At 54.2% G+C, this 143,263-nt stretch overlaps 1 protein-coding gene across 1 annotated transcript; it reads left to right on the forward strand.

The window, feature by feature from the left end:
- Positions 1-5,053: 5,053 nt before the first annotated feature.
- Positions 5,054-121,000, forward strand: CNTN6 (contactin 6). The gene is given in 26 exon segments (XM_066351665.1): positions 5,054-5,315; positions 5,497-5,693; positions 12,271-12,476; positions 12,576-12,751; positions 12,945-13,068; positions 20,257-20,432; positions 45,073-45,168; positions 51,522-51,725; positions 54,024-54,126; positions 69,712-69,896; positions 72,901-73,037; positions 74,926-75,055; positions 76,659-76,809; positions 85,838-85,965; positions 103,086-103,261; positions 104,044-104,161; positions 105,445-105,603; positions 105,724-105,873; positions 108,731-108,801; positions 111,194-111,428; positions 111,541-111,656; positions 112,896-113,082; positions 118,468-118,580; positions 119,769-119,937; positions 120,801-120,868; positions 120,870-121,000. Coding segments are annotated over 26 exon segments (3,876 nt in total). The 3' UTR covers positions 120,909-121,000.
- Positions 121,001-143,263: the final 22,263 nt, after the last annotated feature.

The following is a 143,263-nucleotide window of genomic DNA, read 5'->3' on the forward strand; positions in this document are numbered from 1 at the left end:
CAGTGGCTCAGGGGATAGAGCGTCGGCCTGGCGTATGGACGTTTTGGGTTGATTCCTGGTCAGACACACAGGAGAAGTGACCATCTGCTTCTCCACCCTTTACCCCCCCCTTTCTCTCCCTCTTCCCCTCCTGCAGCAGTGGCTTGATTGATCTGAGCATCGGCCCCAGGCATTGAGGATAGATCGGTTGGGCCAAGCATCAGCCTCAGGTGCTAAAAATAGCTCTGTATTGGAGCATCAGCCCCAGATGGGGTTGTCAAGTGGATCCTGGTCAGGCTGTATGCCTCTTACCAAAAGAAAAAAGATACCAAGCCCTGGCTACAGGTAAAGTACTGAGCAAAGGTGACCTTGGTGCATTCCTGAGAGATCCTGTAGTCTAGTGGCTGTGTACTCTTGCACACACACAGAGACCCAGGATTAGTGCATTAAATGACGCATGTCTTTCAAAGCCTAAATACTAGGGAAGTCTCAGTTGGCTGGGGAGAATTCAAAGAAGAATTCCCTGCAGAATGGAGTTTCTAACATCTGAGAAATAACTGACCATTACTTAGAAACAGTGTGGAAAAGGCATTTACCACATGGGCAAAAATAAACAGCAACAGGGAGCACTGAGTGGGGGCGCCCGGGCCACTCGAGGCCCACGGGGGCGGTGGAGGTGCTCACAGGGAGGAGACCCACAGGGCCACGGAGGGGTGTACCCAGCCCCAGAGGACGTCACAAGCCCTTTCAGACACTGTCACGTCTCTGCTTTGAGGACAAGGTCCCCAGGAGGGGAGGCAGGCGGGGGGAGATGAATGAGGAAATCCTAAACAAATCTGCGCGCTGACCAGGCTGCCCTGGCCGGTCAGTGGTGGACGTTATGGGAAGAGTGAGGGGGAAGGGGCTATCTCAGCAAGCAAGGCATAAAAAGAATTAATAATTTGGTTCAGGGACCCGGCTGCAGCCATTCATGTATTTGAGCGGGTTGGGGACGTAGTGAAGGTGCAGAGGGAGTCACCCCGCCCACCGGGGCTGTGGATGAGGGTGGCGAGGCGGACGGGGGGACAGAGCCTTTATTCAGGCCATGGGGGGGGAGGTGGGCAGAGAATGCTGAGCATGCAGGGGCGCGGAAGGAGCAGTGGGCACGGAGCTCTGGCACACGGCAGAGTGACCTCAGGGGACAGCTGTCACTTTCTGAGAGAGTCAGCGAGCTGGGAAGATCAGCAGACTTGAAATTGGAAAAATAGGCTTCCGTGCCAGCTCCCCCTTTTAACAGATATTTATGGAGGCCCCCCAACATCCCTATGGATGGTGTTGGAGGCCTGGCAGCCGACGGTAGCCCTGTTGCCTCCTCGGTCTGTGAACCTGCCCACATGGATACATGTTATCCTTGGTCTCCATCCTGCCCACATGGATACATTTTATCCTTGGTCTCCATCCCCCGGAAGTGCGATAGAACTTGTTACCTTTACTCCTGAACCTGATAGAACTTGTTACCTTGACTCCTGAGCCTGAGCCGTAAATTCTGTGCCATATGCTATAAACATTTTGTCAATCAGAAGCAATTCCCTCAAGGTCTGTCATCATAATCCCGTTCTGGTTGGATACTGTTGTCCACTGGTTAGAATTTTTCCTTGACTCTGTCCTCTACGTTTCTGAAATGGCCGCGGCCTTGGTTTATCTGCTGTGTTACCAGGACTGCTCACCACGTGACAGCCGTTTACGGCTCCGTGTGAATCACAGGGGTGAATTTCAGCACCGCCCCAGCCTGTGACCTCTTCCCTCTGGGTGCCTGCATCCAGAGGCTCCTTAGACATTCTAATCCCCTCCCCTGTAATGTCTCTCTGAAGCAGCCCCGTTTTCTTTGATGGATAAGATCATCGAGGGTGACCTGGTTTGCTCCCCAGAGGCGCACACACCACAGAGGGGCGGGGCACTGGAGTTGCGCCCTCTCTCTCTCTCTTTCTCTCTCGCTCTCTCACTCTCTCTCTCTCTAGATGGAGGTCAGCTCAGGAAGGGCTGACTTCTCGGATCATGTGTTTAGACATTCACCCTCAAACCAAGCAAGCTGCTTTGCTTATTTATTCCAAATCTTTGCTTTTTTGTTTTGTTTTGTTTTGTTTGAGATTTCCTCTTGTTTTACAAAGAAAAAATGAATCACAAAAGTTTTAAGGCCCTGGCCAGTTGGCTCAGCAGTAGATAGAGCGTTGGCTGGTGTGTGGAAGTCCCAGGTTTGATTCCCGGTCAGGGCACACAGGAGAAGTGACCATCGGCCACTCTCCCCCTCCTCCTTCTCTCTCTCTCTTTCTATCTCTCTCTTCCCCTCCTGCAGTCATGGCTCATAGGAGCGTGTTGGCCCCTAGTGCTGAGGACGGCTCCATGGCCTCACCTCAGGCACTAAAATAACTCAGTTGCCAAGCAACAAAGCAACAGCCCCAGATGGGCAGAGCATCATCCTCTAGTGGGCTTGCTGGGTGGGTCCCAGTCAGGGCGCATGCAGGAGTCTGTCGCTCTGCCTCCTCACCTCTCACTTAATAATAATAATAATAATAATAATAATAATAATAAAAGATTTTAAAACAAGCAAAAAAAAAATTCCAAAGAGTTTTTTTGTGTTTATGTAGTTTTTTTAAAGTCTCTGATAATACAGACATCTATATTTTGGGGCTCCCCCTTATTGGGACACAAAGTTATATAGACATCTAACATCTGTGTCTGTCGGGTCTCAGGCACTCTGTGTAAGCAGTTTACAGTTGACAAGGTGACGTCTTTCTAGACAGGTGTGTTCTCCAGGGGACTTGCACACAGGGTCCTCTGTCCTTGTGACCGTTTGTGTCATGTTCATGGCTCGTGGCTTAAACATCAAGGCTATTCATGGGTGTGGAAAATTGATATTTGAGAGCATTTTATTCTGCTTAGTTGGAGTTGCTCTTAATCAAGAATCCAAACAGCAATCACATTTGGAACAGACCACGCGATAGACTCTTCAGTGTTTATCTACTGCACACAGCTCTGCCCTTTCCAACGCTGCACCCGGAGCGAGCCCCCTCCCTGCGCGACACCAGCCGTCACCCCACCAACCCCACCAACCTACTCTCATCACCATAGCAACCACCCCAGAAGATGTTTTTTTTCTCCCCCTTCTGTTTCAAAGATGTCTCATTTCAAGACGCTGAACATAATACTGAATGATTTCAAGAATATTTTTATATTCATCCATTCGACTAATTTCTCCTTAATGATTTCCAGCTACCTTTCCAAGACCTCCTTTCAGGAAGGGTGGAAGAATCTAACCCCCGCCACGTCCCAGGTCGACAAACGAGGCTAGCCCGGTCCTCGTTCCCGCCCGGGACCGTTTAGAAACTGCCTTCCCCGCGATCAGGCGTGAGTCGGACCGTGAGCACCTTCCCGCTCCCGATTGCCGGGAGGTCCTCCAGGTGAAGGACTTTGCACCCAGTCTGTTCCCAGACACCTCGAGAAGCAAGTCCGGGTGGGGGGGGCGGGAAACACTGTTTTCTGTAGTCACCGGGGAGCAAGACTCGGCAGAGTCCATTCTGAGCAAAGCCTGGTCGTTCCCACTGATGCAAAGCAGCATCCGCATCCCGGGCAAGGATGACCCGACGCAGTTTCCGTGAGGATGCTCTTCCTCCGGGACCCAGCAGGCGCTCACACACTCCACACGCAGTTGCCGCTCTGCCCGGCTTTCTCTCCTCTTAACCTCAAAAATGTCATGTGTCTACGGATGGCGCCTGTATGTATATCCTGTAGCGCGCATTTCACATGGATAGCAGGACAGGAAACGGATGGCATCGTCCCCAACGCTGGTGGCAGAAAATGATCCTTCAGCTCCCGCTCTGAAAGCCACAGCCGAGCGGAATGCGCGTCCTGTGCCCACGGAAGCCTCTTCCTGCGGATGCTTCACGGAGAATTTAACTCCTTTCTTTAAAAGTAACCCTGGAGAAACTCACTCCCTCGCTTTCCGAAGGATACAACTAAAACCAGTGAGCTGTACAGGAATCCGAGTTTATAGCATAAAATGTGTTGTCTCAAATAATCATTTTAAATTAATTGTTTGCAGATTTAACTTACAGAGAAAAAAAATTAGCGTAATTTTCACAGGCATAGTCTTCCTTTCTTTCTTTCCTTTTTTTTTTTTTTTCACGTATGAGCTAAAGTTGTGATTTTTGAAAATGGCCACATGGGAATATTTTATATGCCTAGGCATAGACGTTAGATAGCCACAAACAATGCTGCTATATTTATATTGAAGTGTAGACTCTTCAGAGAAACAAGATCGTTCACACATCAAGATTCTCATAAAAACAATAAGGTCATGCCCTGGCCGGTTGGCTCAGTGGTAGCATCAGCCTGGCATATGGAAGTCCTGGGTTCGATTCCCTGCCAGGGCACACAGGAGAAGCACCCATCTGCTTCTCCACCCCTCCCCCTCTCCTTCCTCTCTGTCTCTCTCTTCCCCTCCCCCAGCCAAGGCTCCACTGGAGCAAAGTTGGCCTGGGCGCTGAGGATGGCTCTGTGGCCTCCACCTCAGACGCTAGAATGGCTCTGGCCACAGCAGAGCGACGCCCCAGATGGGCAGAGCATCGCCCCCTGGTGGGCGTGCCAGGTGGATCCCGGTTGGGCGCATGTGGGAGTCTGTCTCTCTGCCTCCCCGCTTCTCACTTCAGAAAAATACAAAAAATAAATAAATAAATAAGAAGAAAGGAAGGACTTGTCTATCAGCAAGGCGAGGGCTCTGTGGTTCCTGCTGACCATGTTACTCTCCAACACGCGGCGGCCTGAGCTTTGTCCTCTCCTGAAGGCTCTCCCTTCCTGGCCTCCTGCGGGATGGGTGTGATCGGTGGAATAATGCCCATGCCCTAACCCCTGGGATGCGTGAACAGGCTAGATCACACGGCAAATGGGAATGAAGGATACGGTGGGATTAGGGTCACAGGTTAGAAAACAGCCCTGGGTCATCTGGGTGAGCCCCCCGTACGTGGTCACGAGGGTTCTCAAAAGCGGAAGAGAGAGACGGAAATGGAGACTGTGACCGGGAGGAAGTCAGAGTAACCGGATGGGAGAACGCACCGCAGCACCGCGGGCTGTAACGGCGGATGGAGGGACCGCTACGGGCCGGAAAGGCGAGGACAGGAAGTCTCCACTCCGGGGCCTCCGGAAGCGGACGAGGCTCCGCCAGCGCCTTGATGTTGGCCGCGTGGGACGCAGTTTGGATTTTAGTCCCCAGGGCTCCCAGGTCATGGACGTGCCCAGTGTCACACCGCCGCGTCGGGGGTCATTTGTGGTGGTGGCCGTGGAGAGCGACAGCGACGCTCTGGGTAAAACAGTCTCAGCATCTCTTACAAACCGTCCTCAGAGGTTTCTGTCTGTTCTTCTCTCTTTTGCCAATTCCACCGAGGCTGAGGGTCCCTGGTCTTCACCTCCAGGTCCCCTTTCATTCAACACCCGGTTGCTACCACCTGAGACTAAGCCGTGCCATCCAACTGCCTGTCCCCACAGTCCCTGCTCATGGTGGCGTCAACTGCCTGTCCCCAGCAGTCCCCTGCTCATGGTGGCGTCAACTGCCTGTCCCCAGCAGTCCCCTGCTCATGGTGGCGTCAACTGCCTGTCCCCAGCAGTCCCTGCTCATGGTGGCGTCAACTGCCTGTCCCCAGCGGTCCCCTGCTCATGGTGGCGTCCACATCAGAGTCCCTTGGGCAAGGCCAGGCAAATTTAACCTGTATATATATATATAATATATATATATTATATAATATATATGAAAATATAAACGAGCCCTCCGGAGGCCGCTGTTCCCTGGGACACTGCAGCCAGCCCATGGGTTGCCTCGTGGTTCCGTTTCTGGAGGGCGGGTCACACTGACCAGGAGCCTGGGTGCCAGCCTGTCCGACGTCCGAGACACGGCACACACGTTCTCTAAACCTCGGGCGGCTCGCCCTGGAATTGGGACTATTCAAATCCACCTGACGGCGTTCTCGTCGGGATGGGAGCAGGAAACTCACGTTCAAATCCGGCTTCCTCTCTGGAACGCCCCGGGGCCCAGATCACTCTTGTTGGGTCGCGTGCTCTTCCAGCGCAATTCGTTCGCTTCGTTTCGCACGGCCAGCGCCTGCCGACGTGTGGACGCTTCATCTGGGGAAAGGAAAGTTGGTTGACTGGACGGATGTTGGGCTGGACCAGCGCCACGTGCTGCCGATACTCAGATGGCCATGACGGAGAGTTACTTTTCTGTTCGGCTTCACACTGGAGAGAGAAGCGGAACGGGAACCCCGCTTGGTAATGAGCACCTCTTATGACCTGCGGCCACTTCACAGCACACAGACCCCCCCAGGCAGGCCTCACGCTCAACCTGCAAGTCTCCAGGTCGCCCTCGACGTCTAGCTAAGATATGGGAGGTCTCCAAGGTCCCACCGCCGGTGCGATGTTCATTCATTCTGCTAGAAGAACTTGTAGTACCTGCATTATCTTATATATTATATAGTATGTGATATATTGCTATATTTATTGATATATACATATATAGTTACATTTAAAATGTTTTTATAATATATATATTATATGTAAATATCAACTATGTTATATACAAAATATATATTTTGCTACAAACTCACCTCCTCTTATTTCTTCTATTTTGAAAAACAATAATTCTCTAAGCAATCCTAATGTTTTCTTTCCCTCATCATCCTCCTAAACCAGGGGTCGGGAACCTTTTTGGCTGAGAGAGCCATGAACGCCACATATTTTAAAATGCAATTCTGTGTGAGCCATACACCGACCCGTGTACATTACGCATTATCCAATAAAAATGTGGTGTTGTCCCGGAGGACAGCTGTGATTGGCTCCAGGCACCCGCAACCATGAACATGAGCGGTAGGAAATGAAGGGATTGTAATACACGAGAATGTTTTATATTTTTAACATTATTATTTTTTTTCATTAAAAATCACAAGAGCCACATCTGGCTCACGAGCCATAGGTTCCCGACCCCTGTCCTAAATTCAGTTAGCTGACAAATCATCTTTTTTTTTTTTTTTGTAAGAGGCAGGGAGGTAGACAGACTCCTGCATGTGCCCCAACCGGGATCCACCTGGCAAGCCCACTAGGGAGCGATGCTCTGCCCATCTGGGGCTACTGCTTTGTTGCTTGGCAACCAAGCTATTTTAGCACCAGAGGAGAGGTCATGGAGCCGTCCTCAGTGCCTGGGGCAACTTGCTCGAACCACTAGAGCCATGGCTGTGGGAAAGGAACAGCGAGAGAGAGAGAGAGAGAGAGAGAGAGAGAGAGAGAGAGAGAAAGAGAAGTGGGAGGGGGGAGGATGGAAAAGCAGATGGGCGCTTCTCCTGTGTGCCCTGGCCGGGGACAGACCCCAGGACTTCCACATGCTGGGCCAATGCTCTACCACTGAGCCAACCGGGCAGGGTCTGGACAAACCACCTTTTTACTGCTTCCAATCGTTACTCTCACCACCTTGGTGTGGGATACATCTCTCCTCTTAGACTCGCTTGCAGTCTCCCATGCCTCTGGCTTTTAAAACTCATTTAAAACTCCGGCTTTATTCTATTTACTCTCTAACTAAAGCCTAACAGTCCCCTGCTCCCTCCCCCCCAATAAATAAAGCTAAATGGTCTTCCCTGCTTAACCTGTCACAACTACACATCAACAGGCGGTGGGGAGTCCGGGTCAGTGCACTGCGGTCAGAGGGGTCAGAGGTGAGGTGCTGGCCAGCCTCTAGTTCTCTAGTAACACTGGACCTCCCTGGAATGACCCTGCCTTCCCTGCAAATTAGGTGGAAATCTCCGAGTTTTTGTTTGCTTGTTTTGTTTTTTAATTTTGTAACGTGCTTGGAAGACAAAGGTAAATTAGAGAGAGACAATGTGAGAGAGAGAGAGAGAGAGAGAGAGAGAGAGAGAGAGAGAGAGAGGTTCTCTCTATAGAACCTGATTCACAGCGCAGACGAGAACAAGCTAAACAACGCGGTTTGGAAACGAAGGCAGAGGCTTAGCGCTGAGAGACAGCCAGCCTGTGAGGCAGAGCTCAGACGTGCTGCCGCCTGGACCCAAACCCGCCGAGCACCCGCCCCGGAACAGAACCGCAGCGTGACCTCGGGCAAGCCCTGACCTTCTCACAGTGTGGGTCACGGTCAGCTGCACAACCCGAAGCTGTACTTGTACAGAAAACCCTTGTTCTCTGTGCTTCCTGACAGTGCGGACAAAGCAACAGAATTCTGCTATTGTTTAATAATTTCATTACGGTATGAAAAAAAAAATTAACAGTTTACCGAAAGAGACCAAACCATGAATCGACAAGCTAGACTTTTTCTAACTGGGGCGAATCAAGCCTTAAGATTTTGGTAGCAACAAATATTGATGAAAAACTAAGATACCGACCTACGACATCTCACCCAAATCGAGCTAATACTGTGTCTTTCAAAATGAGCCAGTTTGTTAGAAAAACGTCTGATTCCATTCGTCTCAGAGACGTCAGTTAAATGGGACTGGAAATGTATGTCTCAGAAAAGGTACCCGGGGATTTCATCTCTGAACTGATGCTCACAAGGTCCTTTGAAAACTGCGACTTGCGCTGCCAAATATAAGATGCTGTGAAGTCTAGTGACACTCCGGAGTTAGACGAGGGGACGTCTGAACAGCACGGTGCAGTGAGTGAGGGGGACAGAGGTGAATACGGGGCAGTTGCTGTATTCCTACTCCATGCCAGGCCCTGCGCTCTGCGCTAAGTATGCGTATTTCACCCCGGTTTTCCTTGTTGGGCGGGGGGGGGGGGCGCGTAACTGGAAACTTGAAAGTTGCTGGCGTCTACGCCATCAAAAAACTGGATTTCCATCTCAACGTATTTGCTTCCAGTCCTGTTCCTGAATGGAAAAACCAAAATCAAGTATTTTCAACATAGTGCATGTTAACGTTAAACATTCAAACTAGGAAAAGCTGTGTGAAGAAAAAATTTAAAGAGTCACAGCAAAATTGAGTGATTTTTAATAGACATTCTTAAAATTTAGTAAAACTGGAGGCATCTTTCTATGCACGTAGATAGGGAGGTGGGTGACCATGTGGATAAATAAATGCACAGAAGAGAAAACACTGCCACAAACACAGGATACCGTACGTGCTACTTTTAATATTGCAATCAAGTTCTGTTTTAGTTTAAAATAAGTAAAAATGAGAATTTTGAACTTCTAATAAATGACTTGAGACTATATATATATACATATATATATATATATGTATTATAATGAAGGCAGTTGAATATATATATCTTTTTCTGAGAGAGTCTCTTGAAGGTAAAGGATTCACTGAATACCGCTAGGAGACCAGCCTGCTCGTACTTTAGTAATTGTGTGGAGATCTAAAATGATAGATACATAGATAGATAGATAATGACCTATTGACTTTTTGCTGTTGAAAAAAGGTAACATGAAATCTATGTTCCCTCATGCCCCTTAATTTCTTATTTATATTGTTATTTCCCTATTTTCCAAGTTTATAGCATTTGTGTCCTACCTCACAACTAAAACTAACATGGTTCTTTTATTTATTTATTTATTTTTGTATTTTTCTGAAGCTGGAAACGGGGAGAAACAGTCAGACAAACTCCCGCATGCGCCCGACTGGGATCCACCCGGCACGCCCACCAGGGCGACGCTCTGCCCACCAGGGGGTGATGCTCTGCCCCTCCGGGGCCTCCCTCTGCCGCAACCAGAGCCATTCTAGTGCCTGGGGCAGAGGCCAAGGAGCCATCCCCAGCACCTGGGCCATCTTTGCTCCAATGGAGCTTTGGCTGCGGGAGGGGAAGAGAGAGACAGAGAGGAAGGGGGGAGGGGGTGGAGAAGCAAATGGGCGCTTCTCCTGTGTGCCCTGGCCGGGAATCGAACCCGGGTCCCCCGCACGCCAGGCCGACGCTCTACCGCTGAGCCAACCAGCCAGGGCCCTAACATGGTTCTTAAGTGTAAGTTTTGTATTTACATGTAGTCAACGTGTTTCTTTTTCTCTTTAATTCTGGACCCTGAGGTCTCCATGGACGGATTTTGTTGTTAAATCATTTCTTCTGGAGCAGTGATTTGCTACATCTCATGAGAATTATCCGATGTTACAGGATGCTGAGTGTCATTACAGTTAAACGATCCCTTGGTGGGCGGGAACAGTTCTTGTACCCTTATCGGAATACGGTGGACTCTCCTTCGCTGACTTCTGCTATAGGAGGCCACTGTTGTTAAATCTGAGATTAACCTGATTTTGTTTCGTTTTGTTCTGTTGAATCTTTCAGATGATTTGCTCTCTCACTCTGGTCTTCCTGCACGGTCTCCTTTCAGCCTCGAGGGTCAGTCATCCGCTAGCCCGGGTGCTGGGGCCGCACGCTCTCTCTCAGGGTCCCCAGAACGGGTGCCTTCCATCTCTTCACGGGGAATCTTTTTGATGACATCTTCTGATACGTAGGCTTGATTCTTATCTCGGTGACATCGAGGATCTTAGTGTCGGATCATCTTACACCCCTTTTTTTTAATTCATTTTCTTTTCTTCTGTTGTTTTATGATCTGTGCTTTCTTTCAACTGCCTTCATTATAATTATCTCAAATTATCCATTTATGTCAGTAATGTGCCTTTCAGTAGCTGTCTGATTTGTTTCTTGCCTGTTCTAATTGCTGTATTAGCTCTTGAATGAGGCAGTTTGGGTTGCAATTTGTATCCTTACGTTTGTAACTTTCTAATGTATCTGATTCTATTCTTTTCCATCTTGATAGTATGTTATTTTTTTATTTTTTCTTTTGTTATTATTATTTTTTATATTCATGTTCTTATTCTGCAGCATAAAACAATTTAGAGAAATGTCCTGGGGCTGCTTGAGTCATTTTTCTTCTAGAATGGGTGTCTGTCTACCGCTGGCATGGCCCGTTTTTCACTGTCACCGTCGTAGGACTTTTACACGGTGCCTGTCCCTTTCTGTGGGGCTCATGCTTGAGGAACCGTGAGCAGACAACTTGTTCACGCCTGATTCTCCTCCCACCGTGTCGGGAACTGGTTCTTCTCTCCCTCTGAGCTCCAGGTTGGAGACTGGATGGATTCTGAGGACTTGTGATTTGTAGCCGGAGGGAATGGCGGGGTTGAGGGAAGTTCAGCCTTTATGACCACGGAATCTGGTGTTTGTCCCAATCTCAGGGTTTTATTTTTAGCGGGAAGGGAGTGAACGCGTGAGAGGCAGGTCCTGAAGGGTGTGAGAACGTCATCCAGTTTGGAAACAAGCAATAAAACGTGGGACATGTCAGAGTTCACGCGATGGAGGGAGGAGACCCTACGGGTCAGACCCGAGGGAGGGACGGCCCCGCGCTGGTGTCAGGGCGGGTGCGGCAGTCAAACCGGGAGCAAGTGTGAGAACCGGTGCAGGTGAACGGTCTTCCCGGGGGGTGGGGGGGGCCGGTGGCATCACTGGTTGCCTCTGGCGGGATGAATAAGGGTGTGACCCACAGAGGATAACGGGAACAAGTGCCCAGAGGCTGCACAGGGACTTTCCAACGTGGATGCAGGAAAAGTAGAATAATACACCCGCTGGAGCTCATGATAGGTGGACAGAGATGTGGAATACGAATTCATAAATGTAAACATGGACACGTACACACACGCGCACATGCATGCACACATGGGCCTCCGAGAGCAATCAGCTCAGGAACACTGAGCACACATCCCTCCCAGATCGTGGCATCTCAGTTCCGTCCCCTGAGAAAAGGGACAGGTTCTCTTAGGAAGAGAAGGGACCACTTTCCCGGCTGACGGAGGAGAAACACAGAACGATGACTCCAGGACACCAGCTTCCATCGTAAAGTGAGGGAGGGAACAAGGCATGACAGGCACAGGCCATAGAGACAGAGGCCAGCTCCCCTGGGCCCCTGCCGGCCACGTTGGGGACCACGGAGACAACAGAACCACCAGCAATGGCTCACCACGTGCCTCATCAAGTCGGAGGCCGTGGACGGGCACGGACAGGCCGCCCCTGCTGATGGACACACACGAATACGCACCTAACTGTTCCATGACGGGGCGCTGTCCCAGCGGCCCCAGCCACACAACCCGACTGATTAGAAAGCACAGCAGGAGCCCCTCTGCCGTGGGGGGCGGGGGGAGGGGTCGGCCGGGTGGGCGGCTCCTTAATCACGGGCCAGGGTGAGCCTCGCAGTGATGGGACAGACGGGAGTCCTGTGCCTCCTGAGAGGGGCGACAGGAGGCACCCACACCCGAGTCCCGTCAGAAGACATGCGCTGCCCCCCAGGGAGGGCAAGGGGGACCAGGCAGCCCCGGGGGATCCCTGCACGTGGCCCGGGGCAGCCCCCTGCACGTGGCCCGGGGCAGCCCCGGGGGATCCCTGCACGTGGCCCGGGGCAGCCCCGGGAGGTCCCTGCACGTCCCCTGGGGAAGCCCCGGGCGGTCCCTGCACGTGGCCCGGGGCAGCCCCGGGCGGTCCCTGCACGTGGCCTGGCAGGAGAAGGCTGTCCTAGGCGCTGACGTTCTCTAATAAACGTGAGTGGTCTAACGACTCTACACGGTCCTCTCCATGGACCATGCCCCCCCCCGCAGTGCGCAACTCTCACCAGCTGCGTGGGCTCTGCCGGGCTGCGCTAGGGAGACGGGCCCCAGGGGACTGGAAGAGGAGCTGCCGTCCCGACTTGGCGTCCGGTCCTCGGTTTGCGTGGTGTCACCGTGGCCGCGCACTGGTGGCTCTTGTGGGAAATCTAAGCTAATTGACTCGGCTGGTGGGCGTCAGTTTTCAGAATCGCTCTCGATGGTCCGAGCATTTCTTTGAACCCTCTGCCCACACTTGATCTTCGTCTGAGGTCCTTTCCAAGGAAGAGGTGTTTTATCGAACGCGCGTTGACTCGGCATCCGCCGCGGCCTTGCACCCAGAGCCGGTGCCGCTGCTCACGTGGGCTTGTGGTTCCTCCCCAGGTGGTTCCTTCAGCCGCCCCGTCTTCACCCAGGAGCCGCAGGACGTCACCTTCCCTCTGCACCTACCGCGGTCGGAAGTCACCCTGCGCTGTGCGGCGGACGGACACCCCCCGCCTCGTTACAGGTGAGGTCCTGCCTCCTGACACCCGCTGGTTTGTGTGTGTGTTTTCCCCTTTGTCTTCGAGGTAAGACGTCCCCACAGAGAACGTGCTGGAAGTGCCCTCGTGTGCAGGGTGCAGCTCCGTGCACTTGGGCACAGGTGACAGCTGTGTGCCCACCGCACAGATGATGACGCATGCCTCGTTCCCAAAGGGCTCCCCACTTCCCAGGCGGCAGCTCTGCACCCCACTCCACCCCGTGCAGTCACTATCAGGACTCCAATGGATTACTGATTATATTTGCTTAAGACAGTTATTCTTGGCATTGGTACCATGCATGGTGAGGTTAGAATTGAAAGAAAAAAGAAAGGACAGAGAAGGGGGGGGGAGGGAGGGAGGGAGGGAGGGGAGAGAAAAGGAGGAGGAAGGAGGGAGAGAGGGAGGGAAGAAGGAAAGAAGGAAGGAAGGAAGGAGGGAGGGAGGGAGGGAGGGAGGGAGGAAGGAGGGAGAAAGGAAGGAGGGAGAGAGGGAGGGAGGGAGGGAGGGAGGAAGGAAGGGAGGGAAGAACAAAGGAAGAAAGGGAAGGAAGGAGGGAGGGGAGGAGGGAGGGAGGGAGGGAGGGAGGGGAGGAGGGAGGGAGGGAGGTAGGAAGGGAAGGAGAAAGGGAGGAGGAAGGAGGGAGGGAGGAAGGAAAGAAGGAAGGAAGGAAGGAAGGGAGGAGGGAAAAAAGAACCACAAAGACAGTAAGAGAGCGATTACAGGAAAATACAGGAAGGAAAGGATTTGTTTCCCAAATTTGAGGGACTCCAGCACCTGCTCACTGCGCCCCCACCCCCACCCCCCAGCCTTTGTTGCCCAACATTCAAAGAGGGTCAGAGACCCTGACAACGTCCCCCCGAGAGCAGTTAATCAGAATGGAAACTCCACTCCACTGAAGGTCCCTCACCCAGAAAGCACTGATTTAAAAAAATATATCTCAGAAGACAGCTATGTACCTTCTAAAGGTATAATGATTGATTCTGGAAGAAAGGAGAAATAGTGGTATTTGTTTCTCCGAGGTCACCTGCGGCGTAATAATGGGCGGGGAGGGTCGGGAATGTGTTTGATCTTCCCAGGCTGCAGGAACGGCAGACTCTGATGTGTCCTGTGACTGGAATTCACAAACTGAAATCCATACGCAGGCATATACTATGCGTGTGTAAATAATGCTGGTATCTTGTTGGTAAGGATTGCATATGCAAAGTGAACACAGGAAATGACAGAATCAGTATTAATATAAGTATTGTTAACTTTTGGTTTTAAAAGCATTTTTTTTAATAATCTTAATTTTTAGCAGGGAGGTGGAAACAACATACCCAAAAAGTAACAGTTGCAGCCCATTTGGGCAAAAGAAGCTGGTTTTGCCTACTTTTTACGTTGCATTAAAAACACCCTATGTATCTGCATTACCTTTGATCTTAAAAGTGTCCACATGAATTAGCTAAATGACTGAAGTGCACAGAGCTAGAGACGACGCTCCCTGGACTCTCATCGAGCTACTTTAGCCTCTTCTTTTTTTATTTTATTTTTTAAACAACGGAAGAGCTGAGAGACGGAGTCTTGTCACGGCCTCTCGTAGAGTGACTGAGTAAGGCTCTCCTGTCCTGACATCCCAAGGCCCACGGAGCCCGGCGGTTAGGTGAACATCGTTCACTTTACAAACGGCTGGTTAGTGTTTTCTTAAACAATGAGCTGTCTCGCTCCATCCCACATGTGGTTCGATATATAAAATCCAACCGAGATGTCTTTCTTATCGCCTCGTTTATCTTGGGGGGTTCATCTGACTTCTCAGAAGGGCTGGTCAAGTTTGTTAAGAAAAGAACACAAGGCCCTGGCCGGTTAGCTCAGTGGTAGAGTGTCGGCTGGGCGTGCGGGGGACCCGGGTTCGATTTCCGGCCAGGGCACACAGGAGAAGTGCCCATTTGCTTCTCCACCCCTCTCCCTCTCCTTCCTCTGTCTCTCTCTTCCCCTCCCGCAGCCAAGGCTCCATTGGAGCAAAGATGGCCCGGGCACTGGGGATGGCTCCTTGGCCTCTGCCCCAGGCACTAGAGTGGCTCTGGTCGCGGCAGAGCGACGCCCCGGAGGGGCAGAGCATCGCCCCCTGGTGGGCAGAGCGTCACCCCTGGTGGGCGTGCCAGGTGGATCCCGGTCGGGCGCATGCGGGAGTCTGTCTAACTGTCTCTCCCTGTTTCCAGCTTCAGAAAAATACAAAAAAAAAAGAAAGAAAGAAAGAAAGAAAAGAACACAAGAATCCCCTCGTCAGAGAAGCGACATTTGCTAAGTACAAAGGCGATCAGTCGATCAATCCATCAGGTCCTGATGTAAAAACATCTATTGGTTTATAACAGGCAGGAAAAGGTACAACAGAGGTCCTCGGGCTAGGTAATTAGTTTTATCTATATAAAATAAAAATACATCGGATGAAGCGCCTACGAGTTCCAGTCCTGTTAAATGGCTTTTGTTTCTAAGACGCTCGTAACGTAGGAGGCAAGAGACAGGTAATTTAGTTCCAATCACAGCGTCCGGCTCAGCCCATCTCTGGTATCACAGCCTAAAATCCTCACCGGCTTCGGGAACCGCGAGGAGGGAACTGAGGTTTCATTTCTCAAATGTCAGACTCAGACCCGATTTCCTTGACGGTAAAGCAAAGGGCAGAGGTATCTCAGATAAGGCGCATTAGCAACAACACGTGAAATTCCGTTTTAATCCGACCCTTTCTCGCCTGAATTTTATAACAACAACAAGAAAACCTCACCTCTAACCCTAGTCACCCTAGGTGGTGCGCGCGCGTGCGTGTGTGTGTGTGCGCGTGCGTGTGTGTGTGTGTGTGTGTGTGTGCGTGTGTGTGCGCGTGCGTGCGTGTGTGTGTGCGCGTGCGTGTGTGTGTGTGTGTGTGTGTGCGCGCGTGCGTGTCTGTGTGTGTGTGCGCGTGCGTGTGTGTGTGTGTGTGTGTGTGCGTGTGTGTGTGCGCGTGCGTGCGTGTGTGTGTGCGCGTGCGTGTGTGTGTGTGTGTGTGTGTGCGCGCACACGTGCGTGTGTAACAGAGGAGGGACTCTGTGATTCAGATCCGAACCTTCCGGGAGGCTGTCCGGAGACAGCGTGGAGCCGTGGAAAAGAGGTCCTGACTGGGAACGGAGAGTTGACGATTCTAGTCACCGCTCTGACCTCCCCTGTATGACCCTGAGCCGCCCACTCCTCTCCCCTGCCAACGGCGCCCTTCTCCACACAAGGCGTGTTTCTCTTTTTTCAGTCAACGCCCTTTAGCAAATTAAATCTCACGGGGAAAATAAGCCCCGTTGAAAGAAGACCTCTGGAAACAGCTGAAGAGCCACTTGTCTCACGTCACCTCCAGTGGAGTCAAGCGCCGTTCCGAGCAGGATTCCGGGGAACGCAGGGCGCGAGAGGTGTCGGGCAGGTTTGGGCACACGCTTCCCCTGGGAAAAGATCGCTGTGTTTTCAAAGGCACGTGAGACGCGGCCGTGAAAGTCCAGCCGGGAAGCTTTGTGAATGGAGGGAGAGTGGGTCCCCCTCGACAGCACCTGGGGAGGACTGCTCACCCCCAGACAGTCCAGGACAGTCAGAGAGCAGCAAGATGAGGGCCAGCTCAGTGTATTTTATTTGGAAAACTAGAGCGACACGTACGTGATTTCTGCATAGGCAGGCTTGCTTTCAGAAGAAGGTCTTTGCTCTGGCCGGTTGGCTCAGTGGTAGAGCATCAGCCTGGTGTGTGGAAGCCCTGGGTTTGATTCCCGGCCAGGGCACACAGGAGAAGCGCCCATCTGCTTCTCCACCCCTCCCCCTCTCCTTCCTCTCTGTCTCTCTCTTTTCCTCCCGCAGCCAAGGATCCATTGGTTTTGAGTGTGTTGGCTCCAGGCGCTGAGCATGGCTCCATGGCCTCTGCCTCAGGTGCTAAAAATAGCCCTGTTCACAGCATGGCCCCAGATGGGGGGGTGAGGGCTGCCAAATGGATCTCAGTTGGGGCACATGTGGGAGTTTGTCTGTCTATCTCCCCTCCTCTCACTTGGAAAAAGAAGAAAAATAAAAAGAAAAAAAGTTTTTTCACTGTCCTGGAATGGCAGTGCCCTCTTTGCTCTTGACGTGGTCACCAGGGGTCTCCTTTCTCCAGGGCCGTCTGCTCGGCCGCCGCCCCGGTCCCAGAGACACCCCCCGGTCTGCAGAGGCTCCCGGCTTGAAGCGAACCTCGCAGCTGTGGTCACTCCGCCTTCTCTCCTCCTCATCCACCCCTCCCTGGCTCTTAAAAACCCCAGGAGATGACAGAACAGGATGGGAGTTACTGTGCCCACTTCAGAAGTGACGGATGCGGCTCTCACAGAAACCGGAGGATGAGGCGTCCAGGGAGACCCTAGACCCAAGATGCTGCCCGGGGCAGTGGCATCCGACGCAAGGCACGTCACCACCACCCAGCGAGACGGTTCACGGTTAAGAGTTTAAAGTGCTCTTCAGAGCTGTAACCATAGGCCCAGAGACAGGCACTTTGAACAAGCACTCGGGCCATTCTAAGGCGAGGCCCAGGTTTGAAATGCACACCACACACACACACTCACACCACACAGACACACTCACACACATACACCCCGCACTCACGCACTCGCATTATTGAAGGACAACACACGGACGTTACCCTCAGCCGTGAGAGTCTCAACTCAGGGCTTAACTTCTCCATTTAGTGAAGGATGTTCTCAGAAAAAAGGTCAAGATTTTAATTCAAACCCATTATGTTTCCTGGAATTAGTATGATCTTCATCAGAGGCTTAAAATAATCATTCAAAGCGTATTTCCTCGTCAGCATCACAGGAAAATTCTCCTGGGTGTGCAAGCCTATATCAGTCACGTGTGCGTGACAACCACGTGGATTCATTAACACCACTTCTCCACCAGGTTTAAACGTATTAATTAGGACAGAGCCCACACCGGGCGCCGAACCCCTGATCTATGCGCGCAGTTTAATAATCATTGTACCGCAGTGATTAGAATGATTACGGGGACGACCGTGGAAAATTCATTTGCTGTAGCAAAAGCCAAGCGCTTTGAATTTGTGTTGAAAAACAATTACCGAGCTTAATTAGGAGCATGTAACGATGACAACAGTTATTCCAGTGATTGATCTGAAAATTAAAGGGACTGGCAGGCTGCGTGTGGCGTCTCCTGCACTTTGAAATGAGAGGGCGCGCGGGGTTCGGAGAGCGTGCCCGGCGAGCGGGCGCGTAGGCCGTGGGACCACGCTGTCGTGGGGAGCAGGTGGGGCGCGAGACGCCTCTGAAGAGGGGGCTTCTCTCCGCTGGCTTCTCCTAACATCGGGAACGAGAAACTGCTCACGGTTCTCTAGAAAAAAACAAAAAATTGGGCAGAAAGTTCAGGACAGTGAAACATAGTATTTTTTAGTGTTGTCTTTCAAATTCCTTTTGTTAAGAAGTTGAGGTGCACACGGATTGGGGTAAATAATTTAGAAGTGACCAATCAGCCCGATCCCTCTGACGGATTGGAGAGTCGTGATTGGTCAATCACTTCTGATCTTTCGTAGAGTTGAAGGTCAGGTACCTAAGTCGGCGTTTCCTTTCCACAATGTTAGACCTGCCAGGCTGTCTCTGTGGGATGTCTCAAGATGCTCTTAAAAAAATCAATGATGTTTAGCCTGACCAGGCGGTGGCACAGTGGACAGAGCATTGGCCTGGGATGCAGCGAAACCAGGTTCGAAACCCTGAGGTTGCTGGCTTGAGCGTGGGGTCACTGGCTTGAGTGTGGAATCATAAACATGATCCCATGGTCGCTGGCCTGAAGCCCCACGGTACTGGCTTGAGCCCAAGGTCATTGGCTTGAGCAAGGGGTCACTCGCTCTGCTGGAGCCCCCCGGTCAAGGCACATATGAGAAAGCAATCTATGAACAACCAAGGAACCACAGCAAAAGCAAAGAGTTGATGCTTCTCATCTCTCTCCCTTCCTGCCTGTCTGTCCCTGTCTGTCCTTCTCTCTCTCTCTCTCTCTGTCCCTGTATCTCTCACTTAAAAAAAATGTCAATGACATTTGGAAGAATTCTGTAAAATGTTTCTTTGTTACAATTTGCCACCCCGTCCAAAAACATTTTTTTAATCTGATCTTAGTGTGACTGGCGGAATCCTAGCCAAGTGAGCACAGACCCTGAAAAGCGCGTGGTTTGGAAATTGGCTGACCTTCCAGGGGAAGACGCCACCCTCTTCTCTTTCTAAACGACTGTCTCAATTCAGTGTTTTTTAATATCTATTTTCCTGAACGGTTTCTGTGAATACACACAGCCCGTGCCCTAGGAATGTGCCTCATTAGACCTGCGGTATCCGTACTTGGAAATGTCTGGGTATTCTGATGAAAGTTAGGGGTGCAAGGTGAGGGAAGTGGGTCCAGTGAGCGGTGACCTCCGGGACGCCGTTCATCTGCCCATGACCGATCGGCGTTTCTCAAACACCTTATGCTTCTTTACAACCACAGGGAGGCCTTTCTCCTGCTGAATTCCCGCACGAGAGGGCTGTTCACTGATAACCAAGCCCAGAGACCCGGTGCCTTATTCAAATAAAAAGCAAAACAAAACAAACCCTCCCCAATCACCTTTGTTTTCTTAAGTAGCCCGTGAGTTTGGCACTTCTGAGCACCAGGGGCATATTTTCAGCGTGATTAATCTTCCGAGGAAGGGACTCCCAGAGCCAGCCGTGTTCTGCGGTTGTCAGACTCACCCGTCTGCTATCAGCCCCGGACGGGCGTGCCGTGAGATCTCGGCCATCTCTCCTGGGCCGTCGGGACCACGCTCGTCCCCGGGGTGCCCTCCCTGAATCACCATGACACCCCACTCTGCCTGGCCAGCTCCCAGCGCTCCGCAGGGCGCATGTTGTTTGAGATGCTGCTCAAAGAGAGAGGACGGAACGCCCGCGTCTCCTTTCTCACGCCAGGCGCCCGTGGCCTCTCCGTGCACGTTCGGGAGATGCTCGTCGTGCGTGGAGAGAACACCTTTCCAACGCCCTGGTCGCTGGTGTTGCTGAGCTGGTGGAGGCGGCCAGGACGTCCCCACACGTCCCCACAGCTCTTTGTTTCCTTGGTCCCCGCAGGTGTCGATGCTCAGTGCCCACGGCCAGCGGTGGCCGACTCCTGATACCAGAAGCATAATGTGCTTTTCTCTCTTTCCCTCGAAGGTGGAGGCGGAACGGTACAGACCTTGACTTTTCTGAGAGTTCTCAGCACAGGCTGGATGGAGGCGACTTGACCATCAGCGGCCCTCACCCGGATCGGGACGTCGGCACGTACCAGTGCCTGGCCACCAACCCGCTGGGGACGATTCTGAGCCAGAAGGCAAAGCTCCAGTTTGCATGTGAGTTTGTGTGTGTGAGGGGGGAAATCTATAATTCCTGTGATTCTGAAAATATAATATATATTTTTTTTTTCTTTTTTTTCATTTTTCTGAAGCTGGAAACAGGGAGAGACAGTCAGACAGACTCCCGCATGCGCCCGACCGGGATCCACCCGGCACGCCCACCATGGGGCGATGCTCTGCCCACCAGGGGGCGATGCTCTGCCCATCCTGGGCGTCGCCATGTTGCGACCAGAGCCACTCTAGCGCCTGAGGCAGAGGCCACAGAGCCATCCCCAGCGCCCGGGCCATCTTTGCTCCAATGGAGCCTTGGCTGCGGGAGGGGAAGAGAGAGACAGAGAGGAAAGCGCGGCAGAGGGGTGGAGAAGCAAATGGGCGCTTCTCCTGTGTGCCCTGGCCGGGAATCGAACCCGGGTCCTCCGCACGCTAGGCCGACGCTCTACCGCTGAGCCAACCGGCCAGGGCTAAAATATAATATTTTTATCATATTCATTTTAGAAAAAAAAAATCCAGGTTTGCCCCTCATCTGCCCTGGGAGAACCTAGGTGAACTTCTAGGGGCAAAGAGTTCTCACGGTGAGTGGGCTCCTTGTGGACCCAGAATTCCTGAGGTTCAACGGAGTCAGTTCCAAAAAGCAGACGGCAGCCGTGTTACCGTCTCCTGTGAACTGTATCTCGGGAGCCTCTAGGAGTTCCAGATGGAAGGAGGGGGAGAGACATAGGGTGGATTGCTAGTCTTCCTTTTCCTTTTTCCTCGGATGCTGGAGCGCAGAGCGCAGGCAGGAGACCCGAGGACAGAGGGGACTTTGGGGGGGGGTGGCTGTTTGCCCGGGGAAGCCATCGTGGGCGCCCAGGTGACAGAAGGGTTCCCAAAGCCAGGCTGTATAGTGACCGGAACGTCGTCCATCTGCATCACAGAAATGTCATCCGAGTAATGACCCTTGGGGACCTTGGGGGACATGAGCAGATGAGCAGTAGACAGAGTGTCACCCTAGAGCTTCCACGTGCAGTGTTGTTGGGACCGCAGTGCGCCACGGGGCGTCCAGGCGGAGCCTCCTCTGCGCGGCGTTCTCTCTGCGGGAGCAGGGGAGGCAAAAGGTGGCCGCCATTTCCTCTTCGCGCCCCCGCCCCACCCCACCTCCCCCAGGGGGCCCATCGGGGACCCCAGGGGAAGCACCCGGGGAAGGGGGCGTGCTGCCTGTTACTTCAAAAAAGTCATGGTTCTGAAACTGTGTTAATAAAACCTATGTCCAGAGCCCACCTTCCGGAATGACGTCCACTATCCCAGACACGGGAGTTCACCACGGGTCTCACATTTCAAGTCCCCCTTATGACAGAGCATGTTGGGGCCGGCCTTGTTTCTGAACTGATATGTGTGTCTAGCGCATGCAGACACGCAGGACGTACACACGCACAGTTATTTCTGACTATGAATAAATGCGCATGCACACGCACCTGTGTGTCTGTATGTGGTCACACACACGTTACAAACTAACGCACAGACACACGCATGTCATGGCGTGCCCGTGTGCACATACACACGCAGGCACCGTGAATCGTGTCTGGCGGCGATGGAAGGAACCTGGCTCAACGTGGACGAAGCCGCACGTCATGGGTGCAGCGGCAGACGGTCGTGCCGAGACCCAGGGTGGAGAGAATCATGATACTTCACATCTGCATCTCAGCCAGGACCACCCCGTGCCAAAACAACACGAGCAGGACACTGCCGGGGAACGCACTTCACAGAAACACGGACTCTCCAGACAGCGTGGGTCCACCTCTCCCGCTGGGACAGGAAGCAGCCCCGGGGAGACCGTGTCGGGGAGGATCCGACCTCCTGCTGAAGGAAATCCGCACAGAACCCGGTTTCTCTGGGGCTGTGGTTCCGTCCCTTCCTGAGAACCAGGGGACCCTCCGGTGGACCCGGGTTTCTCTGGGGCTGTGGTTCTGTCCCTTCCTGAGAACCAGGGGACCCTCCGGTGGACCTGGGTTTCTCTGGGGCTGTGGTTCCGTCCCTTCCTGAGAACCAGGGGACCCTCCGGTGGACCCGGGTTTCTCTGGGGCTGTGGTTCCGTCCCTTCCTGAGAACCAGGGGACCCTCCGGTGGAAACCGGGCTCCCGGGCCTCGGACGGCTGTGTCTGTCCTCCTGTGGTCTGCTCCCACTTTCACACAGAACGTACTTTCAATGCATTATTCACTGCATTATTACTTCTCTCTCTCTCTCTCTTTTTTTTTTTTGCTTTAAAAATACACGTGTGGAAAAGCAGATGGGCACCTCTCCTGTGTGCCCTGGCCGGGAATCGAACCCGGGACTCCTGCACGCTAGGCTGACGCTCTACCACTGAGCCAACTGGCCAGGGATAGTTTACATTTTAAAAATTTCTCCCCCACCAGTTCCTGGGCCTCTTGTTTTCAAGACCTTTAGGTGCGTTGACAGAGATGACCTTTCCGGAGCTGGGGACCGACCGCCGGAGGCAGACGCCCTTGTCCCGCTGAGCGGATTAGAAGCCCGTGTGGCCCTGTGGCGGGGCTGTTCCGGGCGCGTGGACGGGCAGAGGACCAGTCAGAACTTGAGTGTGAAAGTCCAGACCCTCCAGCTCTGTCCGTCCTGTGGCGGCTCCCAGTCCTTCCAGACACGGTCCCCGCTCATCCCGCGGGCCTGCTGTCTTCGTCTGATTTGCTCTCGGCACAATTGTTGTCAAAACAAATTCCTCTACTGGGTATGTGCCCTAAAACTCAAAAACATGGGTACACAGCCCCATGTTCATTGCAGCATTGCTCACAGTGGCCAGGACATGGAAACAACCAAAAAGCCCTTCAATAGAAGACTGGATAAAGAAGATGTGGCACATATACACTATGGAATACTACTCAGCCATAAGAAATGATGACATCAGATCATTTACAACAACATGGATGGACCTTGATAACATTATACTGAGTGAAATAAGTGAATCAGATAAAACTAATAACTGTATGATTCCATACATAGGTGGGACATAAAAATGAGACTCACGGACATAGATAAGAGTGTGGTGGTTACCAGGGGGAGGGGCACAAAGAAAACCAGCTAGAAGGTGACAGAGGACAGTTTGACTTTGGGTGAGGGGTATGCAACATAATCAAATGTCAAAATGACCTGGAGATGTTTTCTCTGAATCTAGTACTCTAATTGATCAGTGTCACCCCATTAAAATTAATTGTCTAAATAAACAAACAAACAAAACACACTGAGCTATACCAGCAGGGCGGTCAGCTTCAGAATGGCCTGAGGGGGGCGGCTGTCGGCGCCCCGTCCACATCCCCTAAAACCGGCAGTGTGCCGTCCCCAGCTGTCCCCGGCTGTCCCCAGCTGTCCCCAGCTGTTCCCGGCTGTCCGCGGCTGTCCCCGGCTGTCCCCAGCTGTCCCCGGCTGTCCCCGGTCTGCACCCGGCTGTCCCCAGCTGTCCCTGGCTGTCCCCGGCTGTCCGCGGCTGTCCCCAGCTGTCCCCGGCTGTCCGCAGCTGTCCCCAGCTGTCCCCGGCTGTCCGCAGCTGTCCCGGTCTGCAGCCCGTGCCCAGGGCCCCCCCCCCAGGGATCAGGTTGCCGTGGGCAACAGCTGGGAAGCCTTCTTCCTGAGTTCCCCCCATCTTCTCCCTGGGAGCCCCCACCCCCTGCGAATGCAACCTCAGAAGTCATGATGCGCTTGAACCTGCATCTCAGGCCCTGCCTCTGCGGGCCCCACGTGAGACGGACAGCCAGCACCTCACATCAGACACCTCGTCTACGTATCGACAGAGAGTTAGGTCTGGAAGCCCTATCAGCCGCACTTCCACAGGAAAGAGCAAAGCCGCACGTCAAAATAAAGTCGTGTCAACACTGCCCCCCCCACAGCCGTGGGCAGTCAGCGGCACAGTGTGACTTTGACCTTCAGAACCAATGACTGTAAGCTGCCCTCTGGAGCCTCACCTGTCCGCGGGGGACGCTCTGTGACTCACCTCGAGGTAACGGATGGCTTCTGTTTGCACATCTATCCTGATGTCCGGCCATTGAGACGCAGCCTCGGTGTTCATTATAGACCCAGCCTGTCACCTTCTGCCTCATCCTGAGTCATCCCACCACGAAACCATCCTGACGTGTGGCCCGTGCATTTAAAGAAAGAAAAAAGCAAAAAACAAACCCAACACTGACTAGGAAATATACTCCTGAGTCAAACCTGCCTTAACCAGAGGTTATCCAGACAAATCACTCCTGTCTCTGGACTTGCTGAACGTTACGTTTCGAATGATCAGAACACCACGGATCTCTCCTGCCTGTCCCTGTGGGGCGCTGTCATTCCAAACAGGTGGATTTTCATGTCACATCTCCCTCCCTGCCCCGCCCAAAGCAAGCTCTGCGGGTGCAAGTCACCGAAAGCTCCTGTCCTCACCCTGGCCATCTGGGAGGACAGGAGCACTTGGACTTTTGATAAGTTCCCCTCGTAGCGGCGTCACATGTCCTGTCGCTCTCAAGGACTTCCTGGGTCAGGGCTGGATGTCGACGGCGTCCTTTCACACGAATGTTCGTGAATTGCTCTGTGCTGTGGGACAGGGAACACTGCACCTGTCAGGGCTGTTTAATCGTCACCCTGGAGAAGAAAAGAAAGATCGGTGGTTTGAAAGAAACCTATGGTTTCACTGAGCCATATTTTTTTGTTTTTGTTTTTGGAGAGTCTTATGATAGACGGCTTGAGCAGTGAATAGATAAACATTCGGGATGAACGTTCCTCATGAATAGGACTTTTGGGTCCTACAGTCTATCCTACTTAATCACAGGTCCTGTTTCCAGTGGGTTTGTTCTGTTGTAGCAGAGAGAAGGCGGGGAGGTGGGGGCCTCCTCGTGGCCCACTCAGCCTGTCGTCCATTCACCCTCCAGCCAGCTGGCCAGGGAGCCCCGTCTACGCAGCAAGCCTTTCCGTGGAAACGTTTTGAACGATACGAAGGAATTGGCAATGGCTGGCACGCCGTAGTTGGGTAATGCCACATGCATTTCCCTTAAAGGAATCTGTCTGATCGATTAGTGACATCACACGAATATTATTAGAGCCACAGTACAGACATGCAGGGGGAGCTCCCAACCAGTTCTCACGCCCGCCCGATGAGGTTGAAGGATCCTCGCTCCACAGCACAAGGCTGGTTTCGGACCACGCACGGTCAGAAGGCAGCGACGGCTCATTCTGAAAGGCTATGAGCCACAGCCATCGGGGTTCTCGCCAGAGGAAGGTAAGGGGTTTAGTCTTTGCTCCATACTCACCTGCTGTTTAGAAACCGGGTCTCACAGACGGAGAGACTCAAGGGGGTGGGGCGACGTCCCCTTGTCCAGAGTCATCCCGCCCACAGCAGACGCAGAGGTTCACATGTCTCCACCTGAGCACGATTTTACTATACGAAGTATATTTAACTGTCGAGAGAGGAACTAAACCAGAATCCACCTGCACCAGAAACTGAAGTCACAGACAACCGAGAAGCTCTCCTGGTAAATGTCATGATATAAAGCCCTTGACTCATTAGACAGGATTTCCAACACATCAGCACACTTGAAGGTGATGTGTCTTTTTATATCAATCTTTTTCTTTCTTTTTTTTTGGGGGGGGGGCAGAGACAGACAGAGAGAGAGAAGGACAGAGAGGGACAGTCAGATAGGAAGGGAGAGAGATGAGAAGCATCAATTCCTTGTTGTGGCTCCTTAGTTGTTCATTGATTGCTTTCTCATATGTGCCTTGACCGGGGGGCTATAGCAAAGCCAGTGACCCCTTGCTCAAGCCAGCGACCTTGGGCTCAAGCCAGCAACCATGGGGTCACGTCTATATGATCCCACACTCAAGCCAGAGACCCCCGCGCTACAGCTGGTGAGCTCGTGCTCAAGCCAGCGACCTTGGGCTCAAGCCAGCAACCATGGGGTCACGTCTATATGATCCCACACTCAAGCCAGAGACCCTGCAATCAAGCTGGTGAGCTCACACTCAAACCAGTGACCTTGAGGTTTCGAACCTGGGTTCTCCGAGTCCCAGTCCAACGCTCTTTCCACTGCGCTGCCGCCTGGTCAGGCTATGTCAGTCTTTTGTCCAAGGTCTTTCACTAGAAGAAAAGATAAAATAAAATACACCCTCACAATTAGGAATAAAATTTAAAAGCCTCAGGGGCCCCTATCACTTCAGGAGGTCTTAACGTTTTATTTTTTAATATATAAGAAATGCAACAACAGTTACACATGGTCCTGATGACAGGGTGATAAAGAACATTTTTATCTGAAAGAGAAACCAAGACCCTGGAGAAGTTTTTTAAAAATCACACCTAAGAAAGCGTCTGGAAATTGGAACGCGTCTGGTCACCGTGAGGCGCGTGTGGCGTGGGTAACGCCTGTCTGACCATACATGAAAATGCTGGATGGCTTTTGCCATTCTTCGCATCAGAAAGGAAAAGGAAAGTGAAGGAAGCAGAGGAGTACTTTTTTTTCTTGAAGTTCTTACACAGAAGAAAGTTGAAAGTCAGTGCTGGTGGCACCTGCTCATTTTGGAAACAGCACTATGAGCCACGCTGTCACGCATTTCATACCTGGATCCGTCTTAAGGTCAGAATAAGGTCACCGTCGACGGGCATCCCCTCAGGGAGAGAGCTCTGCCTTTGCTTTTAAGGATAATTCCCGTCTTAAGCAAATGGACTTGGAGCGGGCGCCTGGCTGGGTTGCGATTACTTCTGAGATGACCGGGGAAGTGCGTCGCCCGATGCCAGCTCCTGGCTTTGCCCCTCCTCATCCCCACGGGACATCTCATCCGCGCGTCGAGAAATGACACCCTGGAGACCCAGGCCCCTCTCACACCTCCCGCCTCGACGGCCATTCAGGGGGACCTCGTCCTCTCGCTCCATTTGGATGAAATGGCACATTCACGCCGCGCAGGCTGCGTTCGGGCGGGAGAGGACGTCGCTGGAAGGGAATGAGTGCCGGTCCCATCGAGACGGACAGTTCCTGGTTTGTGGAGCTGAGAGAGAAACCGGACTCGGTGCTGCTGGACGAACGGCCTTGAGGGACAGTGTGCACAGCCCCGGGGAGATCTCGCTGCGTGAGGTTGACAACGTGGGTTTGGGATCGGCAGCAAAACCCTTGTTTGCACTAAAGAATCAGATGAAATCTTTCCTGAGATGTATTATCAACGGAGACTTAACGGTACCTAAATAGCAAATTAAAACGGAGGGCTTTTAAGCATCTATGAGTAATAAAGAGGCTTTGGGTCTCAAGCTCTGGAATCGTTCCCCGTGGTTTAAGGTGTTGATGTGCACAGACTGTCGTTCCCAAGCAGTATAACCCACAGTGATCACACCGCACGCCCAGGGACAGACAGTGACGATCACTAAGCCAGGTCCAGGGACAGAATGTCGCCACCACCCCAGGAAGTCCTTCCCGAGAGCTCCCTCCAGGTTATCAGTCTCACCAGCCCTCGGGGACACGCTCCGGATGAGCACGTGGATAACTGACTTTCGCCTTTTAGAATTTCAGTGAACAATACGAGATACGTTCCTTTGAGTCGGGCTTTGTAGCCGACAGCCGACAGGATCAGTGAGCCCCGTCCGTGTTGTGGGCAGTTGCAGCACATTCATCCTCATCGTATGGAGTATTTTACTGTATGAACGTAACTGTAATTGATGAATGCCTTCTGCTGCTATTAATGGCGCCGTGGGTAGTTTGTAGAGGCAAAGGGTGAATAGCCTTTGGAACGTCCGTGCCTACCTCTGTCTGTTGTGTGTAGCGTTGAATAGAAGCACATGCTCTTTGGAAAAGCATTATCAACCACTTTAGAAGAAAATACTGACTTGCCAGTGGTGATTTTTATTAATTATTCTTTTTTTTTTCATTGATGAGAGAGAGAGAGAAACACCGATTTGTGATCCACTCACTCATGCACTCACTGGCTGACTCTGGTGTGTGCCCAGTCCTCAACCCTCCCCTAGAAGAGGCTACAGTAACCCCACATTTCACAGGTGAGCAGAACTAGGTTTGGAGAAGTGAGGTGCACAGGACACGGGAAACCGTGAACCAGGATTTGATGCCGGAGATTCTGGTGTTCAAACACACTTCCCTCACCGTTCCGCTCAGGCTGGTCAGGTTTCTTTTCTTTTTTTTTTTTTTTGTATTTTTCTGAAGTGAGAAGTGGCGGTGGGGGTGGGGGAGACAGACAGACTCCCGCATGTGCCCGACTGGGATCCACCCAGCATGCTCACCAGGGAGCGATGCTCTGCCCATCTGGGGTGTTGCTCCATTGCCTCCAGAGCCATTCTAGCCCCTGAGGCAGAGGCCATAGAGCCATCCTCAGCACCTGGGACAACTTTGCTCCAATGGAGCCTTGACTGCGGGAGGGGAAGAGAGACAGAGAGGAAGGAGAGGGGGAGGGGTGGAGAAGCAGATGGGCACCTCTCCTGTGTGGTCTGACTGGGAATTGAAAATGGGACTTTCACACGCTAGGCTGACCCAACCGGCCAGCGCCTGGTCAGGCTTTAACATGCATTCAAGTGACTTGCAGATCTTGTCACATGCAGGTCCTGACTCAGGAGGCCTAAAGTAGATCCAGGAGTCACCATTCCTAGCAGGTTTCCAGGCAATATGGGGGTGGCCAGCCAGACGGAGACGAAAGCACTGTCTCAAAGGAAGACTTAGGCTGTCCCCCCAAAAACAAGAGCAACTGCAGCCTCGCTTCAGGAGTCACCCCAAGGTGCATCCGGGGTCAGTGGGCGGCTCTGGGACGGTCTCCGTGTCCCAGAGGAAACGCAGGTGCTAATGGATATTCCCGCAGTCTTAACTTGAGCACTCTCATCTCCATTCACACAGTCACATAAGGCGTACTCACTGAGCACCTACTGTGTGCAGACATGTGGAAGGAGGCAGCAAAGCACAGCTGGCTCTCTGTGTGGACGCATCCGCTCAGATACGAGGACGGGCCCTTTTATAAAACCCACCAGCACACTAAGGCCGCTGGAACAGAGAGCAAGGAGAAATGTGCGGGAGCACCAACCAAACCCCACAGGTTTTCCAACTGTGACCCTGGCCGGAGATACGGTCCCCCGAGGCAACGATCGTGCTGCCCACGACGTCGAGACACGGAATGAGGAGAAGTCCGGTCTGCAGCCGGGATTTAACAAGTGTGTTTGAACACCAGAATCTCAGCTGCAGGGTGTTCCTCCCCCGTGGAGAGTTCTGCACTGGAGGGGCCTACCCTCCCTGCACGCGAATGAGCTGCTCTGCACAAGTCACTTCTGTTTTTATGAATGGAGAGTGCAGGACCTTCACTGAACGCCTCCAGCCATCACACCCGTTACAGCTCCTAGGGCTTGTCCCTGGGTTTTCTCCCTGGAGCACGGAGGGTTTATTTTAATGATTTCATCCGTTTTCAGCAAAGGTGATCAAATGTGAACATCTGGGGCCTGGGAGCCTCTCGGCTTTCCGGAAGGCTCTGTCACCGTCTCTGGACTGTTCCAGGCCCTTGTTTAGAGAGACATCCAGTGAGTTGACTGACAAAGGTGTGAGAACTGGCCGGGTCCACACCGGGATTCGTGACATTCCTGCTGGGCGGGGCTGGCTGGCCGAGGTCTCTGGGGGGCTGTGCATTAGCGATGAGGATCAGTAGGAGTGAATACGGATCCAGTAAGCCCAGCGCCGAGCAGGGCGTGGGAGGGGACTCTGCCAGTCCCAGGAGTCAGGCCATGAGCGCGTCGGACTTCCCGAGTGTCGGGGTCAGGGTCCGACCCACGTGTCTCACCCTCCTGTGGGCCCTTGCGTCTCCCCATCCCCCACCTCCGCTCTGCAGGGTCCGACCCGCGTGTCTCACCCTCCTGTGGGCCCTTGCGTCTCCCCATCCCCCACCTCCGCTCTGCAGGGTCCGACCCGCGTGTCTCACCCTCCTGTGGGCCCTTGCGTCTCCCCATCCCCCACCTCTGCTCTGCAGGGTCCGACCCGCGTGTCTCACCCTCCTGTGGGCCCTTGCGTCTCCCCATCCCCCACCTCCGCTCTGCAGGGTCCGACCCGCGTGTCTCACCCTCCTGTGGGCCCTTGCGTCTCCCCATCCCCCACCTCCGCTCTGCAGGGTCCGACCCGCGTGTCTCACCCTCCTGTGGGCCCTTGCGTCGCCCCATCCCCCACCTCCACTCTGCAGACGCAGGAGGACCTGTCAGAGTCCTTGCTGCTCTGAACGAAACTGCCCCTACAGCTCCATTTTTTTTTTTTTTTAGTTTTTATTTATTTATTTAGTGACAGAGATAGAGAGAGAAAAAGAGAGAAGGACAGATAGGAACAGACCAGACAGGAGGAAGAGAGATGAGAAGCATTAATTCTTCGTTGCGGCACCTTAGTTGTTCATTGATTGCTTTCTCTTATGTGCCTTGACCAGGGGGCTACAGCTGAGCTAGTGACCCCTTGCTTGAGCCAGTGACCTTGGGTTTTAAGCCAGCAACCATGGGGTCATGTGTATGGTCCTACATTAGAGCCAGCGACTCCGCGCTCATGCTGGTGACCTCACGGTTTCAAATCTGGGTCCTGCATGTCCTAACCCAACACTATTCTCTGTGCCTTTGCCTGGTCAGGCTTCATTTTTTTTTAATTTTTTTGTATTTTTTCCCTGTCACCCTTGTGATGCAGGTAGGACGTGGTCTGTTGGAGTCACCGAGCTGGTGCACGCGGTGGCCAAGGCCGGGTGGTGTGTGGTGCAATGGCATAGCCGTGGGAGGGGGGCTCATAAAGACCTTTAATAGAAGATGTCGGTCGAGTCAGCTCGGTTTTTCAAAGGAAAGACGTTTCATCTGTATTCGGGGACGAGAGCTGCTGAAACTCAACTGCCTCTCAGCTTTGTCTCCCACACGGCCCCCGACCCCTGAATACCGCGGACTCCTGAGGATGTTGTCCTGACGCTGGGCGCCTCTGCCCCTGGGGACAGGCACCGTCAGCCCCCGCCCTCAGACGCCCTTCTCAGCTGTGTCACACACCCGAGCGAGGCGTGAGCCTGAGTGGGGTTGGTGACAGGGGAGGGGGCAGGGAGGGGCTGAGAAGAATGTCCCCGTACAGGAGCCACATGGTAAGCCCCTTGACTTGCAGGCCAAGGTCTCTGCTGGGATCAGGTAAAAGCAATAAAACTTGATTCGCTACAGGCAGGACGCTTGACCTAGCGGACGGGTCACGGCGGCTTGCGGAGCCCCCAGGTGGACGGAGCATATTGTTTTAGCCGTCTTCTGCCGAAGGGGACAGTCCCCATTTACTGAGCACGGACTTAAAGTCTGTCACTTAGCCGAACTGGAAGGTCGGCATCCTCGTAAACCCATTTCACAGAAGCAGAAGGAGACCAGGTGGTCTGCCAGCCCGCGGAAGAAGGGTGTCTGAAATGAGGCTCACGGGGGGCCGGACTTCTAACCAGCGGGCCGCATGCGTCCCTGACCACCCAAGAGGGCAGAGAACGCCACGGAAACCCTGGTGGTGAGACGTGTCCACGGGCGAAGGAGTTTCCTTTTACTACTAATGAATGAAGTGCCTCTTAATAAGTTCCAGCTTATTGTTCACAGGATGCTGAGCTGTTGTTATTATGTAACTGCAACTGTTTAATTTTTTTTTTTTTTTTATTTGGGAAAAAACTGACCATGAATTTACTGTTAAGGGGAAAATGCAGAAGGCTCAAGACGAGATGTGTGAAATCAGCAGGACATGAAGAAAACAGAAAGGCCGGACGGAGGAGTGACCAGAGCGGAGTCGTGAGGCCGGCTCTGTCAGGGATGGGCTGTTCAGATTTGGGGCAGGTTGTGGTCTGAGCCCTAACTGTGAGTTTAGACTCATAGAGACACTCACTCCACGGCTGTACTGAGAATTATTACGAGGGTCTAGAGTTCCTGAACAGAGTTGGGCTCATGCAGGGATCTCGATATAGAATAATCACATAGATAGCATGTTATCTAATTATATCTAATCAAATATACACACACACATATGAAAACACGTGCTAGAAAGCCACCGTTTCTTTCAGATGGGTAGAGAGAGCCTGTGTCTCCCTGACATAAACCGAGAACGCTTTGGGCGTGAAGCGACATTTTAGAAGCACTTTTCACGGATTCTGAGGCTCGGAGTTGGTCGTTAAGGGTCACGCTGGCCACTCTCTGCTCCGTCTTCAGGAAGAGATGTCCTTATGCCAGCTCAGGTCAGCCACCGGCCGTTTCTCCTCAAGGAGCAACTTAGTGGAAGGGCCCGTAAACCAGTCGCTGATGGAGGGTGAGGCTCTCAAACACAGACGGACTCCCTGACTGTCAGGGACGTCACGAGGACCAGGGAGAGACACTGCGAGGGGGCGTTTCACGAGCTCAGACCGCCCTGGCCGAGGGCTTGTTTGTGGGGAAGTGTCGCCCCAACAAGCAAAGGGTGGAGGTTCGATCCCTGGGGAGGGCACAGGTAGGAGCGGATTGATATTCCTCCTCTCTCTCTCTTCCTTTGTCTAAAATCAATAAATAAATTCAGATAAAATTTCATAAAAAGCAGTGATTAAAACAACAAGGCCCTGGCCGGTTGGCTCAGTGGTAGAGTGTTGGCCTGGCGTGTGGGGGACCCGGGTTCGATTCCCGGCCAGGGCACATAGGAGAAGCGTCCATCTGCTTCTCCACCCCTCCCCCTCTCCTTCCTCTCTGTCTCTCTCTTCCCCTCCTGCAGCCGAGGCTCCATTGGAGCAAAGTTGGCCCGGGCGCTGGGGATGGCTCCTTGGCCTCTGCCCCAGGCACTGGAGCTCTGGTGGCAGCAGAGCGACGCCCCGGAGGGGCAGAGCATAGCCCCCTGGTGGGCAGAGCATCGCCCTGGTGGGCGTGCCGGGTGGATCCCGGTCGGGAGCATGCGGGAGTCTGCCTGACTGTCTCTCCACGTTTCCAGCTTCAGAAAAAATAAAAATAAAAAATAAAATAAAACAACAACAAAAAGACAAGAACGAAGCAGATGATTGGAAACGTCTTGTTTGCTGGCCGGGTGCCCAGCCTGCCTGTGGCTTCCGGACAGGGGTTGGGACTCCACCCTCTGGAGGCTGCAAGGTGAGTCCTGGGCACTGGGCCGCCCTCCGAGCCCTGGGGGAGGCTGAGCACTTCTCACCCCTCCCTGGTGGCCGGGGCGCCCCTGCGGTGAGCTTCTCCGCTCTCTGGCGGGACCAGGACCACCAGCTCCCCTGTGGTCGGTGCTCTGGGTAACGAGTCACTCGGAGCAACAGAGATATTGATTTGTTTCTGTAACGCACCGTATTCTCTGCTTGACAAAGAAATAATTAAGGAGACGGTTCAGGTTTTACGTGAGGCTTTCAACAACTCTGCGTGTGCCCTGAGCAGCGGATACAGAGAAGCGTGGATTTCCCACGGGAGACGCATCGGTGTGTCTGTTTGGGCCGCTGCTGCCGTGTTCCTGGCGCCCACAGCAGAGCTCAGCGAGGAGCCGGGCCCAGCAGGCTGGCAGTGGGGCTTCCCTGAAACGCCCACGGCTGCTGCGTTCTGTGTGCCAGCGCTCCTGACAGGAGGTGGGTACGCCGAGTGCGGCATTTGGGCCGTGATCGCAGGGTTGTCCCGGGGGAGAGCTGTCCGTAGGCCTCACTCCCTCCGGCTGAGGCCGTGCTGGGGGGACAATACAGAGCCCAGCTCAGGACTGCCCCACCGCAGGGCGCGGAAGCTGGCGTTTAAGTACCAGCTCCCTTACCTCCCGGCCCAGGGTGACCGATGACGACATGAACTTCCCAGCAGGCAGGGTGGGCCCACAGGATAAAGAAGTCCTCAGAGTCTGAGGCTGGGAGAGCCAGGTGCTGAGGTCACCACCCTCAATTGTAACAGGTCCCCAAGGCGACATGTGACTGACTTCCTGGACAAGTCCAAGGGAGGGGTGGGGAAGCGTAGTGGCCACCAGGACCACACCTTAAAAGAACCAGGCATTTCTGACTTTCTCGGTGACCGCTGCAATGTGGGGAAATGAAATGCATTGCTACTGACGTTTGCCACAGATTTAACTGCGGGTCTCAGGGGCGTCTTATCTCACACGGCGAGGGGACACGGTCACGTGCAAAGACCGCGGTCGGCGATCCCGCATCACGCACGGGCGTAGCCCTCGCGTTTCCAGGAGGACATAAGTTATTTCTCAGTTGTTTCTGGTTGGTTACTGAATAAGTGACTGGTTTAAGCGTATTATATATTTGAAACAAATGAGCTACCTAATTGAGACGTGTGGACAGCGACCTCCTGGATGGAACATTACTTTGAAGATGACAGTGGCGGTCTCTACCTCCCTGCTGTGGTCACAGATGTCCAGCAGTGACCATCTCAGAAATCTCAGGCAAGCGGCACAGGAATGCCCCTGTGGACTCTGGACGGAGCAGGGCAGTTTAACAGAGCAGCTGAGACGAGGCAACCACCATGCCCCGGCTGAGACTTTCCGGGGCGCGAACCCTGAAAACAGATGGAGACGGATCTGCGGAGAAGAGCCGGGGAAGGCGCTCAGGAGAAGAGCAGAGGTGACAGAGACCGGGACGCCCTCGTCAAGGGAGAGAGACGGAGGGGACAGCAGCCAGGGGCCTGGCTCTCGGCGGTTTCTGTACGTGGCTGGCCTGAGACCTCTCCTGACTTTTAACTGTCCCTCCTCTGGGGTCTGTCCCTGCCGCACAGGGACCCGATCAAACAGCGAGCACAGGGTCCTTAGTGCTGCAGGAATCGGGGGGCACTGGGAAGTGGACGGGCTGTCCAGTTAGGTCTTCCGGTAAAGTCCGGAGGTAACGCCTCCTCCGTGGGATTTGTAAGCTGAGCTCCATCAATTAGTGACCAGTTTGGGGATATTTTGGCAAGTTTTTCCTAAGCTTTCTGGTTTCTAGCAATCCATCTGTAAAATATGCATAATAATAGCGCATCCTTTTTAGATATCCAAAGGACATGCCTATAGAGCGCCCACACACAGTATGAATGTGTGTATGTGTGTGTGTGTGTGTGTGTGTGTGTGTCTCTCTCTCTCTCTGTCTTTGTCTTACTCCGTGTCTCTGGCTCTTTCCCTGTTTCTCTGTCTGTCTCTCCTCGTGTCCATCTCTCTTGGTCTCTCTCTCTCTCTCTCTGTGTCTTCGTCTCGCCCTCTGTCTCTCCTCGTGTCCATCTCTCTTGGTCTCTCTCTCTCTCTCTCTCTCTCTCTCTCTCTCTCTGTGTCTTCGTCTCTCCCTCTGTCTCTCCTCGTGTCCATCTCTCTTGGTCTCTCTCTCTCTCTCTCTCTCTCTGTGTCTTCGTCTCTCCCTCTGTCTCTGTGTCTCTCGGTCTCTGAATGACAGTGTATGCACAAGCCCTCGTCTCTAAGCCGCAAGTCCCCTGGGGGCCGAGCGGAGGGAAATGCAGAGTGCAGCCGTGACTCCAAGGACCTTGCTCAGAGCGAGACAGTTTGATGGAAGACAAGGGTGTGGAGCAGCAGCCCTGCAGTCCTTGTCCTTGCCCCCGGGGACAGGCTCTCGCTGACCGAGGTCAGCAGGTGACCTCTCCCAGGGCTTGTCTGAGGGCTGGCATCTCGGAAGAGGCTGCCACACCCGTCCTGCGGGGGGAGGGAGGGGAGGGATATGTGTCCCTCTGCCACAAAACTGGCCACTGTTCACGTGGTGGAGACTCACCTAGACACACCGGCCACCAAGTCCACGCCCCACAGACCCCCAGACATGCCTGAGGCCCTCTTTGCACTTGAGCCACAGGCTTGGACCATTCGTTAATCTCGGGAAGCCTGGGAAACCTCTTCTGAGACGGCCGTCTCTGAAGGTGCCACACTGACTTCCCTGCAGAACGGAAGACGGGACGACAGACCCAGAGGACCAGCCCCAGACCACGCGGAGGACACTGGGCTGGTCGCTTCCTCCTCCAGCTGGGCCGTGGGATGTTCTGGGCAGAGAGACGCGGACCCTACCATCTGACAACTTGCTCAAGTTGGCGAGATATTCTCGGCAATGAAACGCCACCTGACAGTGCTTGGAAGAACGCTCACATATTTTGACTTTCGGCCTTTTTTTTTTCCCTTTTCCTTTTTCTTTTTTCGCGTTTATTCACTGAGCATCTGAGCTGACCCTCGTGGGGCAGAGAAGGAAATTCCAGACACAGTCCTTCAAGAAAACATGTTTGGTTCATATCATCAGCCACGAGAGAGAGAAAAACTGAAACTCAAACCTGTTGAAAAATTCTAAACATCCTTCTCTGGGCGATATGCAGGTATATCACCAATAACACGTAACCCCAAGTCCCCATTGTCATGAGTTTTGTTCTGAACACCCCCGGGTGCTTCAAAGCTAGTCAGAGTCATTCCTCTGAGTCACGGGCCTCTGCTGGTGGAGGAGACAAAGGCTGGAATGGACCTGCCCTCGGTCAGCAGCTGACCCACCGGGGGCTCACCCTGCAGCCCTGTCTGACCTCCACCGTGGCTCCTGACTGTCTCTGTCCCAGCTCGGAGTTTACCGAGGGCCGTTCAGCCCGCGCACGCTCACTGAGATGGCCTCTCTTCCTTTTGGAAACACGGCGAGCTCCAGCCATGGGGTTAGGGCATCTCAGTCTGTCCTGAGCCGTTGAAGTCATGGTCCCAAAGTTTCCTCCTGCTTCTCCGTCACTCACCAGGTTCACCACGAGGACTATGATACTCAGTAAGGAGCACCCAGGGGACGGGCCACATCACAGGTGTCCCCGCTCTGACCCTCGTTAGACAAACGAGTCCATCAAAATATCAAGTGCAGTCTTCCGGGTGTATTTTCATTTCCAAGTTAGGACTTCACATTTGTTGACTCGTGCTCTGTGTTCAGTGCTCGTCTTGTCTGAAAACCCAGACGCGGCTCCTAGAAGAGATTGTGCCACCTCCTCCTCTCGGTTTACTTCTTATTTCCTTCTGCGTCTTAAAGCCACAAGACGGTGGTTGTCAGTGAATGCAGGACGTCCAGGTCACCAAGAAACTCACTTATTTATGGATTTTTTGTTGTTGTTGTATTTTTCCAAAGTGAGAAGCGGGGAGGCAGTCAGACCGACTCCCGCATGCGCCTGACCAGGATCCACCCGGCATGCCCACCAGGAGGCGATGCTCTGCCCATCTGGAGCGTTGCTCCACTGCTCAACAACTAAGCTCTTCTTAGTGCCTGAGGCAGAGGCCATGGAGCCATCCTCAGTGCCCGGGCCAACTTTGCTCCAATGGAGCCTTGGCTGCGGGAGGGGAAGAGATAGACAGAGAGGAAGGAGAGGGGGAGGGGTGGAGAAGCAGATGGGCGCTTCTCCTGTGTGCCCTGGCCGGGAATCAAACCCAGGACTTTCACATGCTGGGCTGACACTCTACCGCTGAGCCAACTGTCCAGGGCTATTTATGGATTTTTATACAAATCCTTTTGCATCAATAACAGGTGGGGGCGTCCACCTGGACTCTAAATGGATTTGATGCCTGAGATTCTTAAACACCCTCTTGCTTCCCGCTCGGAAATGAGTGTTGCAAGTTCCTGTCCAGCGCCCACGCCGCGGCCTCCTGGACAGGGCTGACAAGAGCGCTGTGCTCTGTGAGGCCACGTCCTGTGTCCCTGAGCTGTGCTAGGAAGGATGACGGTGCCACAGGCACTGTCGCTAAATGCTCAGCATCCTGAGAGTGACTGGAAAAGGGCCCCGGCCCAGGGAGAGGTGTACGGTTTCCCTTCCGCTGGGCAGAGGACCGGCATTCCCTCGTCCAGTACAACGTGTTGCCAGTGGCCAAACATAGCCACACCTCTGACGGGATGTGGGTCAGGAAGGTGACCGGGACTCCTTAGTCCTGTTGACCTGAGCTTCGTTTGGACACTGAGCCTTCTTCAGAAAGATCTGCGATGGAGGGATGGAATTTCATGGGTGGAAAGCCAGAGGAAGGTAAAGCAATCTCAGAGCCTCCCCATGGGATTTCACGTCCTTAAAGCAACAAAGAACTGAAATTGCTCCGCAGGTGCGGGCAGAGAGGGCGCGAGCACAGAGCACAGAAGCCAGATTGGGGGGCGGCTCCAGGGTGTGCCTCTTGGGCGGAGCTCTAGCTAAGAGCCTGAAGTCAGGTCTGGAGGTGCCACCGAAGCCCCCGAGAGCCGCAGTGTCCACAATTACGTTTTGTTTCTCTCACTCAGAAGCCACGGGAACCGGGGCATATCTGTCCGTTTCTGAGAGAGGCAGGAGGAGCAGCCGGAAGCGGGTGGTTTGTGTGCAGAGATGGAAGTGGGAACATTCTGGTTCCCTCATTCCTGAAAGAGAGGATGGCTTTGGGAGGACATAGGGGAGAGAGAGAGAGAGAGAGAGAGAGAGAGAGCGAGCACAGACATGTCTGCCGGGGGAGGCGCCAGAGGTCATCAGAGACCTGCGTATCTAAAATTGGATTTTCAGGTGTTCAGGTAGCATCTTACTTAATGGAGTAGATAACGGAGGTGCTTTCATTAGCAGGTGTGTGTGTGTGTGTGTGTGTGTGAGCTTTCATTAGCAGGTGTGTGTGTGTGTGTGTGTGTGTGAGCTTTCATTAGCAGGTGTGTGTGTGTGTGTGTGGGGGTGTCTCTGTATGTAGGTCAAGGTAAGAGATGGAGTTCCTGTCTGCAGAGACACGAGGCTGGAGATAACTCAGGCAATACACCTGGAAGAGAGAAAGCAGGGATTCAGAAGAATGAGGACATTAGAAACAGAACTCTTCCGAAACCCTAAAGATGCAGCATTTCCCACCCCAGCCGGGGATTTGCAGAGCTCAGGAAAGACATTGCATTTTTGCATTTTTACTTGTTTGTTTGAACACAGCCTGATACTTCATGCCGGTTTTATGAGTTGTATGTGGCCGGGAGACCCCAGTTAACATCTGGGAAGCAGAACGCCACGGTGACAGAAAATGAGAGCTCTAGAATCCGCCTACGCACTTTTTCCATCGTGTCCTGACACCTGTGGTCATCCATGGGCTGCTGGTCCCCTATGAACCTCCGTCTCCTCCTCTGTGGGCTGCTGGTCCCCTATGAACCTCCGTCTCCTCCTCTGTGGGCTGCTGGTCCCCTATGAACCTCCGTCTCCTCCTCTGTTAAATGCACGTGACAGTCAGCCATGTCCCAGGGTCGCCCCGAGGAGTCAGACACACTCCTCACTGAGTGCCTGACACATGGCCGTGACTCTTGAAATGCTCGGGAAGGAAAGAGAGGATTGGAACCCTGAACAGACGCCCCACATGGCAACGCAGGAAAGCTGCCATCAAGATGACCATTCAGGTTCTGAACAAATCACACGCCCCGTGCCCTCTCGGAAGCTGGCCCACTCTCCAGGGAGTCTTGTCTCCTGTCCCCGGCTTCTCACGCTGCCCTCTGGGCGCAGGTCCCCGAGCCTTCCTCTGGGCGTAGGGGGGTTGGCACACTGGAGCCTCCTTCTGCGTCCGGCTGGCGCTGCCGACCACATCTTCAGGTTGTGAGCCTCGGGCTCCGGTGCTGCCGACCACATCTTCAGGTTGTGAGCCTCGGGCTCCGGTGCTGCCGACCACATCTTCAGGTTGTGAGCCTCGGGCTCTGGCAGCAGATTCCAGCTTCGGTGGTGCTGAGATTCATCCCTACACGTGGCAGCTGCAGAAATGTGTTCTCCTCACCGGTGGACACTGCCATCTGCAGTGCTGCTGGGACTTCACCTGACGTACATTTTAGGGGTGCCCCCGCCCGCACCTTGGTCACTGCGGGGACAGGGCATAGTGATTCTGTACAGCTCAGTGATTCTGTACAGCTCCTTTGACCGGCCATTGTCAGGGGCTTCCTGCGGGTCTTTGGAGCAGAGCCCGGTCTGAGGACGCTGTGTTGCTTCTGCTCCTGCCAAATGCATCCTCCAAAACCAGCCATCAAACCGTGGGATCCGGTAAAGGCCCCCCCGGTCTCACCGGAACGGCTGCGTGAGAGCAGCCTGGGCCGTCGGGCTCCCTCACAGCCACCAGGACGGCGGGAACTTGTCCCTCCTGCCCCAGGGCAGCCCGGGCAGGTCACCTCTGAGGCTTACGTACGGGAATCTTCCCAACTAGCACGGGATTTGGGACCACCTCGAAGAACAGTCTCATACCACGCTATATATATTCTTTTAAGCAGAATTGGCCAGGACAAGAAAGAGAAGATGGTGGTTCTCTCTGGCCTCTCCCTACGGAAGAATAAATCCAGAGCCCCCAAGGCTCTCACAGAGCAGAGGAAATTCCACCGGATGTGCGTACGGCGACCTCAGCCAGGGGTCCTTGTCTCAGCATGACCCGAATCATGTCACGTCTCCAGCCAGCAGGAGGGGCGGGAGCCTGAGAATCAGGCTGCATCCTGCAAACAGACCTTCTCCAAAGCGTCCTCACGGGAGACGGGACCTCACGGTGCACAAGGCAGACGGTGTCTGGTCCGCATTCGACACGATCTGAAACAGTCTTCAGATCGGAATGACTCACTTCGGCCTGTGCCCGACTCCTGGCCAGGGCACACACGAGCACTGTCTCGAATGGCTCCGCTTGGACGGCCCGCAGGACTTGTGTGACTCTTGAGGGAAGACGATCGCCTCTGCTGTCAGCTAAGAGGACCCCCACGGTCATTCTAACAGGCACGGAGAAAGGACGGACGCGTGGGCACTCCCCGAGTGGAGGGCACGCAATGCACTTGGAGACTCGGTGGTGACGTCCGCGGTCCCAGTGGCTTCCGATGGACAAGGACGGGATCGGTGCGACCGGGACTGCGGAACACTCTGACACGGTGACGTGGGGACGCGTCCACCCAGAGCTCGTCCGTGTCGCAGACTCACGCAGTCCCTGCCTCAGCACGGCTTCGAGACGGGTTTTGGCTTTTGTGAAAATTAAAAGGTAACGACGATTTCATGGGACCCATCAATAATAGTAAGAAAAAACAAACAAACACAAAACCCTGAAATTTCTCACCTGTTGTGACAACTAGACACAGAAACAGTGAGTTCAATATATCGGGTTTTCATTTTAAACACAGTTTTATAGCCTGATTCTTATTGACTGACATTTAAAGGGACATAAACCCAAGTCACTGAGGGCTCCCCCGTCCGGACAGCAGCTCACGCGAGCCGTGTCGTTCACGTGGGTCCGTTCAGTCTCTCTTACGGCCAAAGAGAAAAGCGGGCACGCTGGGTCAGAAGTTCTTCTAGAAGGAACACACGAGGCGTGCCGCGTCTGACGGGAATGTCACCGATGAGGGCAGGTCAGAGCAGAAGGCGGGGGGAAAGGGGTCTAGCTGAGGGTACATGGAGTCCATCTGCACCTGGTATTTTTTTTTTTTTTTTGTATTTTTCTGAAGCTGGAAACGGGGAGAGACAGTCAGACAGACTCCCGCATGCGCCCGACCAGGATCCACCCGGCACGCCCACCAGGGGGCGATACTCTGCGACCAGAGCCACTCTAGCACCTGGGGCAGAGGCCACAGAGTCATCCCCAGCGCCCGGGCCAACTTTGCTCCAATGGAGCCTTGGCTGCGGGAGGGGAAGAGAGAGACAGAGAGGAAGGAGAGGAGGGAGGGGGAAGAAGCAGATGGGTGCTTCTCCTGTGTGCCCTGGCCGGGAATCAAACCCGGGACCCCTTGCACGCCAGGCCGATGCTCTACCACTGAGCCAACCGGCCAGGGCCTGCACCTGGTATTTTTATGGACTGAACATAGAGTGTGTGCAGGAGTTATTAAGTGTACGTCTCAGAACCGGAGCCTCCGTCTCCCTGAACGCTGAGTTTTCTCGTGGCTGGAAAGCAGAGTGTAGGGAAGGAATGCTTAGTGGGAACATCATATGTTAAGAGAGACAAACTGTGGATGCTTCAAATGGACTCATTCACCTACGAAACATGTTATTGTGACTGAAGTGTGCTACTTAACTTGTGTCTGTAGCTTTGTGTGTCGGAACTTCGTATCAATAAGAGAAACATACAGTGGTGTGTCCTGATCACGCGATCACACGCTATGTCGTAATCACAGTTACTCATTCCCTTCCTGCCTTTCTCCCCTCCCGGCCTCCGTAGTCCTCGGCTATCTGTTTCTAAATATTGAGCATCTCAGTGATTCTAGGTGACTGTCCACAGAATTGCTCATGCCAAACATCTGAGAGTCATCCCATGGGGATTACACCCATTTCCATAACTTTAAATACTATCTATATGCTAATCAACTCTCTTCTCATCCAGCTGGACCTGGTCTCTCCTCTGAGTTCCGGGCTCACGTGTGTCAGGGATTATGTGACCCTGTCGTCACTCAGCTAGCTCGTGGATAAGGCACATTGAAGATCTTCAAAGTAGGAGTCTCCAATGCCTCTAAATCACACCAACGGTAACCTTCAATTACATCACGGTAAATTATTAAAGATAAGCAAACTTAAGAAACACACAAAATTCATAATCTTTATAGTATTTTAAGATAGAGGTGTGAGTCAAGACTCAATAGGCCCTGGGTGACTGGCTCTGTGGTAAGAGTGTAGGCTCAGTGTGTGGATGTCCCGGGTTCGATTCCCGGTAAGGGCACACAGGAGAAGCGCCCATCTGCTTCTCCACCCCTCCCCCTCTCGCTTCTCTCTTTTCCCCTCCTGCAGCCCTGGTTCAATTGGAGCAAGTCGGCCCAGGGTACTGAGGATGGCTCCGTGGCCTCTTCCTCAGGTGCTAAGAAGAGCTCAGTTGCTGAGCAACAGAGCAACATCCCAGATGGGCAGAGCATCGCCCCTAGTGGGCTTATTGGGTGGATCCCAGTCAGGGACGCATCCAGGAGTCTGTTTCTCTGCCTCCCCTCCTCTCACTGAATAAAAGGAAAAACAAAGAATATAAAGAATTAATGATCTTCTCTTTCAGGTCTCCCATCCACTCCCCTGAGATAACCAAGGTGGAAATCCACTCGACAATCTTCTCTACATCAGTTTATAAAAATGCTCATATTTAGACTTTTACTTCATTTCTTCCATAACAGGACAACATCATAGCAATAGGTACTATTTTTTCCCCTATTACAGTATGACTCTTCTTCCCAAGAATTTCCACGGCAATCCTTTCAGCAGAATACACACTCTGTAATTACGGACGGCATCGCACCCCTCGGGGGGTCCCAGGAATCACTCAGCCTGGGCTTTGCTGCCTTTCCGGGTTGTTTCTGGGCATCAACCTTGAGCCTCAACCGTCACCCGGAGTACCGTGGGGTGTCCTGACCCTCGCCGACCGGCCCAGAGTGCCGATGACAGGGGCTGACCTGCCTGGTCCGCAGCTGGGCTCCAGGCCAGCTGCCCCTCCACCCGGGAAGCCCCCCCTGCCCCACGTCACCAGCGGGCTGCCATCCTCACGCGGGTGTGTGGTCTCCTTCCCCCTCGCGGGCGTCTCAGTGGGGTGAGAAGTCACACCGCCGTGACAGAGAGATCCCAAGATGAACACCTCAGCGGAGACGGACGTCCACGTTCCTCTGACACGGGACACGGAGCCGACGTGCAGATCAGCGGTGGCTGCGATCTGAGAGTCACTCGAGGACCCGGGCTGACGGGGACCTTTATCTTCAACACGGTCTCTCACGGGGGGGGGGGGGGGGGGGGGGGGCGTGAGTGGCGAACATGAAGGTCAGTGGCGGTTTCCTCCCAGACGCAGCGGGCACTGTCTCGCCTCACTAGTGCTGTCCAGTGTGCTGTCCCGTCTGCCACAGGGACGTCTGCGCAACGCGTCCTCCGGTTAGAAGTGCGCGCTGGGGCTACAGCCTGCGACCAAGGGAGGAGGAGACGAGACGTGGTGGACGGCTGGCACTCTGCACAGGACACGCAGCACAGTGCGTCCATGATGCCTGCGAGCGTGTGTGTGTGTGTGTGTCTGTCTGTCTGTCTGTCAGCTGCTCGTCCGCAGCTCTGACACACAGCAGGCACAGCGAGGGCACCGTGCCCGCCTGCTGTATTTCTAACACCTTGTCAGCCCTGACACCTCCGTCGTTCAGTCCAACGCAGACGCGTTAAATGACGAAATGAAAGGGAAAAAAAATTCCCTTCACTGAACTTATCGGTGAAGAAATGAAGGTTCAGAGAGAAGTGACCCAGTGAAACCATTCCCGGAGGCGGGGTGACCACGACCCAGACGGATGGACGGACACGAGAGCTAGGAGGTTCCCCTCCGGACACCAAATCTCCACCATCCCGGGATGTCGTTGGAAAGGAACACAGAGCTGCTTTGAGGAGCAGGAGGTCAAGAGAGATGTGGAGATTCACTTTCCGTCCCTTCGTTCAGACACGACTCCCTTCCTCACCCCGTCCCCAGCTCACGTGTCAGGGAACCCACCGCCCGGGGGCGTGGTGGCTGTCCACCTGGGATGCCTGGCCAGCCAGCATGTCCCAGGCCTTCACTAGATCACACCTCTGTGGACAGGGGAAGAGAAGCTCGCTGGGGTGGGCACGGCGTCCTGGGGGCCCTCGGCTGTCTGGGGGGCCTCAAAGTAAAAGATGGTGACCGATGCTGACAAGTGCTTTCCTCACACAGTCTGACCAGAGTAATCAGCTGGTCATCCACGACATCTTCTGGTCAGTCGGTCAGATAGGAGTGGGCACTACCGTCGATAACAAAATAATTTAAGATCCTTCCTGAAGATGTGTGTGTGTGTGTGTGTGTGTGTGTGTGTTTCCTGCAAAATCACTAATTCTGAACCTGCTCTTCTTTGTTTCCTAAGACATCGAAGACTTTGAAACCAGAGCTCGAAGCACAGTGTCCGTCCGGGAAGGTCAGGGCGTGGTGCTGCTCTGCGGCCCGCCGCCCCACTTTGGAGGTACGGTGGGCGAGCTGGGTCGTGGCGGGAGTGGGGTCCCAGGTGGCCGTGGAGCCTGGGGTGGCCCTTCAGGAAAACAAAGGGACCTCGACGGTCTTTCAAGTTCATCCTACTGCATCTAAACTTTTCTAACCCAAATCTTTTCCTTAAAAGAAATGATTTAAGCAGCCACTGGACACAGGTGTCCTTGGGAAGGTGCGAGGTGACCCCCAGGGTGGGCACGGGGCTTCCCTGCTGCGGTCTGGAGCCTGGCACCCAGCACACAGGGACGGCTCATTTAACCTCCTCAGGCCCAGGGTTCGCATCTGTGGAGCAGACACGTTAACGGACATGGATATTGAGCGGCTGTTGTCAGTGTGAACTGAGCGGACGCGTGACAACTGTGAGTGTGATGAGCAGGGCTTTGTTCCAAAAGGGAAGCTAAGACTGACTTCACTTTTCTGGTCGGGCTCGGTGGAGACAGACTCCAGGGGTCCGGGCAACATCGCATGACTTGTCGGAAGACGGGAGTTAGCCCGCAGTTGGATGCACATGTCGGATAAACTGTGGTCTAGCAGTGGGAAAACCGGCCAGGAAACGTCACTCTCTACTTGGGAATCGTTCCCAAGGACCTGAGCCACCCACCAGTTCTCTCCTTTGGGGTTGCGTTACCTCAGACTCCACAAGGCTGGGTGAGTTTGGTCGAGTCTCAGGCGACGGCGGACCTGGAGGAGGCGGTGTCGAGATACCCACGGAGTCATCACAGCCGGCACACTCCCATGTCACACCGACCCTGTGACGGTCACGTGATGATAACAGCAAGTCCCCACACAGCCCAGATCTAAATACTCGACACGTGTTTGCTTCTCAAGTCCTCACGACCTCGCGAGGGAGAGACGGTCGGGGTCCCTGCTCACCGACGAGGGCGCGGAGGCAGAGGGAGGGTCAGTGGCTGTTTCAAGGCCACCCAGCCGGTGGGCAGAAGTGCTGGGTCAGCTGGCCGGCTCCCACCTGGAGCAGAGCCAACCACGCGGCCCCTGCCGCAGCTGCTCTTCCCGCCGCCGCCGTGGGAGAAGCTGAAAACAGTCGGACAGATACTTACAGTAAAAGGAAAGCGACTCCGTCCCCCACAGGAAGCCAGACCTTCTTCACGACTCTCTGAAAACCTTGAACAGATGTTGCCATCACTTTCCTTTCCAGTGAGGCCGAATGACAGACACCAAGAGGAAAGGAAGTTGATTCGAGCTTCACAATTCTGCAGTTCAGTCTGACAACACCAGCGCCCTCGGGAGGCATCTGCTCACCTAGTGACGCGGGGCACGCACCCTGTTCTCAGAGCCACCCGGAGTGAAGTATTCTTATCCCAGAGCACCCGACCATCCCACGGTGACTCATTCTTCACCTGTAGGAGCACTGCTGTCCGGCGTCCTAACGGAAGGGGACAGGACATGGAACTCACGTCCGTGTGGGCTGTCTCTCCATGTCACGTGACGCTCTGACACGGGTCAGGGTCTGGACGGAATCGGAGGTGATTTTCAACCTGGTTTACTCCAAAGAGAGTGCGGGGTGCTACCTGGAAACGGATGTGTCTTTTAACAAGGCAGCCGGGGAGACGAAGCCGTCCCTTCGCACCCCGTCCCTGCCCGACAGTGAAGAAGATGTGATCTTTTAAAAGCAGCAAAGCCCGCATTACGACGGTGCCTCTCTGCTGGCCGCTGTGAGATCAAGTCACTGATGTGCACACGCAGCCTCAAATTAGACTTTAACTGGGTGGCTAATCCCTGTGGCGGGGAAGCTGTGACAAGCTGGCCCAATACCGCGTTCCACTGAGCGTGCTATGTAAAGTGTCAACAGGGTCCCCAGTGGACCTGTCAGTAGTGACTTCATCCAGGTGCTGTGAGAAGTTTCACGCGGGGAGCTCGGGAAACGCCGTGGGCGTCCTCGTCTCCATGGAGGCGGGGATTCTGGGATGTGTTTTCCTGTTCTTTACAACCCTCCCAGATCAAAACTGAGGGGGGTATCGACAGACACCTTGTGACCCAATTAAACAAACAGTCATCGATCAGTGAAAGCAGGGGTAGTCAACCTTTTTATACCTACCGCCACTTTGTATCTCTGTTAGTAGTAACATTTTCTAACCGCCCACCGGTTCCACAGGAATGCTGATTTATAAAGTAGGGAAGTCACTTTACTTAATAATATTTATAAAGCAGAGTGACAGCAAGTTAAAGCATATAATGATAATTACTTACCAAGTACTTTATGTCGGATTTTTTCTAAATTTGGCAGAATAAATCTTTATAAAACAACTTACTATAGTTAAATCTATCTTTTTACTTATACTTTGGTTGCTCTGCTACCACCCACCATGAAAGCTGGTATGGACCAGGCTGACCACCACTAGTGGGCGGTAGGGACCAGGCGGACCACCACTAGTGGGCGGTAGGGACCAGGCTGACCACCACTAGTGGGCGGTAGGGACCAGGCTGACCACCACTAGTGGGCGGTAGGGACCAGGCGGACCACCACTAGTGGGCGGTAGGGACCAGGCGGACCACCACTAGGGGGCGGTAGGGACCATGTTGACGACCACTAGTGGGCGGTAGGGACCAGGTTGACCACCACTGAGTTAGAGGGAGGACGTGTTAATAATAACAGTAGCTACCAACTGTTATCCTGGGCAAGCGCTGTACGTTAGGAGATAAAGGCAAGACGCCCGCCCAGGGCTTTCCGACGCCGAGAAACGCCCGTGCAGGGAAGACTCAGGATCCCACACGAGAAACTCGGGGCGCCCCCAGTTCAGCGGGTTTGCCGAGAGCCTCGGGAGGGTCTCGGTCCTTCCTTTCCCGGTCTCAGCTTCTTGTCCAGGTGAATTGTGCAGAGAAAGTCCTCCAGAAAGAAGAGAAACATAGTGACTGGATAACCTTCACACTGGACTGATGGATAAGTGGTTTAGAAGGGGCCAACTCCAGAGACATAGAGAGACATTTTCTGTCTCTGTCATTTGTCTTTGGTTTAGCAAGTAGGTAGGTTTAGGATGAATGGATGGATGGATAGATGGATGGATAGACAGATAGAGATGATAGATAGATAGACAGGCAGACAGAGTTCTCCATCACAATGTAATCAACTAACAGAAACTTCAAGCAACACCTACTTATTAGACCATGATCTGTACGTCAGAAGCCAAAGGGTCGTGGGTCTGGGCTCTGGGCTGAAGTTCTCACAAGAATGAAATCAAGGTCACGACACGACGCCCTTCTTTCCTGAGAAGTCTGAGGAAGAGTCTGCACCTAAGCTCACTCTGACTACCGTCTGAGTCCAGCCCCTGGCAGCTGCAGGAGGAAGCCCCCACTGCCCCCGGCTTTGCTGGCTAGATGTCAGGGGCCAGTGTCACCTCCCAGGTGCTGCTGCATCCACCCACTCCTTCCACATCCCCTTCCGTCCGCGAGGCCAGCAACGGAGGCTCCCTTTGACGCCCTCCCCCCACGACTTAGATCTCTCTCTCGCCAGGAGGGGCCCCGTCCAGTGTTGGGTCAGCTTCACCCAAGATCAGGGCCCATTGTTTAAGGCAGGGGTCTCAAACTCGCGGCCCGCGGGCCGCATGCAGCCCGCCGAACAATTTTGTGCGGCCCGCAGACTAATCCACGGGCTTACTTAATTTTATCCAAAATATTTTGAACTTCGCTGCAGAGGGTGCTGTCCTCTCCCCGCTGCTGACCCACCTGGGAGACCTGGCTGAAGACCCCGCGGCCACTTCCACCTCAGACGGTCCACGACCCGTGACCTGAGAACGGGTTCTTCTCCGGGCTACCGCACCTCCCCAAGGCAGAGGTCCAAGGGGGTGGCCACCATGCTAGGGAATCCCGGCCACGCCCTCCTGGGGACGCTCCTCCCGGGGACACTGAGTCTGCCCTGGGGTCAGCGATGTTCAAAGTGGAGCTCCCGGGGACGCTCCTCCCGGGGACGCTCCTGCCCGGGACACTGAGTCTGCCACGGGGTCAGCGATGTTCAAAGTGGAGCTCCCGGGGACACTCCTGCCGGGGACACTCCTCCCGGGGACGCTCCTGCCGGGGACACTCCTCCCGGGGACGCTCCTCCCGGGGACGCTCCTGCCGGGGACGCTCCTGCCGGGGACACTCCTCCCGGGGACGCTCCTGCCGGGGACGCTCCTCCCGGGGACACTCCTCCCGGGGACACTCCTGCCGGGGACACTCCTGCCCGGGACACTGAGTCTGCCACGGGGTCAGCGATGTTCAAAGTGGAGCTCCCGGGGACGCTCCTCCCGGGGACACTCCTGCCGGGGACACTCCTGCCGGGGACGCTCCTGCCGGGGACGCTCCTCCCGGGGACACTCCTGCCGGGGACACTCCTGCCGGGGACGCTCCTCCCGGGGACGCTCCTGCCGGGGACGCTCCTCCCGGGGACGCTCCTGCCGGGGACACTCCTGCTGGGGACGCTCCTGCCGGGGACGCTCCTCCCGGGGACACTCCTGCCGGGGACACTCCTCCCGGGGACGCTCCTGCCGGGGACACTGAGTCTGCCACGGGGTCAGCGATGTTCAAAGTGGAGCTCCCGGGAACCTGCCCGCAGTGGGTTCTCTGGCTCCTCCCACCTAAAGGGGACACCTCGAGGGGGGAGCACAATCGTGGGTTTTACCAGGTCCTCCTGGACATCTGACACGCACTCAGGTTCTCAGGTCTCTGCTCCGGAGGGGCCGTGTGGGAGGGATGACACGTTCGAGGGCTCAGATGCCTTCGTTCCCTGCGGTCCACACGGTGGAGTCGCCGTGACCCCTACCGGATTCTGAGACGCGGGGCTCGGGAGGTGGTGTTCTGCGGGGAAAGGGTGGGGTTGAGGAACGACGCTCCCGCGTGTGAGGAGGACCAGGCAGGCAGGGAACTCGGGGTGTGAGGGACGACTGGGGGTGCAGAAGGGTGGCCGTGATGAGCGCTGACTGAGAAAGAGGGACGGCTGTGGAAGCACCTGGAAGACAGGAGGAGGCGCTGGCGGAACAGCCGTGGGCGTGGCGTCTGAAGGACGCAGGTTCTAGGATAGACCTTCCTCTCCCTCGTGTCCACAGTGGGACTCGGGAAAATGGCCTTCACCCTCCCAGCTCCCCACTTTCTCATCGGAGCAGCTGCTTAGCAACCGCCACCCAACACACACCGTTGGGATGGTTCAAGAGGGACGAGATGGAAGAGCTCTTCTTAAATATACCCCTCTATTCTTTACGCACGATTTCCTATTTGTGGACCACCTTCTGTAAGCAGTTCTCCATGTTCCACCCCTGAAGGACAGGCTTCAGACAGAAACAGGTCAGGGCGTTTCATCAGCTAAGGAAAAAAAATGAATTCCCCAAGAGAGAGCTGGAAATGACCGTCACTGGTCCCAAGGAGACAGGGTCAAAGGAATAAAGATTTGGGGAGCATAAGAGGCAACCTTTCATCTCTGTTGAGAGAAAGGGGGTAACCTCAGCTTTCAGGGGGCTGGTGCTGATGTCTCTCGCCAAATATTTATGGACTAAAGACCCCGACGCTGAGGCACACCTCGAAATTTGCTCAAGATCACCGTGGTGTCACACGAGGTTCCACAGATGAGGAGTCACAGCTGGGGAATCCGACCTACACCCTCCCTCCTCTTCCTGTCGGAGGAAGACGCACGATGTCCATGGCTCTCTCGTCTCAAACAAAACCCCTTCGAAGCTCTTCTCGGTGGAGACACAGCGAGAGTGGGCAGTGAGGCCCCTAAGGACAATGACCAGTAAGGAGACTCAGAAGCAAGAGACCACGTGTCCTGACGGAAAACCCTGGAGGGACTGGCAGAAGGCAACAAGGGTTCAGTCACGGGGCAGGACCAGAAAGGCACAAGTGTTTTCAGAAATAAGCGAATGTCACTTGTGCTCTCTTGATACAAAGCAGGGATGCGTAGGCCGAGTAGGCTACTCACAGGAAAACACAGACACCGCCGCCTGCCCACTGCCGACAGAAAGCGTGTAACATCTCCAGCAAGGCTAGTCCACCCTCTACTTGGTCACCACTAATAACGGGGAGCTCATCACCCCATACACGAGCTACCGCTGTAGCTCTGAAGTTCATACCATCTTCATAACATTGAGTCCAGCCGCGTCCTGTCGCCCCCACTGACCACAGTTTTGACCTTTGCCTCTGGACATCTGATGACAATCACGTATCATTGTCATCCAGACTGGGATATATCTGAATGCAGGAGACTGAGACAGTTACACCAGGAGAGCAGGCTCACCCTGGACAGACAGGGGCACGACCTTATCCTGTTGACGTGTGAGCGGGGCGCAGGACCTCCAGGTGGGGGTGGGTCCAGTGAGGACGACACCCCTCTTCCCTGTTTTCCAGAGCTGTCGTATGCCTGGACCTTCAACGGCGACCCTCTGCACGTCCAGGAGGACAAGAGACGGTTTGTCTCCCAGGAGACGGGCAACCTGTACATCGCCAAGGTGGAGCCCTCGGACGCGGGTGACTACAGCTGCCTCGTGACCAACCAGGAGGCGCGGAGGAGCGTGCGAGGACCGCCCACTCCCCTGGTGCAGCGCCCCGATGGTAAGAGGCCGCGCTGTCTCGGGAACGCCCTGGTCCGGGGCCACAGGCCAGGGGAGGTCGGTCAGTGCTCCGCCTCCCTCCCTCCGGGTCAGGGCGGCCACACCACCCGCGAGTGCAGGGCCGATTCACAAACATCCGCCTCCCTCCCTCCGGGTCAGGGCGGCCACACCACCCGCGAGTGCAGGGCCGATTCACAAACACGCTGACGCTCAGGGAGTATCAACAGCAGGATAGAGAAAGTCCCCTCACCCCCCACCCACCCACGTGGCACCGTGTCCACGAGTCTCTCCTCTCTGGCCCGGGAGCAGACCATCTGTCCTTTGCTCAGGGAGAATTCTGCAAACAGCGATGTCCACTGGGGGAGTGGGCGTGTGCGTGTGTGTGCGTGTTCACATGTAGGTGCTGCCGATGTTATCAACTGTGTTCATATATTTTTCATGAACCTATGATACAGTTTTTCTTTAACTCACCTCCGTTCCATTTTTAGTCTTTTATTTTTTTGTTCACCCTTTGTTTACCCGAGTGGCAAAATGGGGGGAAAAAACCTCCCCAACAAACTCACCTCCAGGGGAAGCAGAGAGAGCCGCCAGCAATTGTGAGCACTGCGCAGAGGAAGCGAATGCTAGGCTCACGCTCGCTCTGCCCCTGCGAGAGACTCACTTCAGCTGGGCCTCTGAGGGGCTGTGTAGCTCGTAATGAAGCCATCGCTGGTGTAAGATTCAGAGAACAGAAAATGCAGGGAAGTCATCCGAGTGGAAACCCCCCCCCAGCTGATCCTTTAATTAAATATTCACAGTGGGAACTGTACCAACGGGAAGGCGGCTGGCGCATTTCACGATCGGATTCTGGACTTGAAATGTCCATACCTCACTGAGCTTATCTGCTCTCTGAGGAGTTCAGGAAAAGCAAAAAAATAAAAATAAAAAATAAAAAATAGAATGCTAATTATGGCTGCCCGAATTATGAAACGAGCTGCGTGCGGGGAGCTCTTACGACCCGGCTTTCAGAGCCACCGGCCGCCTCAGAGAGGTCCGCGGTCTTGAATTCAGAATCTAGTGACCACCTGACTCATTCACAAGTCCAGTGTCTCCCAGCAGGGGGCGCTCTGTCCGTGGCGGGAGCAGCTCACTGGTCAGGGACGTGCAGTCTGCCATGTGTGTCCGTGTTTTCCTTGTTTATTCCTTCATTCTCCCCTTCCCCACCCCCGCCCCTCAACACTCTGATGGGAGCGAGAGACCAGAGCACCAGAGCGTTATACATGGGAAAACTGGTCACTCAGCAAATTCCAGATGTCGAGGAATCAGAAAACATAAAACCTCCCCACTGACGACTGCGTTGAAGAACGTAGCCCCCTCTCTGCCCTTCAACCGTGGCCTTTCTGAACGTTCAGAATGATCAAGGTCTTAAAAAATACAGTGTATTTTATATTTGTACATTTTGCCTTCCGTGTGATTTTACTGGCCACCAATACCCAGGTGTTTTAGAAACATATTACTCTGGTGTTTGGTATATAAGTAAAAAAAAAAAAAATATCATAATTGGAAAGAATCTTGGCTTGCTGTTGGTTAGGTTAATTGAGCTAACGAGGCCAGCATAGAGAAGTCCCCTCTGTCACAGCTCACCCGGCGGGTGGGGTGTTGACAGTCATCAGGCTGTGGTCTCGCTCTGGTCTTAGTCCATGCCCACAGTTCCCTCCTGGACATTTAAAAACTATAAAAAACAAACAAAACCCAAACGTGTTTTTAGTAAGTGTCCAGCAAAGGTGTTTATCAGTAAAACCTTCATGAAGTGTCAGAAGAATATTTATGCCTCTGTTTGTCCCAACTAGCGTGATTACCTTACAGGTGTTGTTGCAGAAATACTGACTGGAACTCGGACATTGTTAACTGAAAATGTCTTTACTCCTGAGCCCACCTGGTCCCCAAGAGTCCCATGAAGGGTGACAGACCTGGTTATCTCTCTAAAGAGAGACTTCCTTGTTCACTCCGGAAGATGGTAGATGCTGGGTGCATTCCGTTCTCAACGGGTGACGCTAATTCTTCCTAAGATGTTGAGGTGGGGGACACAGAGGCTCCCTGACACTGAGGTCTCCCAGACACGGGTTTCCCGGGAGAGGGAGATGCCCAGTCCTTAAACAGCATCGTGACGTTTGCTGGCTCTCTGTCCCTCGTGAATGTATGGAAAATGTGGCTAAATGGAAGGACAAATATAATCAGATTTGGGTTAATTTCGAAGCATCGACTTCGTGGAAACCTTGTGTTCTCCAGAAATGCTGCTAGCTCTTTTGATATTTAACAGGTGTGATGGGAGAGTATGAACCAAAGATTGAAGTGCGTTTCCCTGAAACTAAACAAGCCGCAAAGGATTCATCTGTAAAACTGGAATGCTTTGCCCTTGGAAAGTAAGGTTGTTTTGTTCTGTTTTGTTTCCTGGTGTTTTAATTAAAAAAAAAAAAAAAAAAAAGGAAAAGAAACCTTTTTTGGTATTCAGACAATGCTCGAAGGTAAATTACCCAATAGATTTCAAATGCTGGGGGTGAGGTAACGCTCCTGATTGGAATGTCAGTCAACAAACGGCCTAATCCTCTTAACTGTCCGGGGCTGCCATTCTGCCCGGAACTGCTATAACTGTTCTCTCGTCCGACCCATGTAGGCAGAGCCAGGGCCCTCGGGTGGGGTGCGGGCAAGTCCCCGAGCCCCCCGAAGCCCCCCGCCCCCTGCACACAGTTCCCTGAGCAGAGTCCGACACCCACGGGCTCATCGCCCCGCGGTCTCCTTGCCTAATGAATCAGCAAATATTGATATGATACTTATACCCTGCTCTGAAGTTTCCACACTAAGACTCATGAAGGGCCACGGCTCACGGTGGACAACCAGCGTTGAGTCAGAGACCTGCCCTGACAGCGGAGGTGTTTTTGTGAGACCCCCCACCCCCAGACGTGTTCCACAGCCAATGGGTTTGGGGTGCTGTCCGAGCAGCCAAGACCTGCAGTTTGGCACATAAATAAAGATTCAGACATCTTGTGACCTCTGGGCACGGGCAGACTTCCTTCTCACCCCTGCGGACAGAAGTGCCCACAGAGCAGAGAGGTAGACCGGGTTTGTCACTTGCCGGTGTGGGTGTGCGTGAGGACCTAGGGACGTGGTTAACCGAAGGCGCTGAGGGTCTCGGGCGAGGCTGACCCCTCTGACCCTACAAGTTCCCTGCCCGGCAAGAGGGGTTCTTCTCGTCCACGGAACACACTGTGGGTGGTCAGCGTGGAGGGCTCCCCTCTCCACGCACAGTCCGTTCCTCAGGTGGTCATCACATTCGAACAGTGATGGACAGTCCAAACTACGGAAAACACCCTGCAGAGCCGCCATCTTGTTTTTTAAGGAAATGGAGAGTAAACAACCCAAATGGAGCTGGTTAATATTATACATCTTCTAGATCCTTTTCGGGAAATTTGATAGATCTTTACATTGTTTTCAGGTTCTTTATTTTTCACGTACCGAAGAGACCAGATTTTCTGTTTTCATTCAGCACTGGCCCCATAGGCTCTGCCCGATAATTAGATATTGATTGATTAAGTGAAGAAAGTGAAAAACAGCGACTCAGTGTCATAGTTGGTGTTTGTTTGCCTGCCTTTTAAGATATTATAGAATTTGACCGTTTTCGAGCTTTCTCAGAATTTAAAGTTACAAAAAATAACATAAAACGATTGTTGGAAAAAAAAATACTTTGAGAATTAGATGACTTAGTGAGAAAATAATAAAAGAGCACCAGTGATACATAGCATTCTGAAAGCAGTATCAATAGCTTATTCTATCAGATGTAACATCAGAAAATGTGGATTCCTGAAAGCTAGGAAATACTCATGTGTAACAAATAATGAAAGATTACTGAGGCCGGTTCTCCAGAATCCCACATGATTACCCGTCACGAGTCGAACACGTCCACCTAAGAATGTGTATGATGTGTAAGGACCCTCCTGCCTGTGTGGGGTCCGCCGTGACGTGTTTGCACACGAACCCCCGAGGCTCAGACAAGCGAGAGGCCTGTGGAATAACAGCTTCTGTGAGGATGTCAAGGCGAGGGACCCTGGTCCCCTCTGAATGTCGGTTCTGAACTTCGGAACCTCGAGCAAACTGTTCGGATAACTGTTCTCAAAGCCAGCAGAGAGAGATCCCATCGCCCACTCTCTCAAGAGTCTGTCTGACCGTTAGCAAGCATCCTCGCCCCTCTGGGAGTCCCCCGGGGTCTCATCCCAAAGGGGTCGCCGTGACCCCTGCCCCACGTCTGTCTGGAAGACGAGCGTGGAGAACACAGGTGAGGGACATGGCGGTGTGCCCGGCATTTAGACAGTCAGGGTTCACTGGGTTATCGGTTACCCGTTCCGGGTACCGAGGGTTTGAGTGAGTGGGGGTGGTCCGGCTGGACATCGTTATCTCAGAGAGAGGAGGAGAGAATTCTCACCACTCGCTGGCCGTGTCCTCCCCTCTGCCCCCTCCCTGGGCTCCATGGCCGAGCACAGGGCAGCCGGGTCAGGGCTCAGGGACAGGGGCCAGCAGAGGACGGCGCTCAGTCCACCACCGATACAGCCTGCAGGGACAGGGGCCAGCAGAGGACGGTGCTCAGTCCACCACTGATACAGCCTGCAGGGACGGGGCCAGCAGAGGACAGGGCCCAGTCCACCGATACAGCCTGAACTGCTCCCCTACCCCAGTTCTCCACCACACTGACTCCTCAAACAGCCACTCCTACAGAAATGTTGACAGAGGAACCCCTGGAGGATCCTGTCACTCACAGGAACCTTCACCTGAATGGCCCGAGTGTAGGTCTTCACCACCCTCACCCCCCCCAGACACACACACACACACACACACGCACACACACGCACATGCCAATGCTGTGCGTTAACACGGGTGGGTGATGATAACTTATTCTGCCACTCCAGACCCACACCCCTTCTTAGTCCCGTGTGCCGTGAAAGTGGGGGGCAGGGAGGAAAGAAAACGGCAGTCAGGAAACGCTGACTGTCCACGTAGAGTTACCATTAGACTTCACTCCTCTGAGCCGGTCACAGGCAGGGGCCGTAGGAACCCCCCCATGGGAAGGACACGGCAGAAGGGGACAAACCCCCCAAACAGGACAAGCGTGGTCGTAGCACACGCGAGACAGATCATTAAGAATTCTCACAGGGACTTCGGGAATCCATAAAACCATCTCTCCTCATCGATTAATCACCTCATGGTGACAGAAACAAGCAACACATTAAAAACTGATAACCAGTAAAACTGTATACAGTGACATCTATTATCTTTAGAACCTGCGGGCACGCCTCAACATCTTGATCAAATGAGGATTAGCAATATTTGATCCAGGAAAATTTAAGTTCGAATAGTTTTTAAAAATCCTTTCAAAAATGGTAAATCTCATATATATATACAATAAGAAAAAAAAAGATTAATACATTTTGTCTACTGTTCAGTCTACACATAATAAAGATGTAAAAGAACGGGGAAATTATGAGGATTACTTGACTGCTCTTGATGAAAAACTGTCAAGAACGTCATTGATTAAATGGCACTGATACCATAATATTTTATCTGAAAATGGTGATCAATGTGGGGGTTATATTTGTAACATTAGGTCATGGGTATGGAGTTGGATTTCCTTGGGGTTAAAGGGCAAACTGAGAGACGCCACTGGGTTGAAATGACTGTGCTCACACGCCCTGAGTGGATTCGTGTCCCAGAGGGTGTAGATACAGGAGGTCTCATTTCTTCACATAAACAAACTGTGCGTGTGGACGCTTACTCTACTTTGGAAGATGTGATACAAATAGGAGATACGACCAAAAAGAATTGTCATACATGCTTGCGAGTAGTCCTCAGGAAATAGACTGCACTGTCACTGAGACACGGCAGAGACACTGAAGATGCTTGTTAGTCCATTAGAAGATGTGACATTTACCAAAGACTCTACTGGCGTTTTTAAGTTTGAAAAACTAAGAAACATAGATAAATATCACACTCCCTAGAAAATGACGTGATAATGTACATAATGAACAGTCCGGAGAGAAAATAGAATGTCTGGCTTTTTAAATGATCACCTGTAGGTTCTCTGTGAAACGTTGTTGCACACCACTGCACGGCAGTGACAAATCACGGTCCCTGACGCGTCCTCAGAACAGTATTGCTGTGCAGCCTTTGGGCTTAGTTACTTTTTTCTCCCCAAAACGGGGGCTGCTGCTTTGTACAGATCCATTCTAATCTCATGTTCAGCGTCCAAGACGCGAGGTGCCATCTCCTTCGTAAGTCGGCCGGTGAACTGAAATCTGAGGAGAGCTCACTGGTTCGGGGAAAATGACTTCGATGTTCTTATTCCTTGAGCTGCCAAATGCTTCTGCCAGCCAGCTCCTGTTTATGTGACAAGCCACGCACTCCTGGAGCTAAGGTTTACATATGTTGATAAATTAGCCAGTCCGTGACGTCTTATTCTAATATTAAGTTTTTCCTCGTAGGTCCTAACACAGTTCCTGCGATGCTGACTGGTTTTCACTGAACATCTGTGGAATGTAGCACGTGCAGTACACTCGTAACTGGGAACTGGTCCCGTGACCCCCGGGGATGCTCCTTCTCTTGAAAGGGGGCATTGGTTTGGCATTTATCTTGCTTGCTGTTCGCTGAGCTTCCAAGTTCCCTCCCTCCCTCCCTCCCTCCCTCTTTTCCTCCTCCTTCCCTTCCTTCCTTCCTTTCTTTCCTTCCTTCCCTCCCTTCCTCCCTTCCCCCTTTCCTACCTCCATCCGTCCCTCCCTCTTTTCCTCCTCCCTCCCTCCCTCCCTCCCTCCCTCCCTCCCTCCCTCCCTCCCTTCCTTCCTTCCTTCCTCCCTCCCTCCCTCTTTTCTTCCTCCTTCCTTCCTTCCTCCCTCCCTCCCTCCTTCCCTCCCTCTTTTCTTCCTCCCTCCCTTCCTTCCTTCCTTTCTTTCCTTCCTTCCCTTCCTTCCTCCGTTCCCGTTCCCCCTTTCCTCCCTCCCTCCTTCCCTCCCTCCCTCCTTTCCTCCCTCCCTCCCTCCTTCCTTCCTTCCTTCCTCCTTCTGTTGACTTCATTCTTTCTGTGTTCACACTGTGGCCTGGGATTTTTCTCCGGATCGCTCTGTGGGCTCAGTGTCCCCCAGCTGCGGGTGGCGCGCGGCGTCGCCCTCGGAAGGCACGCTCGTCCGTATCACAGCCTTTTCCACCTCTAGCACTTCCTTCTGGTCTGTTCTTGGAACGCGTTCTTTCTGCCCCGTCATCAGTCTTCTGTCCCTGTGGGTCGCCTGCCTTTTCCAGTGGGACCCTTCGCATAGTCAGCAGGGTGATTTTCAGTTCACCCTCTGATCATTCGAAAGCATCTGCCGTACTCGAGTCTGCAGGCTGCTTTCTGACCGGCCTTGTGCCCTGTGCTGCTGGTGTTGACCTCGAGATGGCCCCTGCCGTCCTCGGGTCTCCGCTGTCTCCCTGTCTGTCTGTCGAGGTTTCTCCAGAGGGCTCTGTGTCCCGTAAAGTCCGGTCTTTGGTTCTCTCTGTGGTGACCCCTGCTCCCTCAGGGGCCCCTCTGAGGACGTGGAAGTCCTTCCTTCCATCTCACCCCACCCCCTCTGCCGCACAGGGGTCTGATTCTATTGACTGCTTTTTCTCCTGATCCTGTTTGTCATTTGTATGCTTTTTAGGTTTTCTGGTCATTTCACATTGAATTCTAGAGAGAAAGGTGACGTTGTTGGCTGCTGGCCTGTGGGGCATTTCTTTGAGGTATTAGACTTGACTGGGAGGAGTTCAGGGGCTGGGGATCCAGGTGACTGTCCTGTGGCCTGGCCATCATCGTCTGTGGCGCAGATGGGAGGGTCCACAGCCTCAGGCTGGGTCACGACTCAGGCACGTCTTCTGCCGAACACCCCGAGTATTCCCGAGTCTCTCCTGCGGAGGGTGGGGTGTGACGCCTTCCATCTCTGAGCCCGGAAACTTCTCCGCTCCGCCCGCCTCTCGGGACCCCCTTCGGCGGCTGACTGGAGCACGTCTGTCTGCAGTCCCCTCCTGCCCGATGTCCCGCAGTCCCACCACTTCCGTCCTTGGGGTCTGTGCACCTCCGTGACGCGATCCTGTCCCTCAGACATCGTCCTCCTTCTTCCCTGACCCGGAAAGTGCCGGGGAGGCCACAGGCTCACTTCAGGGACCACGGTTCTGTGCTGCCCCTTTCGCTACATTTCTGGAGTCAGGTTTGCTTCCGTCTATGTGTCCAGTTTCCCAACTGCTCCCAGCAGGAGGTGAGTGCAGCCCCCGTGACCCCAATGTGACCAGAAGCCGGGGGTGGTTATAATGTGGGGTGTTTTTTTGTTTTTGTATTTTTCTGAAGCTGGAAACGGAGAGAGACAGTCAGACAGACTCCCGCATACGCCCGACCGGGATCCACCCGGCACGCCCACCAGGGGGCGACGCTCTGCCCACCAGGGGGTGATGCTCTGCCCCTCCGGGGCGTCGCTCTGTTGCGACCAGAGCCACTCCAGGGCCTGGGGCAGAGGCCAAGGAGCCATCCCCAGCGCCCGGGCCATCTTTGCTCCAATGGAGCCTCGGGTGCGGGAGGGGAAGAGAGTGACAGAGAGGAAGGAGAGGGGGAGGGGTGGAGAAGCAGATGGGCGCTTCTCCTGTGTGCCCTGGCCGGGAATCGAACCCGGGACTCCTGCACGCCAGGCTGACGCTCTACCACTGAGCCAACCGGCCAGGGCCTATAATGTGGGTTTTGAGGATACACACACTGAAGGTTGGAGAAATCAAGTCACTGATCAACAGAATGTGCAGACCCGGGGTTCCCATCTCAACCTCACTGACGTCAACCACTCTGATGTCAAAACTCACGCTCCTAGGCAGTGTTGTACCCCAACTTCGTTCTTCAGTATGATGATGGCCATTTTTTTCTTTTTTGTGTCAGAGACAGACAGACAGATAGGGATGAACAAACAGGAAGGGAGAGAGGTGAGAAGCATCAGTTCTTTGTTGCGGCACCTTAGTTGTTCATTGATTACTTTCTCATATGTGCCTTGGCCAGTGGCTTCAGCAGACCAAGTGACCCCTTGCTCAAGCCAGCGACCTTGGGCTCAAGCTGGTGAGCTTTGCTCAAACCAGATGAGCCTGCGCTCAAGCTGGCGACCTCCGGGTTTTGAACCTGGGTCCTCCGCGTCCCAGTCCGATGCTCTATCCACTGCACCACCGCCTGGTCAGGAGGCCATTTACTTTTTTTTATTTTTTGCCGTTCTATATAAATGTTAGACACAGTTTGTCCATAATCCACAACACGGCTCGTTGTGGTTTTAACTGGAACTGCACTAAAGCTATGCAACAATTTGGGAAGAGCTGCCTTGTGCTGGAACATTGCGTTTCTCAGGTGTGAGCAGGGACTGTTTCTCCGTTTACTTAGATTGTGTCTTACTGTTTTCCTGAGAGTCCTATATGTATTATGTTAGATTTAAACCCAAATATTTCATTTTTTTGATGTTGATATAAACAGTATTGCATTTTAAATTGTATTTTCATTTTCTAACTCAAATCCCAGTCTTCCACGGCTGGTCTAAAGTCACATTATTTTGGTATATTAACCTTCGCGCTTATGCACTGGCTATAATGGTTTATTCGTTCCGAATTTATGTTTTTTGGTCACTTCTTGGAGATTGTTTTACATCGTCATCTGCGAAAAGAGGCAGCTTTGTATTTGTTTCTGTTTTCTTGTATTATAGTCTCTGCTAATATATCTAATGTAATGCCAAGTGTAAGTGGTGAGAGGGGATGCCTTTGTCTTTTTCTTTTTTTAAGATTTTATTAATTGATTTTTAGAGAGAGGTGGGAAGGGGGGGAGGAGCAGGAAGCAAGAGCTCAGAGCTGCTTTCCATATGTGCCTTGACTGGGCAGGGACAGGGATTTGAACCAGCGACCCCAGCATTCCAGGTTGACACTTTATCCACTGCGCCTCCACAGGCCAGGCGACCCTCTTCTTTATCTTAAGGTCACAGCCTCCAATTACTCACCATCAAGAAGGATGTCAGCTCTTCATTTTTTGTAGACATTCTTCAACAAGTTGAGGAAGTTCTCCTCACTCCTGGATTGCTTTTAGTTTTTATTGATTGGATTGCTGACTTTTTCCAAATGCTATTTCTATACCAATTGATATGATCATACGATTTTTTTTTCTTTTGTTGAGCAGTGAATTAGATAAACTAATTTGCAAGTATTGAACTAGTCTTGCATGCTTGGAATAAGGGCCATTTGGTTGTGGTACATAAATCTTTCCAAACATTGTTGGATTTGATTTGTTAATATTTGTGGAGGATTTTTTCCATCTACGTTAATGAGAGCTACCGGTCTATAGCTTTTCTTTCTTGAAACATCTTTGTCTCATGTTGGTATTAGAAAAATGCTGGCCTCAGAAGAAATTAGAAATGGCTCTCTCTCTCTCTGCTTCTCTTTTTTGGAAGAGATGGTAGATAATTATTATTATTATTTTTTATGTGTTTGGAGAATTCACCAGTGACTAACTGGGCCTGGTACTTTCTGTTTGGGAGAAGTATTAGTTATTTGTAACATTTCTTTTAATAATCATAGGGCTATTTGGATTATTTATTTCTCCTTGAGATATTTTGGTAATGTGTATTTTTCAAGGAATTGGTTAATTTTCTTTAAGTCATCTTTTAATGTCGATGGGATCAGTAATAATGAAGCATGTTTTTAAATTTCTTTTTTCTTTTTAAGTTTTTAAATTGAACTTATTAGAGTGGCACTGGTTAATAAACTGATAGAGGTGTCAGGGTACCATCTAACACATCATCTACAAGGTCTCTTGGGTGTTCACCACCCCAGTCATTTCTAATGGTCCTTGAGTCTTCTCTGTGTGTGTTTTCTTTCTTGGTTAGCTTAGCCTAGAGATTTATCAATCTTATTGATCTTCTCAAAGAACAAGAATTTGTTTTTGTTTGTTTTTGCTGATACTTTCTGTTGGTTTCCTGTCCTCAATCACACACACTTCTCTACTGAACTATTCTCACGTGAGTGGGACACAAGCGTCCAATGAGAGAGAAGGAGACACGTGGGAGCCAGAGCCGGACGTGTGCAGGCGTGTGCAGGTGTGTGCAGTCATGTGCAGGCGGTCGCGTCCCCTCACGTTGGGGTCAGCCAGAGTCGGGAAAGGGACACGTGGAAAACGCTGTAACATAATAACGTGTTTTCCACGGAGCTTTACTGCCAAACAAAATACTTAGGGCGGTTTATCCTTTTTGGTATTACTGCCAACATGTTCAGGAAATGATAAAAACACAGGCAGCGAAACCGGAAAAGAAAATTAGCTGCACAATTCATTCCTCCCTTAGAGCATCCCTATCGTCGGGTGGTGATGTCGGTATCCTTTTATGTCTTGATTCCATTCTTGATACAGTTGTTATCGGACGAAGCAGATTCTTTTGTAAAATGCTTTAAAAAAAAATATTTAAAACACAGGGGCGGGCAAAAGTAGGTTTGCCTACTTTCTTGAGTGCGTAAAACAGTTGATGCTTGTATTATTTATTTACTGTGTCATTGGTGTGTATAATAATAATAATAATAATTATCTTTATAATTATTTTGTATCCTTATAATTATTTTGTATACTTCTCATTCAGGTAGTGATGGCGGGTCATTCAGCCCACCTCTGCCCACCCCTGCGTGTACTGTCCACAGGTCACAGGGCGCCCTCTGCACCCTCATCCGTAATGACCGTCGGGCATCGAGCTGCACTGTCTGCCAGGTGTCCTCCAGAGCAGTGGTCCCCAACCCCTGGGCCGCGGACCGGTACCAGTCTGTGGGCCATTTGGTACCGGTCCACAGAGAAAGAATAAATACCTTACATTATTTCCGTTTTATTTATATTTAAGTCTGAACGATGTGTTATTTTTAAAAAATGACCAGATTCCCTCTGTTCCATCCGTCTAAGACTCACTCTTGACGCTTGTCTCGTAAGTTCGACAATTATATTTAAAAATGCCACAGTTTTTACGCCGGTTACATAATTTTATTTTGTGCATTTATCCGTCCCACCCTAACGGCCGGTCCGTGAAAATATTTTCTGACATTAAACCGGTCCGTGGCCCCAAAAAGGTTGGGGACCACTGGTCTGGTGGACACAGACTGTCCTTTTGTTTGGCCTCCATTTCCTGTCTTCATGAGGAAGGTGCAGTGAATACCCTCATGGCGATCTTTTGCCCACACCCGTGTGACCGTCTCAGCGTATTTTAAGAGAATTAGAATGATTGGGTAAAAGGAACCTCACATGCTAAGGTTTCGGAACGTGTCTCCAGCTTCTCCTGAGGACCCGTTGCAGGCGGTGCCCCCTTCAGAGACGGGGGACCCCGCCTGCCGGGACCCCCTTCTGACCTCACAGACACACCCTGAAGCCAACGTCAAACGTTCCCCTTCGTTTTCTTTTTTCACACACGGAACTTGGAATGTCACACTGCTGTTTCTGCAATTAAACTGATTTAAGGCCGTGCAAGTCGTTTCTGGAGAAGACCCCCCCACCCCGCCCCGGAAGCCGCTCTCCACCCCTCCCGTCCCTGTCTGTCTGTCTGTCTGTCACCACCTTCCTCAGGAGACGCGCTCTCCGTACGTGTTCAGGAACTGGCAGGTGCAGGAGAGAAGGGTTTACGTGTCCCAGCTGGAGTCGGGCGGGAGGAAAAGAACCAACATGCTTCTCTCTTCCCAGCTGAGCTCGGAACTTGTCTCTGGAACCCGTATTAGAATCAGAGGCATCTCATTATGTTTTTTAAAAAAACAAAAAAACTCTGATTTCACCCTCTGGCTCTTGGCAGAAAGGAACCCTGCCCACGGCTGAGAACACATTCCCTCGTTGGGTGAAAAAACCGTATTTCCAAGCACACGTTACACATCCCGATAAGGCGACCGCTGTTCTGTCACCACTGAGTTCACGCAGGGGCAGCCGAGGATGACAGCTCAGAGCTCAGTCTCCAGCGAGACCGGCTACGGTCACATCCACAGCTGTTTATTTCTGGAGATAGGGGGCCTGGTACCCAAACTCTCCCACGTCCCAGCGAGTGGGCAGCGGTCGGTCGTTCTGCCTCCCTTAGGAGTGGTACACGGCTGCAGTGAAGCACTCAGCACCATGCCCGACACAATACGTGCTCAACACAGTGTTCCATGGATTAATGATAAAATGATTAGATGTGAACATATCCTGTTGAATGCTTCCTCGATTCCTCCACACAGGAGAGCGTATGGCTGTGAACTCACCCAAGGTCAAGCCCTGTAAATCGGAAGAAACGTCACCTGCAGAGCCTCACCCGCTTTGGACACATTGTCATCTTCTCTGCCTCAGCAGCAGAGCACTCGGATGGTTGCACAGGAGTTTATTTATGGATAGCAGTATGTATCAAGTGGCAATGAAATCCCAGGCGGGGCTGAACGCTGGCCTCCAGAAAGTCCCCCCGATTCTCTCTCGCTTCCGAGGGAAGATGAGCTCCGGACGTGAGCAGGAGAAGCGGCCAGGGCGCACCCAGGCGGGCAGGGCGGACGGAGGACGGAGAGGAAGGAGAGGAAGGACAGGAAGGAGGAGTGAGGGGAGGACGTCTGTTGAGCACTTACTTTCAGCCTCACCTTCTCCAATATGCCCAACAGCCACGGGGAGTCACGGTTGCTATTGTATTATTGCTACTGTTGCCATTCTGTAGACGGTAAGAAAGGTCAGAGAGCTTAGGTGTCCTGCGCTGGGATGTCGGAGGCTGGGTTAGAGCCCAGGCTCCCGGCCTCGGTCCCCTGGGCTGGGTCATGGGCCTACGCTGATGCCGAACAGGTCCGTGACCTGGACACGTACGGTACGTCTGCCGTTTGGGGAAAGGCGTCTGCGGCCACCAGGCCCTTGATCCTGTGCGGACGCCGGGAGGAAGCGGTTCGTTCTCAAACACCGCGTTTGTTCTGGAAGGGAGTGCTGTTCGTCTTCCACATTCCACGCCCTGCACCACGGCCTGTGTGTCGGTGTGGATCGTTCTGCGTGTGGACGTACGTCACCTCGGTGTCAAGGAGGAGAAAACGGCAACGGAAACTTCAGGGAGTCTTCGGATGACAGAAGCTCACGGTCCCCGTTGGTTACCACGGCGATACACGAGTCAGTAAGCTTTCTTTTGGGTTCACCCAGAGACGGGAGGCATTTGCATGCCGTCCCAGAGAACACGCCCGTGTCTCCTCACCCTGCGGGCACACGCCACTGCTCAGGGACACGGCGTCTGTGGCTTTCCACCCGGCTGCGGGAACTGTGGTCTGAAACCGCGGACTCACCCACGTGGGGTGCGGCCCCCCCACGCGTCCCGTGGGAAGACTCCGCCAGCCGCCGGCTCCCAGACGACAAGGAGGTCCTCTGGCCAAGGCCGTTTCCCCTCCCTCCGCAGCGGGGAGATTGCTTTCCTGCAGAACTCATGCATTGATCCCTCGTGCACCCCACCCCCACCCCCGGAGGACAATCTTCTATTCCAGGCTCTTCATATGAATATTTCAAGTCGGGGAAATGCAAGCGGCCGGCGGAGCAGTCTGAGATTTTCCCAGAGGCCCAGCGCGGGATTCCGACTCCAGTCTCTGTGATTATGAACGGCCACGGACCGGATTTCTCTGAAATGAGCTTCGGGGTCAGAATAATCCCCACATAAGCATCTTGGAAAACGAGTTCCCTGCACCAGTTCCCAGGGAAGGACTGGGGACGGCCCGATGTCAGCTGTGGGTGATGGGGTTTAAGAAATCCGGGCGAGAGCCGGCAGCCCCCACAGAGGGCACTGGGCACGGAAAGTTCTGCCGCTGGGCGGGACATAGGGAGTGGAAACAGTGTTCCCACCAGTTAACTTCCAGTTAAGGTGGAGCCAGGCCGGACGGTCAACAAATGTATTCCCGTCTTCAGACGCAATTCCCGGGAAGCTTGCTGGGGGAAGGCACCCTGATGGGAGAAGGGACACAGGTCAAGCTGGTGACCTCGGGGTTTCGAACCCCGAGCATCCCAGTCTGATGCTCTATCCACTGCGCCACCACCTGGTCAGGCCAGTTATCTTTTGTGGGGAAAGTCGGAATCCTGAGGTGGGTGGGACTTGTTCTTTTTGCCCCCCGCTGAACTGGGCCACTTAAAGTGGAGATCCACTTGCTGTGAAACCACGGATACCTCAGCTGTAAGAGGAGGAGGTCACAATAGCTGTGGGGGTCAGTGAGGCGTGGAAGCCTGGACACAAACCCAGCTCCATCCCCGTGAATTACAGGGAGAGTCCATGAAAGCACTGGATGCATTATCCGTGTATGCAGTACCTGGCACACGCGTGGAGTTAGAAACCAGCAGCTGTGATATTGCTACATACATTGTTATTAAATAGCAAGCTCTTCTGTTACTCGATCAGAGATCTAGATATTTAGTTATGTTAAACGTTGACCTCTGTCTTCACACTCAAAAAATAAAACAAAATACTCTGATATAAATATGGGACAATATTCTTCACTGAAATTATGTTTTGTCTGAATGCCTGAGATGAGAAGCTTTTCCTGCTGGATACTTTGCACGTCTCTGTCATAAACTTCAGAGATACACTGTCACCAAAGGACGGAAGGTCAGCGCCCTGGCCGGTTGGCTCAGCGGTAGAGCGTCGGCCTAGCGTGCGGAGGACCCGGGTTCGATTCCCGGCCAGGGCACATAGGAGAAGCGCCCATTTGCTTCTCCACCCCTCCGCCACGCTTTCCTCTCTGTCTCTCTCTTCCACTCCCGCAGCCAAGGCTCCATTGGAGCAAAGATGGCCCGGGCGCTGGGCATGGCTCTGTGGCCTCTGCCTCAGGCGCTAGAGTGGCTCTGGTCGCAATATGGCGACGCCCAGGATGGGCAGAGCATCGCCCCCTGGGGGGCAGAGCACCGCCCCTGGTGGGCGTGCCGGGTGGATCCCGGTCGGGCGCATGCGGGAGTCTGTCTGACTGTCTCTCCCTGTTTCCAGCTTCAGAAAAATGAAAAAAATAAATAAAGAAAGAAAGAAAAGACGGAAGGCCATGCACTCAGACAAGTGTCAGAGCCTCTATTTTTCTCTTTGTCAATGAATTTCCTAAGGAATTTATATGACATGGGCAACACATGCTCATGGTAGGAAAATAATTGAATATCGAGGTTAAACAGAAAGTCGAAAACAAAAGACATTCAAGTCCTCCCCGCCCAGAGGCGCAAACTTTCCCTGTGTTCGGAGACGCAGGACGGGCGTGGTCAGATGCTGCCTCTGCTGCAGAATTCTTCACACGTGGTGAGGACCCTTCTCTGGGAATAAATTTCCCTCCAGAACTGCATTTGTATTTCGTGCTTGTTTGGTTTCCTTAAACTGAGTGGACAGAAATCCCGTTGTCTGAGGTTAATTGTGGGCAGGAACATGGCATTTTCCTAAAATGTCAACCCACTTTGGTGGCAAGGGGCGAGGCTTTTCAAAAGGACAGAAACTAAATTTACGGCAATAATGATTTGATGTTGTGTGAAAATTCAGCGTTTGTCACTACGGTCATTCTAAAACTGAGAGATGGACTCAACCACCGACTGGAGGTGCGTTTTCTGACACATAGGTGTGCTCCTCTACGCCGACACCTTTGATTCCCACAGAAGGCGCTACATCGTTGCCCAATTTAAAAAAAAAAAAAAAAAAAAAAAAGGTTTCCTAGAGTTTTATCTGGTTTCTGGCTTTCTTTGAAGTCTCTCCTGGGTCCTCACCACCAAGTCCCCGGGACGGTTTCACAGCCCAAGCTCCACAGACCTGTCATCCGCAGGGGCCCTGCTTAGATGTTTCTCCCACACTGCTTCCGTTGACTTGAAAAAACCCTCCTTATGCTACAAAGTTGATAATTTGGCTTTTTTTAAAAAATGATTTTGTTATTATTATTCATTTAAAATATATTTAGGATATGACCACGTGGGTCACCTGCCGGTCTACGAGGGAAGGAAGGAAGAGTGGGTTGTGGGGAGGAAAAGGACGATGTCGAGGGAAATGGATCAGGGAGTGATTTCTTGAGTGACTGGCTCCGTAGGGGGCACTGTGCTCTGGTCATTTTATTTATAGCCTGCATTGCTTTAGGCTAGACCGGTAAACAGGAGGCCGTCTATACCACGGTTTACGGGAGCTACTCTTCACAGTTAGGCGTTACATGTATCTATTAAAAAAGCATTCCCATTAGACTAAAGCTATCAGCTACACGATATTAAGCTCAAGTCCTATAAATAAAGGCTCTCTTTACAAACTTTTTTTTTCTTTTAACAAGAGACAAGTTACAATGTAAAGTTATCGCTTACATTCTTGTTGTTTTCCGTTCTGTAAATGAGGGTGATGAGCACAGTTTTCGAGGCTCACAGAGGAGGCACCCCCAGCCCACGTGGACCCACTGAAATCTTGACCCCCTGGGTAGTTCAGCTCACTTGTTGCACATGGGTCAGTGGCCTGCTAGTACTAATTTAGATGTAGAGGAATCTGCATTTCTTTTTTCTTAGAATCTGCAAATACAGAGAGCTTGCCTACTGTTACACGCCATGACCTTCTAAGACCTTCCTGAACACCATGTTTAAGTTGATATAATCTGGTGACTATCTCTGCAGCCTCTTTCTGTTACTGCAACGTTACCAATAGGTTTTTATTATTATTATCTGTGTAGAGTAGACTGCTGTGCTGGTCTGTCAGCAGCGTGAGGGCAGAGGACATGTCGATGTCGGTCAGTCACCAGTGTATCCTCTGATCACGGCCCCGTGGCTGGGCGCCCGGTGGGCCTGCAATGGGGTGCTCTCCACTGTGGTGCGCGTGAACGGGGACGGCTGCACGGTCTGCAGACTAGCCTCGCTGTGATGGATTAATTGGATTTTTTTCCCTTATGAGTTATTTTTTAAGGATGCTCTCGTTTTCGCCCTGCCGCGCAGCAGACTGAACCGGGCCGTGTTCTAACGAGGTCTCGCTGTTCAGTCCAGTCCCCGATATTAGCTGGAGGCGGCTGGACGGAAGGCCAGTGCCGGCGAAGGTCAAGTACAGCGCGTCCCGGGCCACCCTGGAGATCCCGGCCTTCCGGCAGGAAGATGAGGGCCTGTACGAGTGCACCGCCGGCAACCTGCGTGGACGGAACCTGGCCCGGGGCCGCCTCCTGTTCTACGGTGAGCTCTTGGGCGTCAGGGCGCGTGGGGGACGCTCGGGCCTCCTCCTGTTCTACGGTGAGCTCGCGGGCGTCAGGGCGCGTGGGGGACGCTCGGGCCGCCTCCTGCTCTACAGTGAGCTCGCGGGCGTCAGGACGCGTGGGGGACGCTCGGGCCGCCTCCTGTTCTACGGTGAGCTCTTGGGCGTCAGGACGCGTGGGGGACGCTCGGGCCCGTCCCTCCCCGCACACTGGGAGGGTCACTAGGCCGTCGTGGGAACTAACAGCTGGAGGGAGGTGGGGGGAGACGCGTTCAGGGTTAGGAGGCTGCAGACACAGGTTCAGCGGGCGGGCGGTGACTGTTTCTAAAACACAGCGTGGCCCTGGCCGGTTGGCTCAGCGGTAGAGCATCGGCCTAGCGTGCGGAGGACCCGGGTTCAATTCCCGGCCAGGGCACACAGGAGAAGCGCCCATTTGCTTCTCCACCCCTCCGCCGCGCTTTCCTCTCTGTCTCTCTCTTCCCCTCCTGCAGCCAAGGCTCCATTGGAGCAAAGATGGCCCGGGCGCTGGGGATGGCTCTGTGGCCTCTGCCCCAGGCGCTAGAGTGGCTCTGGTCACAACATGGCGATGCCCAGGATGGGCAGAGCATCGCCCCCTGGTGGGCAGAGCGTCGCCCCTGGTGGGCGTGCCGGGTGGATCCCGGTCGGGCGCATGCGGGAGTCTGTCTGACTGTCTCTCCCTGTTTCCAGCTTCAGAAAAATGAAAAAAAAAAAATAAACAAAAATAAAACACAGCGTGGACCTCAGCGTGCTCCTGTGTGTTGTCCAGTGTGTTTCCTCTGCCGCGGAAACATAAGCGGTGTTGGGCGGGAGCGTAGATGTTTACACCCCAAAGGACCACGGGACCCACTTTCACTTCCTGTCAAACACTCGGCCACAGCCCACGGGTATCTTTTTTTTTTTTGTATTTTTCTGAAGCTAGAAACGGGGAGAGACAGTCAGACAGACTCCCGCATGCGCCCGACTGGGATCCACCCGGCACGCCCACCAGGGGCGACACTCTGCCCCTCCGGGGCATCGCTCTGCCGCGACCAGAGCCACTCTAGCGCCTGGGGCAGAGGCCAAGGAGCCATCCCCAGCGCCCGGGCCATCTTTGCTCCAATTAAAAACAAACAAACGGGTTTGTCTCCGTCAGCAGACTCCCTCGGGGGCTGAAGAGAGGTGGTAAAAAAGCACATTAGCTAAGGGTGGTCTTCGAGCCTTCTCCCCCCTCCAGGCCAAAATACAGCCCGGGCGTGAAACTCACCCCTTCCTTTTTTTTCTTTCATCCAGAATAAACTATAAAATATACCGCAGAATTAGCAAAATGGTGCCTTGACATATTCTCAACTCCTCTCCTCAATGCCATGCACCCGTAGGAGAGAACTTATAAAACCTGTGTTTATGTACGGCCCCCAAACTACTTTCTGGGATTACATGTTTGTTTGTGAGACACTAATAATCACTGATAAAGGAACCGGAGGAAAGATGTAATTTCTGGTAAGTAGCGCGGTCTGAGGGATGGTCGTTACCGCACAGGAACGCCGCCAAGTGTCCTGTGGGAAGCAGAAGGCGCCCTGGTTATACCAGTTTCCGTTTCCTTCAGGATTTTCAATTTGGACCTGGAACGGGAACTGCTATTTTATGCAGAGAGCCCGATTCCCCGCTGACAGTTTCTCCGCGGCGGACCTATATGTATGCATACTTACGGTTCCGTGTTTATTCTCTGCAGTAGCTCCTGCTTCTTAAAGAGAAGTCTTTGGAATCGGGCAGCTTTGCCAATAAAACAGTAAGGGTGGAACCGAGGCGTCTCTGAGTGGCACCGAGGTTTTAATGCTTTTGGCTAGTTTTTGCTGCTTCTCACTTTCCTGGTAACTAGACAGAGCAGTATCACCGGGAGGCTAAGCAGGAAACGGAGGCGTCCACCAACCGGACATGGATCCTAAAGCTCTTTCTCCCCCGTCGACACAGCCACTGTCAGTGTCCACAGACGTTTCCGCAAACACCCACTCACGTCTGTCCTTCTCGTAATGAGACGCGGAAATGGTTTCCAGGGACCTTAGAGGTGAGAAGCCCTAGACGAGTTGAGCGAGGCTGCCCAGACCCTATGCTTGTCAGAGCCAGTATGAGAGCTCCGAGCAGCCCGCGGAGCCCAGGCCCCGGCCTCACGCCTGTCGTAGACCCTCAGCCTCCACGTGGCGGCCTCCCACCCACCCAGCATCTCACACAACCACGCTCATCCCGAAACACCTCCTCAGAGCCCACACGTGTCTGTGAGTGAGGGCGAGGGTGATGCCACCTCACACTTCCACGCCCATCACACCAGCTGCTGTTTGCGGCCTCGCTAAGCGGAACTTCCTCGTGTTAGGAAGCAAGGCGTGTCCCAGGCCCAGCCAGGCTCTGAGCCCCTATCACACCCCACAGTTCTCTTTCCCTGCATGAGTCGTGTCCAGGTGGGAGAAGTGGGTCCCCCCCCCCCCCGCTAACAGGCGAAGAGGCCCCACACCACACTCACGCCTCAGGCCACCGAGTGCGATTATGTCGGCTCCGGACACACTACGTGCAGTCAGACCAGATGGACTCACAGGTCTCTGCCCACGGAGGGTCCGGGTTCAGTATACGTGCAGTCAGACCAGATGGACTCACAGGTCTCTGCCCACGGAGGGTCCGGGTTCAGTATGCATTTTCTAGTGTGACCCACGCACCGATAGGCAGCCTGGACCGATCATCTGGCCCTGTTCTGCGCTGGGACCTTTCCCTACAGCTACCTAGTGGCCGCAGCGGTGCATCTGATGACAAATGACGTCTACCTGGTGCCAAAGGCCCGCTGACCCCTAAGACGCGACTGCCCCGTCCCAATGGGAAGCCCCTGCGGTCCCGGGTGCGGCCTGGACCCGGTCAGCCATTCCTACTGACCACGGCCGTCCTCGCCGGAGGGTGATGCCCAGAGTAACTGGCCTGCCCTCTCTGTCTCTCTTTCCGAAACAGCCCCTCCGGAATGGGAGCAGACCATTCAGGACACGTTCCTGTCCATCGACGACAGCTTGTCCTGGGCTTGCAGGGCCAGTGCAAAGCCTGGCCCCCGTTACACGTGGTTCAGGAACGGTGAGCGCCTGAGCCCGCAGGTGAGCCCGCAGGTGAGCCCGCAGGTGAGCCGACCATCGCTGTCACACACTCACCGCCTCTGACGGGAAGTGTTGTCACTCAGAGTGAGTGACAAGGGACACAGGTGGAGTGTTGAGTCGGTATCAGGGAACACCACAGACTCCTCCTCTACATTCATTTAATCCTTAAACAGGCCCTGGCTGGTTGGCTCAGTGGTAGAGCGTCGGCCTGGCATGTGGGAGTCCCAGGTTCGATTCCCGGCCAGGGCACACAGGAGAAGCGCCCATCTGCTTCTCCACCCCTCCCCCTCTCCTTCCTCTCTGTCTCTCTCTTCCCCTCCCGCAGCCAAGGCTCCATTGGAGCAAAGTTGGCCCAGGCACTGGGGATGGCTCTGTGGCCTCTGCCTCAGGTGCTAGAATGGCTCTGGTTGCAACAGAGCGACGCCCCAGATGGGCAGAGCGTCGCCCCCTGGTGGGCATGCCGGGTGGATCCTGGTCAGGCGCATGTGGGAGTCTGTCTGACTGCCTCCCCATTTCCAACTTCAGGAAAAAAAAAATCCTTGAACAAACTCAAAGGGCACTATTACTGTTACCCCTCCCACCCACCCCCAACTTCCACTGGTAAAAACAGGTTGGGGAAGACAAATTATTTCCACAGGTCACATACGGTCGGTGATGGATTTACATTCCGATGTCACCATCATCATCGACAGTTAACACCCACCGAAGTCGCCCACAAGACGGGTGTGTTCACTCTCTCCCCACCCCCGACACCAGCACAGCCTCACGACACGCTCAGGAGAGAGGCGTGGCCACGATTTCTTTACGCAGGCGAAGAGCAGTGGTTTGACAGAAGTTCAGTCGCAGCCGCGAGGGCGTGTTAGAATCAGGGTTCCGACTCTGGGACCGTGGTCTTCACCCCGGCCCAGGGGCTTGCTGGTCTGAGGCCCCACGGCTCCGTCCAAACACAGGAGAGGCGGCGAACCCGGTCCACTTCCCACACCCTCCGTCTCCAGCTGCGTTAGTGACAACACCCAGAAAACGAGGCAGGGCTGTCCCGTCCCCGTCAGAGGATCCCAATAACTGTGTCCATTCTCCACTCTGCCGTGCACATGGGGACTCCGCTGGAGACCCAGACACGTCTGCGGTTCAGAAGCCGAGCGCAGTGAGAGGCTTTGTTCCCGGCTGCCAGGGAGCTTTCTCCCCGGGGGGCCTTTTCCCAAAGTTGGACATCTCAGCTCCCTGCCCCCGACCTCCTTTACCTTTGGAGGTGGGCAACTGTCACCCTGAACTATTCAGTTTTAAGCTGTATTTGCAATGTTAAACGATTTCAGAACATGTACACCCCACACGGGACTTGCTCCGGGGGAGGCTGTGGGAGCAGCACTTGACAGCTGACCGAGGAAGACAGAACCCAGGTCCTGCACCTTCAGACTCGATTAGAAAACTATCCTCTGACCACATTCCAGACTCTTTGGTTTTTTGTTTTGTTTTGTTTTTTTTTGAGACCTCAGGTCAGAAAGGCGAGGGGGAATTCTAACCATAAAGCCCGTGTCTAATATGACCGCCAACACGCTTTCTGCCACAATTGGATGGGTGGCAGTTTCCAAAACACGCATGTCCTCCGTAACAGAAACTGAACACACATGCTCTGCAGATAACGCCCGTGTTCAAAGAAACGAGGGGACCACCAGTACGCTGACCGCTCAGATGACACTGGGCACCTTCCCTTTATTTTCTCTTTAACGTCAGAAAGCTGCCTGGGGTCCTTCAGGACGGGCAGCCGTCTCCCTGAGCACCAGCTCCCGTCCCCACGCACGGGTGGCACACACGTCATAAAGGACTCTGATGAGAAAGCGCCGGCGTGACCATTATAATAACGTCTTTACATGGCTCCTTTTCTCATTAGGAGAGAATTCACATAGGCAACGGGACGCTCACCATCGCTCTGCTGAACGTGTCAGATTCCGGCATCTACCAGTGCGCCGCCGAGAACAAGTACGGGGTCATTTACGCAAACGCGGAGCTGAGGGTGTTAGGTGAGTCGTTTCTGTTTATAACCACAAGATCCAAATAGACATGTTAGCGAGCTACGATTATGCGTATTCTGAACCCAATTATTCTGTAAATTAGATGTCGTTTTCCCTTGAAATAAGGGGAAATGTCTAAACTAGCTGTTAGGAACTGCGGGTGATGTTTACTCTGCCCGGGGCGCGCAGGAGGCCTCCCGGAGGACGCCCCGCGTCGGCTGTGCCGCCAGACAGCAAGAAAGCGGCTTCTCCAACGCCCATCCCGGCCGCGGTGTCAGAAAGAACCGTCAGGAATGTGTTCAGCTGTGAATAAAAAAGCTAAGAAGCCTGACCAGGCGGTGGCACAGTGGACAGAGCGTCAGACTGGGACGCAGAGGACTCAGGTTCGAGACCCCGAGGCCGCCGGCTTGAGCGCGGGCTCATCTGGTTTGAACGCAGGGTTGCTGGCTTGAATGTGGGATTATAGACGTGACCCCATCCATGGTCACTGACATGACCCCATAGTCGTTGGCTTAAGCCCAAACGTCACCGGCTTGAAACCCAAGGTCACTGGATTGAAACCCAAGGTCACTGGCTTGAGCCCAAAGGTTGCTGGCTTGAACCCCAAAGTTCAAGATAGATGATAGATGATAGATATAGATGATATAGACCAGGGTGTAGCCAACCTTTTTATACCTACGGCCCACTTTTGTATCTGTCAGTAGTAACATTTTCTAACCACCCACCGGTTCCACAGTCATGGTGATTTATAAAGTAGGGAAGTCACTTCACTTTATAAAATTTATAAAGCAGAGTTACAGCGAGTGAAAGCATATAATAATAATTACTTACCAAGTACTTTATGTCAGATTTTCGCTGAGTTTGGCAGAATCAATCTTTATAAAACGACTTACTATAGTTAAATCTATCTTTTTATTTATACTTTGGTTGCTCTGCTACCACCCACCATGAAAGCTGGAGCGCCCCCTAGTGGGCGCGAGGGACCAGGTTGATGACCACTGGCAGGCGGTAGGGACTATGTTGACCACCACTAGGGGGTGGTAGGGAGCAGGTTGATGACCAATAGGGGCGGGAGGGACCAGGTTGACCACCACTGATATAAACAGATATAGACATAAGAAGCTATCAGCTCAAAGAGACTTGATTTCGCTGATCAGGGTGGAAGTTCCCTCTTCTGTCTCCTGGGGACCACGCTCTCCCCTGTGCTGGGAGCTCCGTACAGCAGGTAACTTTTGGGAACTTGCTTCCTTCCTCGCCCCACTGGCATTGGGCGCTGCAGTGATCAGCACCACAACCAGGTTAATTATCCTCACTCACTGACGCCTACTTTGTGCCGGGCAGATACGCCGGATCTGTGGTTCTGATGCAATCTCATTTAATCCCCACACGAGACTTCCGATGATGCTGTTGTCACCTCCAGTTTGCAAATGGAACCAGAGGCTCCACCAAAGCAGAAGTCAGTCACTGGCCCCGGAACCCCGAGTTTAGCGAGAGACAGTGTTCTAGGTATCGGTGTTAGAGTCCCCGAGCACACCAAGCGGCATCTTGCACCACGACAGGCCAGTTATGTGAGTAATTGAGCGATATATTTTTTAAATCTTTTTTTTTTTAGCGTCAGCTCCTGATTTCTCCAAAAACCCCGTTAAGAAGAGTTCGGTGGTTCACGTTGGCGGAGACATTGCCATCGAATGCCAGCCCCACGCCTTCCCGCGGGCCACCGTCTCCTGGCAGAGAGGGGCGCAGAGCCTCAGGCAAAGCAGGAGGTACAGCCATCTTCCTCTGCGTGGTTTAATGGCGTAACATATTTGGTTAATGTACATTCCCCCAAATTCTTACAGCTTATTACAGGGGCTTCCAAAAGTCCCTCCCCTCTGACCAACCTACAACTGCATATCCAGAGACCCAGGACTTTCTCACCTGACAGTTGAAACAAAACTTGGCACAGCCAGGACCTGCCCACGTAACTCGGCTACGGCGCCCTCCACGCGAGGGCTTGTGATAGATGTAGTTTTAAAAGGTTTTGAAGGCCTCCCCGTTGGCCCAGCGTGAAGAGACTCTCCTGACCCTGCCCGCTGAGAGGTCAGGGAGAAGCACGTGGCCCAAGGGGGGAAACATTTGAGCTCGCACACCTGGCCTTGTGGTGTCGGCATTCTCACACAGGTGTTGTCCTTGTGACCTCGTGACGGGATGGGGTCCCCACATGAACCTCTGCAGAGCGGCTTCCCCAGGAAAGGGGGATCCTGCTGTCCGTCCGTCCTCCCTGGCTGGGTGCAGGCGTGTCTCCCAGGACAGTGTGGACAGAGCGGAGCGGGTGTTTCTCCCCACGTGTTACACGTTTCATTCCGTGGTGGTTGTGGAGCCCTAAACATCTGCAGGTGACGAGCCTGCAGCTGCAGCTCTGTTCGGTGAGCACGCGTGTTGCGTGTGGCCAGCGGCGCAGGGGGCTGTGTTCAGAGTGAGCCACTGCGCTCAAGGTACGTAACTGGTTCCATTGGAGGCGTCCGGAGGTCACATGCCAGCCGGGCCTGGCAGGTCACACGAATGAAGGGGGCGAGTCAGGTGAAAGAAGGGACCAGGGAGACGTGACAAAAGTGGGAGCCTCTCGGTCTTGGAAGACAGGACTCGGCTGGAGAGGGACGCTGGTACCTGGAGATGTAGGAGCCCGGGCGCTGTGAATGATGTTGTGGGAGGGAGGGAGGATGGAGGGAGGGAGGGAAGGAAGGGAGGGAGGGAGGGAAGGAGGAGGGAGGGAGGGAGAGGGGGAGGAGGAGGGAGGGAGGGAGGGAGGGAGAGAGGGAAGGAAGGGAGGAAGGGAGGGAGGGAGAGAGGGAGGGATGGAGGGAGGGAGGGAGAGAGGGGAGGAGGAGGGAGGGAGGGAGGGAGGGAAGGAGGGAGGGAGGGAAGGAGGGAGGGAGGGAGGGAGGGAGAGGGGGAGGAGGAGGGAAGGAGGGAGGGAGGGAGAGAGGGAAGGAAGGGAGGAAGGGAGGGAGGGAGAGAGGGAGGGATGGAGGGAGGGAGGGAGAGAGGGGAGGAGGAGGGAGGGAGGGAGGGAGGGAAGGAGGGAGGGAGGGAGGGAGGGAGAGAGGGAGGGAGGGAGGGAGGGAGGGTTTCCAGCACTGGGCCGTGGACACACCTGCATGGGGAAGGGACACTTGGCTCTGGGCTGTAGCCTGCCGGGTTCTGTCCACTGTAAAGTTTCACTGTCACTGACGCTGGCTCCCCATAAAGTGTAACTACCTAGAGAGGGTAGAGAGACCTCTAAAGAAGCCTCTTCAGAGGAATCTCACTGAATCGCCTGCTGATAAAGCACAGTGTCCATAAGTCCTCGCTGAAAGTCCCCCCAACACGCGGCCAGAGGGCACTCGTTCCGGCTCGTAGAGGACAAAGCTGCAGTGTGACGTGAGCCCCGCTAACAGGCAAAGAAGCCCCACACCACACTCACGCCTCAGGCTACCGAGTGCGATTATGTCTGCTCCGGACACACTACGTGCAGTCAGACCAGGTGGACTCACAGGTCTCTGCCCACGGAGGGTCCGGGTTCAGTATACTTGCAGTCAGACCAGGTGGACTCACAGGTCTCTGCCCACGGAGGGTCTGGGTTCAGTATACGTGCAGTCAAACCAGGTGGACTCACAGGTCTCTGCCCACGGAGGGTCCGGGTTCAGTATGCATTTGCTGTTTGACTCTGTGATTTCCAGTCAGTCCACTGAATTTCCTGATCACGTGGATGGCCGCAGGTCCAGCTTATAGAAACCTGTCCAGATTTCAGAGTAGGTATGATCACAAGACACGTGCTCATGAGCCTGTGACCTTGGGGGGTTATTCCTGGAGGACACAAGGACATAAGGAATGAAAGCGTCCATGTCGGGGACACGCTGTCTCTTCTAGACACGTGCTCCACGATTTAAACAAACTCCTTTAAAATGAACTTATTGTTATTACTACTGGACTTGTCGTCATTGCTCCTGCCATCCCTGTTGTCCCTGCAAAATGGACACAGTCCTCCAACCAGTGGATCCCAAGTGACCCAGCCAGCAAACGCGAGCTGGGGAGAGGCCGTGGTCGCCGACCCCTGGGTCAGGTGCCTCCACAGCTCACAGTCCAGTCTGGGAAGGCTCGTCCGAAAAGGAAATGATGAGAGACGAGTAAAAGAAACAAAGTGGAGCCAAGGTCGTCTTCTCAGGAAATGGCTCTGTGTCAACTGGATGCCACATATCAAAAAAAGGATCTAAACACCATCCTTATACCCTTCCTAAATAAAAAACAACTCAACAGGAGTTAGAGACCCGAATGTAAAACACAAAACTATAAAACTCCCAGGACACAGGAGGAGGAGACCGAGATGACTTGAGTCTGGCGATGACTTTTCCGACACAACGCCAGAGGCAGGTCCACGTGAGGAGCGGGCGGAGCCAGACCTCGTCCATGAAAACGAGAACCCTGCGCCCTGTGGAGCACCCTGTGCTCTGTGGAGCACCCTGCACTCTGTGGAGCACCCTGCACTCTGTGGAGCACCCTGCGCCCTGTGGAGCACCCTGCGCCCTGTGGAACACCCTGCCCTCTGTGGAGCACCCTGCGCCCTGTGGAGCACCCTGCGCCCTGTGGAGCACCCTGCCCTCTGTGGAGCACCCTGCTCTCTGTGGAACACCCTGTGCCCTGTGGAACACCCTGCGCCCTGTGGAGCACCCTGCGCCCTGTGGAGCACCCTGCCCTCTGTGGAGCACCCTGCGCCCTGTGGAGCACCCTGCCCTCTGTGGAGCACCCTGCGCTCTGTGGAGCACCCTGCGCCCTGTGGAGCACCCTGCGCCCTGTGGAGCACCCTGCGCCCTGTGGAAAACCCTGCGCTCTGTGGAAAACCCTGCGCTCTGTGGAACACCCTGTGCTCTGTGGAAAACCCTGCGCCCTGTGGAGCACCCTGCGCCCTGTGGAACACCCTGCGCCCTGTGGAAAACCCTGCGCTCTGTGGAACACCCTGTGCTCTGTGGAGCACCCTGCGCCCTGTGGAGCACCCTGCCCTCTGTGGAACACCCTGCCCTCTGTGGAGCACCCTGCGCCCTGTGGAACACCCTGCGCCCTGTGGAGCACCCTGCGCCCTGTGGAGCACCCTGCGCCCTGTGGAGCACCCTGCGCTCTGTGGAACACCCTGCGCTCTGTGGAAAACCCTGCGCTCTGTGGAGCACGCCATGGAAAAAGTCACGTTTGAAAAGAAAATATCTGCCAAGGACGGCCGCTAACATGCGGTCACCAGACGGTACTAAGACCCTTACACCTCCACGGTAAGAAAACAGCCGCTCTACTGAACAGCGAGGTGAAGACCTTCACAGACACCTCGGCCAGGAAGAGTCACAGGCGGCAAACAGGCGTAGGACAAGCTGCTCCCCAACACACACGTCGTCGGGGAAACACAGATTAAAACAACAGGGACAGACGTGGACATGCCTGTGACAGTGGCGGGGACGCCGGGCGGCAGGGACCTCGCTCGCCGGTGACGCAGGAGGAGACAGAGCGCGGCGGACGTGCTGGAAGACAGTGTGAGGGTTTCTCACAAAACCGAACATCCTCTTCCCACCCACCCTCCTCACCGTACTTACCCAAACAAGTGGAAAAGGCACATTTACACGAAAGACCTGCCCCTGGATGTCTATAACAGCTCTGTTCCTAAGTGCTCCACCTCTGGAAGCCACCCAGACGCCCTTCCGTAGGTGGATGGATAAACAGACGGTCCACCCAGACGCCCTTCCGTAGGTGGATGGATAAACAGACGGTCCACCCAGACGCCCTTCTGTAGGTGGATGGATAAACAGACGGTCCACCCAGACGCCCTTCCGTAGGTGGATGGATAAACAGACGGTCCACCCAGACGCTGGGATCTTATTCAGCCTGAAAGGGAGGTGAGCTACCACCACGCCACGGAAGACAGAGAAGAGACTTTAAATGCAAATGACTAAGCAGAAGACGCCCGTCCGGAAGGTTACACGCTGTGTGCCTGAGACGTCACGACGTCCTAGGAGAGGCGGGACGGTGCAGACGGGGAAGAGGTGAACGGCGGCCAGGGAGGGGGGAGGCGCCGTGAGCAGGTGGAGCGGAGGTGGTTTTCAGGATGGGGAGAATGCTGAAGGATCCTCTCACGGTGGACACGCTATACGTTTTTCCAAACCTGTAAAATGTACAATGTCAAGCGTGAGCCGTAAGGTAAACTGTGATAGTTGGGTGACCGTGATGTGTCAGTGCCGGTCACCAGCTGTAAACAACGGACCGTGTGCTGGTGTTGATAACGGGGTGGGTTGCGTGTGTGTGTGTGGGGAGGTATACGGGAATCTTTGTACCTTTCTCTCAACTGTTCTGTGAACCTAAAACTGTTTTTAAAAAACTGTCTTTTTTTTTTTTTAATTCAGAGAGAGGAGTGAAGGCAGAGACAGATTCCCGCATGCGCCCAACCCGAATCCACCCAGCAGGCCCAGCAGGGAGAAATGCTCTGCCCCTCTGGGGCATTGCTCTGTTGCTCAGCAACTGAGCTCTTCTTAGCACCTGAGGCAGAGGCCACGGAGCCATCCTAAACACCCGGGGCCAACTTGCTCCAAGCGAACCATGGCTGTGGGACAGGAAGATAGAAAGAGAAGTGAAAGGGGGAGGGGTGGAGAAACAGATGGACACTTCTCCTGTGTGCCCTGACCAGGAATTAAATCCGGGGCTTCCACAAGTGAGGTCAATGCTCTACCATTGAGCCAACCAGCCAGGGCCTAAAAAACTCAAAGGAAAATAAAATAAAATTCAAAATACAAGGCAGCATAGTGACCCAGATCAGCTGGATGAGCACGACAGGATCAGCACCCCAGCCGCAGTTCAATCATGACAGAACCTCCCTGAAGATGTTCGACTGATGCGGGACAAACAGCTGATCTTGATACTCTGTGGATTGTCGCGATGGGTGGGTGGGGCCGGGTGGGGTGGAGGAAGCTGTGTCTCTGAGCCCACGGTCCCTAGGAAACAGAGGTACGAGAGTGAGCCCACGGTCCCTAGGAAACAGAGGTACGAGAGTGAGCCCACGGTCCCTAGGAAACAGAGGTACGAGAGTGAGCCCACGGTCCCTAGGAAACAGAGGTACGAGAGTGAGCCCACGGTCCCTAGGAAACAGAGGTACGAGAGTGAGCCCACGGTCCCTAGGAAACAGAGGTACGAGAGTGGCCAGGCCCAGACGGGCAGCGATGCAGGACCACACTTCCTGGCACTGACCCCTGAGCCACCTGGAGCCACGACACCCAGGTGGGCGTCCAGGCTCGGCCAGCCGCACAGACTGTCCCAGGCCGGAGCGACTCAGGGACCATCCCTGGAGGAAAGAGAAAGACAACAGAGGTTTCCATTCGTCCACTGATTCAGTCTTGACAACTGACCCGCCCAGGCGTGCGGGATATTTTCTGTGTCCAGTTGCGCCAGAGCCATTTCAAGTCTCGGACGCAGCGTGACGGCGAGGAGACGGTTACCTTTGATTTAAATGAGCGAAATTTCCTTGTAATTGACCTGTTTGCAGATTGTGCGTCATTTCCTGTAGCTTGTTAAAATGAGAAATTGTAGAGACATGACTTATTAAATGTCACTGAGGGACAGCACAGATCCTATACATGAACTGTGATTATCAGGTCCTAAACATTCTTAAAATGGAATCTCAATATTTGAACTACAGTGGGTTCCAGTGAGACGCCTTACCTACAATCGAAGCTGCAAAGAGTTAAAATTTACACACGTTTTCTGACTTTTTAATCTAACTCATTTTTATCCAGTTTATTTTAGATTTTCGAGAAATCAGTAATATTAGACAGTCAATTAAAATTTCATGGTCTACAGCATTATCTTTAGAGGAAAGTGGAAGCAATACTCCAGTTAATAATTTCACTGTAAAAATAGCAGTAATGCTCTAGTTTCGGCAATAAGAAGTTATAATTGCCCCACATCCTAATTTTTCATGGTTTAATGCCTTCATCGACTGCTCATCATTGATGTCCTCAAACTTCAGGATAGGCAGTGGCTGACATCAAATGAACAAACAGAAAAAAAAAGAAATATCAGAGCTTTTCTCGTCGTCTTGTTCCAGACGGGAATCTACACTTGCAGGTTTCTTTTCTACACGTCGACAGATTAAAGACCGGATAGACATCGGATTAGTTGCTGTGATACAAGAGATGTTGGCTCTTGTGTTCTGTTCTGTTCAATTTACGGAGTTTAAATGAACAGACGTCATATGCAGCCCAGCAAAGCACGGGTGTGAAGGACTTCACATCGGTCCTCATGTCCTTCCTCAGAAGGACACCCAACCTGAGAGGTGGTCCAGGGGGGAGAGTCCTGTGAGTTCATTCGAGGGGGTCATGGGTCTGCCCGGGGTTTTATTCTGCAGGTTGTCACAGAGACAGGGAGCAGGCCGGGCGAGCGGGCAGGTGGCGATGTTTCCCGTGTCTGCCCCGCGTCCCCGACAGAGAGGACTGCCGTGTCGTATGGTCAGTCTCGCCGTGTGGCCTGCCCCGCGTCCCCGACAGAGAGGACCGCCGTGTCGTATGGTCAGTCTCGCCGTGTGGCCTGCCCCGCGTCCCCGACAGAGAGGACTGCCGTGTCGTATGGTCAGTCTCGCCGTGTGGGACTGCCTTCAGCCTCACCATTGACATGGACGTGTGTTCACATGTTGGTGGTTCCGTTTCCTACATGTTCTATTTTCTCCTTTTTCTACACGTCCTGTTTTCTGGGGCCACTGTGATTATCTCCCAGGGTCACCCGACTGTCACACACAGCTTGTGCACCCCGAGTTCTACGGCTTTTTGCTCAGAACGTGCTCAGAGGGACGCTGTGGTCCATCGCAAAGGCTCTCTCTTAACTTTTCTGTTGTTCAATGGTGATGAAACCTTCTACACGCGCGGATGTCTGGAGATTCTCAGTTTTATGGAACCATTGACATGCAAGAGCCTGAATTTGTAATTTAATCGTCTAAATGGAATACTAAGGTGTGGTAATTTGAAAAAAAAATGTTTCTGTTGACTTGTGTCAAGGGTTGAAATAGTCTAACTAAGTGGATGTTTGAGACGGGAGAGTTGAGGGAAAGGCAGGCCCACTGACCTGTGGGATGATCGTAGCGGGAGAACCGTGGAGGAAACACAGACCCCACGCGGCTGCTATCAGCTCCGTGACCCCAACACCGAGGTCATCCAGGGCCCGACTGATGACCACGAGTTAATTAAAGCCGCTGACGTACTGCCGAGTCCAGTCAGACACAGGGATCGAAGGGACTCAGAAATCCTCGTCTGAGATGTGGGAGGGAGGAAAGGCCAGAATCTACGATCAGTCAGGAATAAACGTCATGTTTCTACATTGTTGAGATGCCTTGTAACTTATGCCTCAATGCTCGGGGGAGATGACGTCCCCAAATGCTTCTCACTCTGACCTCCTTTAATGAAATCAGATAAAGAACCGCGTTCATCCAGACGTATGCTGTTCCTACGTCAATAATTGCTGGACTGGACTGATAATGTAAATTGGGATCCAGAAAGTAGACATTTCAGAAATTAAAGAAAATACCAAATGGCCACTGTTGGGAAGTATTCCAAGATAATAACTTTAAAAAAAAAAATCTGATCACGGACACCCTGAGCCATTTGAAGCCCGGATGCGATGTGGCCCTTCTTGCGAACAGGATGACAGAACACAGAGCCCGCCACTAAAATAAACACAACGGCAGCAGCTGGTTTTATACAAATTGTCGCTGGCTGGTCCTCGCTGTGTTTCAAATTGGGTAATCAATTATATTAGCTACAATGCATGTAGTACACATATTGTGCACGATAGGTTTGCAGTGCAGCAGCCACTGTTTCGTCCTTGTTCGTGGGCGTGACAAGCCTCCTCTCGTCTTCCAACCTATTGGTGTTAAAACCCAGTTTTCATCGCTTCCTCTTGTACAAACCTCAATAATCACCAGTATTTTTTCAGGGTTGCTAATGAAACTTACAAGACATCAAGTTGAGTACACGCTATGCTTTCATTGTGTGTGTGTGTGTCTGCGTCACCTCATAAAAACGTTCGACGGTGACCTTGTGGAGAGACCCAAGCTGCTCCCGCCATGACGGCAGCATTCTGATGTTTGCTTTTGACCACTTCTCAGTGTCAGGGGAAATCTAGAAGCAGCAGCAGCATTTTATGAACTATTGGAGCTTCTTAGATAGTGACCCCTCGGTCGTGTCCTGTAGGGCTGCGTGCATTGCAGGGACGTCTGATCAGGTCTGACTCGTGGAGGCTTCACTCTTCCTCTCCCCTGCGCCACACAGCGGGACGGGAGCGGGGACGGGCTGTTACAGAACCGTGTGGCCAGTCCTTCAGGCCACCGGCACGGGCCAGCGTGGCCATGGCTGAGCACCCTCTTGTTCGGGGGCCCAGAGCCCCCGACGGGGCCACGGCTTCCGTTCCTCTGACGACAAGTTCCGTTTTCACCAGAGAAGGAGCTTTTCAAAGTGCACGGCGAGGGGCTGCCCTGCTGTTCTGTTCTGACCAGCCAGCGGGCACGGCAGAGGCGAGCACCGCCCGCGTTTTACGTGCCTGGATAGCGCCAACAGCCGTTCGGGTATCACCAACACCGTGTCGCAATACTGGCACGCCGAGTCCGGGCTGCTGGCGGTGAAGGGCGCGGCGCAGGGAGAGCCATGTGCTGCCGCTCCCACACGGCGCCCGGGGGTGCGCGTGGGGCCGGCGTGCGTGTCCGCGGGGAAGACGCCCGCGTGAGGGAGCCCGGCTGCCACTCACTGTGTCTTCTCTTTGCAGAGTGTTCCTCCTGGGGGACGGCGCCCTGCAGATACTCAACGTGACCAGGTCGGACGCCGGGCCCTACACCTGCGTGGCCGCCAATCGGTTTGGGGTGGCGAGGAGCACCGGCAGCCTCGTCGTGAAAGGTACTAGGTCACCACTGCTGGCACTGGCCGAGCGCCGGGACGCGTGTGCCCGGCACAGTCCCACCCACGGAGCCGAGCTCGCATCGCTGGGCACGAGAAGGATGTCCTTTCACCTTCTCTTCTTTTTAACAGCGTGTCCCACGTGCGGGGGTAACACGGGCTCTCGGCTGGTGGGACCCCATGGCCCGTGGGGACACTGTGGCGGTCGGAACGCTGTCAGTGGGCATTTAGACAGAATTAAAACCTGCACTTACAATATCTGCATGTTCCCAGATGCCTTAGTGTGTGCGTGCATGTGTGCATGCGTGTGCATGCATGTGCGTGTTTGTGTAGGGGGGGCGTGGATGTTTTGATGGAGAATCTTTTCCATGGATAAATGTGCTTGAGAAATTCTCATTTGGTGTGAAATTCCCCCTGGATAGGAGGCTGCCTGGTTCACCACCAGCTCCGGTAGGTCTGTGACTCCAGGTGCTTAACTAGGGAAAGGCGGGCTCTCGCGCACACACACACCCGTTAATAAGCAGTTTCTTTCCAAAGAGGAGAAAGTTAAAATATCCGTACCTGTGCGGGTCACCGCTGCCGTCGAGCACAGTCAACAGAGGCGCTCACACAGCACGGGGCGGTGAGACCCCAGCTCCGTCCATCACCGCTGCCGTCCGAGCACAGTCAACAGAGGCGCTCACACAGCACGGGGCGGTGAGACCCCCAGCTCCGTCCGTCACCGCTGCCGTCGAGCACAGTCAACAGAGGAGCTCACACAGCACGGGGCGGTGAGACCCCCAGCTCCGTCCGTCACCGCTGCCGTCGAGCACAGTCAACAGAGGAGCTCACACAGCACGGGGCGGTGAGACCTCAGCTCCGTCCGTCACCGCTGCCGTCTGAGCACAGTCAACAGAGGCGCTCACACAGCACGGGGCGGTGAGACCCCAGCTCCGTCCATCACCGCTGCCGTCTGAGCACAGTCAACAGAGGCGCTCACACAGCACGGGCGGTGAGACCCCCAGCTCCGTCCATCACCACTGCCGTCCGAGCACAGTCAACAGAGGAGCTCACACAGCACGGGGCAGTGAGACCCCCAGCTCCATCCATCACCGCTGCCGTCGAGCACAGTCAACAGAGGTGCTCACACAGCACGGGGCGGTGAGACCCCAGCTCCGTCCGTCACCGCTGCCGTCGAGCACAGTCAACAGAGGCGCTCACACAGCATGGGCGGTGAGACCTCAGCTCCGTCCGTTCCGCAGACATTGAAACTGGCAGCAGTGCAGAGACGCACGGGCGTCTGTCGCCAGGGACGGAATTAGGGTAAGACGTGTCGCAACTTGGCTGCCTCGCTGAAGCGAACCCCAGCTCGTAAAATTAGCATGTGTACCGGAAGCCACGTGCCTGTCATTCCCGACTCCCGGAGGATAAAAATGACAGGTTTTGTAAAAGGACTTGCAGCAGCTATTGAAGCCCAGATGATCAGAACCAGCAACTGGTGCTTTGTTATAATCTTTATTTAAAAATAAAAGTGTTCAATAAAAAGGTGTTAGCTGCTACAGATCAGCCCTCCTTCCTCACGTCTCGGGGAGCAGACACCCCCCTGCCCCCGGCACGTGCTGGTGCCCACACTGTTCCGTGCGTCTGTCTGAAACAGTCGGGGAAAACGTGACCGGGAGGTGACTCGTGTCAGCCAATGGGGCGCATTCTGAGAACTTCAATTCCTTGACGACGCTGTTTGGGGAGGCGCTGTGAGGAGGAGGAGAAAGGGGAGACTCACTGAACGGGGGGGGAACTCAGGGGCCCTGAGACCGCGCTCTGTTCTGAGACGGCGACTGGGTATTTCAGACACTCAGCGTGGCGGGCGCCCTGCTGGAAACGTCCCCGGCTCTCAGGATGAAAACGTGATCTGTACCTTCTACCTTTGGGCTGCTTCACAGAACACCCCCAAATCCACGGGGACTGTCCCTACGAGGAAGACAATAACCAGATAGGATTGCTCAAGTCTAAACAAACAAACAAAAGACAAAACAGACAAAGCGCCCTGACTCCCATCTCTGCTGAGCTCTGGTGCTTCGTTCCCCGGGGGGACTGCGGACACACGTCCACCCCGTCTGGTCACCTGGACCTCGTCCACTCTTCCTTCTCCTGTGACACGTTTCGTCTTCTCACAAACTGCAAAGTCCAGGACGGGTGACATCAGCGGCTCTTCCTCCACCTTCTCCTTCCTCCGGAAAGGAGTCTGACGGAGGAGGCAGGGGCAGCCGGGAGCGGTGTGGGCTCAGTAACTACCTATTGACTGAGCGAAGGCGTCTCCTCGGACGCCCCTGCGTTCACGTCACCCCGTCTGGCCTGCCTCGCTCTGGAGACGGAAGGATTTCCGTGTTTCAGGGTGTAAGTGTCTTAGGACCCTTTGCCACGAAGGGCATCACAGGGAAGTAACAAAACAGCTCAGTGTCTTTGGTTTTCCCGTTTTAGGGTCTGTGGTTGTGTATCTCTAACAGGCAGAGGGGCCACTCCGCACAGGGGGGGCGGACGGACAAACGTGCAGCCACATGAAATCCCTAAGACGTCACGGGGCCGCCCACTGTCCCGCCGTCGGCGCAGAGCAGAGGAGGGCAGAGGCGAGGCGCGCAGAAAGGGCGTGGTCCGCGCACACGCGTGCCAAGTCGCCCTCCCTCGTTTTCTGTCGGATGATGAAGAGGAAATTGTGGGGTCAGGAAACACCCACCTTCCGTTTCAGGGGAAGGAGGGACCGTGAGCTCCTCTCCCAGCGACAAGGGCCACCATCAGCTGTTCGATGAGACACCACGTACCTGGTAACAGGTGCACACGTTAAAAACTGTCGACATAAATGCAAACCGTCTGCACAGTATGGAGAAGAGCATCTTCAGAATTCTCGGTGGTCGGTGACTGACCAGCTTTCGTACGCTGGGGCGTTGTCCATTATGGTCCTACCCTCTTGGGGAGACCGCCTTCTGTGAGTTCCCTTTCATGGGGGGGGGGTGGAAGATGCCCCTGACAAAGGTTGATTATTTTATAGCCCACGCATCGGAAGCTCTGAGCTGAGAAAGAATCATAATAACTACAGCAGTACGTGCTGGAGCAACCGTTTTCTTGACTCTTAAGAGTGTGGTCATCTGGATGTTTGTAAAAACGGTTGAGCGTGTGTGTGCGCACGCACGCGTGCATTCTGAACTGCAATGTCCGTCTGATGGTCATTACACCGTCAAACATAATTTCGTTTCTCAAACCGAAACCAGCCCACGGTGACCTTCCTGGTAATAAGAAGGAGATAAAGAGCCAGTGAGAGATTTCTGAAGGCTGATAAGACAAGCCTCTCGCTTTGAATGCCTTTATCAGCCGCGGTCACGCAAGGAAGGCTGTTGTTAGACAGCTTGTAAGATGATAATAGTTACAAGAGTGTGAGCATCTCCAGCTTGGTTTTCTAGCTGATAAGGCTTATCTGCGTTAAGAGGATTCTGAAGTTGTCTGCTGGGCGCATCTGGAACTCGTTTCGCTGACGCAACAGGAGAAGGTCGTTGCCTATGCACATCCGGAGCGCGGCAAGCACCAGCCTTCCGGGGCTCGGAGACGCCCCGCCCCCTGGGGGGTGGAGTGGGGGGCACCGTCCAGGGGGTCTGAGGAGAGAGAGTCTGGACGGTTTCACGTTGGGGGACTTGGGCGGAAATGACAACATGCCACCCACTAACCAGTCGATGGAGATCCCAGAAGAGGGGAAATGATTCGATCTGGCATTTGGAAAATTATTAAAAAGCCGAGAGCTAACAGCCGGTGATAAAAATGATCTTGTTTGCAGGCAACATTTGTTCTGGGGTCCCCCCCCACCGGAGAAGTTTCGGATGTTCAATTACAGGCCTCATTGCTCCAGCGTTCTTTTCCACCGAAATGTCGGAACTTGGAAAAGCATAGCTAATGTGGAAATTAAGTTTATTGCTGTTCATTTAGCTGTTTATTCTTTGTGAGGGAGTCTTTACGACAGCAGCATTGGTCGGCCTGCCCGTGCCCCCCCCCCCTGGCAGAATGAGCGGGCGCCCCAACCCGGCTCTACGTCGACTGCGGGGACAGGCACCCCAAGGCGGGCAGGTAACCGGAGAGGCGGCGTCTTTAAGAGGCGGTCCCGGACCTGAGCATGGAGCTCAGCTTTAGGGAGAAGCCGGCTGGATGGAGTCACCCACAGGTGCCATTCCACAGAGGCGACGGGACGTGTGGCAATGCGCCCAACAACTCGTGGCGCCCGCAAACAGCTCCACAGAGAGGTCTCTCAAGTCCGGCTGAGCCCGGGCCCCCACATGTCTTAACCCTGCACCCTGACTTTCTGCAAAGGATAAGTTGAAGTACTGGAATACAACAGAGACTTTGATTTTGAAATGACTCACGGGAGTAATGTTAAGGTGAAAAAAACGTATCTATAGAGAGAGTAAATTTTGATACTATCTAGACACGACATTTTCTTTCCTCCCTTCAATAGCGAAACTAATGCTGAAGGCATTCTCGAGACTTGACTTCCATAATCTCAAGTACAAGAAAAAATAAAATGAAACCAAACAAAAAGCATTTCTTTATGTAATACAACAATGTCAATGGTAGTTTGGTTTCCATAACAACTTAAGTCTTTTAGACAAAGGAGTACATGTCACTCAGATTAAATTTCCGGGCGTGCAAAGCAGCTGCCAGGTTCAAATGTACATTGTATAGTAGATGGTGAAAAGGCCAGGCATCGACGCATGGTGGGTCCACACCGTTTTTTAATTGTTCCAGATATTCTTTACTGAACAGATTAAATCGGTAACTGGCTAATGTTGTATTTTATTTTTAATCAATACTGGAGGTGAATAGTGAGGGTTTATGTCATATCCAGACGGCCAGACTCACGCATGAGCACACACCACCATCACGGTGGTGAGAGGCACAGCCCAGAATGAGGCGCACCGTCTGTCTGCACGGCTGACCAGTGCGGGCCCATGGAGAGGGGACGCTTCCTGTCCCGCACGCGGACATCATTGCTACTGCTGCAGCCGGGCGCGGTGAGAGGGGCTCCGTGCGTGCTCCGCCCCGGGCGCGGTGAGGGGGGCTCCGTGCGTGCTCCGCCCCGGGCGCGGTGAGGGGGGCTCCGTGCGTGCTCCGCCCCGGGCGCGGTGAGGGGGGCTCGGTGCGTGCTCCGCCCCGGGCGCGGTGAGAGGGGCTCCGTGCGTGCTCCGCCCCGGGCGCGGTGAGGGGGGCTCCGTGCGTGCCGTCTCCCTGGACCCTCAGAACCACCCGCGGACGCAGACGCTCACAGCTCACAGGGGCCACTGAGGCGCAGGGCACGGAGGCCAATGGCCCGCGGCCCCGGGCGTAGTGAGCGGCACACGCTTCCCTCCTGCTGTTTTATCTCATGGTCCAGGCGTGTTGTCCTGAGGGCATGAGACTCTTCCAGGTGACACTGGAGACATCAAGGGGCATCAAAACAGTAGTGCTTTCGCCTGAGGAGCTCAGCGTGCTTTCATTAAATAGAGCCTAATAGTCGCTTGTACTTCTGCATTGGAGGTGAACTTGACATCTAAAGAAATACATAAACTTCAAGGGCACATTGACCGCGTCCCCCGAAACCGCACCGACACAGAGGAGGTTTCCGTCACCCCACGGAGCTGCCCCGCGGGCCCCTTCCTCACCCCCCCCCCCACCAGCCGGCTCGGACACGCCCTTGCTCCCGGGTCTCCCGCACACGCAGTCTCACAGTGTGCACGCGGCACCTGGCTTCCTTCACCTGACATAGGACGCGGGCTCCCCACTTCCTGTTCATTATGAAAAATAACCAGGGGACCCTAGCATTCGTGGGGTGTCACACTGTCAGGTATAAAACTGTCACGTCACTACATGGTACACCGTACACGAATGTAACCAACTGAAGACCGAACTTAAAAATGACATGTAAAAGAACAAAAAGAAATGTAAAGCCACAGCCGGCTTAGTCTGGGCAGGGAAGGTGTCTGTGACCACAGGTGCCTCTGTCCCCCCGAGCCCCGAGCCCGTGTGCGGAGGGAGGGTCTGGTCAGGGACCGGGCGGTCGGCGGGTCCCCTGGCCTCGGTCCTGAAGCTGAAGGACGGAGGACGCAGCAGCCTCCTGTGCTGCCACGGTCCTACCCCTGCAGGGCAAAGGGGTAGGGGACACGAGCCCCCGCTGTTCTAGGAGCGATCTGCGTCATTTCCACACAGAGGACCTGAGACACAACGTCCGGCTGTCAGTCTACAGATCCTGGAGACTCGGGGAAACGCGGAGCCCGTTCTTCCAGCACCCCGAGAGGAATGGGGGGCGGGAAGTGGAGGTGACAGACGAGTCCAGCTCAGCCCAAGTCCCCCCTGTGGCTTCTGTCCTCACTCGGTTCCCCTCACCCCAACGTCAATTCGGAAGCCAGCATCCCCCTCCCCCTCCGAGGTCCTGACTCCTTCCGTGTGAAAGCCCCGACTTCCTCAGCCCGATGGGTCACCGTCTGAACGCAGGCCGCCTCTGTGCCGGAAACACTGGCGGGCGCCGAGAACGGCGGCTGTCGGTGGTGCCGTGCCTGCCGAGGAAGAGGAGGGGGCAGCTGGGACGTGGTCGGCGGGACCCGCAGCGCGTGCCGGTCTTACACAGGTGTCAGGCCCCGCTGTGGTCACCTGTGAACACAGGAGCTGTGTGTTTACAACCCCGCACCGTGGCCAGCCGGGGAAATGTGCCGTGTTTCCCTGCAGGGTACGCGGACGAGTTTTCCCGTTGAGACACCTGATTTCAGACAGTGGCACTCCCTGACCGGGCTCTTCGTTTGTCGCATTGATTCGGGGGTGCTTGGCCTTTTAATAGGTGTTCTCATCCGGTGTTCTTCCAACCCAACGAGTCTAGACTCTGTCATCTTCCTGCAGCACCAGTGGGTGAGCTCTGTCGTGGACGGGCAGCTGGACACCACCATCTGAAACCATTTACACATGGCAGTGGAAGCTGAAGGGGTAAACTGGAACCAACTGACCACGGTGACCTTGGGCGCAGAGATAGATGAAGCGTGGCCTGTGGCAGAGTGGACGCCCGGGGCTTTGATTGGGGAGCACTGAGCAGACGACCCGCCCCAGCTCAGGGGTGCAGACCCTGCTGGGCACAGGCCAGGTCTGTCCCAAGAGGAAAGGTGCACTAAATAAAGGTCGCTGACCGCCCGTCGCTGGAGGGCTGGAGGGACCAGGCCCACGTCTCCACCACCCCATTCCCTCGTCTGTCTGTCTGTCTGCTCTGCACAGCTTAGTTTCCACGTATGACCTCCCGTGACCTGTGTCTGCCTCCCAAGTCAGTCACGTTCTTGTGTGGTTTGTTGGCTTAGTTTCACTGAACTTGACATTAATTCCCTCCTCAGATCGATCTCCATCATGTCCCCTCAACATCAGCCTGCCTGCCTGTGGGGGGCCTGCAGCCTACACGCCAGGCCCCCTCTTTCTTCTTCTTTTTTTTTTTTTTAATTTTTTTTTTATTTATTCATTTTAGAGAGGAGAGGGAGAGACAGAGAGAGAGAGAGAGGAGAGGTAGAGAGAGAGCTGGGGGAAGAGCTGGAAGCATCAACTCCCATATGTGCCTTGACCAGGCAAGCCCAGGGTTTCGAACTGGTGACCTCAGCATTTCCAGGTCGACGCTTTATCCACTGCGCCACCACAGGTCAGGCTCTTCTTCTTTTTTTGTGTGTGTATTTTTCCGAAGTGAGAAGTGGGGAGGCAGAGAGACAGACTCCCGCATGCGCCCGACCAGGATCTCCACCCGGCATGCCCACCAGGGGGGCGATGCTCTGCCCCTCCGGGGCGTCACTCTGTTGTGACCAAAGCCACTCTAGCACCTGGGGCAGAGGCCATGGAGCCATCCTCAGCACCCGGGCCAACTTTGCTCCAATGGAGCCTTGGCTGCGGGAGGGGAAGAGAGAGACAGAGAGGAAGGAGAGGGGGAGGGGTGGAGAAGCAGATGGGCGCTTCTCCTGTGTGCCCTGGCTGGGAATCGAACCCGGGACTCCTGCACGCCAGGCTGACGCTCTACCACTGAGCCAACCAGCCAGGGCCCAGGCCTCCTCTTTCTTGATAGAAACACTTGTTTTGGTAGAATGCACCTTCCAACAAATTTTGGAGAAAGAACTCGAGAGAGACGCGAGTCCCATGAGATTTTCCATGTTCAGAAATGTCTTCATGCTCCCTTCAGTCTGACGGATGGTTTCACTGGAAACAGCTCGGGGCTGAGACTCCTCAGTCTTCAGAAGTCTGGAGACGCCTCTGCTCTGAGGCTGGACCCGTTCTGACCCCTGCCCTGCGGAGTGCGGTGCTGTGTCCCGCTCCCTCCCCGGGCACCACAGGGCTGCTGGGAGTCTGGGTACAGCCGTCCCAGGGCATCCGGGTGACCCGGTCATCCGGGGGACCCATCCTTCCGGGCCTGGACTAGCTTCCTGGAGAATTAAATAATTTACTGCGTTTCTTTTTCTGATACACACCCCATTGAAAAGTGAGATTTCCCAAACTGTTCCTCTAGTTTATGTCTGTCTGCATGTCGGTACGTGTGCAGGCATCTATCTGTGTAACTTACTATGTTTTATGTATTTAGATACATAGAGTGCATATACAGCTAATAGGCTGTCTCTAGATAGATAGGATAGATCCACAGACAGATGTCTCTCTTTCCTAGTATACATTTTATCGCTCTCCTGCTCTGCCTCTTGGGTGACTTTCTCAACTGTATCTTCCAGACATCTATTTAATTTTGGTTCTTGCTATTTTTTAAGTGTCCTTTTATTTTTTTTCCACTGTCCCTTTATATAACTCCTTGTTCTTCTCCCTCTCTCTCTCTCTCTCTCTCTCTCTCTGAAAACACGGCTGATAGCTTCTCTTTTCTAACTCATTTTTCTTGAAGTCTGTGTTGTCACAAACAGCCTTCTCCTTCCTGGTTGTTTGGATCCCTCTGTTTTCTGAAGAGATGTACACAGCTCCTTGGTGAATCTTAGCGGTTCGCCCGTATCTGCAGCAGGTGCTCAACCTCTCATACGAAGCGCCGACCACGTGGGGACTCAGGGATCTCCGAACGTCCCACCAAGAGGAGGGAGCCAGGAGATTCCCTCGGGAGATTCTTAACAACACGGCACCAGGGTCTTTCTTCGTAGGCTTCTCAGACCCTGAGGACAGCTGTCCGCCCAGCTCCTGCCCTGGTTCCCTGCCTGGAGAGCAGAGGACCAGCAGCCGCGCCCTCAGAGCTGAGTGGGGCTCCAGGACAGGGCTCCCCACTTCCGACCGAAGTCATCCTCACTCACGTCTTCCTCGGCGGGCATCAGCAATGCTGCCCACGCCGTTATCTACAGCCTGGCACTGGTGGGTGGCCTGGATCTGCCCACCCCCCCACGGTCTCTGACGCACTAACACTGTGGGGGAGCCTTCTGCCCGGTGAGCTGAGGTGGCTGCGTCCCAGCAACGCCACCTCTGTCTCGGGCACAAACAAGGCGAACGTATTCTTATAAGGAAACGAAAACGAAGACACGAAGGTGCGGGGAGAAGAACCAGGCGTCTGCAGCACGAGGGACAGTTCCCTGGAGAAGAGGAAACACGGTGGGTGACCCCACCGCCCGGTCGACTTCTCCTACAGGAAGCTGCCCGGCTCCAGGTCGTCTGGGTCAGAAACACAAGCACCCGAAGAGAAAGCAGAAGGAGCCCAGCAGAGATGCCGGTGGTCCAGCATGCGGCACAGGGAGGACCCAGACTGGGGCTCCGGGCCAGCACGTGGCGTGAGGCCCGCTGAGCAGCCCGGCCTCGAAGCGAGACTCCCGGGAGGAGGACGTGTCCTGGTAACAAGCCCGGGACGAGGCTGGTCAGTGCTTCACGTGACGGAGCGTCAGACTCACTCCCGTCAGGTCCCGACCGGGAGCGTCAGGCTCACTCCCATCAGGTCCCATCAGGTTCCGGGAGCCTCAGACTCACTCCCATCAGGTCCCATCAGGTCCCGACCGGGAGCCTCAGACTCACTCCCATCGGGTCCCGACCGGGAGCCTCAGACTCACTCCCATCGGGTCCCGACCGGGAGCCTCAGACTCACTCCCATCAGGTCCCATCAGGTCCCGACCGGGAGCCTCAGACTCACTCCCGTCAGGTCCCGACCGGGAGCCTCAGACTCACTCCCATCAGGTCCCGACCGGGAGCCTCAGACTCACTCCCGTCAGGTCCCGACCGGGAGCCTCAGACTCACTCCCATCAGGTCCCATCAGGTTCCGGGAGCCTCAGACTCACTCCCATCAGGTCCCGACCGGGAGCCTCAGACTCACTCCCGTCAGGTCCCGACCGGGAGCCTCAGACTCACTCCCGTCAGGTCCCGACCGGGAGCCTCAGACTCACTCCCGTCAGGTCCCGACCGTCAGACTCACTCCCATCAGGTCCCGACCGGGAGCCTCAGACTCACTCCCGTCAGGTCCCGACCGGGAGCGTCAGACTCACTCCCATCAGGTCCCGACCGGGAGCCTCAGACTCACTCCCATCAGGTACCATCAGGTTCCGGGAGCCTCAGACTCACTCCCATCAGGTCCCGACCGGGAGCCTCAGACTCACTCCCGTCAGGTCCCGACCGGGAGCCTCAGACTCACTCCCGTCAGGTCCCGACCCTCAGACTCACTCCCGTCAGGTCCCGACCCTCAGACTCACTCCCGTCAGGTCCCGACCCTCAGACTCACTCCCGTCAGGTCCCGACCCTCAGACTCACTCCCGTCAGGTCCCGACCGGGAGCCTCAGACTCACTCCCGTCAGGTCCCGACCGGGAGCCTCAGACTCACTCCCGTCAGGTCCCGACCGGGAGCCTCAGACTCACTCCCATCAGGTCCCATCAGGTCCCGACCGGGAGCCTCAGACTCACTCCCATCAGGTCCCGACCGGGAGCCTCAGACTCACTCCCATCAGGTCCCATCAGGTCCCGACCGGGAGCCTCAGACTCACTCCCATCAGGTCCCATCAGGTCCCGACCGGGAGCCTCAGACTCACTCCCATCAGGTCCCGACCGGGAGCCTCAGACTCACTCCCATCAGGTCCCATCAGGTCCCGACCGGGAGCCTCAGACTCACTCCCATCAGGTCCCGACTGGGAGCCTCAGACTCACTCCCGTCAGGTCCCGACCGGGAGCCTCAGACTCACTCCCGTCAGGTCCCGACCGGGAGCCTCAGACTCACTCCCGTCAGGTCCCGACCCTCAGACTCACTCCCATCAGGTCCCATCAGGTTCCGGGAGCCTCAGACTCACTCCCATCAGGTCCCGACCGGGAGCCTCAGACTCACTCCCATCAGGTCCCGACCGGGAGCCTCAGACTCACTCCCGTCAGGTCCCGACCGGGAGCCTCAGACTCATTCCCGTCAGGTCCCGACCGGGAGCCTCAGACTCACTCCCATCAGGTCCCATCAGGTCCCGACCGGGAGCCTCAGACTCACTCCCATCAGGTCCCGACCGGGAGCCTCAGACTCACTCCCGTCAGGTCCCATCAGGTCCCGACCGGGAGCCTCAGACTCACTCCCATCAGGTCCCGACCCTCAGACTCACTCCCGTCAGGTCCCGACCGGGAGCCTCAGACTCACTCCCATCAGGTCCCGACCCTCAGACTCACTCCCATCAGGTCCCATCAGGTTCCGGGAGCCTCAGACTCACTCCCATCAGGTCCCGACCCTCAGACTCACTCCCATCAGGTCCCATCAGGTTCCGGGAGCCTCAGACTCACTCCCATCAGGTCCCATCAGGTTCCGGGAGCCTCAGACTCACTCCCATCAGGTCCCATCAGGTTCCGGGAGCCTCAGACTCACTCCCATCAGGTCCCGACCGGGAGCCTCAGACTCACTCCCGTCAGGTCCCGACCGGGAGCCTCAGACTCACTCCCATCAGGTCCCATCAGGTTCCGGGAGCCTCAGACTCACTCCCATCAGGTCCCGACCGGGAGCCTCAGACTCACTCCCATCAGGTCCCGACCGGGAGCCTCAGACTCACTCCCATCAGGTCCCATCAGGTCCCGACCGGGAGCCTCAGACTCACTCCCATCAGGTCCCGACCGGGAGCCTCAGACTCACTCCCATCAGGTCCCATCAGGTCCCGACCAGGAGCCTCAGACTCACTCCCGTCAGGTCCCATCAGGTCCCGACCGGGAGCCTCAGACTCACTCCCATCAGGTCCCGACCGGGAGCCTCAGACTCACTCCCATCAGGTCCCATCAGGTCCCGACCGGGAGCCTCAGACTCACTCCCATCAGGTCCCGACCGGGAGCCTCAGACTCACTCCCATCAGGTCCCATCAGGTCCCGACCGGGAGCCTCAGACTCACTCCCATCAGGTCCCGACCGGGAGCCTCAGACTCACTCCCATCAGGTCCCATCAGGTCCCGACCGGGAGCCTCAGACTCACTCCCATCAGGTCCCATCAGGTCCCGACCGGGAGCCTCAGACTCACTCCCATCAGGTCCCATCAGGTCCCGACCGGGAGCCTCAGACTCACTCCCATCAGGTCCCGACCGGGAGCCTCAGACTCACTCCCGTCAGGTCCCGACCGGGAGCCTCAGACTCACTCCCATCAGGTCCCATCAGGTCCCGACCGGGAGCCTCAGACTCACTCCCATCAGGTCCCGACCGGGAGCCTCAGACTCACTCCCATCAGGTCCCGACCGGGAGCCTCAGACTCACTCCCATCAGGTCCCATCAGGTTCCGGGAGCCTCAGACTCACTCCCATCAGGTCCCGACCGGGAGCCTCAGACTCACTCCCATCAGGTCCCATCAGGTCCCGACCAGGAGCCTCAGACTCACTCCCGTCAGGTCCCATCAGGTCCCGACCGGGAGCCTCAGACTCACTCCCATCAGGTCCCGACCGGGAGCCTCAGACTCACTCTCATCAGGTCCCATCAGGTCCCGACCGGGAGCCTCAGACTCACTCCCGTCAGGTCCCGACCGGGAGCCTCAGACTCACTCCCGTCAGGTCCCGACCGTCAGACTCACTCCCATCAGGTCCCGACCGGGAGCCTCAGACTCACTCCCATCAGGTCCCATCAGGTCTCGACCGGGAGCCTCAGACTCACTCCCATCAGGTCCCGACCGGGAGCCTCAGACTCACTCCCATCAGGTCCCGACCGGGAGCCTCAGACTCACTCCCATCAGGTCCCGACCGGGAGCCTCAGACTCACTCCCGTCAGGTCCCGACCGGGAGCCTCAGACTCACTCCCGTCAGGTCCCGACCGTCAGACTCACTCCCGTCAGGTCCCGACCGTCAGACTCACTCCCATCAGGTCCCATCAGGTCTTGACCGGGAGCGTCAGACTCACTCCCATCAGGTCCCATCAGGTTCCGGGAGCCTCAGACTCACTCCCGTCAGGTCCCGACCGGGAGCCTCAGACTCACTCCCATCAGGTCCCGACCATCAGACTCACTCCCGTCAGGTCCCGACCGGGAGCCTCAGACTCACTCCCGTCAGGTCCCGACCGGGAGCCTCAGACTCACTCCCGTCAGGTCCCCACCGGGTCCAGTCCTGCTCTTGCTGCCTCCTTTCAAAACAGTGCGTCTCCGTGGGGAACATCTGCCAGAACAGAGACACTGACATTCTGACCCACGGGGCCTGGTGCACAATAACACGTTACCAGGAATAGCCGGAACCCGGAAAAAAAACGACCAAACCAGAGAAACGGCCAACAGGCGCCACAGCCGACGGAAGGAGGGACGTCCGCAGACCAGGGCCCTAAAACAGCTGTGCTGGACGCGGCCTGAATAGAAAGGACGAGAGGAAGAATTCAAGAAGAGACACGCTATCTCGTCACAACCGGTTGGAAGTTCCAGAACTGAGAAAAGACAAAAGGTAAAACTCGGAATATAATGGAATGATTTAATGAAAGATTAGACACAAGAGAGACAGGGGGGTTATTAAAGGGTGTGTGTGTGAAGATAAAACATCCAGACGGCAACATGGAGAGAGAACAGGGCAGGAAAGACAGGCGAGGGCGTGGGGACACAGTTGTCCCTCAAGGTCTGGGGACGAAAACCACGTGAGGCATCAGCAAAATCTGAAGAACTATTTGCCTTCGGTTTTTAACAAAAAAACTGAAAATGACAGCCGGCCTCCTATTCAGGGGATCGTATAACCCCAAAGGAGATCGCTCCAAAGGAAATTTAAATCAGCACAGAATGAGACAGCCGGAAAAGAAGAATCATCCTGACAGTAAAAACGGATACGTGATCTTCAGAAGGACAACAGTAAGGCTGGACATTGAAGTAGCAGAAATAAGAGTCCAGAAAACAACGAAAGAGCCTCTTTGAAGGCCTGAAAAATAATACCAGTCAGAACTCCACCCCCGGCAAAAATAGCCTCCCACCTGAAGACGAGATACAGGTGCTTTTACACAAACAAAACCAGAGGGCAGCCCTGGCCAGTTGGCTCACTGGTAGAGCGTTGGCCTGGGGTGCAGGAGTCCCGGGTTCGATTCCTGGCCAGGGCACACAGGACAAGCGCCCATCTGCTTCTCCACCCCTCCCCCTCTCCTTCCTCTCTGTCTCTCTCTTCCCCTCCCACAGCCAGGGCTCCACTGGAGCAAAGTTGGCCCGGGCGCTGAGGATGGCTCTGTGGCCTCTGCCTCAGGTGCTAGAATGGCTCTGGTTGCAACAGAGCAACGCCCCAGATGGGCAGAGCATCACCCCCTGGTGGGCATGCCGGGTGGATCCCAGTCGGGCGCATGCGGGAGTTTGTCTGCCTGCCTCCCTGTTTCCAACTTCAGAAAATACAAAAAACCCAACAACATCCAAGAAAAAAAACAGTGGGCATCCATCGCTTTCAAACATACACTAAGATGCTGACAATGTTTGTACATTTAGAAGGAACAGGACCCGGGATGACGGACAGAAGTGGACGGAATGGAGAGGCATACAAAGAGATACCACGTTAACTGGTTGGGCCGTCTGAGATCTGAGGACTTAGGCAGCGGACTCCATTTTAAAAAGGAGTTATTTCTGCCTTCCCTCGGTAAGCAGCGAGAGAGCCTGTCAGAGAACTTCATCACCTGTTCCACGTGGCTGTGTCTCCACCGGTTTCCTTTATTTTGGTCTCTCAGCAAGACTTCCGGTCCTTTCAGAGACAGATGGAGGCAGGCGCCCCTGTCTGAACAGGGGGAGAAAGGTCTGGTAATTTTTCTCACGCTTTTCTCCATCTTCCGGGAGGAGCTGCTGACTTCAGAGACACCTGAGCGGTAATTATTCCGAACGGTGACCCTTGAAAGATGATCGCTCGCAGGCGGAGGTTTCCCCCGAGTCGAAGGAAACAAAAATAACACTTTCGGGGCGGCCGGGGAAGGCCAACTAATTACACATTAGATCGGCATCTCTCGGCTTCTAAAAATATCATTCGGGGTCAGGATGGCCGTGAGCGTGCGGCTGGCTGTTATCACAGGAACAAGTCCCATTTGTGTTTGGAGGAATCACACCAAACACATCCGACAGAAGTTTTGCAATAATTAGTTTCCACGTCTCCTGAGGTGCCTCATAACCAAAGAGCGATCTGGAAACAGCAGACGCCGTCAACAACGTGAATCTGAGCAAAGCCCATTCCTCAGAAGCAGCGGCTCTTCTACGACACCTTCCCTGAGACGTCTGAAGAACAGAACTGTAGGCTCAGGTCATTTCTGTATGGTTTTTACCTCCCTGGGATGGACTGCCAACGATAAACGTTCGAGTCCTGTAACTCGATGGCCTGTTCGTGAATGTGGTCATTTAGAGTCAGGACCATCCTGCCCAAACTGACCGGTTCCCATCTCTTCAGAAGCTGCACGGGAGAGGTGCCCCCTACCCTGCACACGAACACTCCCTCTCGTAATTTCCTCTCTGTCTTTCCTTTATCGTTTTGGATATTATATACATAGAAAAGCGGGGGGGGGGGGGTATAAAGTAGGATGAGGGACTTCCACGTCCCCGTGAGAAAGGGTAGATCATCAGCAACTCACGTCCGGGTTGGTTCCATCCCTGCCCTCTCCTTCCTCCCGATGACCCACCCTCAACGTTTAGCTGCGCAGAAGAAGTCAAGGGACGGAGCAGAATCCCTGTCCCTTCCTCAGGGCGGCATCCAAGACTGTGCCGGTTTCCGCTGCCTCAGAGCCTGCTCCCACCCTGTGGCGGTGGTCCCTGCGCGCTGCCTGGCCGCGGGTTCTGGGGATGGGCGCTGGCGCGGCCGCGGGCGAGCGAACCCCGCAGCGGAACAGACCTGTCGCTATGCGTCTCCCTCCGTCGTTTTTATCTTAGTGTATTTCTTTATTTTTATTCACAAATTAAATTGAACGGGGTGACATTGGTCTCTCTTAATCAGAGAAGGAACAGGGTGCCTGGGGCCGGCTGGGGCACCACGACGTCGTCCTTTGGGACTCGGTCCGAGGAAGCTGGGACTTGGGGACAAAGCCGTAGCACGTGGCTGGTATTTCTAGAGGGAAGCCGGTGTGTTGGCTTGCTGGTGTCTGTGATGGGTGTATGATTCTAACGTGGCAATATCTGGGTATAACAGGGGAAACTTTTCATGTTGCATCTTTGAAATAGGAAATTTTCACAATTATGTCAGAAGTAGCCCGTGTAGTAATCACACTCACAATTGTAAATCATGCCTGTATGTCTGTCTCTCTCGACACTGCGGGAGTTACGCTCTCATGGTCACAATGTGTGTCATCGTACATGCAACTGTCACAGACTGCTTAGAGCTCTAATCATGTGTGGGCTGTCGTGTTGTGGTGGACATTTCAGGGGAAGAAAAACAAAAGCGGTGTGGTGTGTTCTCCCTGTACGGGATACTGCCTTTGAAGCCCAAAGATTTTATATATATTTACATATATATATATGTATATATACACACCAGTTATTTGCATATAAAGTATGAACGAAACAGTGCATTTCATTTTACTACAGGTAACAAGCTAACTTGATTAACGCAAAGATATTTGAAAACAGGGAGTGGGATTTTTCATATCAAATACAGCAGAACTCTAAGCTGCATGGACACGATTTCAAACCATCGCAAAAACCATTCAGGGACATGCTTTACGGCCAGCTGCTGCTAGTGTCGGATGAGCTTCCACAATAACGGCTCTCTCTCTCTCTCTCTCTCTCTCTCTCTCTCTCTCTCGACAGAGCGGACCGTCATCACGGTTCCACCCGCCCAGATGGACGTCACGGTGGGCGAGAGCATTGTCCTGCCCTGCCAGGTGTCCCACGACCCCTCCGTGGACGTCGTGTTCGTCTGGTCTTTCAACGGGCACGTCCTAGACCTGCAGAAGGGCGTGGCTCACTTTGAAAGGATTGGAGGAGTACGTGGCCAAAAACATTCTAAGTGCTTAAGGAATGGATGGAGTCCTGGCCGTGAGCCTCCGTCTTCCGGGGTCTCCTGCCCGCCCCCGCCGTCGTGTCTGCATGGACAGTCACCCTCTGCGCGGCAGGCTGCCTGCCTCTCTTTGTTCTTGTTCTGTTTTCTGTCCTTCATGGGAAGGTTTGTGTCCTGTAATGAGGGCGACGGCACAGGGGACAGACTGTGAGGACGGACGGAGTTCTGAGCTGGTCTCTGAACATCTCAGCAGCCTCACATTTAACATTTATGCAACTGTAAAAAAACAAAAAAACAGGCAGGGGAGACAGGCCGGGTGTATTTACATTGGGGTTTTTTATTGTTTGGGTTTTTTTTTGTTTTTTTATATTTTTCCGAAGTTGGAAATGGGGAGGCAGTCAGACAGACTCCCGTATGCGCCCGAACGGGGTCCACCTGGCACGCCCACTAGGGGGTGATGCTCTGTCCACCTGGGGCGTCGCTCTGCCGCAATCAGAGCCATTCTAGTGCCTGAGGCGGAGGCCATGGAGCCATCCTCAGCGCCCAGGCCAACTTTGCTCCAATGGAGCCTTGGCTGTGGGAGGGGAAGAGAGAGACAGAGAGGAAGGAGAGGGGGAGGGGTGGAGAAGCAGATGGGCGCCTCTCCTGTGTGCCCTGGCCGGGAATCAAACCTGGGACTTCTGCACACCAGGCCGACACTCTACCACTGAGCCAACCGGCCAGGGTCTACGCTGGGTTTCTGTTACCCTCTTTCCTTCCTGTCCGCAGGAAGCCACTGGGGACCTGATGATAAGGAACATTCAGCTGAGTCACTCAGGGAAGTATCTCTGCACTGTCACCACAGCTCTGGAGAGCCTGTCCGCTGCGGCTGACATCATCGTCAGGGGTAAGCGCACACGGTGGCAACTGGTGGTCACGGCGTTTCTCTGCCGCCAAAATAAAAATGTTTACGGTTGGCGGTAGATCCCTGAGCAACCACATCATGATGCAGAAGCGAGGGAACGAGAAAAGGTGTGTCCAGTTTTCCAAAGTCCGAGACCCACCCGGGTGTCTGGGTGGCATGCCCGTGGGGTATTGCCATGAGTGGGCTCCGAGACCCACCCGGGTGTCTGGGTGGCATGCCCGTGGGGTATTGCCATGAGTGGGCTCCGAGACCCACCCGGGTGTCTGGGTGGCATGCCCGTGGGGTATTGCCATGAGTGGGCTCCGAGACCCACCCCGGTGTCTGGGTGGCATGCCCGTGGGGTATTGCCATGAGTGGGCTCCGAGACCCACCCCGGTGTCTGGGTGGCATGCCTGTGGGGTATTGTCATGAGTGGGTTCCGAGACCCACCCGGGTGTCTGGGTGGTATGCCTGTGGGGTATTGCCATGAGTGGGCTCCGAGACCCACCCGGGTGTCTGGGTGGCATGCCTGTGGGGTATTGCCATGAGTGGGCTCTGAGACCCACCCTGGTGTCTGGGTGGCATGCCTGTGGGGTATTGTCATGAGTGGGTTCCGAGACTCACCCAGGTGTCTGGGTGGCATGCCTGTGGGGTATTGCCATGAGTGGGCTCCGACACCCACCTGGGTGTCTGGGTGGCATGCCCGTGGGGTATTGTCATGAGTGGGTTCTGAGACCCACCCTGGTGTCTGGGTGGCATGCCTGTGGGGTATTGCCATGAGTGGGCTCCGAGACCCACTCTGGTGTCTGGGTGGCATGCCCGTGGGGTATTGCCATGAGTGGGTTTTGTCTCTTTCTATGGAAGGTCAGACTGGGCACGCTGCGTGGGTCCCCAAGACTCGGCCGTGTCTTCCACGTCTGATGAACCGTTCTCGCGGAGCGGGGTCGAGGTCCGCGTGGCTACCGCGCTCCCGGCCGGCAGCAGTGACTGGCGCGGGCTCTCGGGAGGACCGGACCAGAGCAGTCTCAGTCCTGGAGACGAGCTCCTCTTCGGAGGATAGTGCACCATCCTAATCTCTAAAGGAAGCATTTCTAAATTAACCTCTCACCATGGAAGCTGAATTAATAGGGCTTTATCTCAAGTGATGTGCTAATAAAATACATGATGTTTAATATTTCATTTTCTAAGCATAACGGAAAATAAACAGACAAAACCCCCATGATCCCTGTCCCAAATCGACGAATAATTTCCAGTACAGTCCAGTCATCACACACCTGTTTGTCAAGGTCCCCCCGGGCCCCCCGAGGATGTCAGAGTGGGACACGTCTCCAGCACGACCTGTCAGCTGAGCTGGCGGCCGGGCCCCGACAACAACAGCCCCGTCCAGATCTTCGCCGTCCAGGCTCGGACGCCGTTCTCTGTGGGCTGGCAGGCTGTCGCCACGGGTGAGCGACTCAGGTGGTTGGGATCATCGTGTGAAACAAATGTTGTCTTTTTGTTTGTTTGTTTTGATGATTTTTTAGCTACTGCCAATGTCGGTGCCTGAAGTGTCCCCTTCTTATTAGTTCCAGAGATTCTCAACGGTCAGACGTACAACGCCACAGTGGTCGGTCTGAGCCCTTGGGTGGAGTACGAGTTTCGCGTGGTCGCAGGGAACAGCGTGGCGATCGGGGAGCCCAGCAGACCCTCAGAGCTGTTGAGGACCAAAGCCTCGGGTGAGCCACCAACGCGTCTCACAGTGGGGGCGCCCCACGGGGGTGCTGAGTCTCAGGGAGCTTCTGGCCCCAGTCCGAGACAGGAAGCCACTGTCTCTCATTTCCACGTCATCTATGTGCACAAGGCAAGGTGTCTCTTCTCCCAGATGGCGCGCTCCGTGGAAGGCGTGGGCAGGAAGTAACCCAGACGGTCGGCGGGGGGTGCGGTCACTTCCGTTTCTCAGCTCTGCCCGGGCGGCAGCGTCACTGAGCAACCTTATCCACTCGCCCCCCATGGAGGAGGTGTGTCCTAGCCTCACGGAACAGGAGGACCCACTGAGCAGCCCGTGGCACCCGGACAAGCACACGACACCGAGGCTGTCGTTCCCCAGCTGTCCCCTGCGGGCCCGCCCTTCACCCTCCGCGCCCAGGGCCACGCCTGGTCCGGTCGCCACCCTGCAGCCAGAGAGGACCCCTTCCCACTCCATCACACGATCGAGGGGCCGTGGCCCCGTTTCGAAAACACATGTGACGGCAGGAACACGGGCACGGTTGTCTCGGCGGAAGCCAAGACGTCATGGTTTAAACCACAGATGGTGTTTCTATTCGTCAGGTCGGGGCTGTAAAAGGACACCGACAACAGCAATGTTGGGAATTAAATCACCCTAGAAGTCTAGAGCAGAGAGGAGAGGCCGTCCCTATGCCCGAGCTGGAAGGGGAGGATCAGAATGCTAGCCGGCTGGTTTGGGCGGGGTCCTAAACGGAACTCGGTTCTCCATACTCCGGCCCGAGGCCGCTACACAGCAGCTGGCCTCAACCTGGCGGAGCCAGGGAGGGGCGGGGCCAGGGAGGGGCGGAGCCAGGGAGGGGCGGAGCCAGGGAGGGGCGGAGCCAGGGAGGGGCGGAGCCAGGGAGGGGCGGAGCCAGGGAGGGGCGGAGCCAGGGAGGGGCGGAGCCAGGGAGGGGCGGAGCCAGGGAGGGGCGGAGCCAGGGAGGGGCGGAGCCAGGGAGGGGCGGAGCCAGGGAGGGGCGGAGCCAGGGAGGGGCGGAGCCAGGGAGGGGCGGAGCCAGGGAGGGGCGGGGCCAGGGAGGGGCGGAGCCAGGGAGGGGCGGAGCCAGGGGGCGGAGCCAGGGGGGAGTGTGTGGACCCCGAGGGCCGTCCCAGCAGCAACGAGCACAGAGCAGGAGTGCGGATCACGTGGTACGTGCTCCTGTCTCAGGCAGTGTCACACCGGTGGACACACCACGGCAGCTCCGGGGAGGGCTGGCCAGTGTGCATGCCGTCCTGTCCCCCGCTGAGGCCCGCTGGGGCGGCAGAAGACTCAGCACCCAGAAGGCTCCAAATCTCGGGGAAGCGTGTGTTTTTCTGTCTCGCGTCATCCAAGACAATTCACAGTAGGGTTTTAAGCTTAGTGTGTGGTTCATTTGAAGAGCAAATAAAGGAACTTCATTATCTAGAATATTGCCAACTTTGTAAAGAGTAAATTACAGCATGGTTTTAAGTAATTGCCACATGTGTATCGACTATTTGGTGGTCTGGAAATAATGTGGCTGTGAGCTGTCAGGTACCAAGAACCTGCAAATGCTGAACCCACTGACCGGTGCGGCTGCTGGCCGCGGGCATTGGGAACTCAGGAACAGGGTGGAGGGAGAGGGGCGAGGCCATATTTAAATGAATTATGAAGATCAAAGCAGACAACATTACAGAAAATGTGAAGATGAAATAAATGCTATCTGACTGGGGCCTTGATGGCAAAGAACAGTCAGATTATCGTATAACTGTCATGACGAGGTTAAGCATTGGCAGAAAATGGGAATACATAAGTTAAGTAGTCTAGATATTTCTCTGTGGTCTCTATAGTACCTCAGCTATTTTATTTTCTATCAACAAATATACCAAGCACTCCACCCACCTGTGGATAGTGATAAAAAAGAAATGATCCAATATAGATAACTGCATATAATCCCACATTTAAAAGCTTATCTTGCAAACTTATCCATCCATACAGATTTAGGATACTTTTGTCCTTCTGACAGAAAAGAGAGGATTTTATAAACGCTTCCACACGTATAACGTAAAACTCTATATTCCCATTTTACACTAGAATACTCACACACATACAGCTGTCATCGACTTTATAATTTTACCTCAAACTCTATTACTCATTATAGTACTCATCACAAGGACAGAGTTGAAGGGTGTGTGTTTTTTTCTAATTCATAAGGGTAACCGGCGTCTGGGATAGTCTACCAAGGAGCATCGAGTCCTTGGGGAAAACAGAGAGAGGCCCCTCAACCACACTTTGGGGAGTCGACAAGTCAGAGGAAAAGTCCGTCTGTTCTGTTCCAAGAGATCTGAGATTCAAACGTGCGGTTCCCAAACAGGAACTTACTTACTGATGTATCGCTTGAGAATTTATTTTCAAATGTTCAAACATCCTGACGAGTACCAAGGAGGAAAATCATTTTAGTTTGTTTACCGGGAAGAGAGAATTAATTAATCGCTGGCTCGGAACCCTGTTTACAGCACAACGGTATAATGAGGCACGGAGTCACGTGGCTTCTCAGCCCATCCGAATGGAGCAGCGTCCTGCCAATTAGCAGACGATGTATAATAATGTCAGAGACACGATGTAACTTGACTTTTAATTAATTCTGGACCCGGAGTGCTTGTGTGTCCAACACAACGGTGTCCTCTCTCAGACATTTTGGGGATGGGTAAACATCACTTCTGCGGATGCAGAACGCACGGCTCCCGCCCCCCACCGGAGCGCCCCCACCCCCGTGATGAGCTCTGGAGAGGTGAAACCTGCCCACAGAGCTCCTCCCCGTGAAGAGTCACTTCCCTAACCGCCTCCCCTGTCTCTCTTCCTTCCAGTCCCCGTCGTGGCCCCCGCCAACGTCCACGGAGGTGGAGGAAGTCGGTCGGAACTCGTCGTGGCGTGGGAGGTAATTTTCTGTCCAACTGAGTTATTTTGAAGGAAGAAGATGTTGCTGGCCAGGAAGAATACTGAGAAACAACTTGGGTGTACACCAGCCATGGCACGCAGGCTCCCGGGGAAGCCGTGTGTGTGTGTGTGTGTGTGCGCGCGCGCGCGCGCGGGGGAGGGGGGTTGGAAATGGCCCTTCTTTCTACTCGCAGGAGAGGGGGATGACTCACCGGGCAGGGTCTCTAACAAACAGAAGAGAAACAGCTTCTGTGGGCACTGAACAGGGGGTCAGGAGCATTGGCATTGTCATCTGGTCAACCGAATGTGACTTTGTTCCCTGCCCTGGGGCCTCTTCCACTCTCAGACCCTGCAGAGCGAGTGCTGTGGAATAGCCACTTCCCCATATTGATCTCTAAGCCACACACACACATACAGACACACACACACAGACACACACACATACATATATACACACACACTGACACACACACACACAGGCACACAGACACACACACAGACACATAGACACAGACACACACACAGACACACACACACACACACACACACACACACCGGCCTGCTCCTCCAGCATCTGGGCATCTGGGTGAAAGCCCAGCAGAGGGAAACGCTTCTATGGCCTTAGTCTTAAGTAGTAACATACAGGCTTGTTTTCTCCTAATTAAAAAACCCAGCCTGGCTTATTAGTATCAACTTCCTAGAGTTTCACCCAACCTGAAGTTTCTCATTTCCCGCCCTCAGCCTTCCCCCCGCCTGGCGGTCCCACGCTGGGGAAGGGGTGCTCGGGCAGGCTTCACCTGTCCTCCCTGCAGCCTCCTCCCCTCTCACCTGCCGCTGCTTCCGATCCCTCCTCCTGACGCGGCGCTGGGCGTCTCCATGGTAACCCCGCACACCTGTGGTTCACACGCAGCTCTGCAGGGAGAGGGATTGATGTGCTCCTCACTGGAATACGAGGGCTCTGCCCCTGAACGTCTCGGGAACCTGACCACGGCTGGGGCTCAGGTGTGGGCCCCATCGCAGGCTAACGTGATACGATGAGGGGGTACCTGGTAGGAAAGACCTCCGGAATGGAGTTGGGGGGGGACGTGACAGACTAAAGCATGAAATCCAATCAGGAATGCCTAACGAGTCTAGGAACATTTTTAGAATAAATTAAAAAAAAAACAACAACAGCATTTTCCTTTGGAAAATCTAAATATGATTTCATGGGCTTTCAAATGTGACCTTCTGATAAACAGGTGGAATATCTGCCTAAATTCAAGGAAAAGTCATTTTCATTTATTTTTATGTGACTGGAATACCCGCAGAGTTCTGGGAGGCTTGTATCTATTTTTGTTTTGGAATTTTAATGAGTTTAGGTTTTAAATGAATTTTAAATTACTTGGTTTCTGTGGGAATTGGCAAAGCTATTTTTTGTTTGTTTGTTGTTATGTCAGGAAGAGCACACACATCAATGTTCCTATGAATACAGGGAGATGCATGATTAGAAATGATGGGAGGTCCTTTCTACTTTCGTGTTTGAGGAATGCTACTTTGTATCTTAAAGCAAACGTTATTAAACCGTAATTGTATTACCTGTAACTTCCATACATTTGCTGAAAAGTTGTGTGAAAGAAAAACACAGAGAGGCTTAAAACAGTTATTTTGTGCTGAGTTTAAACATGTGTATCCCCCTGGCCAGTTGGCTCAGTGGTGGAGCGTTGGCCTGGCGTGCAGGAGTCCCGGGTTCGATTCCCGGCCAGGGCACACAGGAGAAGCACCCATCAGCTTCTCCACCCCTCCCCCTCTCCTTTCTCTCTGTCTCTCTCTTCCCCTCCCGCAGCCGAGGCTCCATTGGAGCAAAGTTGGCCCGGGCGCTGAGGACGGCTCCATGGCCTCTGCCTCAGACACTAGAATGGCTCTTGTTGCAACAGAGCAACACCCCAGATGGTCAGAGCATCGCCCCCTGGTGGGCGTGCCAGGTGGATCCCAGTCGGGCGCATGCGGGAGTTTGTCTGTTTCCCTGTTTACAGCTTCGGAAAAATACAAAAATACAAACAAACAAAAAAACAAACGTGTATCAAAATATAAATTTTTCACTTACAAAACCTTGCGATCTTCTAAATCACTTTGTCATCATTTATGATCATGGGAAAAATACAGACAGACGGAACTTTCTTTACATTTCTACTTCACATGGTTACTTATTTATCTGAGTTTCTTGAATGGGCACCATTTTTTTCCCTGGTGGGCACCCCCCATAAAAGCATGTTCATTTCTTCAGTATTCATCAGCAGGGTGAGTGCCCGTGGTTGTCTCTAGACAAGGCGTGATGCCTGACCGGGTAGCTGGCACCAGAACAGCTCCCTGGACGACCCTGGCAGACACTCAGGGATCCGTCCCTTCTGCCCCAGCCCGTCCCAGAGGAGCTCCAGAGCGGAGGGGAGTTTGGCTACGTGGTCCTGCTGCGGCCGGTCGGCTCCGCCCACTGGACCAAGGAGAGAGTGCCGTCGGTGGAGTCCTCGAGATTCGTGTACAGGAACGAGAGCGTCAGCCCCCTCTCCCCCTTCGAGGTCAAGGTGGGGGTGTACAACAGCGAAGGGGAGGGCGCCCTGAGCGGCGTGTCCGTCGTCTACTCCGGGGAGGACGGTGAGTTGAGCCCAGAGCTGGGGTGGTTCTTGAGACCAGGGGCGCAGCTGGCGTGGGGCGTCCCACGGACCACTCTGCTGAAGGTGCTCGTGTGCCTCTCTCTGGATGGCAGAGCCCCAGCTGGCCCCGCGGGGGACGTCCGTCCAGAGCTCCTCCGCCTCGGAAATGGAGGTTTCGTGGGCAGCCATCGCCTGGAACAGAAACACTGGGCGCGTGCTGGGCTACGAGGTAAGCCGTGGGGGACCGCCCAGCTGGGCCACGCCGGGGCTCCTGTTCCCGTCCTACCCCGCCCCCCAGCCTGGAGCATCACAGTACGTGGGGGTCCAAAGCCACAGAGGGGTCAGCTCTCGGGGTCTTTCCAAGCAAGCCCATTAGCAAGCACTGAAACAGGGACCGGAGACAATCTCCTTCCGTTACTCAAACCACCGTCATCCTGTGTCGGGGGGGGAAAGAACGTCTCACCCTCAGTGATCTCAAATCCCAGACGAATTTCACGGGGACACCCTGCCCCGTGAGCTGAGTGGGAGCGCGGCTTGGAAAGGATGTCACCCAGGGCCAGGCAGGTAAGTGACAGGAAAAACCCTCGACCCCTCCTCAACCCGTCAGGCGTAGACAGTCTCTGCAGAATGAGAGGCAAGTCGCTCCGTGTTTGTGGGACTTCACTTCCACCCAGCGGTGAGGCTCATGGCTGGGTTACACGGATTAGGTTGGAGTTGAAGGAAAGTCCAATTACGGTCCAGACATAAAGCTGTCCTCCTATGACCGGGGTCTCTGCCCCTCAATCCTAGGGGGCGTCTCCTCTTCTCTGTCCCCGGTTTTCTCTCTCAGCTCATTTCCAGTACCCCGTTTCTGTGAACTCCTCCCTGAGCACTCCCTCTGGGCTCTTTCTCCGGAGCCTTAGGGCACTGCTTTCTATATCACTCCCTTGACCACACCCTCTGCTTTCTTCTCTCGTATGTATTCTAACCTCTTAGCCAGATCAGAAGGGGCGCAAAGGCGTGGGCGGGACTCTGTTGTCCTTGCCGAAGTGCCTCTAACCGTGCCGATGCCCAGGGAGGCTCAGCCCAGGCGGAACGACGACTCAGCCTGTTGTCCAGAGACCTCTGCAGGAAGGGCCAACAGCAGCACTTCACACCGGAAAGTCTTGGGCTGATGCTCTGCACCTTTAGTCTGACTTATTAGATACCCTTCCTTTAAGCTGATAGCCTTAAGATCTAGCTCATGAAATATTTTATTTTGGGAATCTAAAAAAGAAAGAAAAAAAAGAAACACAACAGGTTCTCTAAACTTCATTGTGAATTTGTATTTTTTAATTGTTCCCTATAAGATTAGACTGATGCTGTTGTTACCGTACGACCCGTCAGATCAGAAGTGGGTCTGCCCTTCACGGTCCGGTCCACCCCCTCCCCCGCTGTGGCGGGTGGTGGACGGTGGCTCCGTGACCGTGCGCCCTGTCCTCCCGACCAGGTCTTGTACTGGACAGATGACCCCAGGGAGCCCACGATTGGTAAGATTCGAGTCAGTGGAAACATCACAACCAAGACCATCACAGGGCTGAAAGCGAACACCGTCTACTTTGCCGCCGTCAGAGCGTACAACACCGGCGGCACGGGGCCCTCAAGTCCTCCGGTCAACGTCACCACCAAAAAGTCTCGTAAGTACACCGCGCCCCCCCCCCGACTAGTGGTAGCGGGGGACAGAGACACGGGGGACAGAGACACGGGGGACAGAGACACGGGGCCCCTGGCTCAGTCCCCCCCACCCCCCGCCTCCTCTGTCCACGACGGCTCTGTTTGGCTGATTGGCTTGTCTGTAAAATGTGGAACCATCGCTGACACTTTCCCGTAACAGTCAAAATGCACTGTTTTGGTATTTTTGGAATTTCAAAAGAAGACATATTCTGAGTGTGTGGATGAACTGCAGAGAGTGTGATGCTGAGGACCGGGGACGACGGTGCCCTCTCCCGGGCTGCGCTCAGCACGGGTCCCCCAGCCTTGGGATGCTAGGTGCTCACATAACCTTTCAGTCTCAACATCCCCGCTGGCGAAACGAGGACAGAGGTGACTAAAGCCCTTCTCAGGGATGACCAACAGTAAATAAATAAATAAAAGAGAGATGCTGTTAAGGGGAAATCTCGAATGCACTCCCAATATATCGAAAAAGTGAAGCATTTGCAAACTTTGGAACTTAATTATTAGTAACGAACCACTTTGAACACAATTGAAAAACTGATTATGTCGTAACACCGCAGTGGAAAACTGCCTCTCTCAGGCAAGAGTACGGGCGGAGACTGAGCTGCTGAATTATTCATACCACTAACCACGCAAGGAACACGCTTCATTTTCCATTTCGTGTGAGCGGAAACATGTATCACCTAGGAGATTTTCGTCTCGTTCCAAAGAGGGGAGGAACCCAGGTGTCTTGGAAGAGACTGGACACGGGACACAGACTCACGGCTCCCTGACCTCAGGCCCATCTCTACGGACGTCCTCGGCAGCAAGAGAGGACTCAGCCCAAGAACCCGCACGGCAGACCGTCGTCCCGAGAGACACCGATGTCTCAGTGTCATGGCAGGTGGAGGTCAGCTCTACTCCCAGCCTGGGCTTCACCAACAGACTTCACTGGTCGGAGACAGTCTCATCCACACAGACTAACACACTAAACAGACGCAGCGGTCGATGGGGCCTTCAGGATCCATCAGGGCCGAGGGTATCGAAGGAGCGAATTTGTCTCTTCTCCGTATTGATGGCACAAGGCTGTCGATGTCGGTGCTTTGTTTTGAAGAACGGAGATAAAAGAAACAGGTCACAAGAGTATATGAAACATTAAAGCGGCGATAGCTTGCAAGGAATCTTGTATTACCACTCCTGGAGCCGAGAAGAGGATTAGAGAAAGCACCCTGGGTGAAGCAGAGGGAGAAGAGTCACAGGAGGCTGGGCCCACGGCCGAGTCCTTCGAAAGCCGCGTCCTGAGTGGCGTGCCTGGGGGGGCTCGCGGGGTGCAGCGCTCTCGGACCCTTAGCCACGCCTGGGTTTGCCCGGGAAGGCACTGGGGGCGGAGGTGGTCAGCCCAACGGGCCTGTCTGTCTCAGGAACCCCTGAGGACCCCTTAGCTCGGCCATGACGCTTAGCCTTGATTAGAGGGCAGCGTAATGAGTGGACTGGCCGGAGTGTGTCCCCTGTGGGTCTGCCCTCCGCCCGGATCATCACTAACAGGACCTGAGAAAATCACCTCGGACTCTGTGTCGACCTCTCCAGCTGTCTGACCACAGTCACGTGTTCAACACATAGGAAGTGAGCTCGGGACCGACTGGTTGGTGTTCAAGTCGCCAAGTTGACTTGAGCAAGACGCACGCTTTCACTATATAAGGTCTACCGGAAAGTTCTGCCCGTTTCTATCACAACAAGTTTCGACACGTAAGCACATGTTTATTTGGCGCATGTGTGCCTCTCTATTTTTATCACTTAATGTATACATACTGATGTAGCAAATTAACTAAAACAAAGTTGATTCACGTTAGTCTTATGTGTGAAGCAATAGTGTACCCATGGCTACTGATAAAGTTCATTTACGTCACTGTAATTTTTACGAATTTCAACAAGGAAGAAATGCTACAGAAGCATGTCTGTCACATCCACCATATTCCCCAGACTTAGCACCCTCCGACTATCACTTGTTTTTGTCCTTACAAAATTTTTTGAAGGGCAAAAAATTCAAAAATGAAGAAGATATCAAACAAGCACTGGTTCAATTTTTCACATCAAAAGATAAAACATTTTTCAAAAATGGGATATACAAATTGCCCTCACACTGGCAAGAAATCATTAATAATAATGGCAATTATATTATTTAATAAAGTTTATTGATGGTAAGAAAAATTTGTATTTTGTTTTATTCCCAAAACGAGCAGAACTTTCCTGTGTAGACCTTATATTTGACAGCAGAATAACTACAAAGCCGCATGGTAAATCCATAATAAAATACAAACTGAGCCCCCTGGGTGCCAGGGCTGAACCTTTGTCTCTCTACCGTGTCCCGATGGAGCGGCGAGGGTCCGGGTGAACCACAGGGCGTCCCCGGGGGGTTGGGGAGACCGAGGAGCCTGTAACAACACAGCGTGGGGCACCCCAGGCTCCTCCAGGGACACGCACGGGGCTCGAGAGCGGGGGAGCCAACACCCCTCCAGACGAGATCGCTTCCAGCTCCGCCTGTGTCCTCATGAGTCCAGCACGACGCTCACTCAGCCTCAGAGTCAACTCGGGTACCAGCAGCCTCTTGCTGGGCTGTTTTATCTCTGCCTCTGCCTCCCGGTGAAATTACTTCTCATCTCTGCGGTCTTTTAAATTTTAAAAATAATCATGCGGACTCCAGTCTCTGAGAAGCAGCGTGTCGTCAGGAACACTGGAGGGGGGGTGTGGGGGGGATGGACGAGGGGCGGGGCCTGGTGTGACTCACGCTCATTTTAGCTGCATGCTTTTCGGTTAAGTGGATAAGGGGCCTCCCGACCTGCACGCCCGCTTTCTGGCCCGAAAACATGTTCCGGGGGGGCCGGATTTGTGACTCTGGGAGGCCCCGGTTTCGATCCCATCTCCCCTTACTTCCCACCACCCTTCTTTCTCCCGGGCCGCACTGATTTCAGGGAACTAGAAGCCGCAGTCTGAACTTGGCGTCGATGGCCTTTGGGGAGATTGCCCAGTCTGTGATGATTTTCCTATTTCTGGGGTCCCAACAGCAATCTGTCTTATGTGAGGGTCGTCTTTCTCACTCTCAGCCACACCGATTGGGCAAAGATGCACCTGTGGGCACATTCAGTCAGTCATCAGCTCCCCCTGGACCTGGGCAGGGGAGGAAGGGTCACAGCTCCCCTGGACCCTTTCTGGGCAGGGGAGGAAGGGTCACAGTCCCCCTGGACCCTCTCTGGGCAGGGGAGGAAGGGTCACAGTCCCCCTGGACCCTCTCTGGGCAGGGGAGGAAGGGTCACAGCTCCCCTGGACCCTGTCTGGACAGGGGAGGAAGGGTCACAGTCCCCCTGGACCTGGGCAGGGGAGGAAGGGTCACAGTCCCCCTGGACCCTCTCTGGGCAGGGGAGGAAGGGTCACAGCTCCCCTGGACCCTGTCTGGGCAGGGGAGGAAGGGTCACAGTCCCCCTGGACCTGGGCAGGGGAGGAAGGGTCACAGTCCCCCTGGACCCTCTCTGGGCAGGGGAGGAAGGGTCACAGTCCCCCTGGGCCCTCTCTTGTCAGGGGAGGAAGGGTCACAGCTCCCCTGGACCCTGTCTGGGTAGGGGAGGAAGGGTCACAGTCCCCCTGGACCTGGGCAGGGGAGGAAGGGTCACAGTCCCCCTGGACCCTCTCTGGGCAGGGGAGGAAGGGTCACAGTCCCCCTGGACCTGGGCAGGGGAGGAAGGGTCACAGTCCCCCTGGACCCTCTCTGGACAGGGAAGGAAGGGTCAGAGCCCCCCTGGACCCTCTCTGGACAGGGGAGGAAGGGTCACAGTCCCCCTGGGCCCTGTCTGGACAGGGGAGGAAGGGTCACAGTCCCCCTGGACCTGGGCAGGGGAGGAAGGGTCACAGTCCCCCTGGACCTGGGCAGGGGAGGAAGGGTCACAGTCCCCCTGGACCTGGGCAGGGGAGGAAGGGTCACAGTCCCCCTGGGCCCTCTCTTGGCAGGGGAGGAAGGGTCACAGCTCCCCTGGACCCTGTCTGGGCAGGGGAGGAAGGGTCACAGTCCCCCTGGGCCCTCTCTTGGCAGGGGAGGAAGGGTCACAGCTCCCCTGGACCCTGTCTGGGCAGGGGAGGAAGGGTCACAGTCCCCCTGGGCCCTGTCTGGACAGGGGAGGAAGGGTCACAGTCCCCCTGGGCCCTCTCTTGGCAGGGGAGGAAGGGTCACAGCTCCCCTGGACCCTTTCTGGGCAGGGGAGGAAGGGTCACAGTCCCCCTGGACTCTCTCTGGGCAGGGGAGGAAGGGTCACAGCTCCCCTGGACCCTGTCTGGGCAGGGGAGAAAGGGTCACAGTCCCCCTGGACCCTCTCTGGGCAGGGGAGGAAGGGTCACAGTCCCCCTGGGCCCTCTCTGGGCAGGGGAGGAAGGGTCACAGTCCCCCTGGACCCTCTCTGGGCAGGGGAGGAAGGGTCAGAGCCCCCCTGGGCCCTCTCTGGACAGGGGAGGAAGGGTCACACCGCAGGTCTGTGGTGGCGACCACGCCTCCTGCCGAGTACACCGGGAACAGCAGGGAGGTGGGAAGGGGAAGAGGGACCTCTTGGTATTTTGACACGTTCTAATGTCCTTCCTGAGGCGGCCATGAGTTCTAAGGGATCCCCCTAGAGCCCTCACAATTCCTTACTAACATTTGCTTAAAATATCTCAGATTCACTGGGTTACTTCCAAAGAGTCCTGACACATGACTAAGGAGTAAAAGACTGCTAACGGCGGACCCCTCTGTGTGGATATGTGTAAAAAAGCTTTGCAGCCTGAATCTGTTTGACTTGCAAATTGAGGGACAGCCCAGTGGGACTTGAGACAAAGGAGACCCCCCCCCCCCCAACTAGTTATATGTGGCAAAGTAGACGGACTCACATCAACGATGGATAAAGTAATACCGGACATGCCGCAAGCCAATTGTTAATTGATAAGTGCGTCACAGGCATTCCCAAATGACCGGCATTTGAACGACGTCGCTGACTTTTAATTAGAATTAATAGGATATCTCCAATGACAATGAAAACATCTGAAGCTCCTTCCAACTCCTAAACCAGGCCTTGCAGTTCCTGTTCATGTGGATGGGCCATAGAGCGACCAGGAGCCAATTAATATTCATTTAGACTTTTTTTTTTAATTTTTTTTTAATTTATTCATTTTAGAGAGGAGAGAGAGAAGGAGTGAGAGAGAGAAAGGGGGAGGAGCAGGAAGCTTCAACTCCCATATGTGCCTTAGACCAGGCAAGTGCAGGGTATTGAACCTCAGCATTCCAGGTCGATGCTTTATCCACTGCGCCACCACAGGTCAGGCTATTCATTTAGACTTTGATGCTCTTCTTCCAGCTCCAAGCCAGCCACCGGCCAACATCGCCTGGAAGCTGGCGAACTCCAAGTTGTGCCTGAACTGGGAACACGTGAAGACCATGGAGAATGAATCTGAGGTGCTGGGCTACAAGGTGAGCGCTGAGCGGGTCCTCTAATCCTACCAGGTTCAGTTAGTGACCAAAGACCAGGAATGTCCCAACCGAACAGCAAACACATTTCACGCGTATGGAAACTAAGGAACCGTTTTCTATGTCTTGAGAATACTTAGCTTTGCTGGGTTTAAAGTCTCCGTTGCAAAGTTTTATATTCTGAGGTCCGTCCTGTGTCATGGAGCACGAGAAATAAAACCCCGCAGTCTGCAAATAGCTTTCATCAAGTGACTCTCCTTGCTATGACAACACAATGGTCGTTGACGGAGGCAGTACGTCTTAGATGCGGGGGAGGTCAAAGAGTGCTATTCAGACAGAATTTCTCGGACTTGAGCTGCACCAGGCTGTGAGCATTTAGCAACAAGAGCACAAACACCCAGAGCAAACCGCATCTGTCGGTGCTAATGGACATGGTCTCCGGGCCAGCGCCGCCTCTCAGACATTTGAAATGGGTCCAGAGTAACCAGCGACTCTCTGCAGCAAGAAAGCTGCAAAGATAAATAGTCTCCAGCTATTTAATTAATGAAGATAAATCCATTCCTGTTTCAGAGGGTTGGGCCAGAAAAGCAAATCTTTCTCTCCTTCCCTCTCTCTTTCTCTCTCTCTCTCTTTTTATGACACAGAGTGAGAGAGAGAGAAACAGATAGGGAGGGACAGACAGGCAGGAAGGCAGAGAGATGAGAAGCATCAATTCTTCGTTATGGCTCCCTAGCTATTCATTGATTGTGCTCCGATATGTGCCTGGACCTGGGTGGGGGGGGCTCCAGCAGAGCGAGGGACCCCTTGCTCAAGCCAGTGACCATGGGGTCAAGGCAGCGACCATGGGGTCAAGGCAGCGACCGCGGGGTCATGTCTATGATCCCACACTCAAGCCAGCGACCCTGTGCTCAAGCCGAATGAGCCCGCACTCAGGCCGTGGACCTTGGACGGGGTTTTGAACCTGGGTCCTGCGCGTCCCGGTCTGATGCTCTGTCCACTGTGCCACAGCCTGGAAAGGGGCCAATCTTTTTCTTAACACTACATTTTCAAACACGGCACCCACCGGGGTACGCCCATCCCAGGAGCGCGGTGTTTTATAACGCGGTGCCTTCTGGGGGCCGGAAGGGCGTCTGTCTGAGCCTCTGAGAAGGGACGCGTCCGTTTCAGCTGACCTCACCCTCTCGTGCGCAGATTCTGTACCGGCAGAACCGACAGAGCCAGACGCACGTCCTGGAGACGAACAACACCTCCGCCGAGCTGCTGGTCCCCTTCGAGGAGGACTACCTGATCGAGATCAGGACCGTCAGCGACGGTGGGGACGGGAGCAGCAGCCAGGAGATCAGGATTCCAAAGCTGTCAAGTAAGTCGCAAGGACACTGCGGTCACCGGCCCAGGTTCTCGCCGGTCACAGCACAAAGCCTGGGCTCTGTGAGCCGTCCCAGTTCTTGTTCAGACGTTAGGTGAAAAAATAAATAAATAAAAGGTCTGTGTTTCCACCTGTCACTGTGAGCCAGAGGCGGTGAGTCAGGTTTTCTTTAAATTATCCTTGAAATCTGCAACATGCTTACATAACAAAAAACAGCTTTATGTTTCTTCATTTGAATCTTAAAAAATGAAAAAGAATAACTCTGTATCCCTGTGCATGATTCATGCTATTGGATCAAAACCACAAGCGCTTCTCCTGGGTAATCACAGATCTGAGCAGGGATTGCACATGTGAAGCTCGTGGACACTCAGCTCTGCCCGCACCCGTGGCAGACATCACTAATCAACCACGGCACTCACGCTGAGCTGGTGCCCAGGCCCTCTCCCTGCCTGTTCCAAGCAGGGGACATGGATCAGTCAGACTGAGCACAAGACAACAATGATTATTTCTGCTTCAACAGAACCACACGGTCTTCCGTCTGCCTGAGGCTGTGACTGAGGGGAAGTGGTCAGCTGCCACCTCCACACGCTGGCCAATCCTCACCCGCCCCGTGGTCGGACTTGACCGACATGAGCATTTTTATTTCAATTTTTTTTTTTCATTTTTGGATTTAACACAGACCTCCTGGGATAGAGGGCTAAGGTCCTTCCCTAAAAGAAAATAAAACGTAAAGGACACAAGAATTCTAACGTGTATTAGAAGGGGAAGGGCAGGGAGCCCTAGGGCCACGCAGAATTAATCCGACGCGTCATTTCCCCCTTCCTCAGGATCCACTGTCTCCTTTTGCTCCGTTGCAGGTCTGAGTTCGAGAGGAGCCGTTGCTGCGGAGCCTGGAGTCCACCTCCTGTCACTCGTTGTGACGGTTCTTTACTGTTTTGCTCCTCAGCCAGGTAGACGATGAATAAACCAACCCACGCATCCTGGGAGGTTTCTGAAAGCAAACTGTTCTGTCCATAAGCTCGCCAGCCCCATCACAAGATACATTCTTATTACAGACTTGTTTGGAAAGGCAAAAAAAAAAAAAAAAATATATATATATATATATGTATATTATTAAGGTCTTGTATATATCTCTGGTATAGTAATAAAACCATTTTAAACGCTTTTGAATTTTAAAGTTGGCCCGTGATTGCATATATTCAGAAGGTGCCAAATTCATCTGTGGAGTTTCAACCGCTGTGGCGTTTCAGTGACTTATACGGCGAGTGTCCATCACTCCCCTTGGTGACCACGGCAGAGATGAAATAGATCACCATTATCACGGCTGAAATGGACTTTTTTTTTTACAGGCTGTGGGCAGTTTAATTTGGTATTAAAAATGTTCACCCTAGCCTGACCTGTGGTGGCGCAGTGGATGAGGCGTCAACCTGGAATGCTGAGGTTGCCGGTTCGAAACCCTGGGCTTGCCCGGTCAAGGCACATATGGGAGCTGAAGCTTCCTGCTCCTCCCCCCTTCTTTCTCTCTCTCTCTCTCCTCTAAAATGCATAAATTTAAAAAAAAAACTTAAAAATGTTCACCTTACATAGAAGTAACATAACATTATGTGCTTCCAGTCGGGGTGTTTTTAAAATGTAAGCATCCGAAAGAGGAAGTGCTTCTATCTCTGGATCACGTTGGGACAAAGAAATATTTGTAACCAATAACCTATCCATATGTACACAGTCTTCTTCACCCCATTTTCTGGGGGGTGTCATATAGAGAAAGGGTTTTATGGCGAAGAAAAAATGAAAGAAAATAGGCGTCCCCCGAAAATAACCTTAAGAGCTCTGGCTCATTGTAAGGAATCCCTGGTCGCAACGTGGAACTTGTCAAGCGATTCTGTACTCTGCTAAGGAAAGTGCTGCATGAGTGTGTCTCAGGTAATTCTCAGTTGTTAGCAATGTACGTGGCCTTATTTTTTGTACAACGAATAAATCTGGGAACAGCATTATTTAACCAGGTTTCTGACATTTTGGTCCAAATATTTCTGTGCCAGTCTCCTCTCTAGCTCTAAACATAATCCCTGCGCTTTCCAAGGCTCAGGAAGAAGTCGTGGGCTGACTCTGCTGGGAGGCACCTGGTTTGAGTCTGGGGTCCCATTCCTGGGGTCGCACGGTGTGGGGAAGGAAAGGTCAGGAGCGGCCGGGGCCATCTGCGTGGCCACCTGCTTCCGTCACGGACCGCTTGGAGCACCGTCCTTCTCTCAGGCTGCTCTGGTCCCGGTCCCCCCCAGCCCCCACCCACCCCGGCTGAGGGGGCTATGCGTCCCAGCGGCAAAAGGGGAGACAAGGTCACAGGAGCGCTGCCTTCTTCACAAGCTGCGACCCCTTCCTTCTGTTGAAAATATTCGAACTCTCCTCACAGCCCTTGAATCGCACCATCCTCACGCCAGGAGGTTGTCATTTTTGTTTGGAAAGTATTTTTGGAGCTGGTCACCATTCCTGACACGGGCAGCAGCAGATGGACAGTGACTTTCCGTAGCTGCGAACTTGTCCTTGCCCGAGCGGGGGGACAGACGGATGAGCCTTCTTCACTGCACACATGGGACAGCTGACCGGGTTCGGGTGGAGCAAAATAAATAAGTTACAGCAAATATCGTGGGTGCACGTATGTGATTGGCTGATAGCTGCCCGTCCAATTTATTCGTGTTGATCAGAGGGAGGCACCAGAGAGGTCCTGGTCTACATGTCTTCTCAGCTCGCTGAGAGATAAGATGGCGTCCGCCTCCCCAAACTGGAGACGGGGTGGGGGCTACCTAGTTCATGCGGCTTTTGTTTCCACTGAACGGGTGCATCAGACGTAGAGACGCCTGTGAGTCGACGTCCAAAACTCAGCCAGCGTCTATCAGTTGTCCTGACACGTTTGCCGGTGTTCCTCGATTCACAGTTGCTTGAGTCTTAGGAGACTATATTCTTTACTACCTAGCCTGTTTTTTCTTATGTTTTCATCCACCCACACTCGAAGTTTTCAGAGTGTAATTTGGCATTAATATGAAAGAGCTGGGCTGTGCTTCTCCATTGACCTGCATGCACCCTGACTGTTGGCGAGGTCTCGGGCACATCTGTCCAACGTCCTGTGCCAGCCTGGCAGGACTAAGGTCAGAGTCTCCCTGAGTACCTGGCGCACCTCGTGGGACACCGTAAGGAGTCAACAAACGGAGCATCTCTCGTCCACTGCTGTGCACTCACCCCAGGCTCTCGTCCACTGCTGTGCACTCACCCCAGGCTCTCGTCCACTGCTGTGCACTCACCCCAGGCACTCACCACTGCTGTGCACTCACCCCAGGCTGTCGTCCACTGCTGTGCACTCACCCCAGGCTCTCGTCCACTGCTGCGCACTCACCCCAGGCACTCACCACTGCTGTGCACTCACCCCAGGCTGTCGTCCACTGCTGTGCACTCACCCCAGGCTCTCGTCCACTGCTGCGCACTCACCCCAGGCTCTCGTCCACTGCTGTGCACTCACCCCAGGCTCTCGTCCACTGCTGTGCACTCACCCCAGGCTCCCGTCCACTGCTGCGCACTCACCCCAGGCTGTCGTCCACTGCTGTGCACTCACCCCAGGCTCTCGCTCTCGTCCACTGCTGTGCACTCACCCCAGGCTCTCGTCCACTGCTGTGCACTCACCCCAGGCTCTCGTCCACTGCTGTGCGCTCACCCCAGGCTCTCGTCCACTGCTGTGCGCTCACCCCAGGCACTCACCACTGCTGTGCACTCACCCCAGGCTGTCGTCCACTGCTGTGCACTCACCCCAGGCTCTCGTCCACTGCTGTGCACTCACCCCAGGCTCTCGTCCACTGCTGTGCACTCACCCCAGGCTCTCGTCCACTGCTATGCACTCACCCCAGGCTCTCACCACTGCTGCGCACTCACCCCAGGCTCTCACCACTGCTGCGCACTCACCCCAGGCTCTCGTCCACTGCTACGCACTCACCCCAGGCTCTCGTCCACTGCTGTGCACTCACCCCAGGCTCTCGTCCACTGCTGTGCACTCACCACTGCTGCACACTCACCCCAGGCTCTCACCACTGCTGCGCACTCACCCCAGGCTCTCGTCCACTGCTACGCACTCACCCCAGGCTCTCGTCCACTGCTGTGCACTCACCACTGCTACGCACTCACCCCAGGCTCTCACCACTGCTGCGCACTCACCCCAGGCTCTCGTCCACTGCTACGCACTCACCCCAGGCTCTCGTCCACTGCTGTGCACTCACCCCAGGCTCTCGTCCACTGCTGTGCACTCACCACTGCTGTGCACTCACCACTGCTACGCACTCACCCCAGGCTCTCGTCCACTGCTGTGCACTCACCCCAGGCTCTCACCACTGCTACGCACTCACCCCAGGCTCTCACCACTGCTGTGCACTCACCCCAGGCTCTCACCACTGCTACGCACTCACCCTAGGCTCTCACCACTGCTACGCACTCACCCCAGGCTCTCGTCCACTGCTGCGCACTCACCCCAGGCTCTCACCACTGCTACGCACTCACCCCAGGCTCTCGTCCACTGCTGTGCACTCACCCCAGGCTCTCGTCCACTGCTGTGCACTCACCCCAGGCTCTCGTCCACTGCTGTGCACTCACCCCAGGCTCTCACCACTGCTGCGCACTCACCCCAGGCTCTCGTCCACTGCTGTGCACTCACCCCAGGCTCTCGTCCACTGCTGCGCGCTCACCCCAGGCTCTCGTCCACTGCTGCGCGCTCACCCCAGGCTCTCGTCCACTGCTGCGCACTCACCCCAGGCTCTCACCACTGCTGCGCGCTCACCCCAGGCTCTCACCACTGCTGCGCGCTCACCCCAGGCTCTCACCACTGCTGCGCGCTCACCCCAGGCTGTCGTCCACTGCTGTGCACTCACCCCAGGCTCTCGTCCACTGCTGCGCACTCACCCCAGGCTCTCGTCCACTGCTGTGCACTCACCCCAGGCTCTCGTCCACTGCTGTGCACTCACCCCAGGCTCTCGTCCACTGCTGTGCACTCACCCCAGGCTCTCGTCCACTGCTGTGCACTCACCCCAGGCTCTCACCACTGCTGCGCACTCACCCCAGGCTCTCGTCCACTGCTGCGCACTCACCCCAGGCTCTCGTCCACTGCTGCGCACTCACCCCAGGCTCTCGTCCACTGCTGCGCACTCACCCCAGGCTCTCACCACTGCTGCGCACTCACCCCAGGCTCTCGTCCACTGCTACGCACTCACCCCAGGCTCTCGTCCACTGCTGTGCACTCACCCCAGGCTCTCGTCCACTGCTGTGCACTCACCACTGCTGCACACTCACCCCAGGCTCTCACCACTGCTGCGCACTCACCCCAGGCTCTCGTCCACTGCTACGCACTCACCCCAGGCTCTCGTCCACTGCTGTGCACTCACCACTGCTGTGCACTCACCCCAGGCTCTCGTCCACTGCTGCGCACTCACCCCAGGCTCTCGTCCACTGCTACGCACTCACCCCAGGCTCTCGTCCACTGCTGTGCACTCACCCCAGGCTCTCGTCCACTGCTGTGCACTCACCACTGCTGTGCACTCACCCCAGGCTCTCACCACTGCTGCGCACTCACCCCAGGCTCTCGTCCACTGCTGCGCACTCACCCCAGGCTCTCGTCCACTGCTGTGCACTCACCCCAGGCTCTCGTCCACTGCTGTGCACTCACCCCAGGCTCTCGTCCACTGCTGTGCACTCACCCCAATGCCGTTCGTTACCGCACTTCCGTAAGTGTCTGGCCGACAACAGAAACAGTCAGCCTGTGTCCCTGTCCCAACCCAGAGCAGCTTCCAGGAAGAGTGGCCCCCGCTCCTGATGCTCCTGCACCAAAGGACAGAAGGGACATGGCTCCATCCACCCCCCGCTGGGAGGACCCGCCCAGCCCTGTCTTCTCTCTGCAATCAGGAAAGATTTCTAGGGATCTTTTCATTGGCCACGCCTACCGCTGTGATCCATGGTTACAGATGTAACTCACTCTTCTCCCTGTTTGTGGCAGGAGAGAGGGGAGAATGTGGTGACCCCTGGAAACAGCCCGAGAAGGGAAAGGGGACAGGGACCAGGACACCTGGCGAGGGGACTGGGACACTTGACATCGAGCTCCAAGGTACCTGTCTCGTCCAGGGTGAGGTCAGGGGAGCAGCCGCCCTGAGGAGTCACTGCAGGAAGCTGGCCGCGACTCCCGGGAGAGAAAGGACAAGCCTAGGGCTCCCAGGGCGCGCTCCCCTCCCCGCCAGGCCCAGGCCGCACGCAGGGCTGAAGCCCCTGCACCCCCATCGCCTGCACCTGCAACAGCAGGCTGTGCAGCACGGGGACCCGCTCTGGCACCGTGACTAATTAACGATTGCAAGTGGCTTTGTACACGAAAGGCATTTCATAAGTTCAATCACTTTTATTACGATGCTTTTCCCCCAGAAGAGAATTGATTTATTATTATTATTTTGCAATGGTTCTTTGGAAACGCACGCATTCGTGCTGAGGGCCAGAGGCCGCGCCTGGACGGAAACAGGGATCCCGAGACACTGAAACCCGAAGGGAGTCTGCGAAGGCCCAGGTGGACGTAGGACAAGTTTACTTCAAACGGGAGGGAACCCACCCCTGACTCCTCTTTGAGGTGATGCGGGTTGAGTTCCCCGCCCCTGAAGGCAGTGCCATGGCCACGGAAGCGCTTCCTCAGAGGATGCTTACTCACCCGTCTCAGGGAGTCTCCCGGGCTTCAGAGAGTGACAATAATGACGGCGGCCACGTTTATCACCTGGGACGCGGTCCTTATAAAGTCTTCCGCACCAGCTCTGAGGCGGATTAATGGAAGCCTATTTGTGTTGACAGCAGGGCGTAATTAAATACATTTCCGGCCTTCTAACATCAGATCATTTCCCTTATCTGTTTTTAAAGTCAAAGTGTTGTCATCCTAAATTTTTGTTATATTTGGACGTGCAGGCGCACGGGGAGAGCAATTTACATCCCTTCAAGTTCTTCAGAGAATTCTCAGCATTTCGATGTTTCTAAATCACGCCTAAATGCCAGGGGCGGGGCTTGGGTTATTTTGGGTGATGTCAGAAATCAGTTACTATTTCCAGAAAGATGAGCACTGAAGAGGGAGGGAGTGCTGACTGAGGACCAGGGAGGAGCCTGCCACCTACGGCCCCCGTCACTGGACAGGGGAGCCCCCCCCCCATGGCATCAGGGAGCCCCCGGGAGCCTCCCAAGGTCGAACTTATAACTGTTTCCCTGCAGCCTAATCCACCGACCTCTATCCACGTGACCACAGGCTACAATGCCATGGAACTGCCTTGTCAGGCTGCAACATTGTATCCAGGCCCTCAGCCAGGACAGGCTGCTGAGGGGGCAGACGGCACACAGGGTAGGCACCCTCTTCTCCCCGGCCTCCTCAGGTCCAGTCGGCTCTGTGTCCAAAAGCTCAGTCGGAATACCTGACGATGTTACTAAAAGTTTCAGGAAAAGAGAAAAGAGCATCTGGCTTTGAAGAGCTTGCAGCCAGTGACAAGAGCTGACATGCCACAGCACCACCCACGCCCTCGGCGACCCTCCGGGCGGACCTTCAGAACCCTCCTCGACACAGTTCCACAGGCCACGGTCACTCATGGTTTTTTTTTTGCATCAGGAGATGACACTGGTTTGCAACACCATGAAGAAGTAAAGAAAACCATCCCTGCGTTCAGCGAGACGAACTTTTCTGGGGAACTGGGAGGAGAACACACTTTCTAATCATCCTCATTGTGCGGTCACAACCACATACTGGGAATAGCTTTAAATTTTTCTATAGATTTCTGCAAAAAGGTTTTCACACACACACATACACAAATATATATATATTTTCAATTCCATCTGTCTCTTCTCATAATACATATTAAACATGGTCTCTGTTCTCAAATTTCTTAAACAGGAGTCTATCGAGATGACATTTAGACAGCAGGGTGCCTGCCCCCTCCGAGGGTGTCCACGTCCTCATCCACAGAGCCTGTGACTGTGCTGCCCAACACGGCAGAAGGGACTCCAAAGATGTGATTAAATTAAAGACCCTGCAGAGGTGGTGATCCTGGATTACCTGGGGGGCCCCCGTGGAATGACAGGAGTCCTTGGGGAGGAAGTGACAGGCTGCAGAAGAGCCAGAGAAAGGGGGACTTCATGGAGAAACAGCCAGACTGGCAGCTCTCACGATGGGTGGGGGTGCTATCCGAGGAGCACAGGCGGCTCCCGGAGCCCAGAAGGCAGGACCCAGACTGTCCGCGGCCCCTCCGGAGGGAGCGCAGCCGTGATGGTCCAGGGAGAGCTCCGTCCGCCCCCGAGTCTGGGGCCCACAGCAACTGGCAGCAAAGAAACCCCCTAATTCATCCAGAGAACGGAGAGTCCTTAGTAACACCCAGACAGCCTGCCGAGAAAACGGTCCAAACTGGACACACACAGGTGAATACACAGCGTAAACACGGACACTCACACAACTACATGCATGCATACGTGTGTAGCTATCCCTCTATCTATGTAGAACAAAGGTTCTTTCCAAGTAATCAAGATGCACTGGGCAGGACCAGTGCCTCGCTCGTTGTGACCCCTTGAAAGGAGCAAGCTTCCTCGCAAGGGAGGTGCAGAGAGAAGCTCGGCTTCAGCACGCTGCTGCACACTCGTGTCACGACTGCCGGCGTCAGGACATGCAACACTTGAAAGAAATTAGAGTCCTGCCAGCATGATCCTAGGGTGGTAAACTGACTGTGGGTTATGGATGGAGTGTGTGTGTGTGTGTGTGTGTGTGTGTGTGTGTGTGTTTGTGTGTGTGTGTGTTGTGTCCACCTTCTTGGAGAGCCCTGGGGACATTTATAACTGGAACTATTACAACTGATCGCCCATCAGTCCTTTCCAGTTTACCTACAAGGAGTCTTGAAGCCAAGACTAAGGGCGACCGACAGGAAGTGTGAGCCGGGCGGGGCGGGGCGGGGGTGTGAAGAAAGAGGAGGGGCCATGCTGGGCAGGGAGGGTCAGTGAGCGTGGGTGACCGGAGAGGTGGGCGAGCTCCCCCAGACCAGGCTCTGAAATACTCACAGGAACGTTTAGATCAGAGACCGCAGGGAACACGGCGTCCCGGAGGCAGGAAGGACACCGTCACGTCCGCTGCTGTTCAGCGGGGCGGCGTGGCACACGGTCCCTGGCTCTGAGCCTGGTTCTCACGTCACGCTGCACCCCAGCGTCCCCCACATGGGCTGCGGTGGTGACTGAACGAGTCCGTGCTCGCGGCCCCCCTGGGGCTGGGTAGACAGGTGGTCAGCAGACAGCCGCCCCTTCTTCCCTGCTGTCTCCGTCATCGACACAGGGCCACGCGCAGTAGGCTATGCTGCAGCCTGACACCTTCCTCCCTCGGGTCAGCTGCCATCCAGGGACGCGCAGCCAAGGGCCTCGTGAGGTGGGTGACGTGCATTTCTGCTCCTCACCTGGGGACTCTTCACAGCCTTCCAGGTTGCACGGGCTATTGTGGTTCTCGGGAGGCGTGCAGGATAGAACAGGAATCAGTTCCCAATTTGACTCGACAACAGCATTTTCCTTCACAGAGAATCGTACGAAACCAGGTCAATAAAAGACACAATGAAACCAGCAAAGAGGAGCACATTTTGAGGAAGAACCTGGAATAAAGAAAGCGTCAGGGCCGAGGAGGTGAGCGCTGCAGTTCAGTAGTGCCGTGGTCGTGTTTGGCTGTAGAAGAAATGTTCTAACACTGAGCACGCTCCGTTCTGCCCTCCCAGTCCCCTCCACAGAGAGCTGAGATAAAACTGCGTGCGACACAGAGAGTCATCTACGAGGGGTCATGGCGCCACAGGAGCGTGAGAGCGCACTGTCTGCCACACCCGCACCTCGGACCTGCCCGCAGGTCCCCCACGGAGAGGGGATGCAGTCGGTGGCCCCGGAGACCACGGCAGGCCACAGTAAAGAAAAGGCACGCCTCGCTAGACCCTGAGGCCACAACCCAATTATCCCCGGGAGAAGGTAATCCGATTCCAAACCGGTGGCCTACATTCAGAGCGCTGGAGTTCTGTGCAGAGGGACACGGCTTTTAAATTTCTTCATTGAATTTTAATCCATTCAGAGAGTCAGGCACTAAATTAGTCATAGGACAGTCTGTTCCCTAACTTCCTTTGTCTCATTGAGAACCCATCTATTACTCCCTGCTCTCTGGGACTCAGAACTGAAAGAGAGACAGAGATTCACTAATTTTACTTGTCCGGAAACTCCCCCAAATCTGACTGGTGGGATACTAAAGCCGGGAGGTCCTTCCATGCTAAATTACATCTCGGCAGTTTCACAAGGCACTTTGACAATCTAAAGGGTCCTGAAAATCTCACAATAAAGAAACTTGCATCCCTGGCCAGTTGGCTCAGTGGTATAGCGTCAGCCCAGTGTATGGAAGTCCCAGGTTCGATTCCCGGCCAGGGCACACAGGAGAAGCGCCCATCTGCTTCTCCACCCCTCCCCCTCTCCTTCCTCTCTGTCTCTCTCTTCCCCTCCCACAGTCAAGACTCCATTGGAGCAAAGTTGTCCTGGGTGCCGAGGACAGCTTCATGGCCTCTGCCTCAGGTGCTAGAATGGCTCTGGGTGCAACCCAGTAACGTCCCAGGTGGGCAGAGCATCGCTCCCTGGTGGGCATGCCGGTGGATCCTGGTCAGGCACATGGAGGAATCTGTCTCTGTCTCCCTGCTTCTCACTTCAGAAAATTACAAAACAAACAACAACAGCAAAAAGAAACAAAGAAACTTACAACTTGGCCTAATAAAGTATTTCCCAAATTATTTGATCATAATAAACATCATACAAGAAATTTATAATAATTGCACTGAATCATGCCCCACCAAACCACAGGGGCAATACTCCAAGAGCTCTGTTACTTCCGAGTACAGATGGTTCCCCGCAGGGGATGTTTGTTACGCAGCAGCAACAGCTAACAGCAGCAGTCCCTTTGTCCTTACCCAGCTCAAGATACCTGATGTTAAGTGCACCATCCTGATATTCTTAGAGTTTCATTTTGATCAGTAATCCAGGACTAACCGAGGCTGTATCCCCCTACACCCCCAAACCTATAGAAGCATTTCTCCGGGGACTCCTAACACAGCATGTCAAAGCTGGGGCCTGCCTGACCCCTCTGAGGGCACTGAGCTTTCCCTGCATTACTCCTCCCCAGCCTCCTGCCTCCCCGGGGTGGGTGTGCATGCACACGGGCGTGTGAGGGAGACAGCATCTGTGTGTGCGTGTGATCTCTTCCAGAGGAACACGCAGCCATCACGCCATGCACGTGCAGTGCGGGGCCGTTTCTCGTGGGCCAGCAGTGCCCTCTCCTCCTCAGTGACCCCCGTACGTGGCCGGAAGACGGCGGCTGCTGCTGCCCTCGGGTTCTGCCCACAGCCGGCCGCAGGGCAGAGGGGGATTCCCGGGCGATCCCAGGATGGAGCCGGTGACCCTGGCCTCATCACCAGCCTGCTTTGATCATCCAGGACCGGCAGCTGCCGGCGACGGTGCCCTGCGAGCAAGCGTTCTGCATCTCATTTCCTGAGCATGCCCGCGTTGGCGCGTATCAACGTGACTTACAGCCCCGGGACGGCGGCCCAGGCACTCGTGGAATGGTTTTACGGTACTGATTCTCAATAGGTCACTTGCCGTAATCAGCTCAACTCCATCGGCTGGAAAACATCAGGAACACGCAACAAGCAAGGACCCCAGCCCCGCCGGCCGCACCTAGAATCCTGTCCACAAGTAGACTGGGAGGACATCTTAGATAGACACGTCCGCTCCGACTCACCAGGTCTCGGGAGCTCACAGGTCCCTCCCCCTCTCATCCGTGTCTATAGGGGACTGTCTCTGAGACACGGCCCGTGACCTTGGCCATCTCTGCTCCGACTCACCAGGTCTCGGGAGCTCACAGGTCCCTCCCCCTCTCATCCGTGTCTATAGGGGACTGTCTCTGAGACACGGCCCGTGACCTTGGCCATCTCTGCTCCGACTCACCAGGTCTCGGGAGCTCACAGGTCCCTCTCCCTCTCATCAGTGTCTATAGGGGACTGTCTCTGAGACACGGCCCGTGACCTTGGCCATGTCCACTCCGACTCACCAGGTCTCGGGAGCTCACAGGTCCCTCTCTCTCTCATCCGTGTCTAACAGGGGCCTGTCTCTGAGACACGGCCCGTGACCTTGGCCATCTCTGCTCCGACTCACCAGGTCTCGGGAGCTCACAGGTCCCTCTCCCTCTCATCCGTGTCTATAGGGGACTGTCTCTGAGACACGGCCCGTGACCTTGGCCATCTCTGCTCCGACTCACCAGGTCTCGGGAGCTCACAGGTCCCTCTCCCTCTCATCTGTGTCTATAGGGGACTGTCTCTGAGACACGGCCTATGACCTTGGCCATGTCTGTCCTGCTGTCTGTTCCCACAGATACCTGCTCCCACGTCAGGAGAGGCCCCGTTCCGGAGGACAGTGGCTCTGACGAATGGCAGAGTGACCAAAGCTGAGGCAGTCCAGGGGCAGGAATGCCCACTGGAGGGGGGGCTAGAAAACATGGAGCCTGTAAGCAGCCCCCCCCCCCCCACTGACAGGAGTGGCAATCACGTCCTCTCTTGTCCAAGGTATTAGTCTAAAGAACTGAAAAGTCGGTTTTCCATCAGGAGGAAAATAAACAAGAAAGAGATAGAGCAGAGGGTAAGGGGTAGAACCCAGAATGCACTATGGGCACAAACTCATCCACCTGTGACCGTGTGGACTCTTCCTCAGGCCCCGAGGTGGGGACGATGATCATATTGCGATTTTTGAAGATGGCTAAAGGCTTTATGAACTTTCCCAAGTCGGTCAGCAACAGCATCGCAGGTTGGGATTCACACCGAGCAGACACACGCCAGAGTCCATAAGTCCACTCGCTGGGCATCACTGCCTGTGAGGACACACCAGGGAGCACAGGGATGGGGGTCCCTTCCTGATATCAATCTGTCTCTGGACCTTTGGGGGAAGCAGTCCACAGCTGGGAGCCCCAGGGCCTCTGGCCCAAGAGCGGAGACACGGCCTGTGTCTGACCACGGACCCAGCTCAGTGGCCCACTGGGCACGCTGGCCAGCCCTGGTGGACTCACTGCCTGTCTCTGTCCCTGACCCAGCTCAGTACCCCACTGGTCTGTCCACGGACCCAGCTCAGTACCCCACTGGTCTGTCCACGGACCCAGCTCAGTAGCCCACTAGGCACGCTGGCCAGCCCTGGTGGACTCACTGCCTGTCTCTGTCCCTGACCCAGCTCAGTAGCCCACTGGTCTGTCCACGGACCCAGCTCAGTAGCCCTCTAGGCACGCTTGCCAACTCTGGTGGGACTCAAGGAGCAGTAACTGAAGTTGTTATTATTTTGTTATTAGTGCTGTGACCCTAGGCAAGTTATTAAATGACTTGAACTTTGAGGACTTTGTTATTTAAATGAACAGAAGTTTGTTGCCTTTTCCAGTTCACCTCCTGGGGGCTGTGATGCTCAAAAGAAAGAAACAAACACCTTAGAAAATCAGGAGTTGGAAGGTAGTTAAGCCCCGAATGGAGTGCATCCCAATAAATGGGCCAACCGGCTCCTGATAAACATCTCTGAGCAGCAGGTGAGATCCAAGGCTGCAAATAGGTCACCTGCGGCCGGACCAGCACTGAGGATGGTGCCCGGTGCTGTCTGTGGGGGGTCTCCCTCCACCCGGGATCCGTCCTCCACTGCAGGGACGCCCTGCCTCTCTGCTGTAGCAATGCGTGTGTGTGTGCGCGCGTGCATGCGTGTGTAAGAGGGACACACACACAAGTTGAAATTTGTCCACTCGGTTGGCTATTGGGGGTGTCAGAATGAGGATTCAATTTCAAATTTGTCTAACTACAAATGCATATAATAACAATTCACATTTATGAAACCGTGATTATGTCCTGAGCCTCTGGAGGGATATATACATGTACACGTATATATCAACACACCCGTGTTTGTGTCCCCGTACATATATACACATATGTGTACAAGTGCATACATCAACATACTAGTGTTTGTGTCCCCATACATATATACACGTGCGTACACATGTATACATCAACATACTAGTGTTTGTGTCCCCGCACATATATACATATATGTACACGTGTATACATCATCATACTAGTGTGTGTCCCCGCACATATATACACATATGTACACGTGTATACATCAACATACTAGTGTTTGCGTCCCCGCACATATATACACATATGTACACATGTATACATCAACATACTAGTGTTTGTGTCCCCGCACATATATACACATATGTACATGTGTATATATCAACATACTAGTGTTTGTATCCCCGTACATATATACATACATGTACACATGTATATATCAACATACTGGTGTTTGTGTCCCCATACATATATACACATAAGTGTACACGTGCGTACAACATACTAGTGTTTGTGTCCCCGTACATATATACACATAAGTGTACATGTGCATACATCGACATACTAGTGTTTGTGTCCCCGCACATATATACACATATGTACATGTGTATATATCAACATACTAGTGTTTGTATCCCCGTACATATATACATACATGTACACATGTATATATCAACATACTGGTGTTTGTGTCCCCATACATATATACATATGCATGTATCATATATGTGTATATATTCCAACACACCAGGGTTTGTGTCCCCATGTTACAGATGTGGAAATGGCCTCCAAATGTTCACCTTGTTCATGCTGTACAAAGCCGTCCAGAAGAGCCACGATCCTTCCCTAAGTGCATCTGAGCTCAGAGGCACCTTCCCCATGTGAGGCCCTCGGGAGCCTCCTTGGGGCCTGGTTTGGGGGGTCCTGGGTGAGGCCCCGAGGGGGTCAGGACGTGCTGGGCGGTCACAGAGCAGGTTTGAGCTTTCCGCTGAGGGACATGCTGGCTGTGTGGTTCTGATGTGATCGCATGGTGTGGACTCGCTCTGGGGAACTCGCAGCTCTCTCTCCCAGAATGCCCCCTGAAGGCTGAGGCTGCGGCCCAGAGTTCAACCGTGTGCTCCTGAAGGCAGCCGTCCTGTGGAGCCCCAGGGACCCTTCCAGGGTCCGTCCTTGGGGACTACAAGTCTGAGTCCTGTGTCATATATTAACCAAAGTCTCCCCGATATATGCAACAAGAATTTAAAAAACAAAGCCTCTCTGGAGTAGGGGAGGGCGATGCCTCAGTCCACAGGGTGGGTAGCCTGTGCCTCTCTCATCTCATTCATACAACCCGTGCAAAGAAACCCCGGTGTTCGACAAAGTGCCTCAGTCCACGTGGGCGGCCAGTAAAATACAACAAAACAGCAGGAACCACCTTAAACCGGCTGGCTGGTGAACAACAGGAACGCACCACTCGTGTCTGAAGCCAGGAAGGGCGAGGTCCAGGCCTCAGGCGACCGGCATCGGGAGAGAGTCCTGCCCCCACGGACCCCTGCCTTTCACTGCGGCCCACGTGACAGAGGGAAGGAGGTGGGTGGGTCCTCTTCATCGGGGCACACATGTGATCAGGAGCCTCTGTGCCCGTGACCTAATCACCTCCCCAACCCCCACCTTTTGACAGCACAGTTCTGGGAGCTGGGTCTCAACACCTGAAATTGTGTGGGGGGGTGTAGACAGTCCATAGCATCGAGGGGACTGAGGCCACCTGAAGGGCTCGTCAGAGAACAGCTACCGTACGCGGCAGAGCAGAGTCAGAATCAAGGATTCTTTTTATTTTTTTATTTTTATTTTTTATTATTTGTATTTTTCTGGAGTGAGAAGCAGGGAGGCAGAGAGACAGACTCCTGCATGCGCCTGACTGGGATCCACCCGGCATGCCCACCAGGGGGTGATGCTCTGCCCATCTGGGGCGTCGCTCTGTTGCAACCAGAGCCATTCTAGCGCCTGGGGCAGAGGCCATGGAGCCGTCCTCAGCGCCCAGGCCAACTTTGCTCCAATGGAGCCTTGGCTGCAGGAGGGGAAGAGAGAGACAGAGAGGAAGGAGAGGGGGAGGGGTGGAGAAGCAGATGGGCGCTTCTCCTGTGTGCCCTGGCCGGGAATTGAATCTGGGACTTCCATACACTGGGCTGACACTCTACCACTGAGCCAACTGGCCAAGGCCAGAATCAATGATTCTTAAACCTTGACTCCCCGCTCTGAGTAGACACAAGAGCCTTGCATCCCGAGAAATAAAGGTGTTCTCATCCTTCCGCCAAAAAAAAAAGAAAACACATTCCCTTCTGTTCTTTCACGCCAAGAGGAGGAGCTTCTTGCAGCCTGTGATGGGGCACTTTTTAAAAAGAAAAGGGGTTAAAAGCAAGAAGTCTTCATTTCTGAAGAGTCAAGCACGTAGCGATGTTCCCAGTCGAGAGATAAATAAATTATTCATCGTTCTTCTCAGAGAGGAAAATCAAAGAGCGGGTGGTGCGACTCCAGGCCCTGCACAGCGGTAGCCGTTCCCAGCTCCCGTCCAGCAGAATAATTTATCTAACCGAGCTGCAGCCCCACACTCAGATGCACAGATCCTTGATTACCCCGCATATCAAGGCTTCTTCGGTCTCCGGAAAATTCCTGTGTTTCATTGTTGGCTTTTAGCTTTTCCAGGTCCCTCTGAAGAGTTTCCTGAGTCAGTCACATGATTTGCATTGTAAGTACTTGTCCTCTGAAAAGATTTAGTCAAGAGTTATTGAGCTGACGTGAGAGGTAATTCCTTTTTACTGCTTTTAATTATTTAAACCCACCTCTCGTCTTCTCCCAGTGTTCCTTCGGGACTGATAATAATTAGGAGCTGGCCTTCACTGAGCGCTTACTATGCAGCGCGCCCTGTGCTCAGCACGGATTCAAACATCCTCCAACTCGGCCACAGCGGCTATTTGCTACTTTGTGCTATTCCACGTCTCACCACCAAGGAGGACTGTCCAGAAAGACCTCGCTGCTCAAAAGCAGAGAAAACTCTGCACTCAACTGTAGAGACAAGAACGAGTGCAAATCTCCCCTCTGCCCCTTGCCCACTATGAGGCCTTAGGAGAAACATACTGTGGAGACAATAAAACCCATGATGTTGCCACCTATAAAATGCACACAGCTGTCTCTGTGGGGTAGATGAGAAATAGCATGAGAAACACCGCAAAGAACAGGAGGGCCAGCGCACTCTGTCCAGCGCGCTCCGCGGGGCCCCGGCTCCTCAGCCGCGCTCTCCCTCCCAGCATGTCCCCCCCCCCAGGACACGCAGTCTACATGACCCTGAAGCACCGTGAGGATCCCTTTCTCTGCCTGATGAGGGGGCTGGCGGCGCAGGTGGAATGGAATCACGCCCCAGACGTGACGGGCACACTGGGAAACCCCGGGACCTGTGGCTGCCGTGAGCGTCCCTGGTGCTGAACGTACGTCGGCAGGTGGACGCTCTCTCCTATTCAAAATTCACGGTCGGGAGGAAAGTAACGCCTAAGGACCCAGGAGAACGTCGCCGGGGTTCAAAACATGAGGGGACGGAGGGCGTTTGGCCCGGAGAACAGGCCATTAGGACGCGACACGCAGGGGACCCAGCGATGTTTCCCATCAGGGCGTGGATTGCCTTCCCCAGGGGTTGAATTCACCCAAAACCCACCAGCAACCCCAACTGCGGGAGAGAGTTCTGCTGGTCGGCGGGAGGAACTTCCAGGCCTGCACGGGGATGAGGAGAGTCTGGCGAGAACCATGCAAGCGAGCCGCTGAGATGAGGGGGGGGACTTCAGGAGAGCAGGCGGCCTCTGCTCTGGAAGGAACGTGAAGGTCCTCTCCCGGCTGGACCCCACGGCCCCTCGGGGCTCGCTGACCTCCCCCCTGACCCACCGCCTTCCTTCCAACAACCTGTCGGTTCCTAAAAGGCACACACTATGTTTTCCAAGCGTAGCTCATGCCTGAACCTTAACATCACCACCACCGCTGGTTCATTTCCTACGTTTAAGGACAGAGCTGACATAGCGCTGGGGCCGGGCTCGCCTCCGGCCGCTGCTGAATGAGGAGGGAGGGGAGGCCGGGCGCTCCTTCCGGTCACTGATCCCGCACAGGCAGGCGTCCAGCCCAGGGACAGAGAGGACAGGTCACGGGGCGCCCAGCGGTTCCGCTCCCACGTCGCGCAGGGCCGCACCCCAGCCAGGACGCATGTCGCTCTGTGGGGCTGTCTGCGTGGTCGCTGTCCTCGCCTGAGTGCCTGGGTCTGAGCTGCTCTGGGTCACCCCCAGGGAGTCGGGGGGACTCTCGGTGCCTCCGGACGGCCCCTCCGCCTGCGACCGATGGACCGACAGGCCGCAGCCCCGAGAGGAGACGGATGCGAAGCTGTTCATCTTCATAGTTGCGGCTCGCTGGCGGTTTCCATGGCGACCCCCGGGCCGGCAGCCACTGTCCTTCCCGCGTCCCCTCCTTCAGCTGAGCGTCTGTCTTTCACGTTCCAGGTTTGAGAACCAAAGTCAAGGCAGGAATTTTTTTTTTCTTTTTGTATTGATCACAAGGAAAGAAATCAGAAAAGACAGTGAAACTGTTATCACGTTCTGAGGGGGAGAGGATAGAACGGGAAACGGTCCTGCGCGACCCGATTCCCCATGAGGACAGGCTCTGACCGCTCTGGGTTCTGGCATCACCGCGCTCTTGCACGTCAGGGCGATCAGAGGAGGATGGGGTGCCGCCTGGAGCCCCACCCACGTGGCAGACGTCCACCCTGGTCGGCCCAGCGGGAGGCCACGCCGACCTCGCTGCCCCGTCTGGAGTTCGGAAAGCGCCCTGGGCCACTCTCACCGCTCACCCGTCCCTCTGCCGCCCGGCGCAGCTCCGATTCTGCCCCAATTCTGTGCCACCAAGTGAGAGAATGGGCCACGGTGCTGCTGGTCTGTGGGGCGGGGGGGGGGGGGGGGAGCGGGGCAGACCTTGCCGTGGGGGGGGGATGAGCGGGGCAGACCTTGCTGTGGGGGGGGGGGCGGGGAGCGGAGGAGACCTTGCCGTGGGGGGGGGATGAGCGGGGCAGACCTTGCTGTGGGGGGGCGGGGAGGGGGCAGACCTTGCCGTGGGGGGGGCGGGGAGCGGAGGAGACCTTGCCGTGGGGGGGGGATGAGCGGGGCAGACCTTGCCGTGGGGGGGGCGGGGAGCGGAGGAGACCTTGCCGTGGGGGGGGGATGAGCGGGGCAGACCTTGCCGTGGGGGGGGCGGGGAGCGGAGGAGACCTTGCCGTGGGGGGGGGGATGAGCGGGGCAGACCTTGCTGTGGGGGGGGGCGGGGAGCGGAGGAGACCTTGCCGTGGGGGGGCGGGGAGGGGGCAGACCTTGCCGTGGGGGGGGCGGGGGGGCGGGGCACCCTTGCCGTGGGGGGGTGAGCGGGGCCCGCCCCCCCCCCCCATCCCTGCATCCCAGGCGGATGGACGGGGACTCGGAGGGGCCCCGAGGGCCGGACGCATCTGCTCACGTGGTCGTCCGGCAGCAGAGGAAACGAAGTCTACCGCAGCCAGTGAATTCGTCAGGGTGACAGGAAATTAGTGGTGGGACTGAAGGTAGACTCAGGAATCGATTAGCTCCCGTCCAGGGAGGTAGGAACAGGTCATGGGGGCTAAGTGGTTAATTCTACTACATTACCAAGCTCTTTAGAACGTGTGGATTTTTCCTTTACATCATTGTCTTTTTTTTTTTTTTCCACAAACTGAATTTATTGGGGTGCCGTTGGTTAATCACATTACATAGGTGTCAGGTGTACAGTTCTAGACTCCAGCGTCTGTGCGCTGCGTTGTGTGTGTTCGGCGCCCAAACTCAAGTCTCCCTCCATCACCACGTCCCCCTCCCCCACCCCCTTCCCTCTGTGGTCACCACACCGTCGTCTGTGCCCGTGAGTCTTTCTTTTCTCCTTTGCTTAAGCCTCCGCCTTCTTCATCTACCCGCCAACCCCCTTCCCGTCTATCAGCCGCCAGTGCGCTTTCTGGCTCCGACCTGGCGTGTGCAGAGAGCCACGGCAATCCCAACAACCTGGCCCGGCACGGCAACTGGCTTCTCAGTTCATCTTGTTCGTTAGCGACCGCGTGGAAGTGAGATCCCAGGGCGCCTGTCTTTCTCTGCCTGGCTCGTTTCACCGAGAACACTCTCCGGGTGGGCCCGCGCTGTCGCAAAGGTAAGACCCCCCCCCTCTGTTTATGGGCGAGCAGTACTCCAGTGTGTAAATAAACGTACCACGGCTTTTCACCCGCTCATCGACGGAGGCACTTGGGCTGCTTCCCAATCTCGGCAAATCAAATGCATCCCCCACGAAGATCAGGAACAAGACCCAGAGGGTTCTCTCAGGCTAGTTCTAGTCAACACTGTGCTGGTTCCGGTTTGTGTGACAGAAAGGAGGAAGAAACAGAAGGCATAAACAAATAATGGAAAGCAGACGTAACACGTGTGCAGTACGTGACCCAAAGGAATTTATTTGCAAAGTACCAGTAATCTGTGAATGTGGCACAGGCCCTGGACACAAAGTCCATCACATACACACACACACACACACACACAGTCAACAACAGCTGAGAAATAAAAATTCCAAACTACCATTTAACAATAACATCAAAAAAGTAACATAATTACTAGAAATAAATGAAATGAAACATGTAAGAAGACATTTTTACTGAAAACCACAAAATAACACCTTAGGCGATCAAAACAAATATAAAATGGAGAACTGAGCTGGGTGTGAGTTAGAAGATTCAATGTTAAGATCTAGATTCTCCTCAAGTTGATATACAGAATCAATATGACCCAATAAAAATCCCAAAAGGCTTTTTAAAGAATAGGAGTGAACAAGCTTATTGCAACAATTATATGACGATCCAAAAAAACCCTAGACTATCTGAGGCAATCTTGAAGAAATACTATAAACTTGACGGGGCTTACTCTATCTGATTTCATGACTTACTTTGAATCTATAATACAAGGGCGGGTGGTGGTTATATAAGAAGAATACACACATAAATCAAGGAGACACTATCCAAAGTACTGAAATAGAAACAAATATATGGTAAATTTATTTTTGACATGTCAGTGTAACGCTGAATAAATGAAAAGATTTTTTTTCAACAGTTCATGCCAAAACAACTTATCTGGGAGGGAGGGAACTTGAATTTTACTTCACACCATGCAGAAAATTAATTTTAAGTCTTTCATAGACCTAAGCATGAAAGATGAATCTATAAAACTCACAGAAGAAAAAAGTGAAACAGTATCTTCCCAGCTGTGGTTTTAGGCTGAGATCATTTCTTTAAACAAATAACCATGGAAAAGAGCTGATAAATCTGACGTCATCAAAACAAAAACCTTTGTTCACCTCACAGTTAAGAAAGTAAGTTTTAAATATCTCATAGGAGGCCCTGGCTGGTTGGCTCAGTGGTAGAGCGTCGGCCTGGCATATGGAAGTCCTGGGTTCGATTCCCGGCCAGGGCACACAGGAGAGGCGCCCATCTGCTTCTCCACCCCTCCCCCTCTCCTTCCTCTCTGTCTCTCTTTTCCCCTCCCACAGCCAAGGCTCCATTGGAGCAAAGATGGCCCGGGCACTGGGGATGGCTCCTTGGCCTCTGCCCCAGGTGCTAGAGTGGCTCTGGTCGCAACAGAGCAACACCCCAGATGGGCAGAGCGTCGCCCCCTAGTGGGCATGCCGGGTGGATCCCGGTCGGGCGCATGCGGGAGTCTGTCTGACTGTCTCTTCCCGTTTCCAGCTTCAGAAAAAGAAAAATACAAAAAAAAAAAGATAAATATCTCATAGGAGATAACTATCCAGGAAATAAACCTTATAAAAACAATAATCCGCCCTGGCCGGTTGGCTCAGCGGTAGAGCATCGGCCTAGCGTGCGGAGGACCCGGGTTCGATTCCCGGCCAGGGCACATAGGAGAAGCGCCCATTTGCTTCTCCACCCCTCCGCCGCGCTTTCCTCTCTGTCTCTCTCTTCCCCTCCCGCAGCCAAGGCTCCATTGGAGCAAAGATGGCCCGGGCGCTGGGGATGGCTCTGTGGCCTCTGCCCCAGGCGCTAGAGTGGCTCTGGTCGCAACATGGCGACGCCCAGGATGGGCAGAGCATCGCCCCCTGGTGGGCAGAGCGTCGCCCCTGGTGGGCGTGCCGGGTGGATCCCGGTCGGGCGCATGCGGGAGTCTGTCTGACTGTCTCTCCCTGTTTCCAGCTTCAGAAAAATGAAAAAAAAAAAAAAAAAAAAAAAAAACAATAATCCAATTAAAAAGTGGGCACAGGTTACAAAAAAGTCAATGGGGACTTCATATGATGCCTGGCAGCATTAGTTATAATGAGAACACTAATTAAAGACAAAATGAGATGCCACTTATACCCACTGAAATGGACAACAGTAAAAAGTTTGACAATCACAAGAGCTGACGAGGACATGGATAACTGCACTTCTTGGATAAGGAACACAGAGCAGCATAAAATGATACAGCCGTGCAGGGAAACAGTTTGACAGTTCCCAATACGGTTAAATATGTTATTTCATGATCCAGTAACACCTAAAAGATCTCTGAAAGCATATACCCATAAAAGATTTGTACAAAAATGTTGCTAGATTTATTCATAATAGCCCAAAGTTTAAAACATTCCCATTTCCATCAACATAATAGCTAAAGAAATTGTTGTGTATTCATAAAAGGGAATACTGCTCAGGAATAAAATTAATACATTTATCTGCCATTCAGAATGGATTAATTTTTTTTAAATATTATTTTTTTTAATATTTTTTTTTCTTAATTGAGAAGTGGGAAGGCAGAGAGACAGACTCTCCTATGCGCCCCGCCTGGGATCCACCTGGCAATCCCTCTGTGAGGCGATGCTCTGCCCATCTGGGGCCACTGCTCCATTGCTTGGCAACCGAGCTATTTTAGCAACTGAAGGGAAAGCCACGGAGTCATCCTCAGCATCTGGGGCCAACTTGCTTCAACTGAGCCATGGCTGCAGGAGGGGAAGAGAGAGAAAAAGAGAGAGAAGGGAGAGGGGAAAAGGCGGAGAAGCAGATGGGTGCTTCTCCTGTGTGCCCTGGCCGAAAATCGAACCCGGAACTTCCACATGCTGGGCCGACGCTCTACTGCTGAGCCAACCAGCCGGGGCCCAAAATATGTTATACAGAAGTAACCAGATACAAATTAGTGCATACACTATTGTTCCCTGTATATGAATCTTAAGCACAGACAAAATTAGTTTACAGGGACACCAGTGAGGTTGCAGGGGACTTTGCAGGTGGCGGGACTGACCAGTAAAGGTCGTGAGAAAGTGTGGGGGGACAAGGGAAATGTGCTACAGCTTGATTT

Source organism: Saccopteryx leptura, chromosome 10, assembly GCF_036850995.1.
Source record: "Saccopteryx leptura isolate mSacLep1 chromosome 10, mSacLep1_pri_phased_curated, whole genome shotgun sequence".
NCBI lineage: Eukaryota > Metazoa > Chordata > Mammalia > Chiroptera > Emballonuridae > Saccopteryx > Saccopteryx leptura.